The sequence below is a fragment of the Danio rerio genome, chromosome 19 (assembly GCF_052040795.2).
Source record: "Danio rerio strain M-AB ecotype USA chromosome 19, GRCz13ab, whole genome shotgun sequence".
Lineage (NCBI taxonomy): Eukaryota > Metazoa > Chordata > Actinopteri > Cypriniformes > Danionidae > Danio > Danio rerio.
Window position 1 is genome coordinate 25,785,596 of NC_141039.2, and position 110,025 is coordinate 25,895,620.

The following is a 110,025-nucleotide window of genomic DNA, read 5'->3' on the forward strand; positions in this document are numbered from 1 at the left end:
TTTCATCATGACTACTTAATGAATAATGCCTGAATAGTGTCACATGCTCATTCAAAACTTTTAATCAAGCATTGTCAGCTGTAGTCACCAAGCAGTGTTTAAAATAGTTTGTTTGCATTTATGTTTTTAAAATGTTTTGTGTATGAAATATTTGACCTCTCAGATAATTGTCACTTTTACCTCAGGGCAGGCCCGTGCAGAGACTTTCTTCTTTTCGTCTCCATCTTTCAAGCTGGATGGCTTGATAACTTCCTCAACCTCTTTCGTGAGTAGAAGGTGGGAGAGCTGTGTGAGAGCTCAAATGTATCAAAATAAAATACTATATGTTTGTATTTTGAAAATACTACAAAATGGTAAGTAAGGGAGCATGAAATGTCTTCACAAACCCTCTATCAATAGGCCTATTGGATCAATCCCTTCACCATTAAACTGGCTTAATGAAGTAAACCATGTTTGACAGCAACAGCGTTTCTCTGAGCAAGTTTAAGTCAGCTTCTCTGTCATTCACTTCTACTAAACATAAAACATGTAACTTTTGTTTTCCTTGATTTTAGTCTAGATTTTACACACATTTTATACAGAAAGTATTGTCTTGAAGATGATCCCTTCAACGCTGTAAAAATCATTCAAAGCACATAATGAGTTGGAATATGATACTATATCCAACCAATCATTTAAAAATGTAAATATTTGCAGAGATATATAAAAATAAAGTGTTGCACATTGATACATTAAATACAGGGTATTTCCTACCCTGTTAAATCATTGTTGATAACTTTTGTGAGAATATTTAACATGATCAGTGAGTTCACATGGATGAATATCATTAATTATTACCAAAAAAATAAAGTATAATTAAAAGTAAATTGACATAATTAGTTATTTGGAAAGTGTTTATCAAACTGGTTGCCCTCCACATTAATCGGTACCCAAGAAGTAGCTCTCAGTTTCATAAAGGTTGGTGACCCCTGGTCTTGTGTCTGTCCTCTAGTGGCCTCTGACTGATACTGTCTGAATTTTTATTCAATCTTATAGATGTGGAAATGTCAGACCAGTAGATCTTGACTTTTTAGGAACTTTTTTTTTTTTTGGTGCCCGAGAGGAAAATGACCCCTAAGAACAAGAAAAAATACAGTCTGTACAGTATAAACATTATTACATCTATATCCTCTTAAAGAGATATGTTCAAGCCTCTTATTGTGTGTGTGTGTGTGTGTGTGTGTGTGTGTGTGTGTGTGTGTGTGTGTGAGAGAGAGAGTGTCTGCACAGTCCTCTTCCCACTTTTACTACATTGTGCTTTAATTACTAAATTTGTTCACAATTTCCCAAAACTTTGCTCAGTTACAGTCACATCAGTTTATAAGTGTGTGTGAGAGTGTGTATGTGTTTAGTTGTTCTGATGTTTAGGTGTTCAACTGATGTGTTTAAGTGTTTCATTCACTGCTGTCTGCTTTTTCAGCATCGTGGCTGATTTGATGTATTTTTGATGAAAACAGGACTGGTGCGACAAAGTATATTTTATTCATGTTTTTATTTACAAATGTTTTCATTGTTGGGGCTGTGCCCTCTTATCAGGATCTTCTGTGTCTTTTCAGGGATCTTCAGGCCTTTTTCTTGAGGCTTGAGGCATGTTCTTCTGTTGTTGCTGTGACCTTTTTTAGCACTCTTTGTTGCTGCTGTGTCCTCTTTTAAGCTCTCCTGTTGAATCTGTAACTTTTTTAGCGTCAGGAATTGTGGTGCTCAGTAGTGCAAATAATCTTTCCCATCCATTTGCACTACATTCCTTATTTCTTATTTCTTGACCTGAAACATACAGACACACACCAAATCAAGGTTATTGATTCAGATTCATCACAATGAACAAAAAAAACATAAAATGTACAATAAAAAAACATTTTCAAATGAAAGGAGAATCTATTTTCCAAATCATTAGAAGCTGATCTACAGTACCTTAAACCATTGATGGAGAATGACTTCTTCCAGAGGAATCCGCTGGCTTGGGTTTTCCTGCAGGAAAACATGACACAGCAGGGTTGTAACAGGGTGTTAAAATTAAGCCACACACTGTTGGACACCAATTAAACTAACACAATGTATTTTTTTTTAATTTTGAGTGTTGAGAACTTTTTTAAATAAAATGATTTTTAATATATATATATATATATATATATATATATATATATATATATATATAATTTTTTTTTTTTTGATAGACAAAAATATTTTATTGCTAATACTACAAGGCATTGTGTAATAATGGATATTAATCCAAATAAATTCAAATGTATTTATCCAATAAATAAGTAAACATACTGTGCTATGTAGAATAAAAAATCTATTGAGCTAGGTACTGAGAAAATATAGCTATTATTTAAAGTAAACTGGATTTAAATTGTGTTTAATCTGCCTTTTTAAGCATGTGTTACAACTAACCCTCTGTCTGTAACAACTTGCCCCGCAGGTGGGGTAAATAGTAACATTTTTACTCCTGGCACTTTTGTCAACACTGCACAGAAACCATAGGTTCGGCCATCATAATTTCAGTGCTCATTTGTAGGAGAGGCTTGTGTTTTGTTGGTATAAAAACAAATGGTTTGTCTAAGCCCAATACTTTGTTTATTATTTGACCAAAACCAAAAAGTGTTACTTTGTGCCCCACTCTGCCCTACTGTCATCCATCTAATTACAATGTTATAACAATGCAAATACAATGTTGTTACATAATAATTATAATGTAATGACATAATAATGACATCCAAACGACAAGTTTGTAATTACATATGTACTGTGTATATTTATGTATAAATACACAAATACTGTACATGAAATACACAAATAAACATTAATGAATGCAATAGCAATGTACTGTTATAGTCAGAATTATTAGCCCCCTGATTATTTTTGCCCAATTTTTGTGTAACGAAGAGAGATTTTTCTCAACACATTTCTAAACATAATAGTTTTAATAACTTATCTATCTCTAAATAATATTTGACTAGATATTTTTCAAGACACTTCTATACAGTTTAAAGGGACATTTAAAGGCTTAACTAGGTTATTTAGGATAACTAGGCAGGTTAGGGTAATTAGGCAAGTTATTGTAAAACAACGGTTTGTTCTGTAGACTATCAGGAAAAAATATAGCTTAAAGGGGCTAATAATTTTGTCTTTAAAATGGTGTTTAAAAAATTAAGAACTGCTTTTATTCTAGCTGAAATAAAGACTTTCTCCAGAACACTAATCAGACATACTGTGAAAATTTCCCTGCTCCATTAAACATAATTTGGAAAAAGAAAAATAATAATAAAATAAAATTATATATATATTTTTAAAATGTATATATATATATATATATATATATATATATATATATATATATATATATATATATATAAATGGTAAAATTGGGGTAATAATTCTGACTTAAACTGAAAGTAAGTAATGACATAGTAAATTAGTTTGTAACAACATGTGTACTGTACTGTGTATATTTACCTGTACAACTATAAATAACCAAATACTGCAAGAAAGAAACATTTAGAAATATTATCTTGGATGTATCTACAAATGCTAATAATTCTAACATGCTAATGACATGCCAATCATGCTAGCAACATGCTAATCATGCTAATGACATGCAAATTTATACTGGACACATGCTAATGACATGCCAATCATCCTAGCAACATGCTATTTACACACTAATCATAGCTAGTGATACAACAGGTATATTGTTGAAAAGGTTTGGGGATTTATTAGTAGTTTAGGATTGATTGACAGCTATACCCTAGTCCCGCCCCTGAGACTGCCGCAACTTGTAGTTTCGCTCTAGTGCTACAGAGGACTCGTAAGAGGGCTCGTGAAAGGCATTTGAGTCGCCAGATGTATCACAGCCAAGCTTATGAGTAAACTACACACATGCATACTTAAATTAACCCAATAAATACCTTTGACTGGACTCCTGGATTATGTACATTCTTACCGATGCCATGTAAAGAAGATCCCAATCAAGTCTGGACTAGTGAATAGAGTTCAATCCCTATCAAACATAATGTTAGTTAATATTTGAAGTAGATCATAAAAATTGATCAAAGTTGTCCTAAGACAAGAATGGATGTTGTTTTGGTTTTATATCATCTTTGATAAAAGGTTTTGAACTACCCTCAAATCTTGACTACTTTTTACTAGCTGGTATATCATAATTTGGGTAATTGGATGCGTTTTAAATGTCCTAAATCAAGTAAAATCAAACAATTGTACGATGCTAAAGTCAAATTTAAGCATATAAATATATTTTCTCAACAACAAAATTGTGGCTAGTGAAAATGGCAAGTGGCTAGTAACGTTAGAAAACTATTTGCCACAGTGGCCGGTGAAGTGATGGGGATTTACCACAAACCACAAGCATGGTTTGTAAACAAAGGAAATCAGGAACAGAACCAGCGAAAACACAAAGAAATAACTTGACTGGCGACATCGAGTGGGCAACTTATAAAATGGCAAAGCTTTCCCCCATTCAGTGCTGTGGACTAGAGATGTGCGGATGGCGGTTACAGCCGTGGAATTCGCGGATAAACCGCGGATCGGGCGGATGACGTGACGAAAAATAAAATTTTAATTAAATTCGGGCGAGTGGTGGGCAGTTGTACTTTTTTTGTACACATAGCTGGTGCACCAACGAAAAAGCCTAGGACTGACTTCACAGAATGGGAGGAGGAATCGGATACACTAATTCTGGATGAAGTACAGAAGTATTCCTCTACAAACTTCCATATAGACGGATCAGCAGAGGAAAATCTACTTTCCTTTTAGGAGAAACAAGGCCAGTCATTCCCACGACTACAGCTCCTTGCCAAGAGAATTCTATGCATTCCAGCAACAAGTGCTGTGAGCGAGCGCTCCTTCAGTGCAGCAGGGCGCATTGAGGCCAGGCGCTCTCGTCTGAATGTTGAAATGATGTGTCAAAATGCGTTTTGTATTAGGCTACAATAATAATAAAAAAATTGTACAGTACAGTGCGTTTAATTTAGGCTATTTATTTATTTTTGTCCCTGTACGCCAATTGGAGACGGAGTTCACTGCTGATATTCTGAGAGCTTTATAGGGGTGCTTCTCGTTTCTTATTTGTGTATCCTCGTTTCCTTTCCTTGCTTTCTTTCCTCGTCTTTCCACCCCTATAGGATGCGAGGGAAGGACGCAAGAAAAAGACTCAAGGAGCGAGGAATTGAATCAAGTGAAACGACACGTCCTCGTATTGTTTAGCGTCACTTCAAAGCGTCAATTAATGCTGGATTTGACTTGCACGTTTGGATTAACTGCATGTCATTAAAGTCATTCTTTATTTTCTAATAATCAATAAAGAAACATTCGTTTAATAATAAAAAGGAATAAGCCATTCAAATAAAGAGCTCAGTCAGCAGATGGCAGGCGGGTGCGGTTTTAAAATTTGGTCAAAAATGTTAGTGCGGATGGATGGTGGACGGATGATGAGTTTTGTGATGCTGTTGCGGATGAAATAATAGCCCATCCGCGCATCTCTACTGTGGACTGTCTCTGGCGAGGAGGTCATCCCTATATGTAAAAAAAAATAGAGCAACAAAACAATGATCTGGCCAGAATTCACTCCGTTAGCATTATAACAAGTTGAAAAATCTCGTTTTCGTCTGGTTGTTATTTGCGAACCGTTTCTCATAACGTTAACTTAGCCTATACGTTAGCTGGGGCAATATTACAGATGTTTTTTATGCTCATTCCAAATCAATTTGACAGATCATCTTATATGTTTACACAAGTTAGAAAGCATTAAGTCATATGGTTAAGTTCATTTTGTTGAAATCGCCAATTAAATAACCAAAAGAACTTTTCATTTACCTTCATAAATTAGCTGCTGTCAATGACCTAGGCATGTACAGAGCGACATAGTAAAGAAGGAAGTGGTAAAGTTTTATGTCACACATCTAAAGTTACATTTTAACATAAATTCTTGGGAAAACGACAAATAAAACATGTGAAACGTTCAATACAACGTTCTTACTTTCAGATTACCGTTTGTTACCTTGTTATTTAATCCAAATTATGAGTATGCGCACATCACGAACCGACTCCAAGCCCTCCAATCAAGTTTCAACATTGAACCAATGTTATGATTTCGACCAGATGCGTCGGGTAGCCTATATGTTAAAGAGTCAACTTCATTTCGACATTAAATCAATCCCATATAGCAAAATGCACTCGGGCCAGTTCCGGCTAGATTGTTGCCTACCGGAGACTCACTCCTCGGCCCGACTCCGGCTGCCGGACTCGGACCGGATGCCTGTAGACTCACTGCCTGATTCCGGGCCAGATGCGGCGGCCGTAAGCGAGCCGACGCTGCCGCATCCGTGCCGGAATCGGCCCGAGAGTAATGTGCGCTGCGGCCCGGAGCTGGCGCGACTCCGTATTTATACACCTTATAAAACCTTTTGGTATTACATTGGTACTTGATATATGGTATTACAACCATTTGAATTTATATAACAGCAAACGCAGGCTATAATGTAAACACAAAGTGTAAGCACTGCGTTTAACCTTTGAATAAAGTGCAAACTGCATACATACTCTATAACGAAAATAATCAGACAAATGACAAAATAAATAAATGTTAAACCTTTATTGATTGCAAGAAAAAAAATAGCACTAAAATTAAATACTTTTGTAGTGCACAAGAATATCAATATAAAAACAACAATAAAATAACACAAAGACACACACAAAGATTTAAACAAAAAATCAAAAAATTACACACAAACACAGACGTTTTTAAAACAACCCTGTTATCCCAATAGACTTGAATTAAAAATTTGTACAAGACACATCTTGAAACAGCAAAATTTTATATAAACCTGAATATAGAAACCAATTTAAGATATTGACCTTATTCTAAAATGCGGAAGTGTGCCTGTTTTCGCGATTGTCTTAGAACTTCCGATTCAGTCGCCTATGGGAGAAATGACTAGGAATAATAAACGGCAGAAAATGGCCAAACTACTTGCTCAACAAACAAATGTTTGCATGACTACACAGACCAAGTAGCATAATATAATAAGAAAATATTAAATTGCAACATCAAGCAGCGTAACGAGCAGTTGTTAACGTCAAAAAATGAATGGACGTGAATGTGACCGGAAGTCGCGAGACAAAAAGATTCAAATGGCAGCGCCCACTCGTCAGCTGAGAATAAGGTGAATAGCAAGAAACATCTTAAAAATACCAATGACAATCCGTAAAATATACAAGTCAAACTTGTTAAAAGAACTGCAGAATTCTGAAGAAACATCTTGAAACATTTTTCATTAAAACATTAAAATAATAACAAATATATATACATATATATATATATATATATATATATATATATATATATATATATATTCATATATATATATATATATATATATATATATATATATAATTGCAGAAGTATAAAGTCAAACTTATTTTTAAATACACTTGAACAGAATAAATTGCACATACAGCAAGACATGAGTGAGATGATTATACATTTCATATATATACACGTCTTGTGCAATTTTATATTTATAATTTTATTTGTATTACGTTTATTGAAAATTTATCAAGATGTTTCTTCAGAATTTGGCGCACAAACACACATACACACACACATACATATATATATATATATATATATATATATATATATATATATATATATATATATATATATATATATATATATATATATATAAATGCAAATAAAAGAAACAAATTGCTCAAATATCAGGGAACATCCTAATACACTTAAAATGTTGTTAAAAAAATAAAACAAAATAGTGATGTAGACATTTGACACATTAGCTTTCTCTTTTTTCTTCCTCCATCCCTGTCAGGGGCAAGTTGTAGCTACCTTATAATGCATTTTTCCACTTCTTTATCAGTGGCGTGGTATGGACACTTGTCCTCACTGCATCTGTGATTAAAAGATAAACAGATAATTAGTAGTGAACAAGTACTAAAGTAAAAAAAAAAAGGAAAAATGCTTGATCTCATAAAAGTAAAACCTAAATGGGACTGTATATAGATTTTGTTCCTCTGGTTAAAATTCAAAGAAATACAGAGGTGGAACAGCCCCTAATTATATTGAAATGTATATTCAAAACCAACGTACTGACTATGACAGTCCTAAGGGGGAGTGCATGAAAGGCCACTTTTTAATTTGGCCCGCTCCAGTTAATTTGTTTAGCCAAGGAGTTAGCCAAAAGCTTTTCCAGGATATGCCAAACTGCTTAGTGGAAAACACCAATGATTCCAAAGTAGGCTACCTACAAAGCAAAAAAAAAAAAAAAAAAACAATCAAAAAAACAAATAAACTTAAAACACTTTGAAATTAGCAAGAGCTTGAACTTACCAGTTTCTTCATTTGTTCGGGCTGCTCCTTTAGTTGATTTAAGCTTTTCCAAATCAAATTGGCCAAAGGAAGGTCAAATGTGTTTAAATCTGGAATTTCATCACGTCTGTTTTGGTTTTGTGAGAATCAGGCCCAGCTGCTGTTTTATGACGTTGCATGATTTTAAAACTTCAGTCAGTCGTGCTAAAAAAGAAAAATAACAAATTAGTATAAATCAACCCGTAGCTTATTCTCATACAACTTGTGTAAATACAACAGTGGGTTAGACACTATTGATATTCTTTAGTTTATCTTTACTTTCTAGCTGCATTAAGCCTTTACAAATTTAGTGATGTCTTCAATTTTTACAAAGACATGACGAGATGCAATAAGTTTTGTCTTGATCTCAAACTGCACTAGAACAAAGACTGTAAATGTTCATTGGTGTACTGGAATGTACAGTGTCTGTGCATCTTGATGGTGGTCTTAAGATTTCTGCCATAGTCATTGATGGTGATGGTACTTGTGGTGCTGCATTGATTTCTGAAATCTTCATACCTGCCTTTTATCCAGCCTCTTTGTTCCAAGTAAATTTTTTTCATCATGGTATAGTTGTGTCTATACTGTCCCTTGATCAGATACATTTACAAAACAAAACATCACTTTAGTATAATGCCAGGGCAAAACTCACAGGTTGTAATAGATCAATGACATAATGTTGACAGTATGTGTTTAAAATAATTGCAAACAAACCTGTTCTGTCTTTAGGTGTATGACAGGCGATCATCGTCCTCATCTGTCTGCCAGTCAGAAATCACAGTTGCGTGTGAATGTTTGAGTCGAGCTTCCTCATATGCATCTATAATGAAACATCACATTGTTGTTAACCTCCCGTAAAGAAAAGTTCAAATCCTGAAATACTATCAAAGTTAATTAATGCCTATAATACCTATAGTGTAAATAATCAGTACACTGAAGGTTGCACAAGATTTATTTGGAGATTCATGCAGAGTGACAGCCTTATGAATGAGACATAGATTTGTAAGATGGCCAAGCACATGCATTATTCTGTACCCATGAAGATTAACCTACCATTGTGAAAAATGTTTAATGATGATGATGATAGCCAATAACAATAAACCATTTCAGCTGTTTGTGAAGCAATTAGTAATGTAAAGTCTGAAAAGCTCAATCTATGTTGAAAATGTATCAGCAGTTTACAGCTTAAAATGGACTTTTAGCACCAAACTATAACATGCCTTTTCACATGTTCATACGAGTGTGCCATTGACATCTTTGGTCGTGATGTGCTGCAAAATGACCTCACTAACCTTTGCTAAACAAGAAGAATAAGACTTAACTAACAAATATTGTTACCCATTCATTTAAATCAGAATTTATCACTGTCAATAACATAAAAAACAAAAAAAAAAAAACATCAAAATCTGCTTTAAGACGTTCAGTTTTACATTAACTAAACATTACAGCTTGAACAAAAGATATAATTGATTCACATAGGCTAACACATATGAATTAAAGTGCATACTAATATATTTCTCTTGGATAATTTAAAGAGAATAGTAAACAGTCGAGTTTCGATCATTTTTCGTGACTAACTGCATAAACAAGATAAACAATAATATTTTATTAATCCAAAACTATTAGTTTTTATTTACACATAATCACAGAATTAATACTGTTGGATAAGTATACGTCTGTAAAATGATTTTTTTTAACATCCACGGAACTTTATAATGTTTTAACATGGCACATTTTGCCATGTTAGTTAATGGATTCGTCTACAGAAACTTTCTTTAAGGCAAAGTTAGCATACACACAAATTCGATTCATGTTTCTTTAAAATAATTCAAATAGTTTTCACTTACTACACACGTTACAATCTAACATTGTGTAAAAGGAACAGGGACTTTCAGATGTGTTTGTAACGTTAACGTTAGCATACATTAGCTCCAGTCGTGTTTCTTAAAGCAAGTTACATTTCGTATCAAACTGTTTTAAATTACTAAACGCTGTTACAACCAAACACTGTGGAAATGTTTTAAGCTCTAAATTCGCTAATTATACAGTACACAAGCAGTAAAAAGCTTACCTTTCTGACCGGAATCCATTTGAAATCTTTGAAAAACCAAACTTCTTTTTCTTCTTGTGATCTTCGTGCCATGGTGGTTGACAACCAGCTTTTTGGAACATTACCGCCACCGTCTGGATTGGAGTTTGGATCAGGAGTTTAGTCACGCATGTGTTTATTATGAAACCAACTTCTGCTTTAAAAAACAGTCTGCACAGGAGCGTGCTATCTCGAAAATAAGCGCATTTTACATCGTTTTTCTCTAGATGACATGTATTATCTATTTATAAATAATATTGTTTTGTTTGCGTCTTAACATTGCGACCATCCACTCTAACTATTCTTATTATTTTTTTCTTTTGCTATCGTACCATGAATATTTTCTCAAATTATCATTAAACGTGGAGCTAACAGATTACTAGATAAAATAAGAACTTAATCGGTTGCCATCAGCCGAGTCCTTGCCAGAAGCGGCCCGGACTCTACAGACAGACTCGGGCCGGATATGGTTGACCGGAATCGGGCCAGTGCTTTACAGCCGCATCACAACCGCATGTGCGCGAGCGAGCTGCGGGCCGCACGCAGCCCGGATAACACTCGCCGATGCCGAGTCGAAGCCGGAGGCGCCGGAGGGCAGCCGAGCTCGGGCCGATTACTGCCTGCTATCTGGGATGTTTTATTCTTGATGTAATAACCTTCCTGTGTACTGAACAAATAAAGAACATTGATTCAATGTCAAAATTTGATTGACGACTGATACTGACACTTATTACCAATAATTGACATTGATTCAATGTCGGCTTGCTATCTGGGTAACAATGCTATTGACATGCTAATTTAACTAGAAACATGCTAATGACATGTTAATTCATACTGAAATCATGCTAATAACATACCAATCATAATAGAATCATGCTAATAACATGCTAATACATGCTAGAATCATGCTAATTAAATGCTAATCCATACTAGAATCATCCTAATAGCATGCTAATCCATATTAGAACCATATTAATAACATGCTAATTCACACTGGAATTATGCTAACAACAAGCTAATCCTCGCTAGAATCATGCCAATAACATGCTAATCCATTCCAGATTCATGATAACATGCTAATTCATGCTAGAATCATGCTAAAACATGCTAATTTACACTAGAATCATCATGCTAACATGCTAATCCATGCAAGAATCAAGCTAATAACATGCTAATCCATACTAGAATCATGATAATAGCATGCTAATCCATGCTAGAATCATGTTTAAAACATGCTAATTTAAACTGAAATCATTCTAACAACATGATAATCCTCACTAAAATCATGCTAATAACATGCTAATCCATCCTAGATTCATGATAACATGCTAATTCATGCTAGAATCATGCTAAAACATGCTAATTTACACTAGAATCATGCTAACCTGCTAATCCATGCACGAATCATGCTAATAACATGCTAATCTATACTAGAATCATGATAATAGCATGCTAATCCATGCTAGAATCTTGTTAAAAACATGCTAATTTGAACTAGAATCATGCTAATAGCATGCTAATCTATGCTTGAATCATGCTAATAACATACTAATTCGTTCTAGAACCATGCTAACAACCAGTGTTGTGCAAGTCACTTCCAAACTGTAATTCATTATGGATTACTTGTTACTGTTATTTAAAGTCATTGCTTACCTTGAAAAAATACTGTCCCAGAACTGTAATATGTTACATGACTCTTATATTACTTTTTAGTTACTTCCAGTAGAAAGCGATATGATGTAGCAGAATGACTGTGACCAATGCAAGCTACTAACAGTATAATTGGCAACGTGAAGGCTCAAAACAATGCAAGAAAGGATGACAGTCAGAATCAACAATGATCTAAGTCTGTTAAAAGTATGAGTGAGGTAAAGTGATTATCTGGCAATATCTTTGAATAGCTTGACTATATTCATATTAGACACAACAGGCCAATATATGCCATGACACAATGCAGTTTTTTTTATATCCAGATACATCAGAATAATGTAGCTACTAGCTAACAATGTTTATATATTAAACTATACTTCACTACTCCTGTCTCATCTGCCTCGGAGCTAACTTAAACTGTCTGCATCACTGCTCTCTTCACTGCAAATGTCCAATCTGCATCATTCTAATGGTCACTAAAACCCAACTCACTTTCATCTGCTTGAAGAGGCAGTTCTGTCCTTTCCTTCTTTCACTTATTATAACGTGGTGATGCTCGCTAATACACTATTTCCTGTATTCATATCTATTCAAAAGTAGTATTGCCATTAAAACTAGATTTTATCCATAATGCAAATGTCATTAACACATGACTAATCAACATTACATTACTAGCCTTCATGTTGTTATTGTTGCAACTTTAAAGTTTACAACTGACCTTGCTATCTAGCTAACCAATTGCAATATTGCTTGTCCCACTATTGTACAGTGTAGCCATTTGGAAACACATACATTTGATCGATGTACAAAAAAACTAATTAGATTTTTTTTTAAAAATGAGTTTTGAATATGTCATCATAACTTATTAGATGTGATGTTTCAGATTTTTTTGTGGATGAGTTGATCCTTTGTCTTTATTAACGTTTACATTTGCATTCAGCAACTACTCACAAGAAATCACGCCACAGAAAAATACTGCAAGTCATATGACTTAACCAAAGCACATCATTGGCCACACTAAGGTCTTCTCTTTCCAACTAAAACAATTCAATGTTGGTCTTAAAGAAACAATGACAAGGGAATGAACACAAATATCATGTTGCCATATGGCAACACCATACGGTAGAGGGTTAAGTGTGTAAAAAGCCTAGTAGCTGTCTGATGATTGTATGCTTGAGATATTGAGATATCGTTCAGAATTGTACACACACACAGCTGGTTTCTGCCAAGTGTGCCGCAAGCCTGCGTTTGAGTGAAGGTCTCGGCTATTAGATCGCCCCCTGGGGTCTGGCTGCAGTACAAGTTATAAAGCCCGCCTCCTCCGTGTAAATGAATGAGACTTGAGCCCAAATAAAAAAATGTATTACATTTGCAATAAAATGTCCCGAAAGATGGTTCTGCTCGATTAAGGCACTGGTTATTGTGCTGAAATAGGTGCAGATCTTCATTTTTGTAAAAAGATTGTTTTTAGCAGTAATTTAATGCTGGGCGTGTCATCGTGATTGACAGCTGTGATTAACAGTTTCTCAGAGCAGACCGTCTTAGCTTCGACTGGAGACTGAAGTGGTATTATTCGGCTTTTGTGTTATTTTACCATGACAAAATGAGTTCAGCAGTAAACTACAGTTTCTGACATGCAGGATCTGATGGAACACTGTTTATTCGCTAAGGTCAGGGCTTTTTTCAGGCTGTATTAGTTTGCTGATACACGCCTAACCACCCAGATAGCAAAATACACTCGGGCCAGTTCCGGCTAGACTCTCGCCTGCCGGAGACTTACCCCTCAGACTGACTACCTCTGCTGGACCTACTCCGGATGCCTATGGACTCACTGCCCGATTCCAGCCCGAGTCAATCGACCCAGATGTGGCGGCCATTACAACATTAAAATGAATGTAAATTCCTCGTTGCCAAATATAATGAAGGCATCGAATAAACCAAATGAAGACGGAGGCAACAAAATTAAATAAACAATTCAAGCGAAAATCAATAAACAATATACTAGCGATGTTGCAGCAGATGGACATTGTATTAATAATGCAAAGTTTTTTGCACAAATTGACAAATTGCAGGGTTGGGATGTGTAAATATCCTGTTGATATTTAGTAATCTTGCTGTATCTTCTAAACGCACGATTGTTCCCGCCTGGTAAATCGTTATGGTGTGTATGGTTATGGTAGGCTATATTTTGGGTTCTGTTGATGGCTATAATTAGAAATAAAAATCTTTCTAAAAATGTACTTGTTGTTTACGTATGTGTTATTGTTCATATTTTACAAGTGTTATTTCTACCCCTATGAAGATGACAAATATCAACAACAAATACAATATACTAGGGATGTAACGGTATCAGAATTTCACGGTACGGTAATACCTCGGTATTAATGTCACGGTACAGTATTTATTGAATCATTTACAGGAAAAAACAAAACTTATGAAAATACTTTAAAAAAGTGCCAAAAGTGTCAATGACATACAAATTAGCCATCTATCTGTAAGCTTTGAAACAGGAACTTCAATTTTAATAACAAAAAAATATTAAACCATGTAAAAAAATTAAGTTTCAATTTAGTATTGTTGAAAACTCATCACATTCAACATTTAATCCCTCACTCACTTAGATAGAGATGGGTTTAAAGGAAAATTATCATATAAATATAATCTGGTAAAAGCTGGTATCTCTGGGTATTAACAATGTCCCCTGCAACAGAAAAAAACCCTCTCATTTGGGACTGAGGTTTCTGGGACAAGAGAGATATGACTTGGCCCAGGTTGACAGCAGTGGGTAACGTTGTGCATTGTCTTTCCCCCACTTGAGAGGACAAACCATGAGTGAGATAGAGATCTCATGTCTGCAAATCTGAACAGTGTGCTGTGTTTCTGCAGTCCCCATGACTGATTATTAGTCGTATTCCCCAACTTGCAGGCACGTGCACACACAGGGCTCAACCTGTGCAGTGCACATGCCCTTTTTAGTCTTGGATAGAAAGTTCCCTTCCAAAATGATCAAAAGTGCCCCCGCGACGCGACATACCCTCCGTCCCCGCTTTACAGTACGCGCGCGACAACACAGCTGATCAGAATGCGCGCGACAACACAGCTGATCAGAACGCGCGTGACAACACAGCTGATAAGAACTCGCGCGACAACACCGCTATTCAGTACGCGCGCGACAACACAGCTAATAAGAACTCGCGCGACAACACCGCTATTCAGTACGCGCGCGGCGACACAGCTGATAAGAACTCGCGCGACAACACCGCTATTCAGTACGCGCGCGGCGACAACACCCGCTTTAGGGTTTTCCAGCTCTTTTTCATCCCCGCTTCTAGCAGCACACTCCATTTCCACATTACTGGATCTGTAGCGACAACAGACTGCAAGGGATGATGGCCAAGCCTGGGCTGATGTGAATTGTAGTTTTTGCTACCTCCCGTTCGCTTCATTCGCCTGAGCAAATTTTCTCAGAAGACCTATAGTTTTACCGAGTCATGCGACTACGGTAATATCGAAAAAAATTAATATTGCGGTATGACGGTATTTACAATACCGTTACATCCCCACAATATACCAATAAGAGAATATATTATTTGTGCTTATATTCAGGCTTGAGTGTATAAAAGATCGTTTAGTTCTGCAGTCCAGGATGTATTGCTTTAATTAAAGTATAACAGCTTAAATCACAGCGTGATTTATATGGATAAACCCTATATTATTCTGTGTTTTTAAGTGTAAGTGCTTCTATTTACATCAGCGAGCCTTTGTTATATTGCAGACACTGGCAGTCAAGTGAGAAGTTCGGGGGGCGTGGTTGATTTGACATAAAGCATTTGGTTGGAAGCTTGATTCCACTCATTTTCGCGGCTCCTCCTCTGGCTCCATCAGACAGTCCTTCTGCGCATGTCCAGGCTCCAATTTCAGCAGTCTTTTGCGACAGTTTGTGCCCATCAAGCAGGCGTTTTGCCCTCAAGGCGTTCAATGGGAAAAGGGGCTGTCGCGTCGTCCATATTTTTTACAGTCATTGGTTTCTGCTAATGAAACTGCAAACTATCTTCAGTAAACTTTATTTTAGTTGAAAGCTGTTGGTCCCGCGACAGTCTTACATCTGTTTATTGTGTCTTGGGTTTTAAAACTCGAAAAGGTCAACTCTGGGTCATTCTCAGCGCTGGAAAAATCTAGCTTTTTCTTTCACACTGCTTATAATTTACTAGGTAATCCAGGGTTAAGAACAGTGTGGAAAAATCCTCATTTAAAAAAAATTTAAGTAATAAAACTGAGTGTTGAGGGAAAACCGATCAAAGGTTAAAGGTCATTTAGGCCTTATGCGGTTTCAACACTTGTTCTGGAATGAACCAATTTTCTTTGCTTTTCCAGCAGAATGGCTAGTGTCTGTCCTCTAGTGGCCTCTGACTGATACTGTCTGAATTTACGTTTTTATTCAATCTTATAGATGTAAAAATGACAGACCAGTAGATCTTGACTTTATAGGAACTGCACAGTCCTCTTCCCACTTTTACTACATTGTGCTGTAATTACTAAATTTGTTCACAATTTCCCAAAACCTTGCTCAGCTACAGTCACATCAGTTTATAAGTGTGTAAAAGTGTGTATGTGTTTAGCTGTCCTGGTGTTTGTGTTCAACTGATGTGTTTAAGTGTTTCATTCACTGCTGTCTGCTTTTTCAGCATTTTGGCTGATTTGATGTATTTTTTATGAAAACAGGACTTGTGCGACACAGTATATTTTATTCATGTATTTATTTAGAAATGTTTTCATTGTTGGGGCTGTGCCCTTTTCTCCGGATCTTCTGTGTCTTTTCCAGGATCTTTTCTTGGGGCTTGATCTTTTTTTCTGGATCCTCTGTTGTTGCTGTGACCTTTTTTTAGGATTCTTTGTTGCTGCTGTGTCCTTTTTAAAGCTCTCCTGTTGAATATGTAACCTTTTTAGCGTCAGGAACTGTGGTGCTCAGTAGTGCAAATAATCTTTCCCATCCATTTGCACTACATTCCTTATTCCTTATTTCTTGACCTGAAACATACAGACACACACCAAATCAAGGTTATTGATTCAGATTCATCACAATAAACAAAAACCATAAAATGTACAATAAAAAAACATTTTCAAATGAAAGGAGAATCTATTTTTCAAATCATTAGAAGCTGATCTACAGTTCAGTACCTTAAACCATTGATGGAGAATGATTTCTTCCAGAGGAATCCGCTGGCTTGGGTTTTCCTGCAGGAGAGCTTGAATCAAGTCACAGCATTCTGTGCAGAACGATGGTGGGAAGAAGTGAGAGAAACACATTATCAACTTCAACTTTACATCTGCTGTCATTTTATTCATCTATAAGATCTGACTCTACTCTCCTTTAGAATCAGAACATTGTCACCATTATCCAATATCCAACTCTTAGTTTTAATCCATCATTTTGTGTGATTTAAACTACAACTGCTCGTCTATGATGTGATGAATGACGTCTTACCTTCTGACAATCCAGGCTCAGTCCAGTTTCCATCATCGATCCTCTGCGTGTCCGTGACTTCAGGAAATCGTTGACACAGCAGCAGGAATAACAGAACTCCTAAAGACCATACAGTGGATGGTTCTGCATGGTATTCGTCGTCCAGGTAGTACTCTGGTGGGAAGTACTCCTTTGTGCCTGAAGGAACAAGATTTGGTCTCAGCATGAAACACTAAAGCATGTTTTCTCTGTAACATGAAAATACATGATTGGTCAAATTGACAGTCCAGACTACAGGTGTTAAGATTAATACATACCGCAGAAACTGTCATAGCCAGATTCCTGGAGAAGAGCCCCACAGCCAAAGTCAATTAGCTTGACCTCCAGTGTGTCCGTGTTGACCAGCAGGTTCTCCAGCTTTATGTCTCGATGAAATACCCCACGTCTGCAGCACATGAGACCGGCCGTTGTTGCCTGCTCCATGATCTTTTGAGCCTGGCGTTCAGTGATGGAGCCGAGAGACATTATGAAGGTTAACAGATCTACACAGGGTGAAGGTCGTTCCAGGATCATGATGTAACAATCCTGCTGGTCCTGCCAGTCCAGCAGCTCAATGATCTCTGGAACCTTGCCGCCTCTATGAGCCAGTATCAATAGGCCGATCTCTAAAGGAAGGGGCTCAGGATGACCAGCCTAGAAGAAAGATTAGTTAAGCGGTGTTGCTTCCCCAAATATACTGTTGTCAGTGCCTTTACACGTTTAAGTCTACTTACGATGTTGATGTATTTCATGTTCGATGGCTTTCTGGCAATTTTTATTGCCACCTGTTCAACAAAACAACCCTTCTGTTATAATCACATCAAGTGCACTAAAAAGTGAACATAATATATGTTAAAGGGATTGTTCACCTCAAGGCCATCCTCCAAGCGCTTGCCTTCATAGACGCTGCCAAATCCTCCCTCTCCAATCTCCTTGCCGAGTTCATACTGGTCCAGAATGTCACCTGTTAAAAGATGAATAATTGCAGCTGATGTGAAATGTCAAGCACTGACAGACACGTGTGTAATGTTTGAGGTGGAATAGACATATGCCTATATTCAATAATTCAATACATTGTGAAAATGAACCTGCACAATACTGATATGGTGGACACTTCAAAATACAGTAAACAGTGATTGAAACTTTTAGAGTGCTTTTCAAAATATATATTTATATTTACAGAACTTAATGTAATGTACTCTACTTCATACTGAAGAGGATCATGAGAGAAGGCCACACATTCTCAAATGACCACTAGATTTACCTTCAGAACTCTTCTTGTGGATCTGAACAGAAGTCTGGTCCTCCTGACTAGAGCTGCTGCTGGACTTCTGGACTTTACCGGAGAGCAGCTTTTCAGGACTGTCAGTCCTTCTCCTCTTTCTCTCACTTTCCTCAGCAACATCAGTGGACTGAAGGCTGGTGATGGATATTGGAGGTGTATGAGGATGGAAATCGTTCACATGAGAGCTGTGACAACTTCGTTTTCTCTTTTGGCCACAGAGAAAAGTCATCCACTGGTTGTCATCTGTATTTAGAGATGTAAGACATGCATTAATGATAATGATAATGGCTTATAAAATTGATTTGTATTTTGATGTAAAGTGTAAAGACACACTTCATCTTAGAGATCAGAAACAGTCATGAATTGGATTTTTTTATAGTGAATGCTCATAATTTGCCCTCAACAAATCGGAATCATACACATTTAATGCCCATTATTGAGTCTATTGAATATTGATATTTATACCATTTTTATATTTCAGTTATAATATTAATAATCTGCAATTATTTAAATGATTTATGTACAATACAGATTGTTGTTAAAGTTTTCTCTTTTAGTAGATAAATTTTAAGAAACTTTAGTTACCAAACAATTGGTTCTACTTAGATTTGTGTTACAAACCTAAAACAAGTTAAAAAGTTATTTTTTTTATTGTATGTGTTCAGTTTTTAGTTACTTTACTCTCAAAATCATTCCTCATAAATCTGCAGACTTTTTAAACAAAATTCTCAGCAGAAATAGCAAAACATGTCCACAGAATCTGTCTGGGCCTATATGTACATGTACAGAGATCTAGTGAACACAAAACATGATCAGATTGACAAACAGTGACTGGATTTACCCTCAGCGTAAAGGGAGAGCGGCTTTTCAAAACTCTCCCACCTCCTCTTCTTTCTCACTTGTATCTCAATCTCCTCACCAACACCAAGAGGTGAATGGTTTTCAGCCACATTGGTGCTGGATGTTGGAGGTGTACGAGTATGGAAATCATACACTTGAGTATCTTGAGAACAACGCTTTCTTTTCAATGCCATAATAACAGAATTCACTGGGAACACTACTATTACCAACTGCAATGAGAAGATGCAATGAGGAGATTCTGAACTGTCTTCTACTTTTAATCCTGCGTTCTTCTGTTTCTATGACAGCGCATTCCAGAACACTTGTTTACATTCAAAATCTTAACACCATATTGGACAAGCTATCTAAACTAGATATATAATAGACAGACAGGCAGATACAAGCTATAATCTTTAATCTTTCACTTCTCAATAATAAGGAAAAGTATTTTCACCACAAATATCTACAAAAATACAAGAAATAAACTTGTAAATACAACACCAACTGATTCTGAAACATTATTGTCCAGAAACTAAATAAAACAATGTTATTTTAAGATTAGAAAATCTCAAATAATTTTGATTTAACTGAAGAAAATTCTTTTAAATGTTGTAATTGCTAACAGAACAAACTCAAAATAACATTATTAGGCCAACATTTAGTCATGTGACGTATGTGTGGAGTAAAACATAAAACTAAGACTAATATTATTATCCAGTAACAAAATGAAACAAAGTAATTTTAAGCTTAATTATATACAGTAGATTTTAGATGAAAATAAGTTAGGTTTATATTTATATATGAGCAATTCCAGTGTTATGGATGTGACATTTGCAGTAAAAACTCAAAACATAAATTCACATAGAAAATATTTGTTTAACACTGTATTAAACTGTTTATATTTTCCAGAACAACTGACCACAGAGCTATGGGATCAGAAAAATATTGTTCCCCTTCGGGGGGAACTTCAGCACTATAAGTGGATTTGATTGTAAAATCCACGCATAGGGAGGTTCGGTTCAGAAGCTACTCGTCTGAAAGAGTATTGAACGGGCCAATTAAGAATGAATTGGCAGCGCAAGCCTGCGCAGGTGAGCGGCATAAGCAATCAACTGAGTATATAAGCTCACCTGGCGCCAGCAGACGCTATCCTTTTCGCTTCAGAGACTTTCTGATCGAGTCGATGAGGGTTCCTCCTGCTGTGACCAGCGATTCTGAGCGAACGAGAGCATTCTCCCGGTCCAGAGTGTGTACACGCAGTGGCAGACGGTCGAGCTGGGTTTCTCCCTTGCCTGGCGTTCTTTGGGTCCGGTCCTCCAGAGCGGTGCGTATAAAGTTGCAAACTTCACAGAAAGAGCAACACAGTCGTGCAGCACGTCCTTATCAGGACGGCGCTCCGACTGTGCGTTTCTGGATGCGGTGGTTTCCTGTCCTCGGATGATGGGCGCGGGCACTGCGTTACATGTCTGGGGGTCCAGCATGTTAATGCGCTGCTCGCGGACAGTTCATGTCGTCATTGCGATGCCATGACTGTTGCGCAAGATCGCGGTTAGCCTTTGCAAAAGGGCGAACCACCCCAGTTGTCCCCTGCTCTGCAGCGGGCACTCGGGCAGATCTGAGGGTTTCAGCGAGAGATAATCCGTCGCCCACGGGCCCGCGGACCTCCCGCTCCTCTAAGCGCTCCATCCAAGCTTCGGGCGGGGGAAGCGATCCGTCTAACAGATGGTAGCCCTTACGCCCGATGACACCGGAGACCAGATGTCCATTGCGGCATCGGAGGGTGGGCTTTCATTGTCCGATGATGATCCAGACCCGCTCGCCCCCTTCGGGCTGGTGAGCGCTGTCACTACGGATCCTGAAACGGACATGTTAGCCATGCTTTCCCGGGCTGCTTCGGCCGTGGGTTGGAGATGGTTTATCCCCCAGCTCCGCGGCCGGACCGACTAGAGGGGCGTTCCCTTCTTCCCGGAGGTGCACAGTAGGCTCACGCGGTCTTGTAAAGCACTTTTTTCTGCTCGTGCTGCGTGTTCCTCCACCCTAACCACTCTTGACGGTGAAACAGCCAGGGGGTATGTGGCGATTCCTCAGGTTGAGTGCGCGATGGCGGTAAATCCGCGCGGCGCCTCTTCTTGGCGGGTTCCGCCTCGTCTCCCATCCAAAGCCTGTAAGTTATCTACCTCCCTCGGAGCTAGAGCTTACATAGCTGCGGGCCAGGCTGCTTCCGCCTTGCATGCGATAGCCACCTACCAGCGCTACCAAGCGCAGACGCTGGCCGAGCTGCACGAGGGTGGGTCCAACCCAGGCTTACGAGCTTCGCACCGCCGCCGACTTAGCTCTTCGGACTACTGAGTCCGCTGCGTGTACGTTGGGGAGGACGATGTCCACATTAGTGGTCCAGGAGCGCCACCCCTGGCTGATATGCGCAAAGTCGACAAAGTCCGCTTTCTTGACTTCCCCATATCCCCAGCCAGGTTCGGCGACACTGTCTGTGAATTCACCCAGGAATTCAAGGCGGTGAGAGAGCAGTTGGTGGGTGATGTCTTATCGGCGGTCCGTAGCCCGCTCCGCCCGCCGTGCCATTCATACCTGCTCCTCGCCGAAGGCGCCCGCCTACGAGAGCTGCTCCGCCCCCGCACACGCCTCCGGCGAAGCGAGCGCGTCGGGCACCTCGGAAGCAGGCAGCCCCCCTGCCCAGAACGCCGCTAAGTCTGGCAACGGACCGCGAAGCGCCCCTGGGACAGGCCATCTGGAGAAGAGGGAACTTGCTCTTTCCCCGCTGGAGGGCGGGGCCCCATTTCCAACGGCACTTTTTACTGCCATGAAAACATTATGAAAGGGCACTTTTCACTTCCCCAGATGTGACAGCCCGAAATCTGCCAGTCTGGGACGCTATGCTTTCTAGCTTGCAGATTCGGTGCGTTTCGCCAGTGGCTCACGAGCGCTGGGAGGACGGTCTCCTTTCTCCCACCCCTCGAGCCTCCTCTCCGGAGCTCGGGTTTGGAGTGAGAGCAAATATCTCACCTCCAGCTTTTCCGTGGGACCCGCGAGCTTCCCGGATCAGCACACCCACTCCGCGCTGCCCCACTGCTGGTACGTCAGCGATTGTAGCGATGAGTCCATTAGCGGGAGCTCTGCCTGCCTGGTTAGCGCGGGCCAGCTCTTCGCGGTGGCTCATACGCACAATCAGACTCGGCTATGCGATTCAGTTCGCGAAACGGCCCCCCAAGTCACGGGTGTGTATTCACCAGGGTCAGCCCCCTGTCCGCCCCTGTCTTGCGAGAGGAGATTGCTGTCCTCCTGGCGAAGGATGCAATCGAGCCGCTCCCTCCAGCCGAGATGGAGAGCGGGTTTTACAGCCCACACTTCATCGTGCCCAAAAAGAGTGGTGGGTCACGGCCAATCCTAGATCTGCGCGTTTTGAACCGCTGCCTGCACAAGCTGCCGTTCAGAATGCTCACGCAGAAGCGCATCCTCCGGTGCGTTCGTCCTCTGGGTTGGTCTGCAGCATTAGACCTGATGGACGCGTATTTCCATGTCTCCACTCTTCCTCGCCACCGACAGTTCTGCGGTTTGCGTTTGAAGGTCGAGCTTGGCAATACAAAGCCCTCCCCTTCGGGCTCTCTCTGTCTCGCGGGTCCTCACCAAGCCCGCGGAGGGTGCCTCAGCGCCCCTTCGGCTCGCGGGCATCTGCATACTCGATTTCTTTACGACTGGCTGATTTTTGCCCTCTCTCGGAGCAGTTGATTATGCACAGAGACAAAGTGCTCTGGCACTTCCACCTGTGGGGGTTTCAGGTCAACCGAGAAAAGAGCAAACTCGCCCCCGTGCAGAGGATCTCTTCTCTCGGGCTGGAGTTGGACTCGGTCACCATGGCAGCGCGCCTCTCCGGAGAGCGCGCTCAGCTGATGCTGTACTGTCTGAGAGAGCTCGACAGTAAAACAGTGGTCCCACTGAAACTATTTCAGAGGCTCCTGGGGCATATGGCATCCGCAGCCGCTTCATGCCGCTCGGATTATTCTATATGAGACCACTTCAGCACTGGCTGATCACGATCGAGTCCCCAGACGCGCATGGCACGCGCGCGCACACCGAGTCTCTGTTACTGCGCTGTGTCGCCGCGCCCTCAGCCCTTGGAGCGACCCCTCGTTCCTACAGGCCTGGGTGTCTCTAGAACAGGCGTCCAGTCTTGTTGTCGTTTCAGCAGACGCTTCCAACACGGGCTGGGGGGCTGTGCGTTGCGGGTATGCGGCTGCGGACCTGTGGAAAGGTACCCAGTTGCATTGGCATATCGCCTGGAGCTGTTGGCAGTGTTCCTCGCTCTCCACCGTTTTTTCCGGTGCTGGAGCGGCAACACGTGCTGGTCAGGACGGACAGTACGGCGGCGGTGGCGTATATCAGCCGTATAGGGGGTATGCGCTCTCGCCGCATGTCTCAGCTCGCCCGCCGTCTGCTCCTCTGGAGTCATCCGCGGCTGAAATCGCTGCACGCCATTCATATTCAGGCAAGCTCAACCGTGCAGCCGATGCGCTCTCACGGCAGCCTTGCGTCCTGGAGAATGGAGACTCCACCCCGAGTCTGTTCAGCTGATATGGGCGCGATTCGGGGAAGCCCAGATCGATCTGTTGCTTCCCCCGAGATCGCTCATTGCCAGTTGTTCTTTCCCTGACCGAGTGCTCTCGGCACGGATGCACTGGCTTACAGCTGGCCTCGGGGCACGCGCAAATACGCGTTTCCCCCAGTGAGCCTGCTCGCGCAGTTACTGTGCAAGGTCAGGGAGGACGAGGAACAGGTTGCTGGTTGCGCCCCTCTGGCTCAACCGGACCTGGATGTCAGAGCTCTCCCTCGCGATAGCCCTCCCCTGGCAGTCCCTTCGAGAGAGCACCTACTCTCTCAGGGACAGGGCACCACCTGGCACCCTCGCCGATCTTTGAAGAGATTTTTAGACGCGAGGAAGACTTAGGTAACCTCCGATTGCGGTGGCTAATACCGTCACTCGGGCTAGAGCCCCCTCCCCGAGCGCGCCTATGCCCTGACGTGGAGTCTATTCACTGAAAGGTGTGTCTCTCGCTGAGAAGACCCCCGTAATTTGCCAGATCAGCGTTGTGCTTTCTTTACGCCGAGAGAAGTTGGAGAGCAGGCTGTCGCCCTCCACACTCAAGGTTACGTGGCTGCCATCTCCGCTCTCATAACGCGGTGGCTGGCGGCACCGTGGGAACGCATAACCTCATCATCCGGTTCCTCAGGGGCGTTAAGCGAATTAATCCACCCCGCCCCCTCTCATGCCCTCTTAGGATCTCGCTACACAAGCCGCGTCAGATCCCTTCGATCCTCGACTCAGTATCTTTCTGTCCCTGAAGACAGCTCTGCTGGTCGCGTTGATATCGATTAGAGGGTCGGGGACCCGGAGGCATTTTTCGGTCAGTGACTCGTGCCTGTAATTGGGCTGGCTTCTCTCACGTCCTGAGACCCCGCCCGCGATATGTGCCCAAGGTTCCTACCACTCCGTTTTAATACGAGGTAGTGAGCCTGCAAGCGCTGCCCTCGGAGGAGGCAGACCCAGCCCTTCTTTATTGTCCAGTTCGCGTTTTGCGTGTTATCCGGACCGCACTCAGAGTTAGATCATCTGAGCAGCTTTTCGTCTGTTATAGCGGTCGGCAGCAGGGAAGTGCCGTACCGAAATAAGTTCCCACTAGATTGTGGATGCCTTTCTTTCACTATCAGAGCCGAGATGAGCTGCGTCCCCCGAGAGCGCGTGCGCACTCCACTCGGAGCTTCGCATCCTCTCGAGCGCGCGCACGCGGCGCCCCTCTAACAGACATCTGTAGAGCTGCGGGCTGGGTGACACCCAACACATTTGCAAGGTTTTACAATCTGCGAGTGGAGCCGGTTTCCTCAAGGGTATTAGGTAACCCTTGGTGATTGAGGAAACAATTCGGTAGGGTGTTGAAACACGCTTGCTGCGCCATTTTCCCTAACACGGAGATACGTGCGCCTTTTTATCTGTCAGTAAAGTTCCCCGTCAGGTGAGCCCTGCAGATTCCTCCGTGGCCCCCAGCACTGACTCAGCGGAGGAGTCACTTGCTGGCCCACTACGTTGTAGGTCTGCCCGCTGGTCAGCCCGCGTTTTGGGTAAAGGTGCCTGTTATGCGTGATCCCCACTAGGCGATCCCATATGCTTATTCCGCCACGGTTAAGTCCCCCCCCTGGGCGGACCCGTGTCTTCCCTCCCCGCTAACCACTCTTTTGCTATGCGTACTCCCCCTTTTTAGGGCTAGTCCATATGTAAATTCTGCCATCTATCCCCCCTTGGGTAACGGATGGCCTCCGCAGCGTCCTCCCTATCGGGATTGCACGCTTCCCAATGTACTGTCGTATTTTCCTAGAATTATCTAGATGCTCACGACTTCCCAAAAAATATATATAAATCCGTAAAACTTCTGTTGAAGTAGGATAAATTAGGGCCAGGGACACGTTGGAGGACCGCGCCCCCCATGATGTGGGTGCGTCACGCTTGCTTGACTATCTCCTCATCGGGGGTGTTGGTAAGGTGCAGTCATTATGGCGCTTTCAATGGGCTCCCAATGCGTGGATTTTACAATCAAATCCACTTATAGTGCTGAAGTTCCCCCCGAAGGGGAACGTTCGAGGTTACTAAAGTAACCCTTCGTTCCCCGAGGAGGGGAACGGAAGCACTATACTCCGTCGCCATAATGACTGTCCCTTAGCTGTTGAAAGTCTCTTCAGCTTAAAAAGGATAGCGTCTGCTGGCGCCAGGTGAGCTTATATACTCAGTTGATTGCTTATGCCGCTCACCTGCGCAGGCTTGCGCTGCCAATTCATTCTTAATTGGCCCGTTCAATACTCTTTCAGACGAGTAGCTTCTGAACCGAACCTCCCTATGCGTGGATTTTACAATCAAATCCACTTATAGTGCTTCCGTTCCCCTCCTCGGGGAACGAAGGGTTACTTTAGTAACCTCGAACGTTTTATAAACATGATTTGTACTTTAAATGAAAATACTTTGTAGAAATTCTGTGAATTAATCTGCACGACCCAAAAGAAGTAATAATCATCAAAATGATAAGAGTTGGCTCTCTATAAAACAAAAATGATTCATTTTATTTTATGTAATATTTTTGCCTTTATGAGGAAAAAGTGTTGTTATGGATGTGACCGATGTGAAATTGCCACTTGTGTGACTTTGGTAAATCAAATATAATTGTTTGAAAAAGCTGACAGAGACATTTTTGAGCATTTTTTTCTGTAAAATACTTGCTTAGACAAAAAAAAAAAAAAAAAAAACAGAAACGGGTTCCGTATTTTGGTGAAAACTTCGTGCTAAGGTTGACATTTGCCTGGAATTGCTAAGATATGTTATATGTTTAAGCATTAAGACTATATCATCTTTAAGTCATCTTTGTTGGAGAGAAGAATTCATATCAATCCTGTAACGTGTACATGTGAAATATATATAGCTATCACTATTTTCTATTATTGTTGGAAACACTCACATCTTATTACAGTAACTCGATGTTTTTCCTGCAAAGACAAGTAGGAGGGAGGTGACCACCTCTATCAAATTTTGTACAACCTCCACCTTTTAACAAAAATCAGGCAGGCGATCACTACTGACAGACCCTAAGTAATGCTCAAGTGCTGGTCATGTATTTAATTACATTTAATGTTAACAGTTTTAAATAAGATCATGGTTTGATAAGATTCCAACAATAATACAAAATGTGTTTATTTCAAGTAGCAAACATTTCATCATGACTACTAAATGAATAATGCCTGAATAGTGTCACCTGCTCATTCAAAACTTTTAATCAAGCATTGTCAGCTGTAGTCACCAAGCAGTGTTTAAAATAGTTTGTTTGCATTTATGTCTTTAAAATGTTTTGTGTATGAAATATTTGACCTCTCAGATGAGTGTCACTTTTACCTCAGGGCAGGCCCGTGCAGAGACTTTCGTCTTTTCGTCTCCGTCTTTCAAGCTGGATGGCTTGATAACCTCCTCAACCCCTGTTGTAAGTAGAAGGTGGGAGAGCTGTGTGAGAGCTCAAATTTATTAAAATAAAATACTATATATAATAAAATATTTTGAAAATACTACAAAATGCTAATTAAGGGAGCATGAAATGTCTTCACAAACCTTCTATCAATAGGCCTATTGGATCAATCCCTTCACCATTAAACTGGCTTAGTGTAGTAAACCATGTTTGACAGCAACAGCGTTTCTCTGAGCAAGTTTAAGTCAGCTTCTCTGTCGACTCATTCACGTCTACTAAACATAAAACATGTAACTTTTGTTTCTCTTTGATTTTAGTCTAGATTTTACACACATTTTATACAGAAAGTATTGTATTTAAGATGATCCCTTTAACGCTGTAAAAATCATTCACAGCACATAATGAGTTGGAATATGATACTATATCTCTTGATTGCTACCATCTCTAAAAGTCTTATATTTCAACATTTTTGCAGTTGAAATCTTCAATACTGAATGTAAAATCATGATTTCTGAAAACTACTAAAATCTCTAGTTTTAGTCATTTCTATGTTTCTTTGCAATTGTACTCTTCAACACACAATATAAAACATACTGTACTGTACATGAAGTATACAAGAAGACATTTACAACAGGGGAGCGCAGAGCACAAAGTAACATGGGGTTAAGTGTAACACAGAGTTTTAAGGTATTTGCTCAGACTTGATCATGGCATTCTTCCAAGGGTTTTTACCACAGTGTCAGCAGATGTCTTCCTGGCAATTATTGAAAAAGTTCGGTGAAATTTGGATGAGAAACACAAGAGAAAACATTTTTGCAGCATAAAGGTATTTTTTATTATAGTCAATATTTTTTAATTTAAAAAAATCTGTGAAAGTATGAACGTGAAATCTTGTATTGTTGTGATCACCGTCTTCTAGGCTAAAAGATAAAACCATTTTGAAAGATGTAAGAAACACACAGTGACTGCTAGCCAGTTTTGAGGAAAACATGACACAGCGGGGTTAGTTGTAACAGAGTGTTAAAATTAAGCCACACACTGTTGAACACCAATTAAACTAACACAATATTTTTTAATTTTGAGAACTTTTTTAATAAAATGATTTTTAATAGATTTTTTTTTTGACAAAAAATATTTTATTGCTAATTCTCCAAATAAAGGCATTGTATAATAATGGATAATAATCCAAATAAATTCAAATGTATTTATCCAATAAATAAGTAAACATACTGTGCTATGTAGAATAAAAATAAATTGAGCTACACTGTCAGAAAAAAATGTGCAAAATTTGTACCTTTAGGGGTACAATGGCTTGTCACTGGGGCAGTACCCTCAAGGGTACACCTGTTGTACCCTTTCACATGGGTACATATTTGTACCCTAGCAGTATGTACCTTAATGGGTCAAATATGTACCTCTGCTGACTAATTTGTACCTTACTTGGGCTATGGTGCAAAAATGTACCTTTAAAAAAGGTACAATTTCTCCTCCATAGGGATTCATTTTGTACCCCTTCACTTCAGAATTGTACTCCATACACATTAAACTTCATTTATCACATTTATTAAACATTAAATATCAACATTTTTACAGGATGAATGTTTAAACATTACATCATTTTAAAATAATAAAAAGCAATATTTTTCCATGAGTACAAACTGCACGATAATTGTACTGTTATACTTGTAACATTTTATCACAAACACTCATTGAAAGATTAAAAAAAATTACATTGTCACCTTTTTAGAGGATGAAAGTTTTAAACTATCACAATGTCCTACCAGATGCATAAACTTAAAAAAAATAGCTGCTTAAACATTAAAAATTTTATGAAACGGCAAAAAAGCTTAATATTATTTTTTAACACCAGTACATTCCCATTTCACTGAGCATTTTTACCAATGTAACAAAGTAATCTTTCTAAAACAGCACTAGACCTCATGAAGTATATTTTTGTTAGTGCACTGCATTCTACATTTTTCTAAAAGCATCAAGAATCTCAAAGCAATCTTTTTCCATACAGTAAAATGAAACATGTCACTTACTATATACATTTTACATCTCAAAAACACATTTGATCAAACAGTATTACACATTTGATTTAAAATTTCTAAACATTCTTAAACAGTTTATCAGCAGAGTATGTTTCAAGAGCCTGAAAGTCCATCTGTCTTGGTTTATAACACCCCATTCAAAGTCAACTCCTAGTGTATTTGCATGGAAATATGAATCATACAACAGCAGTATTATAAACTTGCTACACAGAAACTAGTGCAGTATTGACATTTAAAATGTATTTCATTAGGAAAGAGTCATTTCTTCTCCATTAGCAGTCTCACATGCTCACAAAAACAGTTCAATTTGAACACCTGAATGTGTCAATCTCATCAAGGATGTTGGGCGGAAAAAATTCTTAGCATTGTGTCATCTTGTGCTTCTCAGTTGATTTGGGCAATGTTATTAAAATGTCTATAGCTGCTAGTCTTAAAATACTGATGCAGACTTGAAACGCATGCACCAAAGTAAATGCAAAGATCCAAGCATTGCTGTTTGATGCAGACCCAGCAACACCAGTTCTTTCGGACAGCTGCACTGAGTTGTTTTTCTTGTAATTTTGGATCTCCATCTTCCCACCGTTGCTGATGGTCAAATTTAAATTGTTGTTCCATCTCGGTGAGTTGCTGATGTTCATCCTTTGCATTTTTTATGTAGCGTGGATAAGCCAAGTTGAAAACACAGTAAACGGCGAAGGATGTAATAATGCCTTTTAACTCCTATTCTCCAACACTTTGCAAAGGACTTTCAGCCATCTGTAGAGGTGGGTAGGGAGCATCATCATCATCCCACTGTGAAAAGAAAAAGAAAAAAGACATCAATAAACAATGTAAAATCTGTCAGAACTGCATAACATCTATCAGAGTATTACAAAGTGTTTAACCAACAGTACCCAAACCTCTCCCAGTGTAATTACTGTAAGCAATTAACTTTCTCTTTAAAGATATGGGGGAGCAGAATTAGAGCTGCACGAAAGTCAGAATCTATTGCAAAATAAAATCATCCATTTATTTATTTTCTTTTCGGCTTAGTCCCTTTATTAATCTGGGGTCGCCACAGCGGAATGAACCGCCAACCTATCTAGCACGCGTTTTACGCAGCGGATGCCCTTCTAGCTGCAACCCATCACTGGAAAACACCCATACACACTTATTCACACACATACATATGGCCAATTTAGCTTACCCAATTCACCTGTAGCACGTCTTTGGACTTGTTGGACTTGGACTTGTGGAGGAAACCGGAGCACCTGGAGGAAACCCACGTCAACATGGGGAGAACATGCAAACTCCACACAGAAATGCCAACTGACCCAGCCGAGTCACGAACCAGCAACCTTCTTGATGTGAGGCGATCGTGCTACCCACTGCACCACCTTAAAATAAAATAAAGACAAAAAAATTAACAAAGTACTCTTAAATAATTTTATAATATAAAAAGACCCGTTTTTAGAATAAAAAAAGATTCAGCAAATGCTGAATAAAAGATATTTAATGTATTTTTATGAATTACATTTTTTAAAGAAAAACATTAAGGAATGTTCTGTATATTAAGGGTTTGTATATAAGGCCTATGAGTTTGAACTTTCTAAATGCAGCTTGAAAAGGCACTTAATGATCACATCCAAGAAATAAAGGTTTGATCTGCAAAATTATTATTATGTAAGTTTTATGTTAATACCTGTTAGATCATCTGCAAACTTCTATTCTCCTCTGACTTGGTTGGAGATGGTTGATGAATGCATTCAGTCAGGTTCACCATGACTATAATAAACAAAAAGGAAATTAGTGATTCACTTTAAATAAAAACTATATCTAATATTCTTTGTTGCCATTTCCCTTTAGTTATCACTGTACAAATAGTTGTAAGCTTGAATGCACATATGTGTTCACCACAAAGCTTGAAAAGTAAAATATTTTTACAATAGTGATAACATTTATAATAGTCATTTGATCCTACACTTTGGCTTATACTGACATTAAACATTTAATTTAAACTGAGAACTGATTTAAAATGTGGGGTCTCACTGACAAGGGTGTTTTTAATAAAGGGTCACACACACCTTATTTCACTGGATACGAAGGACATTTGCATTACTCCCAAAAGATGATGCATCCTCACCAATTGCAGCAATTACCTATTGGATCAAATATAAGTCAAAAATAATGACAATCATAAAAATTCAAATTTAACTTTAACACTTCACTTTACAGTTCATAGAAAAAGGGAGATTAAATTTAAGACTGCACAATGTATTCCTAGGGAAAAAGTATGTACACACACACACACACACACACACATATATATATATATATATATATATATATATATATATATATATATATAAATAATTATTAACAAACAGATGAAAGACAAAATACTAAATACTTACGTTATTACACTACTGCTTCCTCGTCCACTTCATTTTCTGAAATAAAAAAAAAATCATGATCGGTGTGAACTTGAGGTTAACAGCTAACAAAAAAAAAAGCTTTAAATTAGCAACTCAAAGGTTTGATAAAGACCTGCACCTCGATCTGACACGACAGATGATTAGGACTCTCTTAAACATCCGTTTATAACGTTATTTGAATATGTAACGTTACAAAATACAACTGCTATAAATGAACGTGGGTCGAGATATGCATAAACTAAAGTTATAACGTTATTGTTTCAGACAAAAAGGGGACAGACATTCACTTCACTCCTGTCCTGAGTAAACATGAACGTTAGCATGAACGTTAACGTTAGCTTCCCAACACTGAGAAAATTCTGAATTTATAAATAACGTATGCAATAAAGGCTTAACAACATTATCCAAACAAAACGAAATGTGTTTGAACAGTTTCCCTGGACGTTTCACCGCTGTTTTTTCAGCGTCTCGAGCTCTGTCTCATGGCCAGGTTATGTGAAAAATCATATTTTCACTTCTGGTCAACCTTAAATTACAAAAGGGTCCCCTCACGCGGCAGGCAACTTAACTCGACGGTAATCATAACGAAGTTACATACACAAGGCAAAGTAACGTCAATTATAAATTGAATATGACCCAATGGATATTTACAATAAGTTATTAACATTAAACGTACCTGCAAATGTCTGTGCTTCGTCTTCACGAGCGTATTCCAGCTTCTTTGAGTCCTTCAGGTCCATCCTCCATCGGCGGCGAGAAGAGCGTCAGAACAGTGCAACAGCTGGAGATTAACCGTCGCACGTAATCAGCTCGCAATATGAATGCACGGCGCGGGCAAAATCCTATTGGACAACACGAATTCAAATCTGCTGGCTGCCTGCTAATGCTAAGCGAAAGTCAATGGACAATCCCCGCTTTGCAGACCCGCAAGTTTAAAAAAAAATCATCTAATGTGTCACAAAATGTAGTTTTAAGAGTATTTCAGGCGAGAATGTAGTTGTTTTAAACTCGAATCGGCAGTTTATTTAAAAAGACAGCGCTTCTTTGACAATGTGCTTCAGTGAAAGCGGACTCTTGTCAGCGGGAGCTTTATGATTCTCTCCCCCGCCGACAGCAGCATTTACTTCGGCCAGTCAATCTCGGATCTGCCGCTGGATTCAATCTCCCCCTTGTAGTTAAAAGATTATATTTAATACATTTCGTGTATATCTAACGGCCAGCTTTTTTTCTTTTAAATCTATTATTTGTTCTCAGCTGTATTATTTTGGCAGTATTATTCTGTTACGTTTTATAATTGTTTTATTAATTAATTTATTTATTAATGCTACAATGTTGTACTCTGTCTTTGTTTACCAAGCTGGTTACCTTTAATTCCTATTGTATACACCTGCTTTATACTTGTATGTCCATTCTAGTAGTTTATTAAATCTGATAATCAAAGAAAGGTTTGTGTATAATAAGCCATTTCACTTTACATTTAGGGGGATTTATGTTAACATTTTCTTAAATCAAAAATATTATAATATTTATAAGGCCATGTTTATATAATTAAATAATTAAATTTATAATGTACAGTTTTTTTTGTGCATTTCTTCCAAATAACCAACAACTCATAACATAAATAAAGGACCATTTCATACACGTTGACTTGCTCCTTTTTCACACAAGTGATTGTACCTTTCTTTGGGCCTTAAATGGCCCAAACATGGACCCTTTGACAGTTGGGAACATTTTTGTACCATTTTTACCCATTTTTATCTTAGGGTGCTACTTTGAACCATTGAGGGTACAACTTCACCATTTGTACCCCAAGTGTTCACAAATGTACCCCAACCGTACCCTTTTTTCTGACAGTGTAGGTACTGAGAAAATATAGATATTATGTAAAGTAAACTGGATTTAAATTGTGTGTAATCTGCCTTTTTAAGCATGTGTTACAACTAACCCTCTGTCTGTTACAACTTGCTCCGCAGGTGGGGTAAATAGTAACATTTTTACTTCTGGCACTTTTGGCAACACTGCACAGAAACCATAGGTTCGGCGATCATAATTTCAGAGCTCATTTGTAGGTAAGGCTTGTGTTTTGTTGGTAAAAAACAAATGGTTTGTCTAACTCCAATATCTTGTTTATTATTTGACCAAGTGTTACTTTGTGCCCCGCTCTGCCCTACTATCATCTATCTAATTACATTGTTATAACAATGCAAATACAATGTTGTTACATAATAGTTATAATGTAATGACATAATAATGACATCCAAACTAAAAGTTTGTAATTACATACACTGTCAGAAAAAATGTGCAAAATTTGTACAGTACCTTAAAGGGTACAATGGCTTGTCACTGGGGCAGTACCCTCAAGGGTACACCTGTTGTACTCTTTCACATGGGTACACATTTGTACCCTAGCAGTATGTACCTTAATGGGTCAAATATGTACCTCTGCTGACTAATTTGTACCTTACTTGGGCTATGGTACAATAATGTACCTTCAGGTACTAAGGTACAATTTCTCCTCCATAGAGATGAATTTTGTACCCTTAAATTTCAGATTTGAACTCCATACACATTAAATTTCATTTATCACATTTATTAAACATTAAATATGAATATTTTTACAGGATGAATGTTTAAACATTACATCATTTTAAAATAATTAAAATCGATCTTTTTCCATGAGTACAAACTGCACGATAATTGTAATTTTAGAACTTTAACATTTAATCACAAACACACATGGAAAGATTCAGAACAATTACATTGTCACCTTTTTAGAGGATGAAAGTTTTAAACTATCACAATCTTATACCAGATGCATTAACTTAAAAAATAGCTGCTTAAACATTTTTTGAAACAGCAAAAAAGCTTAATATTATTTTTTTTCAACACCAGTACATGACATTTCACTGAGCATTTTTACCAACGTTACAACGTAATTTTTCTAAAACAGCACTAGACCTCATGATGTACATTTTTGCTAGTGCACTGCATTCTACATTTTCTAAAAGCATCAAGAATCTCAAAGCAATCTTTTTCAGTACATTAAATTGAAACATGTCACTTAAAGTATACCCTTTATCATTTTAGATCTCAAAAACACTTTTGATCAAACAGTATTACACATTTGATTTAAAATTTCTAAACATTCTTTAGAAACAGTTTATCAGCAGAGTATGTTTCAAGGGCCTGAAAGTCCGTTTGTCTTGGTTTATAACACCCCATTCAAAGTCTAACTCTTACTGTATTTGCATGGAAATATGAATCATACAACAGCAGTATTAAAAACTTGCCACACAGAAAAGAGTGCATTATAGACATTTAAAATGTATTTCATTAGGAAAGAGGTATTTCTACCCTATTAGCAGTCTCACATGCACACGAAAACAGTTCAATTTGAAAACCTGAATGTGTCAATCTCATCAAGGGTGTTGGGCGGAGAAAATTCTTAGCATTGTTTCATCTTGTGCTTCCCAGTTGATTTGGGCAATGTTATTGAAATGTCTATAGCTGCTAGTCTTAAAATACTGATGCACAGACTCGAAACGCATGCACCAAAGTAAATGCAAAGATCCAAGCATTGCTGTTTGATGCAGACCCAGCAATACCAGTTCTCTCGGACAGCTGCACTGAGTTGTTTTTCTTGTCATTTTGGATCTCTATCTTCACATCGTTGCTGATGTTCAAATTCAAATTGTTGCTCCATCTCGGGGAGTTGCTGATGTTCATCCTTTGCATTCATTATGTAGTGTGGATAAGCCATTTTGAAAACACAGTAAACGGCGAAGGATGTAATAATGCCTTTTAACTCCTATTCTCCTACACTTTGCAGAGGACTTTCAACCATCTGTAGAGTTGGGTAAGGAGCATCATCATCATCCCACTGTGAAAAGAAAGAAAAAAGGACATCAATAAACAATGTAAAATTTGTCAGAACTGCATAACATCTATCAGAGTATTACAAAGTGTTTAACCAACAGTACCCAAACCTCTCCCAGTGTAATTACTGTAAGCAATCAACTTTCTTTTTAAAGATATGGGGGAGCAGAATTAGTGCTGCACGAAAGTCAGAATCTATTGCAAAATAAAATCATCCATTCATTTATTTTATTTTCGGCTTAGTCCCTTTATTAATCTGGGGATGCCACAGCGGAATGAACCGCCAACCTATCTAGCACGCGTTTTACGCAGCGGATGCCCTTCTAGCTGCAACCCATCACTGGAAAACACCCATACACACTTATTCACACATATACACTATGGCCAAATTAGCTTACCCAATTCACCTGTAGCACGTCTTTGGACTTGTGGAAGAAACCGGCGCACCCGGAGGAAATTTCTCTATATAAATTGAGGATATATAGAGAACATTGAGGAATGTTCTCTATATAAAGGGTTTGTATATAAGGCCCATGAGTTTGAACTTGCTAAATGCAGCTTGAGAAGGCACTTAATGATCACATCCGAGAAATAAGGTTCCCCTTCGGGGGGAACTCCAGCACTATAAGTGGATTTGATTGTTAAAATCCACGCATTGGGAGGTTCGGTTCAGAAGCTACTCGTCTGAAAGAGTATTGAACGGGCCAATTAAGAATGAATTGGCAGCGCAAGCCTGCGCAGGTGAGCGGCATAAGCAATCAACTGAGTATATAAGCTCACCTGGCGCCAGCAGACGCTATCCTTTTCGCTTCAGAGACTTTTCTGATCGAGCTTCATGAGGGTTCCTCCTGCTGTCTACAGCCACTTCGAGCGAACGAGTGTCTCCCGGTCCAGAGCGAGTCCACGCAGCGGCAGATGGTCGAGCTGGGTTTCTCCCTTGCCTGGCGTCCCTTTGGGATCCAGTCCTCCAGAGCGGTGCGTATTGTTGCAAAGCATCCTAAAAGAGCAACACAGTCGTGCAGCACGTCCTTTTCAGGACGGCGCTCCGACTGTGCGTTTCTGGTTGCGGGGGTTTCCTGGCTCCGGATGATGGGCACGATCACTGCATTACATGTTTGGGGGTCCAGCATGTTAATGTGGTGCTCGGGGGCAGTTCATGTCGTCACTACGATGCCATGACCGTCGCGCAGTTGAGATCGCGGCAAACTCTCGTGAGAGAGCGAGCCACCCCAGTCGCCTCCTGTTCTGCAGCGGGCGCTCGGGCAGATCTGAGGGTTCCAGCGAGAGATAATCCGCCGCCTACTAAGTCCGCTGCGTGTGCTCTGGGGAGGACGATGTCCACACTAGTGGTCCAGAAGCCCCACCTCTAACAAAACTTGGTTGATATGCGCGAAGTTGACAAAGTCCGCTTTCTTGACTCGCCCATATCCCAAGCTGGTCGGCGACACAGTCTGCGAATTCACTTAGGAATTCGAGGCAGTGAGAGAGCAGTCCGTTGGGTGATGTCTAATCGGTGGCCCCGTAAGCCCGCTCCGCCCGCCGTGCCATCCATACCTGCTCCTGGCCGAAGGTGCCTGCCTACGAGAGCTGCACCGCCCCCGCACTCGCCTCTGGCGAAGCGAGCGCGTCTAGCACCTCGGAAGCAGGCCACTCCCCCTGCCCAGAACGCCGCTAAGTCTGGCAAACGGACCGCGAAGCGTCCCTGGGACAGGTCATCTGGAGAGGAGGGAACTTGCTCTTTCCCCGCTGGAGGGCGGGGCGCCATTTCCAACGGCACTTTTTACTGCCATGAAATGAAAGGGCACTTTTCCACTTCTCAGGAGGTGACAGCCCGAAATCTGCCAGTTTGAGCTCAGCTCTCTAGCTCGTAGGTTCGTTGCACTCCGCCAATGGCTCACGGGCACTGCAGGCCCTGCCAGCCTGGGACGCGCCGCCTCTCAGCTCGCAAGGTCTGCATGCTGCGCCAGCGGCTCACGGGCGCTGGGGGGACGGTCTCCCTTCTCCCAGCCCCCAAGCCCCCCCTCCGGAGTCAGGGTGTGGAGCCAGAGCGAATCGCTCTCCTCCAGCTCTTCTGTGGGACCCTCGCGCTCCCCGGATCAGCACACCCGCTCCTCGCAGGAGTCAGGGTGCGGAGCCAGAGCGAAACGCTCTCCTCCAGCTCTTCTGTGGGACCCTCGCGCTCCCCGGATCAGCACACCCGCTCCTCGCTGCCCCTCCGCGGGTACATCAACGATTGCTGCGATGACGTCATTAGCGAGGGCTCTGCCTGCCTGGTTAGCGCGGGCCAGCCCCTCGCGGTGGCTCATACGCACGATCAGACTCGGGTACGAACTACAGTTCTCCAAACGGCCTCCCAGGTTTATGGGCGTGTATTTCACCAGGGTCAATCCCCTGTCCGCCCCTGTCTTGCGAGAAGAGATTGCTGCCCTCCTGGCGAAGGGTGCAATCGAGCCGGTACCTCCAGCCGAGATGGAGAGCGGGTTTTACAGCCCGTACTTCATCGTACCCAAAAAGAGCGGTGGGTCACGGCCAATCCTAGATCTGCGCGTTTTGAATCGCTGCCTTCACAAGCTGTCGTTCAGAATGCTTATGCAGAGGCGCATCCTCCGATGCGTTCGTCCTCAGGATTGGTTTGCAGCCATAGACCTGAAGGACGCGTATTTTCATGTCTCCATTCTTCCACACCACCGTCAGTTTCTGCGGTTTGCGTTCGAAGGTCGAGCATGGCAGTACAAGGTCCTCCCCTTCGGGCTCTCTCTGTCTCCGCGGGTCTTCACCAAACTCGCGGAGGGTGCCCTAGCACCTCTGCGGCTTGCGGGCATCCGCGTACTCAATTATCTCGACGACTGGCTGATTTTAGCCCACTCTCGGGAGCAATTGACTGCGCACAGAGACGAGGTGATCCGGCATCTCCGCCTATTGGGGTTGCAGGTCAACTGGGAAAAGAGCAAACTCGCCCCGTTGCAGAGGATCTCTTTTCTCGGGATGGAGCTGGACTCGGTCACCATGGTAGCGCGCCTCTCCAGAGAGCGCGCTCGCATGCTGCTGAACTGTCTGAGGGAGCTCGACAGCAAGTTAGTGGTCCCACTGAAATATTTTCAGAGGCTCCTGGGGCATATGGCTTCCGCTGCGGCCGTCATGCCGCTCGGATTGCTCCATATGAGACCACTTCAGCACTGGCTTCAAGATCGAGTTCCGAGACGCGCATGGCATGCGGGCACACACCGAGTCTCTGTTACTGCGCTGTGTCGCCGCATCCTCAGCCCCTGGAACGACCCCTCGTTCCTGCAGGCCGGTGTGCCTCTGGGACAGGCGTCCAGTCATGTTGTTGTTTCGACAGATGCTTCCAGCACAGGCTGGGGAGCCGTGTGTCGCGGGCATGCAGCTGCGGGCCTGTGGGTAGGTGCCCAGCTGCATTGGCACATCAATCGTCTAGAGCTGTTGGCAGTGTTCCGTGCTCTCCGCCGTTTTCTCCGGCGCTGGGGCAGCAACACGTGCTGGTCAGGACGGACAGTGCGGCGGCGGCAGCGTATATCAACCGCATGGGGGGTATGCGCTCTCGCCGCATGTCTCAGCTCGCCCGCCGTCTGCTCCTCTGGAGTCACCCGCGGCTGAAGTCGCTGCGCGCCATTCACATCCCAGGTATGCTCAACCGTGCAGCCGATGTGCTCTCACGGCAGCAGATTCACTCTGGAGAATGGAGACTCCACCCCGAGTCTGTTCAGCTGATATGGGCGCGATTCGGGGAGGCCCAGATCGATCTGTTGCTTCCCCCGAGAACGCTCATTGCCAGTTGTTTTATTCCCTGACCGAGGGCTCTCTCGGCACGCATGCACTGGCCCACAGCTGGCCTCGGGGCGTACGCAAGTATGCGTTTCCCCCAGTGAGCCTGATCGCGCAGTTAATGTGCAAGGTCAGGGAGGACGAGGAGCAGGTTTTGTTAGTTGCGCCCCTCTGGCCCAACCGAACCTGGATATCAGAGCTCTCCCTCCTCGCGACGCCCCTCCCTTGGCAGACCCCTTGAGAGAGGACCTACTTTCTCAGGGACAAGGCACCGTCTGGCACCCTCGTCCCGATCTCTGGAACCTCCACGTGTGGTCCATAGACGCGAGGAAGACTTAGGTAACCTGCCGCCCGCGGTGGTTGATACCATCACTCAGGCTAGAGCCCCCTCCACGATTCGCGCCTACGCCCTGAAGTGGAGTCTATTCACTGAGTGGTGTGTCTCTCGCAGAGAAGACCCCTGATCTTGCCAGATCAGTGTTGTGCTCTCTTTCCTTCAAGAGAAGCTGGACAGCAGGCTGTCGCCCTCCACTCTCAAGGTTTACGTTGCTGCCATCTCCGCTCACCATGACGTGGTGGCTGGCGGCACCGTGGGAAAGCATAACCTCATCATCCGGTTCCTCAGAGGCGCTAGGCGAATTAATCCAACTCGCCCCCCTCTCACGCCCTCTTGGGATCTCGCCCTCGTTCTCACGAGCCTGCGATTTGATCCCTTCGAGCCACTTGATACAGTATCTTTAAGATTTCTGTTCCTGAAGACAGCTCTGCTGGTCGCGTTGGCCTCCATTAAGAGGGTCAGGGACCTGGAGGCATTTTCGGTCAGTGACTCGTGCCTGGAATTTGGGCCGGGATTTTCTCACGTTATTCTGAGACCCCGCCCGGGTTATGTCCCCAAAGTTCCTACCACTCCTTTTAGAGATCAGGTAGTAACCCTGCAAGCGCTGCCCCCGGAGGAGGCAGACCCAGCCCTGTCCTTACTTTGTCCAGTTCGCGCTCTGCGCATTTATGTGGACCGTACTCAGAACTTTAGATCTTCTGAGCAGCTCTTTGTCTGTTATGGCGGACGGCAGCAGGGAAGTGCCGTGTCTAAACAACGTTTATCCCACTGGATTGTGGAGGCCATTTCATGTGCTTATTTGAGCAGAGGCCAGCCGCGCGCCCCCCAGGAGTGCATGCGCACTCCACTCGGAGCGTTGCATCCTCTTGGGCGTGTGCACGTGGCGCTTCTTTAACAGACATTTGTAGAGCTGCGGGCTGGGCGACACCCAACACATTTGCAAGATTTTATAATCTGCAAGTGGAGCCGGTTTCCTCAAGGGTGTTAGGTACCTTTGGTGATTGAGGAAACAACTCGGTAGGTGTTGTACACGCTTGCGGTGCCTTTTTCCCTAACACAAAGAGAGATGTGCACCCTCCTGTCTGTCAGTAAAGTTCCCCATTTGGTGAGCCCTGCAGATTCCTCCGAGGCCCCCAGCACTGACTCAGCGGAGGAGTCACTTGCTGGCCCATTAGGTAGTAGGTCTGCCCGCTGGTCAGCCCGCGTTTTGGGTATAGGTGCCTGCTATGGCCGATCCCCGCTGGTGATCCCCATATGCTTTTTCCGCCACGGTTAAGTTCCCCCCCTGGGCGGACCCGTGCTTTCCCTATCTGCTAACCACCTTATGCGCACTCCCCCTTCTCAGGGTTAGTCCATATGTAATTCCAATTGTTTCCCCCTATTGGGTGCGGATGGTCTCCGCAGCGTCCTCCCTACTGGGATGGCACGCTTCCCAACGTACTGTCATGTATTCCTAGAATTATCTAGACGCTAGCGACTCCCAAATAAGATACCTATTCCGTAAAACTTCTTTTGAAGTAGGATAAGTTAGGGCCAAGGGCAAGTTGGAGGACCACGCCTCTCGTGATCTGGGTGCGTCACGCTTGCCTGACCTCTCTCTCATGGTGGGTGTTGGTAAGGTGCAGTCATTATGGCGCTTTCAATGGGCTCCCAATGCGTGGATTTTAACAATCAAATCCACTTATAGTGCTGGAGTTCCCCCCGAAGGGGAACGTTCGAGGTTACTAAAGTAACCCTTCGTTCCCCGAGGAGGGGAACGGAAGCACTATACTCCGTCGCCATAATGACTGTCCCTTAGCTGTTAAAAGTCTCTTCAGCTTAAAAAGGATAGCGTCTGCTGGCGCCAGGTGAGCTTATATACTCAGTTGATTGCTTATGCCGCTCACCTGCGCAGGCTTGCGCTGCCAATTCATTCTCAATTGGCCCGTTCAATACTCTTTCAGACGAGTAGCTTCTGAACCGAACCTCCCAATGTGTGGATTTTAACAATCAAATCCACTTATAGTGCTTCCGTTCCCCTCCTCGGGGAACGAAGGGTTACTTTAGTAACCTCGAACGTTTTGATCTAGCAAAATTATTATTATAAGTTTTATGTTAATACCTGTTAGATCATCTGCAAACTTCTATTCTCTTGCTTTTTTGTAGACTTTGGCCAGTGGAGATGCTTTTTTTCTTAATCAAGCTCAGGCACATTTAGCTCAAGCTGTCCTTGAAGCTCTGACTTGGTTGGAGATGGTTGATGAATGCATTCAGTCAGGTTCACCATGACTATAATAAATAAAAAGGAAATTAGTGATTCACTTGAACTAAAAACATTATCTAATATTCTTTGTTGCCATTTCCCTTTAGTTATCACTGTACAAATAGTTAGTTGTAAGCTTGAATGCATATGTGTTTACCACAAAGCTTGAAAATTAAAATATTTTTACAATAGTGATAACATTTATAATAGTCATTTGATCCTACAGTTTGGCTTATACTGACATTAAACTTTTAATTTAAACTGAGAACTGATTTAAAATGTGTGATCTCACTGACAAGGGTGTTTTTAATAAAGGGTCACACACCTTATTTCACTGGATACGCAGGACATTTGCATTACTCCCAAAAGATGATGCATCCTCACCAATTGCAGCAATTACCTATTGGATCAAATATAAGTCCATAATAATGACAATCATAAAAATTTTATTTCAAGTTCAACACTTCACCTTACAGTTTCATGGAGATGGAGATTATATTTAAGACTGCACAATGAATTCCTAGGAAAAAAGTATATACATAACAAACAGTGATGAAAGTTAAAATACTGAACGTAATGAATGATTGTACTTACGTTATTACTCTTTATTGCTTCCTTGTTGACTTCATTTTCTGAAAGAAAAAATCATTATCGGTGTGAACTGGAGGTTCTAATCATGCTAATTACATGCTAATTCTTGCTAGAACTGTGCTAATAACATGCTAAGTCTGAAGGGCTATGTTTGTTACCGCACAGCGAATGAGAAACAAAAAACCCTCCGCAATTCTCTGTAACTTAAATGCACTCATTAGGTAGCGTCAGAAAGCCGCGTGTGATATTCCTGTCACAAAATGCGATGGTAAGTTTGGTTGTGGTGCTTAAAGGTTTACACTCGGAAGAGCAGCATTTACAGCAGATTTTTCAGTCCATAATATTGTAGTGATGATAATGTATGGTAAACTTTATTAACTTAGAAATCATTTGACTAAGGTCTGTCTTAAAACTCTGAAAGAGTACTGCGGATGATACAAACGAACTTTGCCTCTGAATAAACAAACAAAAACCACTAGTCGCTCACTTACCAAATCTGTAAAGACAGGATAATCAACACAAACTGGATCAGCGTCTTTATTAAAAGGAGACGAGCAGCAATTCCGGATTTCACCATTTCCAGATGAGAAAAGCTTTCGGGGAAAAAATTTTTCATTAGACACGTATTTCTGTCGCGCATCGCGTGCACTGATCCACACGTGAGTCCAGCTGCGCTTTCATAGAGGGGAAATAAAAACAAACCCTTACTGCAGCAAATTATAAAAGTAACACTGACGACCCGTAACTCCAAACAATTCATGTTCTCCCACTTGGCAACACAACGTGGCGTCTCTCTGCCGTCTGAACACTGTAACTGGGAAACGGTCTTGGAGGCTATCATGCATATTAATGGAGTTGCACTGCATACAGTACATAATAGAGCGCGCTGATTGGTTTGAACCAAATCTTACTCATGAAAGAATGCAGGGTTTTTAGCAGTGTGGGACACACATACGACTGTCAACAGCTCAAAAAATGTGTTTTAGTGTTTTGTGACCCTTTAATAACATGCTAATTCATGCTGGAATTATGCTTATTCGTGCTAGAATCATGCTAATAACATGCTAAGTCATGGTAGAATCATGCTAATTCATGCTAAAATCATGCTAATGTAGCAGATGTTTTGCATTAAGCCTTGGTGTACGCCCATTACTAACTGCAGGTTGTTAAGAGGTGTATAAAAGCCTGTCGGAGAATAGTGGAAGTTGCGTCATCGTCCAGCTGACTCCCTGTGGTGGGTGTGTCACTGCCGTGCGTTTGGCTGGTGTCTGTTCGGTTGCTGTTGCACCATAGAGTGACTACTGTGGGGCATTGTGAGCTTTGAGAAGTCGCGTTTCCTAGAGCTGAACTCTCCCTCGTGATTCTGTTGACACTTATGCGCGTTCCAGTGACTGCTGTCTTCCCAATCGTTAGTTATTAGTACGGACGCCTGGCTTTGCCGGAGGGATGACTGGCATCTCGTGTAGCGATTGCACTGTGGATTGAGCGTCTTCACCTGCCCTTGACACCTGCTGGATGCTGCTGTTTTGTTTCTGTTAATTCAGTTTTGATTCTGTTTTGTTTCTGTTAATTCAGTTTTGATTCTGTTTTGTTTCTGTTGTTTATGTTAATTCTTTTGTTTCTTTTGTTTCTGTTAATTCTTTTGTTTCTGTTAATTCTCTTTTGTTTCTGTTCTTTTTTTGTTTTGCTTTTTGTTTTGTCACTGGGCCCGAGAATCTAAAATAATTTCTAGATCTATTTTTAATTTCCAGCAAACGAATAAATGAACATAATAATGAAGTGTGGTCAAAAACCTGAGTTATATCCTAATACACATGCTGTGCCCCATATGGTCTAAAACCTGACAGGTGGGCAAATCTAAGCTTGTTTTTAATAAAACAAATATAAATATGTAGATAATAATAATACAGCTAATAATGATAACATTATACAAAAGCAAATTGTTATTAATGAACTAAAAAAGCCTCCCGAGATGAAGAAGGCATATGGTTTTTATATTTATGTAGGCTAGAAAATTATCTAAATCTAAAATCTAAAATGTTTTGTAATATTTTACAATTTATTTTGTTCTGGTCTATTGAAAAATCTATTACAGTTTCTCAAAATAGCACCGCACCAGCAATTCCCCTCAGAACGTCTTTTTAGAGTAGAACGCCTATGGACATAGTACATACAGTATGAGCTCAAATGCATTTGCTATTTAAACAGCGTGATGCAAAACCTCAAAACGACTCTTGCACCAAGCTGAAACTAGCAAACAACAATTGCGTCGCGCCTTACGCCACATTGCGCCAGGTGTATAAAAGGGCCCTCTGTGTGTGTGTATGTTTGTGTGTGTGTATGCGCATTTGTACACTGCGTGTGTGCAGTTAAAAAATAAATTATTAACTTAAATGATTAGATTTCCTAACACTGTAGAGCAGGGGTCCCCAAACTATGGCCCGCGTGCCGAATGCGGCCTGCCCCCACGTTTGGTCCGGCCCTTGAATAATGCCAGACATATTTTGAATTTTTTATTTTAATATATGCTTTACTTATATCATGTTTGTATTTGATTAAAAAAATGGCTTTCAAACTAAAAATAATCCCTTAGTTATTAATGTAGCCTAATGATTTAATAAGTTCACCTACCAATAGAATGGTACGTTCAAAAATGTTTCGTTGAGATCGATCAGGTGATGAGCGAGCAGGAAAACTCAAAGCGACAGCAAAATGGCCAAACGGTTGGGAAAGAGAAAGGTTGATTCAGAGTGCAGGGTATTTAATCAAAAGTGGACAAGTGATTATTTTTTTGTTCAGTGCAAAGAAGTGGCTGTTTGTCTCATCTGTCAAGAAACCGTGTCTGTGTTCAAAGAATACAATCTGCGCCGACACTATGAAACCCGCCACGGAGAGAAGTATGCAAGCTTGCAAGGCCAAATGAGAGCAGACAAAAGTGTTGAAGCTAAAAGGTGTACTATTAGCTCAGCAGAGTACATTTGTGCGCCAAACTCAGTTGAATCAGTCAACCATTCGAGCTTGCTTTCAGGTAGCTAAACTTATTGCAACCAGCAGTAGGCCGTTTAGTGATGGAGAGTTTGTCAGAAAATGTATGAATGCTGTTGCGGAGGAGGTGTGTCCCGATAAAAAAGACGTCTTAAATGCGGTGAGTCTGTCAGCAAGTACAATAACCAGACGAATTGAAGAAATGGGGAATAATGTATATGCCCAGCTGCAGGAGAAAGTGAAAGAATTTATTTATTTTGCTTAAGTTCTTGATGAGAGCAATGACGTGCAGGACACGGCACAGCTGCTAATTTTTCTTCGCGGAGTTAACTCAAACTTTGAACTGTCCGAGGAGCTGGCAGCCCTACAAAGTCTAAAAGGCACAACGACAGGGGAGGATATTTTTGGTAAAATATGCCAAACGATGGAAGAGCTGGGTCTAGACTGGTCTAAGCTAGTCAGCATCACTACTGATGGGGCACCTAGTATGGTTGGCACGTCAAGGGGACTTATAGGACGCATGATCAGAGAAATGGAAGAAAGAGGTCTCACCCACCCATTACAAGTGCACTGCCTGATTCACCAGCAAGCACTCTGCTGCAAAGTTTTAAAGTGGGAATCGGTCATGAAGGTGGTGGTGTCATGTATAAACTTTATCAGAGCAAACGGACTTAAACACCGGTAGTTCCAAACCTTTCTTGCGGAGCTAGAATCTGCTCACGGAGATGTGCTTTACCATACTGAAGTCCGATGGTTAAGCCGTGGCAGAGTTTTGAGGCGTTTTTACGAGCTGCTACCCGAAATTAACACCTTCTTTCTGACAAAGGGAAAAACTGTCCCAGAACTGATTGACGCAGAATGGAAATGGGATCTCGCCTTTTTAACAAATGTGACAGAAATGTTGAACAGCCTCAACTTGCAGCTCCAAGGCAAAGGGAAACTAATATGTGACATGTATTCCCACATAAAAGCATTTGAGGTGAAACTAGCACTGCTTGTGGGACAAGTGCAAAAACAAGACTTCACTCATCTCCCAGTAACCCAAAGTTTTTCAGCGGATATACCAGTGGCTCCATTCCCAGTTGAAAAGTGCGTGGAAGCGCTGGAAATGCTGAAGGCGGAGTTTGACGTGCGATTCCGTGAGCTACACGTCTACGCTAAAGAAATCCGCCTATTTCAGAACCCATTCGCTGCTGACATTAACGAAGCCCTGCCTTCGTATCAGTTTGAGTTGGCTGAGTTACAGAACTGTGATGTTCTGAAAGACGCATTTAAGCCCAACACTCTCACTGAATTCTATGCAGCCCTCCCCAACGAGACATACCCAAACATGAAAAGGCATGCAATAAAGATGACCACACTTTTTGGCATCACGTATATTTGTGAGCAAAAAACCTTTTTTTTATGCATGAAACTGATGAAACCACTGATGAGATCAAGACTCACTGATGAACATTTGCATCAGTCTTTGAGACTGGCTGTGACAGGAATGAAACCTGACATTGGACTTCTCACCAGTCAGAAGCAAGCCCACAGTTCACACTAATATGCAATTAAATGTTTGAATTTGATTAGCACTGAATATAAAAAGTCATTATAATGGTAATAAAGTTCATTAATATATCGCTTGAAAATAAATTATAAGTTGTCTGTGTGGTGCATAACAAAATAACTATTCTAGCATTAGAAGGTATACATACAGTTAAAATCATAATAATACTAGTAGTCAATCCGAACCATGTAATTTTCATTTATACTGTAAGGTGACCCGGCCCCCCATTAAAAAAGGAAAAATTATGTGGCCCTCTCATAAAAAAGTTTGGGGACCCCTGCTGTAGAGTATTTCTTTTAGTAATTACACCTGCTATGCCATCTCCAAATCTAACCTCTCTCTTTCTTTCCTTCTATACTCCTCAAGTAGTTCTGGGTTGCTGTACAATTTTTTCCAACCTAGCTTTAGCTAAAGATTTTATTTTTTTCATTGCTGACTGTTTAAAATGAAACATTAAAGCAAAATATAAACAGTTAGTACATTTTAAAATTAACATTAAATTCAAAAGAGTTATTTTAATCTAGTATGCAATTTTACTTAAATTCTCATTCCCGAAACACGTGTTCTCTCTACCCCAACTGTCCCTAAATAGTTGCGGTATATGAGAAAAAAGTTGTGGAGAATGAGGTGCCTCAATATGTTTTGCAAATAATAGGGAAGCTATGATGATTTAAAAAAAAATTCTCAGTGGATAAAATTAAGGTCTTTAAAAAAGTTTGTTTTCATAAAAATTTGCAAATCTAACAATTATGTAAGTGTAGAAAACTACCTGTTTCGGTAATGATAATCAAAAAGTCGTGTAACCATTTTGGCAGGAGAAAATTTTACATTAAACTAGAGAAATCATCTTAAAACAACTAGCCCATGTGCTCCTTTATACAAAATTAAACGTTATTTAAACTCTTTATGTGTGTTTAAACAGCACTTTAAAATGGTTGCGGAGGATGAGAACATCTGTCACGAACACCTAATTTTTCATTTTTTTCTGATTGTCATTATACATGAATATTCTGTAAACTGTTTGTTTTGTCATCCAAGATAATCTATTAAAACAATTAATTTGTTTTTATTCTAACATTTTTATGCTAATTTGTTTAAATTACAACATAACACATATTCAAACATGCATGGACACGTTTCAGTAATGAGAATTTCAGTAGAAAATGCAGTAAAATGATTAAAAATAAATAAATTATGTTAAAATTACACATTGTGCTTCGTAGAGAACAGCGTTGTCTTTATTATAATGTTTTTTGTTAACAAATTACAAAATTTTATACTTCAAATCTTAAGTGCCATGTTGTTTTACTGGTTTCGTGCGAATAACCCAAGTAGGGCGCGTGCCTGTGGCAATCCCAGATTAATAAATGGACAAAGCCGAAAAGAAAATACTACATTTTTTAATAACTGTCTCTTTTTCAACAATGTAAAGTGTAACATTTCATCTCAATGTCAAAAATGCCTCTAAATCATCATATTTACACACTTTTTCAGTTTCAGGTTTCTGCTCAATTTTCTGTGGTGCTGCATTATTTAGTCAACTCTGATTTTGTGGTTCATTCTGGTCTTTCCCATTGTCAACAGAGCAGTCCGGTGAAATGACAAAGATAGCTGATCCTGATTGGCTCTTATGCGTGCATTGGAAATGCTGATTGGCTCAGAGAAAGAACCTTATAGAGTCAAGCTAGAGTTCGACTTTATAGATAAACAATTTTTAATTTTTAAATAATAAGCCTTTAAAATGTGGACAACTTATTAAAAAATGCCATAATGTAAATAAGTTGTCATTTAATAAGAATATGTGAATAACTCAGTTTTGACAAAAATGTCATAAACAACCTTATAATTTTAAGGTAGTGACATGAAAAATAGCTCTCTGTTTTTGCTGCTATTACACATGAGTTGGAAGTTTTTGACCAGTGTGTAGACTGGAGTATTATTCAATATTTTTGTCTCATACTGATTAACTATGTCAAAGTTTGTAATTAACTATAAAGAGCACCAGCAGATCCGCTACTGGCATTTGAAGCAGTCAATGAAGTATTGAAGGTATCGCCACTAAAAGACCTTTTTATGTTGTTTGTCTTATTTTCCTGTCTTATTTTGACTTGCTCCTAAATCCACCCTTACCATCTGTCTCTTGTTTCTTTATATTTGATGTATAATTTCCATCCATACTCCAATCATTGATTCGACGTCTTCAGTATTCTTAAATTTTCTAGTCTCATCTCAAGCCTTGGCAAATAACTGAGAAAACAGCAATGTAGACTTCTTACAAAGTATTTTACAGTATTTTAAAACTACACAAATACAAGACACTAAAGTGTTTTGATACAAAATATTAAGCCATTTTTATTAACCCCATCAAATAAAAATGACGAGATACTATTTTGTATTTGAAATACATGCAGGCCCGGCCCTAACCAATTTGGTGCCCTAGGCAAGATTTCATGTGGCACCCCGTCACATCGCATTAAATTCCACTGCTAGTGTATTGTCATAAGAAACTAAATAGCTTTTTGATCGACTACTACAAGCTGGGAAAACGTCAGATTAATATGCCAATGCAATTAACGTTATTGCTGAATATATCTAATATTTACACATTTGCTTGAGGAAGTAATGATGGTGGTAGTTATATTACTATTACTATGTTCCATAACATCTATGCACTTCCATAACATTAGCTGACTTTAAAACTAACAGATAGCACTATAGATATTTATTGATTAGCAATGTTATGCCATATCTGTCAACGTTGGGATATAAAAAATATGGGACAAAAAATAGCTTTAAATGATAGAATACATGTCAAACATTAGAAAATATTGACAATAAAATAAAAGGTTTAACCTATTAAAAAAATGACTTATACAGAAATTAAATAAAGCTATAAAATCTATTTAACTTTTAATTGTATTTGCATATTGATTAAAGTTACTATAGTTATTTAGTGAAGAGCAGCAAATGAATCTCTTTGTGTTTTGCTTGATAACAGAGATGTTAATGTAAGAGTGCACAGATTTATATAAATGAATGAATTAATGAAGCATTCGACTACTTTAGTAACTGTTTGTGCTAATTTAAGAGAAAAACAGAGCAGAGCAGTGGTCATAATGTCGAGCGAAAAAAAAAGAAGAAGAAAAAAACAGCTCTGAAACATAACCAGCTTTGTCTTTTTGTAGAAAACACACTTTAGATCATTTTAGGGTAAGAGGTTTTTGAGTTATTGCTGTATATCTCTGAATGTGTCAGGAATATCAAGAACAAAACCAACTTAACCGCGCTTATTTCTGGCGCCCCCCTGGATGTACAGCGCCCTTAGCATTTGCCTATACTGCCTATGCTACGGGCCGGCCCTGAATACATGTATCATAAATACTACCCATCCCTGTTATGATTATTAGTAAAGTTGAATGTTTAAGAGTCTAGATTACATGATGACCTTAGTATCATCCCACTTTAGAGTAAAACTAGAATAATATGCGTGTCATTGCTTTTCCTGTAATGATTTCGTCAGGATCTACTCAGCCAGGTCAGAGGTCATAGAAAGCTTTTGAGAGGAGAATTGGAAACGACGAATTGGTTTCCTGAGTTATTTGCCATTTTTTATCTTTTGAAGTGAATTTCTTTGTATATAAGCTGCCAGGTTGAATGTAGATTGTACCAGTTTTAAAGCAGTTTTGATAAGACTGCAGAGATTACACTCAGCCTTGGGTAAGGGGCTAAGAACAGATTGTACTTTAACCCTCTACTGCACGCAATATAATAAATCTATAAAAAAAAAAAATTGATGTTAAAATGGCTTAAATATATTTTAGGTAATTTAAAGGTTTAAAAGGTAATTAATGATATGTTGCTATATGGCAGCAACGTCCAACAGTGGGTCTAATTTAAAAATGTTGAATTTAAAACTTTCCTTATAATTAATAATTTTGTTGTTTGAAATGATTTAATTGGTGTTGCAGTATTATAAGCTTTAACAGAAAACTTATAACTTACAACTGATATTCCAACTGCTTTAATTTATTCCATTCTTTTTTGATTATTTTTATTAAAAAGCTAATATTGTACCGTCATGTATATAACATACAGTGAATATAAATATTTTCTCCAGTAAATATTATAACAAATAAATAACAAGTCTAGAATATCCAGACACATCAGAATAAAGTAGCTACTAGCTAACAATGTTTATAAATTACACTATACTTTACTACGCCTGTCTTATCTACCTCAGAGCTAACTTACTCGAACTGTCTCCATCACTGCTCTTACCAAATGTCCAGTCTGCATCATTCTCATGGTCACTAAAACTCATAAAAATTCTCATGGTCACTAAAAAATCTCATCCTCACTTTCATCTGCAGGAAGAGCCAGTTCTGTCCTTTTCTTTTTTCACTTATCATTGAAAATGGTGGTGCTCGCTGATACACTGTTTCCTGTATTCATATCTATTCAAAAGTAGTATTGCCAGTAAAACTAGATTTTATCCATAATGCAAATGTCATAAACATACACCTAATCAACAATATATTACTAGCATTCATGTTGTTATTTGCAACTTAAAACTTCACAACTGACCTTGCCAGCTAGCTCACCCATTGCAATATTGCACATTTCACTATTGTACAGTTTGCATACATTTAAATATAGAGCTGTGAATATGTCATAATAAATTAATGGAGGTTTTGTTTCAGATTTTTTTTGTGGATCTGACATTTAGTAAACGCCAGACAATAAACACCATTCTGTCAGAAATCACGCAACAGAAAAACACTGCAGGTCATGTGACTTAACCAAAGCACATCATTGGCTACACTAAGGTCTTCTCTTTCCAACAAAAGCAATAGAATGTTGGTCTTGAAGAAACAGTAGCAGAGAAATGTACATAAATATCATGTTGCCATATGGCAACACCATGCGGTAGACTAGAGGGTTAAGTGTGTGAAAAGCCTAGTAGCTGTCTGATGTTTGTATGCTTGAGATATTGAGATATCATTCAGAATTGTACACACACACACACGTGGAAATTTTCTTAGTTTTTTTAAGTTAATCAGGTTAAAACACCTATATGTATGAGGCAGTTAATGACGTTACGTAAGAGTGTGATTGTTAATGGTTTGAGCTTGTATGCAGAATGACCGGCAAACTATTTGTGAGTGTTTAAGCTGGTTTCTGCTGATGAAACTGCAAACTTTCTTCTGTCAACTTCTGTCAACTTTATTTTAGTTGAATCCCGTTGGTACCGCGACACAGTCTTACATCTTACATTTATTGTGTCTTGGGTTTTAAAACTTGAAAAGGTCAACTCTGGGTCATTCTTAGCCCTGGGTAAATCTACCTTTTTCTTTCACACTGCTTATAATTTACTAGGTAATCCAGGGTTAAGAACAGTGTGGAAAAAATCCTAATTTTTTTTAAAAATTCAAGTAATAAAACTGAGTGTTGAGGGAAAACCGATCAAAGGTTAAAGGTCATTTAGGCCTTATGCGGTTTCAACACTTGTTCTGGAATGAACCAATTTTCTTTGCTTTTCCAGCAGAATGGCTAGTGTCTGTCCTCTAGTGGCCTCTGACTGATACTGTCTGAACTTACGTTTTTATTCAATCTTATAGATGAGGAAATGTCAGACCAGTAGATCTTGACTTTACAGGAACTTTTTTTTTTGGTCCCCGAGAGGAAAATGACCCCAAAGTTATTGTAGAAGAATAAAAAATACAGTCTGTACAGTATAAACATCATTACTTATATATCCTCTTAAAGAGATATGTTCAAGCCTCTGTGTGTGTATGTGTGAGTGAGAGAGTAGCCTCTTTCACACATACAGACCTTTCCGGAAAATTGCCGGCAATTTTCCGGAAAGGTTGTATGTGTGAACAGGTCCTTTTTGAAAATACCGGTAAATTCGTTCTGGCTATTTTCCGGAAAGAGAAGTTGTAACATTACCGGCAATTTGCCGGAAGGCTGCGCTGTGTGAATGCAGAAGAAGGATTACCGTAATAAGCGCGTGCACGTCTAGAACGTGCTGACGTGATACGTCTGCTTTAGCCAATCACAACAGTCAGACGCATTCACGTCCGCGCGGTTTGTGAGGATAAAAGCCTTTGAATATTTTTCCAGACACATTTAGCTGCTAGAAGTTAGTCAGATCACGTTTATATGTTCTTCTTAATGCCAACTGTGTAAATAATCATCGATGAGATGCTTATGATAAGCCGTTGTTTGTTTACCTTCAAGCTTTGCGTGTGCCTATGAGCGCCTGCACAATTATGAACATCTCGACATGCGAAAGTGATCCTGCGAAAGTTGTTCACAATATTGATCATCCACAGAGTTTGTAATTTAGTCAAATGTTTACTAATACAAGCGCAGCCGTTTAAAGCTCATTTGTGGTGAATGATGTCAGAATTTACCGGTATTTTGGAATGGATGTGTGAATGCTCTTTTCCGGAAAATTTCCGTAACGTCCTCGCCTGTGTGAACAGCGCTTTTTTCAATATACCGGTAAAGTCGTTCCGGAAATTTTCCAGAAATTTACCGGTATCACTGTGTGAAAGGGGCTAGTGTCTGCACAGTCCTCTACCCACTTTTTTCTACATTGTGCTTTAATTACTAAATTTGTTAACAATTTCCCAAAACTTTGCTCAGTTACAGTCACATCAGTTTATAAGTGTGTGTGAGAGTGTGTATGTGTTTAGTTGTCCTGGTGTTTAATTGTTTAAGTGATGTGTTTAAGTGTGTCATTCACTGCTGTCTGCTTTTTCAGCATCTTGGCTGATTTGATGTATTTTTGATGAAAACAGGACTGGTGCGACAAAGTCTTTTTTATTCATGTTTTTATTTACAAATGTTTTCTTTGTTGGGGCTGTGCCCTCTTCTCAGGATCTTCTGTGCCTTTTCCAGGATCTTTTCTTGGGGCTTGATCTTTTTTTCTGGATCCTCTGTTGTTGCTGTGACCTTTTTTTAGGATTCTTTGTTGCTGCTGTGTCCTTTTTAAAGCTCTCCTGTTGAATCTGTAACTTTTTTAGCGTCAGGAACTGTGGTGCTCAGTAGTGCAAATAATCTTTCCCATCCATTTGCACTACATTCCTTATATCTTATTCCTTGACCTGAAACATACAGACACACACCAAATCAAGGTTATTGATTCAGATTCATCAAAATAAACAAAAAAAAAAAACATTAAATGTACAATAAAAAAACCTTTTGCAAATGAAAAGAGAATCTATTTTCCAAATCATTAGAAGCTGATCTACAGTTCAGTACCTTAAACCATTGATGGAGAATGATTTCTTCCAGAGGAATCCGCTGGCTTGGGTTTTCCTGCAGGAGAGCTTGAATCAAATCACAGCATTCTGTGCAGAACGATGGTGGGAAGAAGTGAGAGAAACACATTATCAACTTCAACTTTACATCTGCTGTCATTTTATTCATCTATAAGATCTGACTCTACTCTCCTTTAGAATCAGAACATTGTCACCATTATCCAATATCCAACTCTTAGTTTCAATCCACCATTTTGTATGATTTAAACTACAACTGCTCGTCTATGATGTGATGAATGACGTCTTACCTTCTGACAATCCAGGCTCAGTCCAGTTTCCATCATCGATCCTCTGCGTGTCCGTGACTTCAGGAAATCGTTGACACAGCAGCAGGAATAACAGAACTCCTAAAGACCATACAGTGGATGGTTCTGCATGGTATTCGTCGTCCAGGTAGTACTCTGGTGGGAAGTACTCCTTTGTGCCTGAAGGAACAAGATTTAGTCTCAGCATGAAACACTAAAGCATGTTTTCTCTGTAACATGAAAATACATGATTGGTCAAATTGACAGTCCAGACTACAGGTGTTAAGTTTAATACATACCACAGAAACTGTCATAGCCAGATTCCTGGAGAAGAGCTCCACAGCCAAAGTCAATTAGCTTGACCTCAAGCGTGTCAGTGTTGACCAGCAGGTTCTCCAGCTTTATGTCTCGGTGAAATACCCCACGTCTGCAGCACATGAGACCGGCCGTTGTTGCCTGCTCCATGATCTTTTGAGCCTGGCGTTCAGTGATGGAGCTGAGAGACATTATGAAGTCGAACAGATCTACACATGGTGAAGGTCGTTCCAGGATCATGATGTAACGATCCTGCTGGTCCTGCCAGTCCAGCAGCTCAATGATCTCTGGAACCTTGCCGCCTCTATGAGCCAGTATCAACAGGCCGATCTCTAAAGGAAGGGGCTCAGGATGACCAGCCTAGAAGAAAGATTAGTTAGGCGGTGTTGCTTCCCCAAATATACTGTTGTCAGTGCCTTTACACCTTTAAGTCTACTTACGATGTTGATATATTTCATGTTCGATGGCTTTCTGGCAATTTTTACTGCCACCTGTTCAACAAAACAACACTTCTGTTATAATCACATCAAGTGCACTAAAAAGTGAACATAATATATGTTAAAGGGATTGTTCACCTCAAGGCCATCCTCCAAGCGCTTCCCTTCATAGACGCTGCCAAATCCTCCCTCTCCAATCTCCTTGCCGAGTTCATACCGGTCCAGAATGTCACCTGTTAAAAGATGAATAATTGCAGCTGATGTGAAATGTCAAGCACTGACAGACACGTGTGTAATGTTTGAGGTGGAATAGACATATGCCTATATTCAATAATTCAATACATCGTGAAAATGAACCTGCACAATACTGATATGGTGGACACTTCAAAATACAGCAAACAGTGATTGAAACTTTTAGAGTGCTTTTTAAAAAATATATTTATATTTATAGAACTTAATGTAATGTACTCTACTTCATACTGAAGACGATCATGAGAGAAGGCCACACGTTCTCAAATGACCACTAGATTTACCTTCAGAACTCTTCTTGTGGATCTGAACAGGAGTCTGGTCCGCCTGATTAGAGCTGCTGCTGGACTTCTGGACTTTACAGGAGAGCAGCTTTTCAGGACTGTCAGTCCTTCTCCTCTTTCTCTCACTTTCCTCAGCAACATCAGTGGACTGAAGGCTGGTGATGGATATTGGAGATGTATGAGGATGGAAATCGTTCACATGAGAGCTGTGAAAACTTCGTTTTCTCTTTTGGCCACAGAGAAAATTCATCCACTGGTTGTCATCTGTATTTAGAGATGTAAGACATGCATTAATGATAATGATAATGGCTTATAAAATTGATTTGTATTTTGATGTAAAGTGTAAAGACACACTTCATCTTAGAGATCAGAAACAGTCATGAATTGGGTTTCTTATAGTGAAAGCTCATAATTTGCCTTCAACAAATCTGAATCATACACATTTTATGCCCGTTATTGAGTCCATTGAATATTGATATTTATACCATTTTTATATTTCAGTGATATTATTAATAATCTGCAATTATTTAAATGATTTATGTACAATACAGATTCTTGTTAAAGTTTTCTCTTTTAGTCGATAAATTATGAGAAACTTTGATTACCAAACAATTGGTTCTACTTAGATTTGTGTTAAAAACCTAAAACAAGTTAAAAAGTTATTTTTTATTGTATGTGTTCAGTTTTTAGTTATTTTACTCTCAAAATCATTCCTCATAAATCTGCAGACTTTTTAAACAAAATTCTCAGCAGAAATAGCAAAACATGTGCACAGAATCTGTCTGGGCCTATATGTACATGTACAGAGATCTAGTGAACACAAAGCATGGTCAGATTGACAAACAGTGACTGGATTTACCCTCAGCGTAAAGGGAGAGCGGCTTTTTAAAACTCTCCCACCTCCTCTTCTTTCTCACTTGTATCTCAATCTCCTCACCAACACCAACGGGTGAATGGTTCTCAGCCACATTGGCGCTGGATGTCGGAGGTGTATGAGAATGGAAATCATAATTGAGTGTCTGGAGAACAACGCTTTCTTTTCAATGCCATAATAACAGAATTCACTGGGAAAACTACTATTACCAACTGCAATGAGAAGACGCAATGAGGAGATTCTGAACTCTCTTCTACTTTTAATGCTGCGTTCTTCTGTTTCTATGACAGCGCATTCCAGAACACTTGTTTACATTCAAAATCATAACACCATATTGGACAAGCTATCTAAACTAGATATATAATAGACAGACAGGCAGATACAAGCTATAATTTTTAATCTTTCACTTCTCAATAATAAGGAACAGTATTTTCACCACAAATGTCTACATAAATACAAGAAATAAACTTGTAAATACAACACCAAACTGATTCTAAAACATTATTGTCCAGAAACTAAATAAAAAACTGTCATTTTAAGATTAGAAAATCTCAAATAATTTTGATTTAACTGAATAAAATTCTATTAAATGTTGTAATTGCTAACAGAACAAACTCAAAATAACATTATTAGGCCTACATTTAGTCATGTGATGTATGTGTGGAGTAAAACATAAAACTAAGACTAAAATTATTATCCAGTAACAAAATTAAACAAAGTAATTTTAAGCTTAATTATATACAGTAGATTTGAGCTGAAAATAAGTTAGGTTTATATTTATATATGAGCAATTTCAGTGTTATGGATGTGACATTTGCAGTAAAAACTTAAAACATAAATTCACATAGAAAATATTTGTTTAACACTGTATTAAACTGTTTATATTTTCCAGAACAACTGACCACAGAGTTATGGGATCAGAAAAATATTGTTCTATAAACATGTTTTGTACTTTAAATGTAAATACTTTGTAGAAATTCTGTGAATTAAACTGCACAACCCAAAAGAAGTAATGATCATCAAAATGATAAGAGTTGACTCTCTATAAAACAAAAATGATTGATTTTATGTTATGTAATATTTTTGCCTTTATGAGGAAAAAGTGTCGTTATGGATGTGACCGATGTGAAATTGGCACTTGTGTGACTTTGATAAATCAAATGTAATTGTTTGAAAAAGCTGACAGAGACATTTTTGAGCATTTTTAAAGTTCTGTAAAATACTTGCTTAGACAAAAAAAAAAAAAAAAAACAGAAACGGGTTCCGTATTTTGGTGAAAACTTCGTGCTAAGGTTGACATTTGCATGGAATTGCTAAGATATGTCATATGTTTAAGCATTAAGACTATATTTAGAGTCATCTTTGTTGGAGAGAAAAATTCATATAAATCCTGTAACGTGTATATATGAAATATGTATAGCTATCACTATTTTCCATTGTTGTTGGAAACACTCACATCTTATTACAGTAACTCGATGTTTTTCCTGCAAAGACAAGTAGAAGGGAGGTGACCACCTCTATCAAATTTTGTACAACCTCCACCTTTTAACAAAAATCAGGCAGGCGATCACTACTGACAGACCCTAAGTTATGCTCAAGTGCTGGTCATGTATTTAATTACATTTAATGTTAACAGTTTTAAATAAGATCATGTTTTGATAAGATTCCAACAATAATACAAAATGTGTTTATTTCAAGTAGCAAACATTTCATCATGACTACTAAATGAATAATGCCTGAATAGTGTCATGTGCTCATTCAAAACTTTTAATCAAGCATTGTCAGCTGTAGTCACCAAGCAGTGTTTAAAATAGTTTGTTTGCATTTATGTCTTTAAAATGTTTTGTGTATGAAATATTTGACCTCTCAGATGAGTGTCACTTTTACCTCAGGCCAGGCCCGTGCAGAGACTTTCGTCTTTTCCTCTCTGTCTTTTCAGCTGGATGGCTTGATAACCTCCTCAACCCCTGTTGTAAGTAGAAGGTGGGAGAGCTGTGTGAGAGCTCAAATGTATTAAAATAAAATACTATATATAATAAAATATTTTGAAAATACTACAAAATGCTAATTAAGGGAGCATGAAATGTCTTCACAAACCTTCTATCAATAGGCCTATTGGATCAATCCCTTCACCATTAAACTGGCTTAGTGTAGTAAACCATGTTTGACAGCATCAGCGTTTCTCTGAGCAAGTTTAAGTCAGCTTCTCTGTCGACTCATTCACGTCTACTAAACATAAAACATGTAACTTTTGTTTCTCTTTTATTTTAGTCTAGATTTTACACACATTTTATACAGAAAGTATTGTCTTGAAGATGATCCCTTTAACGCTGTAAAAATCATTCACAGCACATAATGAGTTGGAATATGATACTATATCTCTTGATTGCTACCATCTCTAAAAGTCTTATATTTCAACATTTTTGCAGTTGAAATCTTCAATACTGAATGTAAAATCACGATTTCTGAAAACTACTAAAATCTCTAGTTTTAGTCATTTCTATATTTCTTTGCAATTGTACTCTTCAACACACAATATAAAACATACTGTACTGTACATGAAGTATACAAGAAGACATTTACAATAGGGGAGCGCAGGGCACAAAGTAACGTGGGGTTAAGTGTAACACAGAGTTTTAAGGTACTTGCTCAGGCTTGATCATGGCATTCTTCCGAGGTTTTCACCACAGTGTCAGCAGATGTCTTCCTGGCTATTATTGAATAAGTTCGGTGAAGTTTGGATGAGAAACACAAGAGAAAGCATTTTTGCAGCATAAAGGTATTTTTTATCATAATCAATATTCTTTTATTTAAAAAAATTTGTAAAAGTATGAAAGTGAAATCTTGTTGTGATCACCGTCTTCTAGGCTAAAAGATAAAACCATTTTGAAAGATGTAAGAAACACACAGTGACTGCTAGCCAGTTTTGAGGAAAACATGACACAGTGTGGTTAGTTGTGACAGGGTGTTAAAGTTAAGCCACACACTGTTGAACACCAATTAAACTAACACAATATTTTTTTTAATTTTGACAACTTTTTAATAAAATGTTTTTTAATAGATTTTTTTTTTTTGATAGACAAAAATATTTTATTGCTAATTCTCCAAATAAAGGCATTGTATAATAATGGAAAATAATCCAAATAAATTCAAATGTATTTATCCAATAAATAAGTAAACATACTGTGCTATGTAGAATAAAAATAAATTGAGCTAGGTACTGAGAAAATATAGATATTATTTAAAGTAAACTGGATTTAAATTTTGTGTAATCTGCCTTTTTAAGTATGTGTTACAACTAACCCTCTGTCTGTTACAGCTTGCCCCGCAGGTGGGGTAAATAGTAACATTTTACTCCTGGCACTTTTGGCAACACTGCACAGAAACCATAGGTTCGGCGATCATAATTTCAGAGCTCATTTGTAGGAGAGGCTTGTGTTTTGTTGGTAAAAAAACAAATGGTTTGTCTAACCCCAATACTTTGTTTATTATTTGACCAAGTGTTACTTTGTGCTCCGCTCTGCCCTACTATTATCCATCTAATTACATTGTTATAACAAGGCAAATACAATGTTACATAATAATTATAATGTAATGACATAATAATGACATCCAAACTAAAAGTTTGTAATTACATATGTACTGTGTATATTTATGTATAAATACACAAATACTGGAAAAAAAAAAACCTCCGCCTTTCTCTGTAACTTAAATGCACTCAGTAGGTAGCGTCAGAAAGCCACGTGTGATATTCCTGTCACAAAATGCGATGGTAAGTTTGGTTGTGGTGCTTAAAGGTTTACACTCGGAAGAGCAGCATTTACAGCAGATTTTTCAGTCTCATAATATTGTAGTGATGTTAATGTACGGTAAACTTTATTAACTTAAAAATCATTTGACTAAGGTCTGTCTTAAAACTCTGAAAGAGTACTGCGGACGATACAAACTAACTTTTCCATCTGAATAACAAACAAAGACCACTAGTCGCTCACTTACCAAATCTGTAAAGACAGGATAATCAACACAAACTGGATCAGCGTCTTTATTAAAAGGAGACGAGCAGCAATTCCAGATTTCACCATTTCCAGTTGAGAAAAGCTCTCGGGGAAAAAAATTTCATTAGACACGTATTTCTGTCGCACGTGGCGTGCACTGATCCACACGTGAGTCCAGCTGCGCTTTCATAGAGAGGAAATGAAAACAAAACCCTTACCGCGGCAAATTATAAAAGCAACATTGACGACCCGTAACTCCAAACAATTCATGTTCTCACACTTGGCAACACAATGTGGCGTCTCTCTGCCGTCTGAACACTGTGATTGGTAAACAGTCTTGGAGGCTATCATGCATATTAATGAAGTTGCACTGCATACATAATAGAGCGCGCTGATTGGTTGGAACCAAATCTTACTCATGAAAGAATGCAGTGTTTTTAGCAGTGTGGGACACACATACGACTGTCAACAGCTCAAAAAATGTGTTTTAGTGTTTTGTGACCCTTTAATAACATGCTAATTCATGCTAGAATTATGCTTATTTGTGCTAGAATCATGTTAATAACATGCTAAGTCATGCTAGAATCATGCTAATAACATGCTAATTCATGCTAGAATCATGCTAATAAAATGCAAACCCATGCTAAAATCATGTTAATAACATCCATCCTAGATTTATGGTAATATGGTAATACATGCTAAAATTATGCTAAATACATGCTAATTTGTACTAGAATCATGCTAAGTGATGCTAGAATTATGCTAAAAACATGCTAATTCATGGTTGAATCACAATAATAACATGTTAAATCATGCTAAAAGTATGCTTTGAACATGCTAAATCATTCTAGTATCATGCTTATAACATGCTAAGTCATGCTAGAATCATGCTAATAGCATGCTAATTTATGCTAGAATCATGCTAATAACATGCTAATTCATGCTAAAATCACGCTAATAACCTAATTCATGCCGGAATCATGTTGACAACATGCTAATTTGTACTAAATTCATGCTAATAACAAGCTAATCCATGCTAGAACAGTGGAAACAACGTTATAATCCTAGCTAGAATCATGTTATTAACATGCTAATCCACCCTAGATTCAGGATAATATCATGCTAATTCATGCTAGAATCATGCTAAAACATGCTAATTTATACTAGAATCATGGTAACAACATGCTCATCCATGCTAGAATCATGCTAATAGCATGCTAATCCATGCTTGAAGTATGCTAATAACATGCTAATTTGTACTAAAATCATGCAAATAGCATGTTAATCCATGCTTGAAGTATGCTAATTCATGCTAGACTTATGCTAATAACATGCTAATTTGTACTAAAATCATGAAAATAACAAGCTAATCCATGCAATAATCATACTAAACCATGCTAATTCACACTGGAATCATGCTAACAGCATGATAATCCTTTGCTAGAATCATGTTAATAACATGGTAATCCATCCTAGATTCATGATAATAACATGCTAGAATCATGCTAGAATTATGCTAAAACATGTTTGAATCATGCTAATAACATGCTAATCCATCCTAAAAGCATGCTAATAGCATGCTAATCCTAGCTTGAATCATGCTAATAACATGCTAATTTGTACTAGAATCATGCAAATAGCATGTTAATCCATGTTTGACGTATGCTAATTCATGCTAGAATTATGCTAATAACATGCTAATTTGTACTAGAATCATGAAAATAACTAGCTAATCCATGCAATAATTATGCTAAAACCATGATAATTCACACTGGAATCATGCTAACAACATGATGATCCTCGCTACAATCATGTTAATAACATGGTAATCCATCCTAGATTCATGAAAATAACATGCTAATTCATGCTATAATCATGCTAATATATGCTAATTCATTGTAGAATCATGCTAACCCATGCTCGAATCATGCTAATTACATGCTAATCCATGCTAGAATCATGGTAATAACATGCTAATTTGTACTAGAATCATGCTAATAACATGCTAATCCATGCTTAAATCATGCTAATAACACACTAATTCGTACTAGAACCATGCTAACAACCAGTATTATGCAAGTTACTTACAAACTATCACATTACACATTACTTGTTACTGTTATTTTAAAGTAATCCTTTACCTTGCAATATTATTGTCTCTGAATTGTATTATTTTACATGACTCTTATATTTCTTTTTAGTTACTTTCACCAAAATAACAAAAAAAAAATGTTAAACTTTTAATTGTAAATTGACTAAATGTACTGCAGAGCATTTTACATCCATTAGAAAGCAATATGACATAGCATTATGACTGTGACCAATGCAGGCTACTAACAATATAGTATATAATTGGTAACGCGAAGGCTCAAGACAATGCAAGAAAGGATGACAGTCAGAATCACAAATTATCTGAGGGTGCTTTCACTGTGAATCGATTCAGTTGTTCCAAAACAGACATTACAATTGTTACATTGTTGCTCTTTGCTCCTGGTGTGGTTCACTTTCAAACTGCAAAGTTTCTAAACAGACCAAAAGAGTTTGTTTCAATCGAGCGGAGACCACCTCATTCAAGCAATCTCAAAGCAATTGATTTGGTGTAGATCCAAGCGCGATTGCTGGATTCACATATGCCAATTGAACAGCGCTAACTGGGCAAACGAGACAGGTTCCAAAACAAAAGTCTAGGTGTGAAAGCCCCCTCAGTCTGTTTAAAGTATAGGTGAGGTACAGTGATTATCTGGCAATATCTCTGAATAGCTTGGGTATATTGATATTAGACACAACAAGCCTATATATGCCATGACAAGATGCCGTTTGTTTTCTTTTCTTATTGTTGCCATTATTTTATTGACTTTAAATTCAAGTTGTTCACAACATGATGAAGTGAGCATGATGAACATAGCTTTCTCAATGTAAAGTGCAATTAGAGGACCAACCCTTCAACCTGTCATTTTAGACTTAGTCATTTTTACAGATCAAACAGAGATCTATATGCCTCTAAAACTATTATATCTGTGTAGATAATGAACGTTGCATAAAGAATAAGATGATACACAGGCTGGCTCGACTGCTCTCCGTTTTACTTCGCTCTTTTAGATAACAACTACAACAACCAGGCATTTCCAGTACACATCACAATGCACTCTGGGTGCTGTAGTGAAATAACAATGCCATGAAATATACAACATTTCCATCCCCTTTAATTTTAAGGTCAACGTATTAACTTTGAACTAGCACCATGCAGAATGAATGTATATAATTTAGTTTACCTTTTAACATACTGTGAACTGGAGCTGCACGTTTGGCTAAAATGAGAATCACAATTTTCTCACGATTCTGTAGATGTAAAATAAAGGTTAATATGAGTCTGCAATTATTATTGTTTTTTATCAAACGTGGTAAAACAACAATATTATGTGTAGGTCTACTGGTTTCTATAAATAATTCTATTCTACTTATAATAATTCTGATGTTGAATTATGTTTGAGCTATAGGCCTATGCTTGCAATCTGTCATTGACAACATTATTAGACCATTTATTCACTGGTAAAATCAACATTATACAGACTAGAGTAGTTATACTGACACTGTAAACCACTGATCATCAACTGGCGGCCGAATCCGGCCCGCTGAGTCGTTCAGACCGGCCCGCTACTGGATTCTAAAATTGTGAGAATCAAAAAGAAAATAGTGATCCACACTTAAAGCAACTAAAAATTACAACAACTGAGTCTTTTGTCAGAATAACCACCATGTATCACTATACTTAAGCTACACTCCGAAATGAGGACAGACTCGGACGGATTATGCGGCGTTAAGCATTTATTGTTTTAAACAGGTATTTGAAAAAAAAACAAACAAACGCATAGACGTAACTTTTCCTCATGCCCTTACTTAACATTTTTTTTATTATTATTTCTAAGTCTCAACAACAAACTTGAAATTAGCAGACTCCTCGAGACTAAAAAAAAGAGAAAAAACAATCTGGCATAACTTAAAATAGCATGGTAATAACCTGGTACCAGATGAAAACAGGTCACAAATAATGTTCGCACATCAAATGAAACGTTAAGTGGGCTAGAATTCAAACCACAATTCTGAAACGGTCTACTCACAGTGCTTAATCAATGGCTAAAGTTACATTTCCCCTCTGACACCAACTTTTTCACATCAGGTTGAGCTGCTGTCAGACTTATGTGCAAACAGTCCTCCAAAGACTGGGTTGACAGTCGGTTCCTCTCGTGTGTTTTTATCGAGTTCATCTTGGAGAATGCAGCCTCACAGGTGTAGGTTCAACCGAACATGGTGAGCACATACATAGCCAGCGTTTTTAATGTGTCATAGGTCTCGGGACAAGATACCCAAAATGCGCTCAGGCTTTCATCACCACGGAGAGCCGCCTTCATGTCACCTGCGGCCTGAATTTCAGCCAACTGGCTCTGAATGGCCGCCTCGTCTAATGGCAGCATTTTCACCACGTTCATGGAGAATTCTCCGTTTGGGCTGATGGTGAATGGGTCACGAGCAAATTCAATGGCATCCCTGGAAATGAAAAAGTCATCGAATCTAGCAGAAAAGTTGTCTTTTAATTGTGTGATGAATGTCTTCATCTGGTCTGTTACGTTGCCTTCTCCCACCGTCTTCAGTGTGTTAAAGTGCAGCAGCCTCTCTGACAACAAATCTGCTTGGAAGAGTTCGAGTTTGTTCCCAAAGGCATCAAGTTTTTCCACCAAATCCACCACTGATTTTCCTTTTCCTTGCAGCTGGAGATTAAGTGTATTTAAATGGGAGAAGATGTCTGTTAAAAACACAACGTTGCACACGTATAATTTGTCTTGCATGACGCGGAGATGGTCAGCTGCAGCTTTGGATTGACTTTGTTTTAAGAAATCCACTACTTGCGCACAGAGTTCAACAAATCGCTCCAGTGCTTTGCCCTTACTAAGCCAGCGCACGTCATTGTGGAGTAACAGGTCATCATGAGAAGCCTGGGATTCAAGCACAAATTTGCAGAATAGGCGGTGCTGCGTGCTTGAAGTTCCTCTGATGTGGTTGATAATTTTCATCGTTTTCTCCATCACTTCTTTGAGCTCCCCACTTAACTTTGCACACAGTACGCTCTGATGGATGATACAGTGGAGTGCGTTAGTTTTAGGAGCGACAGTCTTTAATCTGCTCACCAGACCCTTGTTTTTTCCAGTCATAGCAGGTGCACCATCTGTCTCTGTCAGGATTATTTTATCCAGGGGCAATCCATGGCTTTTAAAAAAATCCTCCAGTTTTCCAAAGATGATGTCAGCAGTGGTGTTGTCGTCCAGCGGAAGCAATGCCAGCAGCTCTTCTCGGAAATCTTTGCCATCAAAGTATCAGACAAAAACGCACAACTGTGAGATGTCCGTGTTGTCAGTGGACTCATCAGCTAGCTAGCGAAAAGTATTTGGCTTTCTTAACCCCGTCAATGAAAGCTTTCTGCACTTGCTCTGCCAAAACGTGCACACGACGTGCATTATTTGAGGCAGATAGAGGTACTTGTTTGACAGATGTAATAATTCTGTCCATTGATTTGTCGGGGGCAAGTCCAGAACGGTGATCATGCACTCCTTTAAAACCTCACTTTCCGTGAAAGGCCGGTTACGTCTGCAAAGCACCCAAGCAGCCTGCAGGGATGCACATGTCACTCTCTCTTGATCAGTTAAAGTCCGGGTAATAATGCCACTTGCACGGGAGTAGACACATTTCAATGTGGCGATTTTTCTCTGACGAGCCTCTGACAGCTCAGGATATGAAACCTTGAAATTAAAATGTTTTGTGTTGTGGTGACAGCGCAGATTGTACTCTTTTGCAACAGCAACAGTTTCGCTGCAAATTAGGCATACTGGTGACGCATTTCGGAAGGTTGGCATGATAAATGCGTACTTATCAGTCCAGTCATCATTGACAGACCTGTTTTCTGCATCAATTTTGCGTTTCATGGTCTTTGAGAGTGCCATTTTACCTTTGTTAAGGGACCTTTTCCTGTCACTTCCTCCGTGTTTGTTTTTCAATTGCTCTATAAATAAAGTTGACTTAGTTGAGGCAAAATATCTTTCACTCCTAGTGGTTGACTGTGGTATAGGTGATGGGAGCCTGAATCAAATGCCTTCAGTTTTGTAATGAAATAAAAAAAGTATAAACATTAAAAATAATGTTAAGCTAAAATTACATTTTTATTAGATTTTTTATTAGATTTTATTTTTAGAAAATAAAAACATTTATTTTCATGCACAACTGTGTGTTCGCCATGAAAGAAAAAAATTATCAAATGCTTGTCGCAATCATAACTCTAAAATGCGATATGATTAAATGATGTGCACGCTTTCAGTTTCATTTTCACTGCTAAGTGCTGTTCATATTTTGCGCACGGCTCCAAAACGATTACTCTGTGCCACAAACTGATTATTATTTGCAACTTTATTACCTGTTATCCACAGCCTATGCAGGTTCTGTTCACTAAAGTAGATGCGCGCGTCTATCATTAAGTGGGTGATTCTCACGAAAACGTAGTTTAAAATTTTTCAAACATGAATTTTGAAAAAATGTTTAAATTAAATTTGGTTTTGCAGATAATTACAACAAAGTCTGGAGCATTTGTCAACATTAATTTAAAAATATATACACATCATTTAGTACCTTTTTGAGCATAATTTCCAAAACATCTCATTACCGCAACAGTCTGCTAAATTGATTATTACAAAAAAGCTAATTCATTTTGACATTTTTTAAAAAGGGATTATTAACAGTGATGTGAAATTATTTTAGATTCTAAGATAACATTTATTTTTAAATGAACAGGGTTTTTTTTATTGTTTTTTCTCATTACCGAAACACCGTACACAACTGACAACACTTTTTTTAATGTATTTTGATAAAACCTGATGTGTTTTCAAAATAATGTGGCTAACCTGAAAGGACATAATTTGTAGATTATGCACATGCATTAAAAAGCAAACAATTAAAAAATATTAATTAAAATATCATTTAAGGAACGTTGGTTGCGGTAATGAAAAATAGGTTGTAGAATTTAGGTTAATCATTTCAACATTGATTTTAAGTATATTATTAGATTTTGTTAAACATTTAATGTAGAAAAAACAACACTGAATTTCAAATTTGCTTTATTATTAGTGCTTTAAAACATAACTTTAATTTATTTAACGCATATACCAACCACAACCCTAAACCCAACCGTATACTTCATACTTGATGTGCTTAAAGTCGTAACCGAGTTGCTAAATGAATATAATAATATATCAAATTAATTGGGTGTGGATAAATTTGGAGAAAACTTTGGTGAAAATGATCTCTTGTAAGTATTTCCACCATCTTGCCAACAACATCTCGTTGTGACATCTCACATGGTTCAATGGGATCTCCATTACTGCAAATTGCGTCTCTCTAACTTACTACAAGTTACGCACCTTCATGTTACGCCTGTCTTGCAATCCACAGACAGGCATACTTGGTATTTCTAGGTAAAGTAAAGACTGTCATTTAAAAATAAATTCAAAAAGAAGATTAGCACCCTCTGGTCATGCAATGACATGGTGCAAACACTAGGTTCTAGTATTACTATCTCTACAATGCTGCTTGGGAATTCCTCTCTAGAGAAGCTAACATACTTCTTTCTGACAAGGTTTCGATATTTGTTGTTTGACAAAGCGACTTGAAGAGTAAAGTTTTGTATTTTTATTACCGTAAAAACTACATATGGTTATAAAGTGACTACACAAAAGGCTTAACATTTTGTATGGATGGAATATAAGGATGGAAAAATCCGCTTTGCGTCGTAATGCATGATCTAATAGGGAAACCTTTTATCCACAGACGTCAATTAGCCTGTAAATAATTAATTTCGTTTAAGCGCAAAGATTTGTTTCAAAACTATTTCTAAATTCAGTTCTAAGTTCCAGCAAACGAATAAATGAACAATAATAATAAAGTGTGGTCAAAAACCTGAGTAATATCCTAATACACATGCTGTGCCCCATATGGTCTAAAACCTGACAGGTGGGCAAATCTAAGCTTGTTTTTAATAAAACAAATATAAATATGTAGATAATAATAATACTGCTAATAATGATAACATTATACAAAAGCAAATTGTTATGAATGAACTAAAAAAGCCTCCCGAGATCAAGAAGGCATATGGTTTTTATATTTATGTAGGCTAGAAAATTATCTAAATCTAAAATCTAAAATGTTTTGTAATATTTTACAATTTACTTCGTTCTGGTCTATTGAAAAATCTATTATAGTTTCTCAAAATAGCACCGCACCAGCAATGCTCCTCAGAACGCCTTTTTAGAGCAGAACCCCTATGGACGTACATATGAGCTCAAATGATTTAAACAGCGTTGTGCAAAACCTCAAAACGACTCTTGCACCAAGCTGAAACAAGCAAACAACAATTGCGTCGCGCCTTACGCCACATTGCGCCAGGTGTATAATAGGGCCCTCTGTGTGTGTGTATGTCTGTGTGTGTGTATGCGCATTTGTACACTGCATGTGTGCAGATCAAAAATAAATTATTAACTTAAATGATTAGATTTCCTAACACTGTAGAGTATTTCTTTTAGTAATTACACCTGCTATCCCATCTCCAAATCTAACCTCTCTCTTTCTTTCCTTCTATACTCCTCAAGTAGTTCTGGGTTGCTGTACAATTTTTTCCAACCTAGCTTAAGCTAAAGATTTTATTTTTTTCATTGCTGACTGTTTAAAATAAAACAAATCAAAGCAAAATAAAAACAGTTAGTACATTTTAAAATTAACATTAAATTTAAAAGAGTTATTTGAATCTAGTATGCAATTTTACTTAAATTCTCATTCCCGAAACACCTGTTCTCTCTACCGCAACTGTCTCTAAATGGTTGCGGTATATGAGAAAAGAGTTGCGGAGAATGAGGTGCCTCAATATGTGTCACCGACTCGGTCCCAGTCATTCCCCTCGCTGGCCAGCAGAGGCCACCATCTCCGGACTTCTAAGCATTACATCATCCATCTACACTGATCCAGCACACCTGATCTGAATCACGCTAATGACCCACGCACCCTTTATAAGCAGCTCTCTCACACCCAGTCTTTGCGAAGTCTTGTTTAGCCCCGGCCAGCATTTCTGAGCGTTCTATCCTGCCTGATCTCCTGTGTACAACTTCAGCCCGTTTCCTGACTCTGCTCTGCCTTCTGCCTGCCCACGACTTAAAGCCTGTTACACGGACTCTGATACTTGCTGCCTGCCCTCGACCCAAGCCTGTTACACGGACTCTGAATCACGCCGCCTGCCTCTGACCCATGCCTGGTAAATCACTCTGTGTCTGTCAGCTGCCAGCCCTAAGACCTTCATTGCTGTTACTGTTGTATGTTCGCACATTCGTGCGTGTTGTATGTTGAGTAAAGTGTGACTTAATAAATACTGCATAATGGATCCCTCCGTGTCAGTCTCCCCGTTACAATATGTTGCAAATAATAGGGAAGCTATGATGATTTTAAAAAAATTCTCAGTGGATAAAATTAAGTCTTTAAAAAAGTTTGTTTTCATTAAAATTTGCAAATCTAACAATTATTTAAATGTAGAAAAAATACCTGTTTCGGTAATGATGATCAAAAAGTCGTGTAACCATTTTGGCAGGAGAAAATTTTACAGTAAACTGGAGAAATATAAAAGATTTTCTTTTCTGGCAGTCATCTTAAAACAACTGGCCCATGTGTGCTCCTTTATACAAAATTAAACGTTATTTAAACTCTTTATGTGTGTTTAAACAGCACTTTAAAATGGTTGCGGAGGATGAGAACATCTGTCACGAACACCTAATTTTTCATTTTTTTCTGATTGTCATTATACATGAATATTCTGTAAACTGTTTGTTTTGTCATGCAAGATAATCTATTAAAACAATTCATTTGTTTTTATTTTAAAATGTTTATGCTAATTTGTTTAAATTACAACATAATACACATTCAAACATGCATGGACATGTTTCGGTAATAAGAATTTTAGTAGAAAATGCAGTAAAATGATTATAAATAAATTATGTTGAAATTATACATTGTGCTTCGTAGAGAACAGCGATGTCTTTATTATGTTTTTTTTCTTAACAAATTACTGAATTTTGTACTTAAAATCTTAAGTGCCATGTTGTTTTAACTGTTTTCGTGCGAATAACCCAAGTAGGGCGCGTGCCTGTGGCAATCCCAGATTAATAAATGGACAAAGCCGAAAAGAAAATACTACATTTTTTAATAACTGTCTCTTTTTCAACAATGTAAAGTGTAACATTTCATCTCAATGTCAAAAACGCCTCTAAATCATCATATTTACACACTTTTTCAGTTCCAGGTTTCTGCTCAATTTTATGTGGTGCTGCATTATTTAGTGGACTCTGATTTTGTGGTTTATTCTGGTCTTTCACATTGTTAACAGAGCAGTCCGGCGAAATGACAAAGATAGCTGATCCTGATTGGCTCTTATGCGTGCATTGGAAATGCTGATTGGCTGAAGGCAAGGCAAGGCAAGTTTGATTATATTGCACATTTCATACACAGTGGCAATTCAAAGTGCTTTACATAAACAAGAATAAAAGAAACAAGTGAAATAAAAATAAAACAAATAATAAAAATGAGTAAAAAAAACATAAAAACAGGTAAAATGTGATATAAAAGAACAAAGAACAAGAGAAAGAACCTTAGAGTCAAGCTAGAGTCCGACTTTATAGATAAACCTTTTTTGCTTTCTAAATACAAAGCCTTAAAATGTTGAGAAGTTATAAATAAAATGCCATGATGTAAATAAGTTGTCATTTAATAAGAATATGTGAATAACTCAGTTTTGACAAAAATGTCATATACAACCTTATAATTTTAAGGTAATGACATGAAAAATAGCTCTCTGCTTTAGCTGCTATTACACATGAGTTGGAAGTTTTTGACCAGTGTGTAGACTGGAGTATTATTCAATATTTTTGTCTCATACTGATTAACTATGTCAAAGTTTGTAATTATCTATAAAGAGCACCAGCAGATCCGCTACTGGCATTTGAAACAGTCAATGAAGTATTGAAGGTATCGCCACTAAAAGACCTTTTTATGTTGTTTGTCTTATTTTCCTGTCTTATTTTGACTTGCTCCTGAATCCACCCTTACCATCTGTCTCTTGTTTCTTTATATTTGATGTATAATTTCCATCCATACTCCAAGGATTGATCGACGTCTTCAGTATTCTTCAATTTTCTAGTCTCATCTCAAGCCTTGGCAAATAACTGAGAAAACAGCAATGTAGACTTCTTACAAAGAATTTTATCTAACCAGCCAGGTCAGAGGAGAGCTTTTGAGTGGAGAATTGGAAACGACTGTTTCCTGAGTTATTTGCCTTTTTTATCTTTTGAAGTGAATTTCTTTGTACATAAGCTGCCAGTTTGGATGTATTTTGTACCATTTTAATGCAGTTTTAATGAGACTACTGAGATTACACTCAGCCTTGGGTAAGGAGCTAAAAACAGATTGTACTTTATCCCTCTACTGCGCGCAATGTGATAGATCTATAAACAAAATTGACGTTAAAATTGCTTAAATAGATTATTTTAAAGGTAATTCCAACAGTGGGTCCAACTTACAAATGTCAAATTTAAAAATTTCCTTATTATTAATAATTTTGTTGTTTGAAATAATTTAATCGGTGTTGCAGTATCATAAGCTTTAATACTGCAGAGATTACACTCAGCCTTGGGTAAGGAGCTAAGAACAGATTGTACTTTAACCCTCTACTGCGCGCAATATGATAAATCTATTAAAAAAATTGATGTTAAAATGGCTTAAATATATATTTTTAAAGGTAATTAATGATATGTTGCTATATGGCAACAACGTCCAACAGTGGGTCTAGCTTAAAAATGTTGAATTGAAAAATTTCCTTATAATTAATAATTTTGTTGTTTGAAATAATTTAATCGGTGTTGCAGTATTATAAGCTTTAACTTTATTAACTTATAAATGACACCTTATACATACATTCCAGCAGCTGGTATTCCATTAGCTTACATTTATAATTTTTTTTTTATTAATATTACTAAAAAGCTAATATTTATTGTCATTTATATAACATACAGTAAAGATAAATATTTTCTCCAGTAAATATTATAACAAATAAATAACAAGTCTAGTATATCCAGATACATCAGAATAAAGTAGCTACTAGCTAACAATAGGGATGTAACGGTATCAGAATTTAACGGTACGGTAATACCTCGGTATGAATGTCACGGTACGGTATTTATTGAATCATTTACAGGAAAAAACAAAACTTATGAAAATACTCCAAAAAAGTGCCAAAAGTGTCAATGACATACAAATTAGCCATCTATCTGTAAGCTTTGAAACAGGAACTTCAATTTTAATAACAAAAAAATATTAAACCATGTAAAAAAATTAAGTTTCAATTTAGTAGTGTTGAAAACTCATCACATTCAACATTCAACATCACTCACTCACTTAGATAGAGATGGGTTTAAAGGAAAATTATCATATAAATATAATCTGGTAAAAGCTGGTATCTCTGGGTATTTACAATGTCCCCTGCAACAGAAAAAAAACCTCTCATTTGGGACTGAGGTTTCTGGGACAAGAGATATATGACGCGACAACACAGCTGATAAGAACGCGCGCAACAACACAGCTGATAAGAACTCGCGAGACAACACTGCTATTCAGTCCGCGCGCGACAACACCGCTATTCAGCACGCGCGCGGCGACAACACCCGCTTTAGAGTTTTACAGCTCTTTTTCATCCCCGCTTCTAGCAGCACACTCCATTTCCGCATTACTGGATCTGTAGCGACAACAGACCGCAAGGGATGATGGTCAAGCATGGGCTGATGTGAATTGTAGTTTTTGCTACCTCCTGTTCGCTTCATTCACCTGAGCAAATTTGCTCAGAAGACCTATAGTTTTACCGAGTCATGCGACTTCGGTAATATCGAAAAAAATTAATATTGCGGTATGACGGTATTTACAATACCGTTACATCCCTAGCTAACAATGTTTATAAATTACACTATACTTTACTACGCCTGTCTTATCTGCCTCAGAGCTAACTTACTCGAACTGTCTCCATCACTGCTCTTACCAAATGACCAGTCTGCATCATTCTCATGGTCACTAAAACCCATCTCATCCTCACTTTCATCTACAGGAAGAGCCAGTTCTGTCCTTTTCATCGTTCACTTATCATTGAACATGGTGGTGCTCGCTAATACACTGTTCCCTGTATTCATATCTATTCAAAAGTAGTATTGCCAGTAGAACTAGATTTTATCCATAATGCAAATGTCATTAACATACACCTAATCAACAATATATTACTAGCATTCATGTTGTTATTGTTGCAACTTAAAAGTTCACAGCTGACCTTGCTAGCTAGCTCACCCATTGCAATATTGCACATTCCACTATTCCACAGTGTTGCCACTTGGAAACACATACATTTAAACGCTTTACAGAAAACTTAAGTGATTAAAAAAGATTGAGTAGTGAATATGTCATCGTAACTTACTGGAGGTAATGTTACAGATTTCTTTGTTGATCTGACATGAGTTGATGCTTTGTCTTTATTGACGTTTACGTTTGCATTCAGCAACTACTCACAATGAACGCCAGTCTGCCAGAAATCACGTCACAGAAAAACACTGCATGTCATGTAACTTAACCAAAACACATCATTGGCCACACTAAGGTCTTTTCTTTCCAACCAAAACAATTCAATGTTGGTCTCAAAGAAACAGTGACAGAGGAATGAACACAAATATCATGTTGCCATATGGCAAAACCATGAGGTAGAGGGTTAAGTGTGCGAAAAGCCTAGTAGCTGTCTGATGTTTGTATGCTTCGGATATTGAGATATAGTTCAGAATTGTACACTCACACACACACACACACACGGAAAGTTTCTTAGTTTATTTCTTAAGTTAATCAGGTTATAACGTCTATATGTATGACACAGTTAATGATGTTACGTAAGAGTGTGATTGTTGATGTTTTGAGATTGTACGCAGCATGACCGACAAACTCTGTCCACTTTATTTTAGTTGAATCCTGTTGGTCCCGCGACACAGTCTTACATCTGTTTATTGTGTCTTGGATTTTAAAACTCGAAAAGGTCAACTCTGGGTCATTCTCAGCGCTGGGTAAATCTAGCTTTTTCTTTAACACTGCTTATAATTTACTAAAACTGAGTGTTGAGGGAAAACTGATCAAAGGTTAAAGGTCATTTAGGCCTTATGCAGTTTCAACACTTGTTCTGGAATGAACCAATTTTCTTTGCTTTTCCAGCAGAATGGCTAGTGTCTGTCCTCTAGTGGCCTCTGACTGATACTGTCTGAATTTACATTTTTATTCAATCTTATAGATGTGGAAATGTCAGACCAGTAGATCTTCACTTTATAGGAACTTTTTTTTGGTCCCTGAGAGGAAAATGACCCCAAAGTTATTGTAGAAGAATAAAAAATGCAGACTGTACAGTATAAACATCATTACTTATATATCCTCTTAAAGAGAAATGTTCAAGCCTCTGTGTGTGTATGTGTGTGTGAGAGAGTGTCTGCACAGTCCTCTACCCACTTTTTTCTACATTGTGCTTTAATTACTAAATTTGTTCACAATTTCCCAAAACTTTGCTCATTTACAGTCACATCAGTTTATAAGTGTGTGTGAGAGTGTGTATGTGTTTAACTGTCCTGATGTTTAGGTGTTCAAGTGATGTGTTTAAGTGTTTCATTCACTGCTGTCTGCTTTTTCAGTATCGTGGCTGATTTGATGTATTTTTGATGACAACAGGACTGGTGCGACAAATTATATTTTATTCATGTTTTTATTTACAAATGTTTTCATTGTTGGGGCTGTGCCCTCTTCTTAGGATCTTTTCTTGAGGCCTGATCTTTTTTTCTGGATCCTCTGTTGTTGCTGTGACCTTTTTTTAGGATTCTTTGTTGCAGCTGTGTCCTTTTTTTAGGCTCTCCTGTTGAATCTGTAACTTTTAGCGTCAGGAACTGTGGTGCTCAGTAGTGCAAATAATCTTTCCCATCCATTTGCACTACATTCCTTATTTCTTATTCCTTGACCTGAAACATACAGACACACACCAAATCAAGGTTATTGATTCAGATTCATCACAATAAACAATTAAAATGTACAATAAAAAAACATTTTCAAATGAAAGGAGAATCTATTTTCCAAATCATTAGAAGCTGATCTACAGTTCCGTACCTTAAACCATTGATGGAGAATGATTTCTTCCAGAGGAATCCGCTGGCTTGGGTTTTCCTGCAGGAGAGCTTGAATCAAGTCACAGCATTCTGTGCAGAACGATGGTGGGAAGAAGTGAGAGAAACACATTATCAACTTCAACTTTACATCTGCTGTCATTTTATTCATCTATAAGATCTGACTCTACTCACCTTTAGAATCAGAACATTGTCACCATTATCCAATATCCAACTCTTAGTTTTAATCCATGATTTTGTGTGATTTAAACTACAACTGCTCGTCTATGATGTGATGAATGACGTCTTACCTTCTGACAATCCAGGCTCAGTCCAGTTTCCATCATCGATCCTCTGCGTGTCCGTGACTTCAGGAAATCGTTGACACAGCAGCAGGAATAACAGAACTCCTAAAGACCATACAGTGGATGGTTCTGCATGGTATTCGTCGTCCAGGTAGTACTCTGGTGGGAAGTACTCCTTTGTGCCTGAAGGAACAAGATTTGGTCTCAGCATGAAACACTAAAGCATGTTTTCTCTGTAACATGAAAATACATGATTGGTCAAATTGACAGTCCAGACTACAGGTGTTAAGTTTAATACATACCACAGAAACTGTCATAGCCAGATTCCTGGAGAAGAGCTCCACAGCCAAAGTCAATTAGCTTGACCTCAAGCGTGTCAGTGTTGACCAGCAGGTTCTCCAGCTTTATGTCTCGGTGAAATACCCCACGTCTGCAGCACATGAGACCGGCCGTTGTTGCCTGCTCCATGATCTTTTGAGCCTGGCGTTCAGTGATGGAGCCGAGAGACATTATGAAGTCAAACAGATCTACACATGGTGAAGGTCGTTCCAGGATCATGATGTAACGATCCTGCTGGTCCTGCCAGTCCAGCAGCTCAATGATCTCTGGAACCTTGCCGCCTCTATGAGCCAGTATCAACAGGCCAATCTCTAAAGGAAGGGGCTCAGGATGACCAGCCTAGAAGAAAGATTAGTTAGGCGATGTTGCTTCCCCAAATATACTGTTGTCAGTGCCTTTACATGTTTAAGTCTACTTACGATGTGGATGTATTTCATGTTCGATGGCTTTCTGGCAATTTTTACTGCCACCTGCTCAACAAAACAACACTTCTGTTATAATCACATCAAGTGCACTAAAAAGTGAACATAATATATGTTAAAGGGATTGTTCACCTCAAGGCCATCCTCCAAGCGCTTCCCTTCATAGACGCTGCCAAATCCTCCCTCTCCAATCTCCTTGCCGAGTTCATACTGGTCCAGAATGTCACCTGTTAAAAGATGAATATTTGCAGCTGATGTGAAATGTCAAGCACTGACAGACACGTGTGTAATGTTTGAGGTGGAATAGACATATGACTATATTCAATAATTCAATAAATCGTGAAAATGAACCTGCACAATACTGATATGGTGGACACTTCAAAATACAGCAAACAGTGATTGAAACTTTTAGAGTGCTTTTAAAAAATATATTTATATATTTACAGAACTTAATGTAATGTACTCTACTTCATACTGAAGAGGATCATGAGAGAAGGCCACACATTCTCAAAAAGCCTTCACTTGAAATCACTTGATTTACCTTCAGAACTCTTCTTGTGGATCTGATCAGGAGTCTGGTCCTCCTCACTAGAGCTGCTGCTGAACTTCTGGACTTTACAGGAGAGCAGCTTTTCAGGACTGTCAGTCCTTCTCCTCTTTCTCTCACTTTCCTCAGCAACATCAGTGGACTGAAGGCTGGTGATGGATATCGGAGGTGTATGAGGATGGAAATCGTTCACATGAGAGCTGTGACAACTTCGTTTTCTCTTTTGGCCACAGAGAAAAGTCATCCACTGGTTGTCATCTGTATTTAGAGATGTAAGACATGCATTAATGATAATGATAATGGCTTATAAAATTGATTTGTATTTTAATGTAAAGTGTAAAGACACACTTCATCTTAGTGATCAGAAACATGAATTGGGTTTCTTATAGTGAATGCTCATAATTTGCCCTCAACAAATCTGAATCATACACATGTTATGCCCATTATTGAGTCCATTGAATATTGATATTTATACCATTTTTATATTTCAGAGATATTATTAATAATCTGCAATTATTTAAATGATTTATGTAAAATTCAGATTGTTGTAAAGATTTCTTTTTTAGTGGATAAATTATGAGAATCTTTGATTACCAAACAATTGGTTCTACTTAGATTTGTGTTAGAAACCTAAAACAAGTCAAAAAGTTATTTTTTTATTGTATGTGTTTGGATTTTAGTTACTTTACTCTCAAAATCATTCCTCATAAATCTGCAGACTTTTTAAACAAAATTCTCAGCAGAAATAGCAAAACATGTCCACAGAATCTGTCTGGGCCTATATGTACATGTACAGAGATCTAGTGAACACAAAGCATGGTCAGATTGACAAACAGTGACTGGCTTTACCCTCAGCGTAAAGGGAGAGCGGCTTTTCAAAACTCTCCCACCTCCTCTTCTTTCTCACTTGTATCTCAATCTCCTCACCCACACCAACAGGTGAATGGTTCTCAGCCACATTGGCGCTGGATGTTGGAGGGGTACGAGTATGAAAATCATACACTTGAGTGTCTTGAGAACAACGCTTTCTTTTCAATGCCATAATAACAGAATTCACTGGGAACACTACTATTACCAACTGCAATGAGAAGACGCAATGAGGAGATTCTGAACTGTCTTCTACTTTTAATCCTGCGTTCTTCTGTTTCTATGACAGCGCATTCCAGAACACTTGTTTACATTCAAAATCCCAACACCATATTGGACAAGCTATCTAAACTAGATATATAATAGACAGACAGGCAGATACAAGCTATAATCTTTAATCTTTCACTTCTCAATAATAAGGAACAGTATTTTCACCACAAATATCTACATAAATACAAGAAATAAACTTGTAAATACAACACCAACTGATTCTGAAACATTATTGTCCAGAAACTAAATAAAACACTGTCATTTTAAGATTAGATAATCTCAAGTAATTTTGATTTAACTGAAGAAAATTATTATAATTGCTAACAGAACAAACTCAAAATAACATTATTAGGCCTACATTTAGTCATGTGACGTATGTATGAAGTAAAACATAAAACTAAGACTAACATTATTATCCAGTAACAAACTGAAACAAAGTAATTTTAAGCTTATTTATATAGATTTTAGCTGAAAATAAGTTTAAATATGAGCAATTTCAGTGTTATGGATGTGACATTTGCAGTAAAAACTCAAAACATGAATTCACATAGAAAATATTTGTTTAACACTTCATTAAACTTTTTATATTTTCCAGAACAACTGACCACAGAGTTATGGGATCAGAAAAATATAGTTCTGTAAACATTTTGAACTTTAAATGAAAATACTTAGAAAATACTGTAGAAATTCTGTGAATTAAACTGCACAACCTAAAATAAGTAATGATCATCAAAATGATAAGAGTTGGCTCTCTATAGAACAAAAATTATTGATTTTATTTTTATGTAATATTTTTGCCTTTATGTGAAATTGCCACTTGTGTGACTTTGGTAAATCAAATGTAATTGTTTGAAAAAGCTGACAGAGACATTTTTGAGCATTTTTAAAGTTCTGTTAAATACTTGCTTAGACGAAAAAAAAAAAAAAAAAACGGGTTCTGTATTTTGGTGAAAACTTTTTTTTTATGGCAAGGTTGACTTCTGCATGGAATTGCTAAGATATTTTATATGTATAAGCATTAAGATTATATTTAGTGTCATCTTTGTTGGAGAGAAGGATTCATATCAATCCTGTAACGTGTACATGTGAAATATATATAGCTAGCACTATTTTCTATTACTGTTGGAAACACTCACATCTTATTACAGTAACTCGATGTTTTTCCTGCAAAGACAAGTATGAGGGAGGTGACCACCTCTATCAAATTTTGTACAACCTCCACCTTTTGACAAAAATCAGGCAGGCGATCACTACTGACAGACCCTAAGTAATGCTCAAGTGCTGGTCATGTATTTAATTACATTTAATGTTAACAGTTTAAAATAAGATCATGTTTTGATAAGATTCCAACAATAATACAAAATGTGTTTATTTCAAGTAGCAAACATTTCATCATGACTACTAAATGAATAATGCCTGAATAGTGTCACGTGCTCATTCAAAACTTTTAATCAAGCATTGTCAGCTGTAGTCACCAAGCAGTGTTTAAAATAGTTTGTTTGCATTTATGTCTTTAAAAATGTTTTGTGTATGAAATATTTGACCTCTCAGATGAGTGTCACTTTTACCTCAGGCCAGGCCCGTGCAGAGACTTTCGTCTTTTCGTCTCCGTCTTTTCAGCTGGATGGCTTGATAACCTCCTCAAACCCTGTTGTAAGTAGAAGGTGGGAGAGCTGTGTGAGAGCTCAAATGTATTAAATTAAAATACTATTTATAATAAAATATTTTGAAAATACTAGAAAATGCTAATAAAAGGGAGCATGAAATGTCTTCACAAACCTTCTATCAATAGGCCTATTGGATCAATCCCTTCACCATTAAACTGGCTTAGTGTAGTAAACCATGTTTGACAGCAACAGCGTTTCTCTGAGCAAGTTTAAGTCAGCTTCTCTGTCGACTCATTCACTTCTACTAAACATAAAACATGTAACTTTTGTCTTCTTTGATTTTAGTCTAGATTTTACATACATTTTATACAGAAAGTATTGTCTTGAAGATGATCCCTTTAACGCTGTAAAAATTCACAGCACATAATGAGTTGGAATATGATACTATATCTCTTGATTGCTACCATCTCTAAAAGTCTTATATTTCAACATTTTTGCAGTTGAAATCTTCAATACTGAATGTAAAATCACGATTTCTGAAAACTATTAAAATCTCTAGTTTTAGTCATTTCTATATTTCTTTGCAATTGTACTCTTCAACACACAATATAAAACATATTGTACTGTACATGAAGTATACAAGAAGACATTCACAACGGGGGAGCGCAGAGCACAAAGTAACGTGGGGTTAAATGTAACAGAGTTTTAGGGTATTTGCTCAGGCTTGATCATGGCATTCTTCCGAGGTTTTCACCACAGTGTTGGCAGATGTCTTCCTGGCAATTATTAAATAAGTTTGGTGAAATATGGATGAGAAACACAAGAGAAACCATTTTTTATTATAGTCAATATTTTTTTTATTTAAAAAATCTATGAAAGTATGAATGTGAAATCTTATATTGTTGTGATCACCGTCTTCTAGGCTAAAAGATAAAACCATTTTGAAAGATGTAAGAAACACACAGTGACTGCTAGCCAGTTTTGAGGAAAACATGACACAGTGTGGTTAGTTGTAACAGGGTGTTAAAATTAAGCCACACACTGTTGAACACCAATTAAACTAACACAATGTTTTTTTTTAATTTTGACAATGTTTTTAATAAAATGATTTTTAATAATTTTTTTTTTTTTTGATAGACAAAAATATTTTATTGCTAATACTCCAAATAAAGGCATTGTATAATAATGGATAATAATCCAAATAAGTTCAAATGTATTTATCCAATAAATAAGTAAACATACTGTGCTATGTAGAATAAAAATAAATTGAGCTAGGTACTGAGAAAATATAGATATTATTTAAAGTAAACTGAATTTAAATTGTGTGTAATCTGCCTTTTAAAACATGTGTTACAGCTAACCCTCTGTCTGTTACAACTTGCCCCACAGGTGGGGTAAATAGTAACATTTTACTTTTGGCAACACTGCACAGAAACCATAGGTTCGGCGATCATAATTTCAGTGCTCATTTGTAGGAGAGGCTTGTGTTTTGTTGGTAAAAAACAAATGGTTTGTCTAACCCCAATACTGTGTTTATTATTTGACCAGGTGTTACTTTGTACTCTGCTCTGCCTTAAAGTCATCCATCTAATTACATTGTTATAACAAGGCGTGTATATGTATAATGTAATGACATAATAATGGCATAATAATGACATCCAAACTAAAAGTTTGCAATCACATATGTACTGTGTATATTTATGTATAAATACACAAATACTGTACATGAAATACACAAATATACATTAATGAATGCAATAGCAATGTACAGTTGAAGTTTTAAGATTTATTAGCCCCCCTGATTATTTTTCCCCAATTTCTGTGTGACGAAGAGGGGCGATTTTTTTCAACACATTTCTAATCATAATAGTTTTAAAGGGCACCTATGGTAAAAAAAAATCTACTTTTAAAGCTGTTTGGACAGATCTGTGTTTTGGTATAGTGTACACTGTTAGACCTTACCAGGCTTTTTTACAGTAGAACACTGGCAACACTGTTGCCAGATACTCACTGTAAAGATTTGGTTGCAGTAAGTAACTGGCAACAGTGTTGCCAGTTATTTACTGTAACCGAACCATTAAAGTGAGTAGCTGGCAACAGTGTTGCCAGTTAATTACTGCAATAGAGCAGTAGTGGTAACTAACTGGAAACTGTGTACAGTTAATTACTGTACTGTAGTGTTACAACTCACAGCATTATACTGCATACACATTAATAGTATGTCATAGTGTTACTAAAATTAATTAGTATTATTACCTGTTATTAAAAATAGAAGGCATAAAAATTCTGACAAATTTATTTTATTGTTTTGGCAGCAAACAAATATACAACAGAAAATATATAACAAATTAAGAAACCAGCAGATATAAATATCATCTTACATATTAATGAGAGCCACAGGTCTGCACAGTAAGGCTGTGGTCACACAGTGGTTTGAGTATGCGAAATTCTGTCATATGGCACTGCGAAAAGGAGTGGGATTAAACAAAATAATTAGAGATTGAAAAAGCAAGCGACTGGTCCATAATTTTTGTTCAGAGAGGTCATGATTTGATCTTTGATTGGTCTCAAGCAAGCACATGATGCAGGTCAGAGTTCGCCAAGCTTGAACTTTCCAATACTGCAAATTTTTTTACTGCTGTAAAATTTGTCAAATGAGGTTGCATTCCAGGTCTGCAGCATTCACATGCGTATGAATGGAAGTCTGTAGGGAGAAAAGTGCAGTGTGACCGGGACTTTAAGCTGTAACTCTAATTAAACACACCTGATAAAACTAATTAAGGCTCGTTAGAAATCTACAGGTAATGTTGAATCAGGGTGGGAACTAAACTCTGCTGCGCTGCAGTTCTCCAAGAACTTGGAGTTTGACCCCCATGGTATATAGCAGGGGTGCTCAATCCTGTTCCTAGAGATCTACCTTCCTGCAGATTTCAGTTGCTACCCATAACAAACACACCTGCCTGTAATTATCAAGTGGTGTTCAGGTCCTAATTAATTGGTTCAGGTGTGTTGCAGTGAAACGTGTAACTCTCTCCTCAATGCGAACCATGCATAAAAAACTGAACAGCAAAAAACACAAAATAATTATTTTATTTTTAAAATTATTTAAAAAAGGCATATGAAAAGAACACATAGATAGATAGAGATATAGATAGAAACATGTTTGTCAAACACAGGCACATACTGTCAATTCTCAATAAAAAGTTTAAAATAATTATAAAAAAACAAAAATAAAGTCGGCAACACAGAGTATCCAAAGGATCCAATCTTTTATTGTTATACTTATTATTTACTTAAACAATTCTCATGACAACAAACTTTTATATTGTTTCTAATATAAATTCATAGGTGGAAACACTGCTCTGAAATCTAAAACAGCAACAAACTCACAACCTGGGACCTGACAGTGGAGCTTTTGTGTGTGGATGGTTATGTGTATCATGTTTTTGTGATTCCCTGTGATGATTTCTGTGCACATGTTACCTTACTAAGGTGATGGAATTTAATGGTTTTTATGTGCATTAAAACTGCTTATTTGCCAGAAAGATACATGAAATGTTAGCATCTGTACATTATGACAATATGCAATATCCAATAAATAAATATACTTAAATAAAAGTAATGTAAGAAGTTATATGAGGAGAGGCTAACTAGCTAACAATGTAGCTTTCAACACATTTCAAGATAACTACAATATAACTTAAAACACAGCCTTATTTTAGAAACCCTCAAAATTAATTTGAACACATTTTACTTACTCATTATAGATTCTTATTTAAAGCTTAAAACATATCAGACTACATCTGAATTGATGGACAGAGAATAGAGCACGCAGCAGTAAACAAATCAAACACGTGGCTCCCTTAAAGGGCCAGCATTTTCTGAAAACTTTTTCTAAAACTTTTTTGTTAAGAATAAGACAGCCTATGGGAGTGTCTGGTGATGCCTAAATCATTGTTTTCTGCCTTTAAAATGCATGTCTCTATGATTAGCAACATAAAGCATCAGAGTAGATGGGACAGTACTGGTTGAACAGTAATTTGTCATTTATTGTCACAGTTACTACCTGTAATGTGTACGTAAAGTAAGTTATTGTAATTTATCATTTGCACTACACAATTTAATACAAAGTCTGCTCCTTTTACAGTAAAATACTGTTTCTTTCATTACAGCAAAACACTGGCTATTTTACAGTTATTTACTGCATAATCTACAGGGTAACAGTGCAGTTAAGCTTTAACCTTAATTAAACACACCTGATCAAACTAAATCTAAAGATAACATGTTGAAGCAGGGCTGGAACTAAATTCTACTAGGCTGCGTTCCTTCCAGGAGTTTGACACCCCTGGTACATAGCATATTTTCAAAGCAACTGCCTACATGTATCACAATTATGCACATATCGTTTAATAAAAAACAATAAAAATATACAAACTTTATCCAAAGCAAAAAATAAAAAATAAATAATAATAATAATAATAATAAATAATCTGATTCTCATGTCGTTCCAAATCTGTAGTAATAATAAAAAACACAAAAAATAACATGGTTTATACATTTATTTAGGAAAGCCTTTATACTATACTGTTAATGCCACATTAACTTACTTCATTTGAAGTTTTCCAGACAAATTCATTGAGTCTCTGCAAAAATGTATGTGCGTGCTGTTTAAGATGTATTAATTTTTTTTATAAACATTTTTACTAGTTATTTAGCAATGCTTGTTTATGGTTGAACAGTAATTTCCCATTTATTATCACAGTAAATATCTGTAATGGTACATAGAGTAAATTACTGTAATTTATTCTTTGCACTACAGAATTTCATACAAATCCTGCTCCTTTTACAGTAAAATACTGTTTCCTTTCATTACAGCTAAACACTGGCTATTTTATAGTTATTTACTGCATAATCTACGGTAAGGGTTAACAGTGTATAGACCGTCATACTGGGGTGATATGAACACACCCAGTCCTTTTTTTTCAATTTAACTACAAAAAAAGGGTTCGGCCAATTGGAGCTGTTTTCAAATCGATCGCACCATTACGTAGGTGTGCGATCCCCCCGCCCACCGAATTAATTGACAGCTGCTCGTATTAACATGTTCCGGTAGTCGCGTGTATATGTCAACAAGACCAGACAGACATACGCAAAGCAACCGGGAATAAAAGGTCTGTTCTGTTCGCTAGAATCAGCAATCATCATCAAATGTGATTAAGAGTAAGTTTTACATGTTTAAAGTATTTTAAAACAGAGTATGTGTGTAATTAATTACAGCGTTTTACTTCAGCTTTACTTCATCAGCACAGCCGCGTGTCAGAACAATTATAAAAGAAGATGCTTCAATCCCGGTTTGTGGAAGTTAAATCAGGTTTATTTTGTACATTAGCATAACAGATATCCACACAGTACTTGAGGTTAGCCTTAGCTAAGCTAAGCGCGCTCTGTCTGTCTGCCTGCCTGTGTGTGTGTCATCTGCGGTGTGTGTGTGTGTGTGTGTGTGTGCGTGTGTGCATGCGTGCGTGCTTGCGTGCGTGTGCGCGCGCGTTTACTTTGTAACGATATTGTGTGTGACTCATCAATGCAACTTCACAATACTGATTAGTAAAGGTTAGTTCTTACTGTAGTATCTCACAAGCGCAATGTGAGACCTTCTTCCTTTAAGTCTGTCTGTTGTCTGACGCAGCTAAGGGAGGAGGCATGTAGAAGAAGTAGGCGGGAAAAACTCGTCTTAAAGGCGCAGTACGACAAAACCACCCCCTGCTGGAAATCAGTATAAAACAGCATCTTGTAAAAGGTATAATGAAAAATCTGATGGGTATTTTGATCTGAAGCTTTATATACACGTTCTAGAGACGCAAAAGACTTATATTAAATCTGAAAAAAGGGGTAACCTAGGTGCCCTTTAATAACTTATCTATCTCTAATAACTAATTTATTTTATCTTTGCCATGATGACAGTAAATAATATTTGACTAGATATTTTTCAAGACACTTCTATACAGTTTAAAGGGACATTTAAAGGCTTAAATAGGCAGGTTTGGGTAATTAGGCAAGTTATTGTATAACAATGGTTTGTTCTGTAGACTATCTGGAAAAATATAGCTTAAAGGGGCTAATAATTTTGTCTTTAAAATGGTTTTTAAAAAATTAAGAACTGCTTTTATTCTAGCTGAAATAAAAAAATAAAAAGAAAAAATAATCAGACATACTGTGAACATTTCCCTGCTCCGTTAAACATCATTTGAAGAATATTTAAAAAATAAAAATAATAATAAAAAAGGGGGGCTAATAATTCTGACTTCAACTGTAAGTACAAAGTAATGACATAGTATGTTTGTAAGGACATGTGTACTGTACTGTGTATATTTACCTGTACAACTATAAATAACCAAATACTGTAAGAAAGAAACATTTATAAATATTATCTTGTTTGTAACTACAAATGCTAATAATTCTAACATGTTAGTGACATGCCAATCATGCTAGCAATATGCAATTCATATGCTAATCAAGCTAATGACATGCTAATTTATACTGGAAACATGCTAATGAGATGCCAATCATGCTAGCAACATATATATATTCCAGTCATGCTAGAATTATGCTAAAACATACAAATTCATTCTAGAATCATGTTAATGACATGCCAATTTATGCTACAATTATGCTAATCCATGCTAGAATCATGCTAAAGGGCTATGACCCCCCGTTTTAGCAGGGTGTTCACATCGCTACTTTGGAAAAAGCCAGAAAAGTAGGCGTGTCCAGTTCTGTTTAGGGGTTGGGGGGTGTCGGAGGAAGGAAAAAGGGATGGTCCATAAATCTTTGCATAAAATTGGGAGTGTCGGTTTGGGCATGCGCTGATTTTCACTCAAGCAAAAAAAACACAGACGCAGAAGAGAAAGACAGTGACTGTTTTTTTTTTTAAATGAACATCAGTCATGAAATTGTTTGCCAAATTATTAAATAGTGGACTTTAACTGCAGTTTGGCTCTTTCATTCAGGCCCCTCGTGACAAACGAAATATTTCATTCGAGGAATTGCTGGAAGCGTGTATTTTTCATGCAATGTTTGTTACCGCACAGCGAATGAGAGACAAAAAACCCTCCGCATTTCTCTGTAACTTAAATGCACTCAGTAGGTAGTGTCAGAAATCCGCGTGTGATATTCCTGTCACAAAATGCGACGGTAAGTTTGGTTGTGGTGCTTAAACGTTTAAACTCGGAAGAGCAGAATTTTCAGCAGATTTTTTAGTCCATATTGTAGTGATGATAATGTACGGTAAACTTTATTAACTTAGAAATCATTTGACTAAGGTCTGTCTTAAAACTCTGAAAGAGTACTGCGGACGATACAAACGAACTTTGCCTCTGAATAAACAAACAAAGACCACTAGTCGCTCACTTACCAAATCTGGAAAGACAGGATAATCAACACAAACTAAATCCGCGTCTTTATTAAAAGGAGATGAGCAGCAGTTCCGGATTTCACCATTTCCAGATGAGAAAAGCTCTTAAAAAATTATTTAATAATATGCTAATTCATGCTAGAATTATGCTAATTCGTAAAATCATGCTAATAACATGCTAATTCATGCTAGAATCATGCTAACAACATGCAAATCCATACTAGAATCATGCTAATTCAATGCTAGAATCATGTTAATAACATCCATCCTAGATTTATGGTAATATGCTAATTCATGCTAAAATTATGTTAAATACATGCTAATTTGTACTAGAATCATGCTAAGCTATGCTAGAATTATGCTAATAACATGCTAATTCATGCTAGAATCATGCTAAAAACATGCTAATTCATGGTTAAATCACAATAATAACATGTTAAATCATGCTAGAATCATGCTAATAACCTGCTAAGTCATGCTAGAATCATCCTAATAACGTGCTTGATCATGCTAGAAGTATGCTTTTAACATGCTAATTTATGCTAGAATCATGCTAATAACATGTTAAGTCATGCTAGAAACATGCTAATAGCATGCTAATTTATGATAGAATCATGCTAATTCATGCTAAAATCACGCTAATAACCTAATTCATGCCGGAATAATGTTGACAACATGCTAATTTGTACTAAATTCATGCTAATAACAAGCTAATCCATGCTAGAACAATGGTAACGTGATAATCCTAGCTAGAATCATGTTAATAACATGCTAATCCACCCTAGATTCAGGATAATATCATGCTAATTCATGCTAGAATTATGCTAAAACATGCTAATTTATACTAGAATCATGCTAACAACATGCTAATCCATGCTAGAATCATGTTAATAGCATGCTAATCTATGCTTGAATCATGCTAATAACATGCTAATTTGTACTAGAATCATGCAAATAACATGTTAATCCATGCTTGCAGTATGCTATTTCATGCTAGAATTATGCTAATAACATGCTAATTTGTACTATAATCATGAAAATAACAAGCTAATCCATGCAATAATCATACTAAAACAGGCTAATTCACACTGGAATCATGCTAACAACATGATAATCCTCGCTAGAATCATGTTAATAACATGGTAATCCATCCTAGATTCATGATAATAACATGCTAATTCATGCTAGAATTATGCTAAAACATGCTTGAATTATGCTAAAAACATGCTAATACATGCTCGAATCATGCTAATAACATGCTAATCCATGCTATAATCATGCTTATAGCATACTAATCCATGCTTGAATCATGCTAATAACATGCTAATTTGTACTAGAATCATGCAAATAGCATGTTAATCCATGCTTGACGTATGCTAATTCATGCTAGAATCATGCTAAAACATGCTAATTCATACTAGAATTATGCTAACCCATGCTTGAATCATGCTAATTATATGCTAATCCATGCTAGAGTCATGGTAATAACATGCTAATTTTTACTAGAATCATGCCAATAGCATGCTAATCTATGCTTAAATCATGCTAATAACATGGTAATTTGTACTAGAACCATGCTAACAACCAGTGTTATGCAAGTTACTTACAAACTATCACATTAAAGATTACTTGTTACTGTTATTTAAAGTAATCCTTTACCTTACAATATTATTGTCTCTGAATTGTAATATTTTACATGACTCTTATATTACTTTTTAGTTACTTTCACCAAAATAACTATAGATTTAAAATTTTTAATTGTAAATTGACTAAATGTACTGCAGAGCATTTTACATCCATTAGAAAGCAATATGATTTAGCATTATGACTGTGACCAATGCAGGCTACTAACAATATATAATTGGCAACGGGAAGGCTCAAGACAATGCAAGAAAGGATGACAGTCAGAATCACAAATGATCTGAGGGTGATTTCACATCTGTGAATCAATTCAGTTGTTCCAAAACAGACATTACAATTGCTACATTGTTGCACTGCTCTTGGTGTGGTTCGCTTTCAAACTGCAAAGTTTCTAAACAGACCAAAAGAGCTAAAACAAGTCACATGTGAGTAAACTCTCCTCACATTGGTCAGAGTTTCTAAAAAACAATGTGATATAAATGGGCTCGGATTGTCTCGCTTTCTCACTACAATCGATCTGCTCCAGAGTTCATTTCAATCGAGCCAAGATCACCTCATTCAAGCAATTTCAAAGTGATTGATTTGACGCAGATCCAAGCGCGATTGCTGGATTCACATATGCCAAACGAACAGCGCTAACTGGGCAAACGAGACAGGTTCCAAAACAAAAGTCTAGGTGTAAAAGCCCCCTCAGTCTGTTTAAAGTATGGGTGAGGTACAGTGATTATCTGGCAATATCTGTGAATAGCTTGGGTATATTGATATTAGACACAACAAGCCTATATATGCCATGACAAGATGCAGTTTGTTTTCTTTTCTTATTGTTGCCAGTATTTTATTGACTTTAAATTCAAGTTGTTCACAACATGATGAAGTGAGCATGATGAACATAGCTTTCTCAATGCAAAGTGCAATTAGAGGACCAACCCCTCAACCTGTCATTTTAGGCCATTGAAATAAACATATAGGTCCAAGAACTGCTTAAAAAGAAAACAGATCAAACAGAGATCTATATGCCTCTAAAACTATTATATCTGTGTAGATCAATGGTTCTCAAAGTGGGGGTCGGGACCCCCCTGGGGTTGCGAGACAATGAAGGGGGGGTCGCCTGGTGGTTTCCAAAAATCTATTTATTTTTATTAAGCCATAAGAATTACCATATTTTATCCATAAACTACTGAAGAGAAAAAATAGTCGTTTATACCATATATAGTTACTATAGTAGCTTATAGTTACTACTTCTATTGGATTGCAACCCCTGGGGTAATTACATTATATTAAAGACACAGCAATAGCGTCAGATGCAGCAGATTTCATAACACCTGGTTAAACTTTGTGGCCCATTTACAGCTCTCATACATTAAAAAAATTAAAAGAAGAATAGACTTGGGTCCAATGTTGTGTGTGCACCATTGCATGCAAGGTTTCTGTATTTATAACCACCTCAGAGGATATTGGGGGTCGCGAGTCACTGGCATTGTCATTTTGGGGGTCGCGGCCTGAAAAGTTTGGCAACCCCTGGTGTAGATAATGAACGTTGCGTAAAGAATAAGATGACACAAAGGCTGGCTCGACTGCTCTCCGTTTTACTTCGCTCTTTTAGATAAAAACTACAACAACCAGGCATTTCCAGTACACATCACAATGCATTCTGGGTGCTGTAGTGAAATAACAATGCCATGAAATATACAACATTTCCATCCCCTTTAATTTTAAGGTCAACGTATTAACTTTGAACTAGCACCATGCAGAATGAATGTATATAATTTAGTTTACCTTTTAACATACTGTGAACTGGAGCTGCACGTTTGGCTAAAATGAGAATCACAATTTTTAGCTTAAAATAAAGATCTCGATTTTCTCACGATTCTGTAGATGTAAAATAAAGGTTAATATGAGTCTGCAATTAATATTGTCTTTCATCAAACTTGGTAAACCAACAATATTATGTGTAGGTCTACTGGTTTCTATAAATAATTCTATTCTACTTATAATAATTCTGATGTTGAATTATTTTTGAGCTATAGGCCTATGCTTGCAGTCTGTCATTGACAACATTATTAGACCATTTATTTACTGGTAAAATCAACATTATATAGACTAGAGTTGTTATACTGACACTGTGAACATTTATTTTCATGCACAACTGTGTGTTCGCCATGAAAGAAAAAATTATCAAATGCTTGTCGCAAACATAACTCTAAAATGCGATATGATTAAATGATGTGCACGCTTTCGGTTTCATTTTCACTGCTAAGTGCTGTTCATATTTTGCGCGCGGCTCCAAAACGATTACTCTGTGCCACAAACTGATTATTATTAACAACTTTATTACCTGTTATCCACAGCCTATGCAGGTTCTGTTCACTAAAGTAGATGCACGTCTGTCATTAAGTGGGTCGTTTAAAATTTTTCAAACATGATTTTTTTTTTTTATTTAAATTCAATTTTGGTTTTGCAGATAATTGAAACAAAGTCTGGAGCATTTGTCATCATTAATTTAAAAATATATACACATCATTTAGTACCTTTTTGAGTATAATTTCCAAAACAAGTAATAAAAAATCCCAATACCGCAACAGTCTGCTAAATTAATTATTGATTATTGATTACAAAAAAGCTAATTCATTTTGACATTTTTTTAAAAGGGATTATTAACAGTGATGTGAAATTATTTTAGATTCTAAAATAACATTTATTTTTAAATTAACAGGGTTTTTTAATTTTTATTGTTTTTCTTATTACGGAAACACCGTACACAACTGACAACACTTTTTAATGTATTTTGATAAAACCTGATGCGTCTTCAAAATAATGTGGCTAAGCGGAAAGGACACAATTTGTAGATTATGCACATGCATTGAAAAGCAAACAATTAAAAAATATTAATAAAATATCACTTAAGGAACATAAGTCGCGGTAATGATAAATGGGTTGCAGAATTTAGGTTAATCATTTCAACATTGATTTTAAGTATAATATTAGATTTTGTTAAACATTTAATGTAGAAAAATCAACACTGAATTTCTAATTTGCTTTATTATTAGTGCTTTAAGACATAACTTTAATTTTAAAGAAAATGTCCATTTGCTTGGATAAGCTGAAATAAATCATCATCCTCACTAGATAGTGTGGTCTCTAGTACAGCTTTAACCCTCGGGTGTCCCTTATTTAGGAATCAAATTGGTGGGCTTAGCCAGTCAAAAAGGGATGAACAACTAAAATATCCACAGTTTTTAGCTTATTATATTTAGCTAAAATGATTTAGCAATCATATTTATATAATACATGGTTTCTGCTACATTCATTCCTCCATGGCGGGACGCCACGTCAAAATTCATCCCGCCACGACTACATTACAGCTTCTCATTCAAAACATTTTATTTTTTTAATAGCGGGTGATACTCGCACCAAAACGTACTAAAAGGTAAGTGAATTATAACAGCGCAAACTTTTTTGTAACCAAAGTGGTGCTGTGCATAATTTGTTTAACCCTTAAGGTTCTGTGCTGACTGTCTGACTGACAGGTGTATGATTTGTGAGGCCAGCAAACACGACGTATAGCCGTTTACTTCAGGACACATTAATATCGCTCTGTACGTCTATTAGATACATTCATAAATATTCCTAGCAAATCTAATAAATGCTTGAGACATAAACACACTAAATTGCACTTCAGCAGCGTTTATTTGAGAGCGCACAAGAAGATCTGCATGCTCCTGAAGCGGCTTATATTTGAGGGGGTGTGCAAGAAGTTTTGTGCACGAGCAGAGGAAATCAGCGTGCAAGCAAAGAGATCCCCATGCTGTTGGCTATTACATAAATGCGATCTCGACTTGTAATACTGCGCTTACGACATTTGTCATTGAAATAACGCCACAGGTTGTTGGTAGATCTGTGTAAAAGGCCTGCCGCCACAGCTGAAAAAGCACTGTAATATTTTTATTATTTTGAATTTTGTTTGGGGGGGATTGTGGTAAAAATGTATATTTATGCAGTAAATTAACATACATTTCCCCTATTGAAAACAATGGAATTTTATAAATTTTTATTTTTAATTAAGTTTAAATCAGTGCTGTATTTCCGAGTAGGGTCTGTCTGTGGACTGCAAGACAGGGGCATAACATGAAGAGGGCATAACTTGTAGTAAAGGCAGAATTTAAAGTCACGGAGACCCACATGTCACTCTATGTTGTCGGCATGATGGCGATGTACCCATCATGAATAACATCTACACCTACTCCACACCTAAACCCAAGCATCACAGTGATTAACGCATATACCAACCACAACCCTAAACCCAACCGTATACTTCATACTTGATGTGCTTAAAGTCGTAACCGAGTTGCTAAATGAATATAATAATATATCAAATTAATTGGGTGTGGATACATTTGGAGAAAACTTTGGTGAAAATGATCTCTTGTAAGTATTTCCACCATCTTGCCAACAACATCTCGTTGTGACATCTCACATGGTTCAATGGGATCTCCATTACTGCAAATTGCGTCTCTCTAACTTACTACAAGTTACGCACATTCATGTCACGCCTGTCTTGCAGTCCACAGACAGGTACACTTGGTATTTCTAGGTGAAGTAAAGACTGCAGTTGAAAGTTTTGTATTTTGATTACCGTAAAAACTACATATGGCTATAAAGTGACTACACAAAAGGCTTAACATTTTGTATGATGCAGTGTGTTTGTTTTTCACACTTAGCGTCTTTTTTCAGAATCATGGTGAATTAGTATTTTTGCAAACAAAATATTTTATAAATGTTCATATTTAACATATTTGGTTATTTTCGCTTTCTCACTCGGGGCTCTATTTTGACGATCCATGCGCAAAATGCAAAGCGCAGGGGGCAAACGCATTCAGGGTGTGTCAGAATCCACTTTTGCTAATATAAGGATGGAAAAATCCGCTTTGCATCGTAATGCATGATCTAATAGGGAAACCTTTTATGCACAGACGTCAATTAGCCTGTAAATAAAAAATTTAGTTTGTTAAGCGCAAGATTTGTTTCAAAACTATTTCTAAATTCAGTTCTAATTTCCAGCAAACTAATAAATGAACAATAATAATGAAGTGTGGTCAAAAACCTGAGTTATATCCTAATACACATGCTGTGCCCCATATGGTCTAAAACCTGACAGGTGGGCAAATCTAAGCTTGTCTTTAATAAAACAAATATAAATATGTAGATAATAATAATACTGCTAATAATGATAACATTATACAAAAGCAAATTGTTATTAATGAACTAAAAAAGCCTCCCGAGATCAAGAAGGCATATGGTTTTTATATTTATGTAGGCTAGAAAATTATCTAAATCTAAAATCTAAAATGTTTTGTAATATTTTACAATTTATTTTGTTCTGGTCTATTGAAAAATCTATTACAGTTTCTCAAAATAGCACCGCACTAGCAATTCCCCTCAGAACGCCTTTTTAGAGCAGAACGCCTATGGACGTACATGTGAGCTCAAATGCATTTGCTATTTAAACAGCGTGATGCAAAACCTCAAAACGACTCTTGCACCAAGCTGAAACTAGCAAACAACAATTGCGTTGCGCCTTACGCCACATTGCGCCAGGTGTATAATAGGGCCCTCTGTGTGTGTGTATGTTTGTGTGTGTGTATGCGCATTTGTACACTGCGTGAATAAATTAAATTAAATTAATTAAATTAAAAATAAATTATTAACTTAAATGATTAGATTTCCCAACACTGTAGAGTATTTCTTTTTGTAATTACACCTGCTATGCCATCTCCAAATCTCACCTCTCTCTTTCTTTCCTTTTATACTCCTCAAGTAGTTCTGGGTTGCTGTACAATTTTTTTTCCAACCTAGCTTTAGCTAAAGATTTTATTTTTTTCATTGCTGACTGTTTAAAATAAAACAAATCAAAGCAAAATAAAAACAGTTAGTACATTTTAAAATTAACATTAAATTCAAAAGAGTTATTTGAATCTAGTATGCAATTTTACTTAAATTCTCATTCCCGAAACACGTGTTCTCTCTACCCCAACTGTCCCTAAATGGTTGCGGTATATGAGAAAAGAGCTGCGGAGAATGAGGTGCCTCAATATGTTTTGCAAATAATAGGGAAGCTATGATGATTAAAAAAAAAAAAAAATTCTCAGTGGATAAAATTAAGTCTTTAAAAAAGTTTGTTTTCATTAAAATTTGCAAATCTAACAATTATGTAAGTGTAGAAAAATACCTGTTTCGGTAATGATAATCAAAAAGTCGTGTAACCATTTTGGCAGGAGAAAATTTTACATTAAACTGGAGAAATATAAAAGATTTTCTTTTCTGGCAGTCATCTTAAAACAACTGGCCTATGTGTGCTCCTTTATACAAAATTAAACGTTATTTAAACTCTTTATGTGTGTTTAAACAGCACTTTAAAATGGTTGCGGAGGATGAGAACATCTGTCACGAACACCTAATTTTTAATTTTTTTCTGATTGTCATTATACATGAATATTCTGTAAACTGTTTGTTTTGTCATGCAAGATAATCTATTAAAACAATTCATTTGTTTTTATTCTAACATTTTTATGCTAATTTGTTTAAATTACAACATAATACACATTCAAACATGCATGGACATGTTTCGGTAATAAGAATTTCTGTAGAAAATGCAGTAAAATGATTAGAAATACATAAATTATGTTGAAATTACACATTGTGCTTCGTAGAGAACAGTGCTGTCTTTATTGTAATGTTTTTTTGTTAACAAATTACAAAATTTTATACTTAAAATCTTAAGTGCCATGTTGTTTTACTGGTTTCGTGCGAATAACCCAAGTAGGGCGCGTGCCTGTGGCAATCCCAGATTAATAAATGGACAAAGCCGAAAGAAAATACTACATTTTTTAATAACTGTCTCTTTTTCAACAATGTAAAGTGTAACATTTCATCTCAATGTCAAAAATGCCTCTAAATCATCATATTTACACACTTTTTCAGTTTCAGGTTTCTGCTCAATTTTATGCGGTGCTGCATTATTTAGTCGACTCTGATTTTGTGGTTCATTCTGGTCTTTCCCATTGTCAACAGAGCAGTCTGGTGAAATGACAAAGATAGCTGATCCTGATTGGCTCTTATGCGTGCATTGGAAATGCTGATTGGCTCAGAGAAAGAACCTTATAGAGTCAAGCTAGAGTTCGACTTTATAGATAAACAATTTTTGCTTTTTAAATACTAAGCCTCAAAATGTTGAGAATTTATTAAAAAATTCCATAATGTAAATAAGTTGTCATTTAATAAGAATATGTGAATAACTCAGTTTTGACAAAAATGTCATAAACAACCTTATAATTTTAAGGTGATGACATGAAAAGTAGCTCTCTGTTTTTGCTGCCATTACACCTGAGTGTAATGTGTGTAGACTGGAGTATTATTCAATATTTTTGTCTCATACTGATTAACTTTGTCAATGTTTGTAATTAACTATAAAGAGCACCAGCAGATCCGCTACTGGCATTTGAAACAGTCAATGAAGTATTGAAGGTATCGCCACTAAAAGACCTTTATATCAGGGGTCTCAAACTCGCGGCCCACGGGCCATTTGCGGCCCTCAGTGCAATATTTTGTGGCCCGCGCCGACTGCTGTACACTGACAGAATCAGCGGAGCGGGGAGAGAGAGCGCTCCCCGCTCCGCTGATTCTATCCGTACACAGCGGTCACTGGCATTCCCCGCCCGCCGTGTAAACAAAGGGGCGGGGGTGCCGGTGACGTCACCACGCACCCCGCCCCTTTGTTAGACGCTGTGACGGGCGGGAAGTGTTAGGAGGGAACTCGCGCCGGCCAGAACCAATGTAAGCTGTTCCCGCCCCTGCCTGCCACTTAGCTACCTATCTGCAGCCTGCCACCTACCTAGCTACAGCCTGCATCTTATATATATTATAGGTAGATACAGACTGGTACAGACTGATGTGACTGGAGTGGGGTGGGAGTGTTTTATTTATACATATATACGCCTTTTTTTTAGGTGAGGGCAGGCACGTGCACACATAGGGCTCAACCTGTGCAGTGCACATGCCCTTTTTAGTCTTGGATAGAAAGTGCCCTTCCAAAATGATCAAAAGTGCCCCCGCGACGCGGCACACCTTCGGTCCCGCCCTTCAGTAGGCGCGCGACAACACCGCTCTTGAGTACGCGCGCGACAACACAGCTAAACAGTACGCGCGCGATAACACCGCTCTTCTGTACGCGCGCATCCACTCTGCAGATCTGCACCAATTTTTCTGATCTGCAATCAGATTTGTGAGAAGAAGCGCTGTCAAGTCTCTGGCAGCAAGGAGTAGGCAAAAGATGCCATGTTCAGAAGAACCGTTCATAATCTTCACTCAATGTTCTATTAATGTTCAGGACACTTCATGTTCAGAAGAAATAATTAAAACTGTTAATAATGACATTTGAGGACTTTTTTTTTTGTGAAATCCCTTATGCGGCCCAGCCTTACCCAGACTTTGCCTCCTACGGCCCCCAGGTAAATTGAGTTTGAGATCCCTGCTTTATATGTTGTTTGTCTTATTTTCCTGTCTTATTTTGACTTGCTCCTAAATCCACCCTTACCATCTGTCTCTTGTTTATTTATATTTGATGTATAATTTCCATCCATACTCCAAGCATTGATCGACGTCTTCAGTATTCTTCAATTTTCTAGTCTCATCTCAAGCCTTGGCAAATAACTGAGAAAACAGCAATGTAGACTTCTTTCAAAGTATTTTACAGTATTTTAAAACTACACAAATACAAGACACTAAAGTGTTTTATACAAAATATTAAGCCATTTTTTTTAAACACCATCAAATAAAAATGAAAAGATACTATTTTTTTTATGTTTTATTTATACATTGTGAAACATTACAAAAATTTACAAAGACATAATCATGTAACAATAAGCAAATATACTGACGAGTATTTTGAGCAAATAGTAATAATAAAAATAAATAAACAATAATAAATAAAAATAAGATAATAAAAATAAATAGATAAATTAAATAAAAAACAACAACACTAGTGCAATCTTATATACATAAAAAACAAGTCTACAATGTGTTGACCCGAAGTAGTTTCCCATAAAAGCTGGGCATTAGGGGGTGGGGACTCAATCAGAAGGAGCAGGGTCAAGCTGAAGAGTTTGGACATATTTGCGAAGGGGTTCCCATAAATTAATAAAAATAGTGCTAGTTCGGTGAAGAGAGTACCTAATTTTTTCTAATTTCATAAAATAAAGAACATTTCTTATCCAACAAGAGTGAGAAGGAGGGTGTGGGCTCTTCCAGTTCAGAAGAATTAATCGCCTAGCCAGAAGAGTTAAGAAAGCTACAAAGTCTACAAAATGAGAGGGTAAAGTGTGGTCGGGCGGAAGAACCCCAAATAAACCAATAATTGGACATGGTGGGATATCAACAGTGGTAATAGCTGATAGCGAGAGAAATATTTGTCTCCAAAAGGAAAGCAGGGAAGGACAGGACCAAAACATATGAAATAAAGTAGCTGTACCAGAATGACACCTGTCGCACTCAGGGTCTATAGATGGATTGATGCGAGCTAGCCTGCTTTTGGACCAATGAGCTCTATGCACTACCTTGTATTGTATAAGCCTGTGACGTGCACAGATTGAGGAGGAGTTAACCCTGTTCAAGACCGCTTTCCATGTCTCCTCTGTAATCTCAATTCCCATGTCTTGAGACCAGGTGGTCCATAAGTTATCAGAAGAAAATTGAAGATTAACAATTATATTAAATAATTTAGAAATTGAACCTTTAGCACAGGGATCTATGCCCAATATTGTGTCTAGATCTGAAGTTGGCCGTGCATTTGGAAAGTTAACAAATTTTTTGCGCACAAAATCTCGAGTTTGTAAGTATCTGAAAAAATTGGATTTAGGGACATTAAATTAAGAGGCCAACTGACCAAAAGAGGCAAAAACACCGTCAATGTAAAGATCACCAAAAGAAGCCAATCCAAAATCTCTCCATGAGGCATAAGCACTGTCCAAGATAGAAGGGTAAAACAGAAGATTGGAGTGTATTGGGGATAATAAAGAGATATTATGAAAACCAAAATGGCGCAAAAAATGGGTCCAAATTTTGAGACTGTTTTTTACAATTATATTATTTGAATATTTAATTGGGGTCATTGTATGGGAGGCATAAAAGAGCAGCCAAAGAGGACGACTTATTGCACGAGACAGACTCAATGTGCAGCCAAGAGGGGGGATTCGCTAATTTGCATAAATGTAGCCAATATAGAGTAGAGCGTATATTTGCTGCCCAGTAATATATTTGGAAATTTGGAAGAGCTAGACCACCCAATTGTTTTGTTCTTTGAAGTATACTTTTACGAATCTTTGGGGTTTTTCTGTTCCAGAGAAAACTAGAAATAGAGCAATCAAGTGAAACAAAAAAAGATTTTGGAATAAAAATAGGAATACATTGAAATAAGTAAAGAAATCTAGGAAGTACATTCATCTTAATACAGTTAACCCTACCGATCAAAGATAAAGGGAGGAGAGACCATCGATTAAAATTCTGTGTAAGATTATTCACTAATGGGACAAAGTTGAGGTCAAATAAGTCCGAAAAGCTTTTTGTGACATTTATGCCCAAATATTTGAAACTTTGTAAGGAGGATTTGAAAGGTAGAGAACCTAATGGGTAATCCAAGGCTGCTGTATTAATAGGCATCAATTCACTTTTACTCAAATTTAATTTATATCCTGAAATCAGGCCGAAGTCTGCTAGCAATTTCAACACCAAAGGAATAGAGGTACAAGGGTCAGACACGTATAACAAGAGATCATCGACGTATAAAGACAGTTTGTGCTCCAACTCCCCCCTTTTTATGCCAGCCATTGCACTGGCTCTTAAAGCAATTGCCAATGGCTCAATGGCTATTGCAAATAGTAAAGGGGAGAGTGGGCAGCCTTGTCTAGTACCGCAACCAAGAGAGAAATAGACGAGATACTATTTTGTATTTGAAATACATGTATCATAAATACTACCCATCCCTGTTATGATTATTAGTAAAGTTGAATGTTTAAGAGTCTAGATTACATGATGACCTTAGTATCATCCCACATCAAAGTAAAACTAGAATAATATGCGTGTCATTGCTTTTCCTGTAATGATTTCCTCAGGATCTACCCAGCCAGGTCAGAGGTCATAGAAAGCTTTTGAGAGGAGAATTGGAAACGACTGTTTCCTGAGTTATTTGCCATTTTTTATCTTTTGAAGTGAATTTCTTTGTATATAAGCTGCCAGGTTGAATGTAGATTGTACCAGTTTTAAAGCATAAGACTGCAGAGATTACACTCAGCCTTGGGTAAGGAGCTAAGAACAGATTGTACTTTAACCCTCTACTGCGCGCAATATGATAAATCTATTTAAAAAATTGATGTTAAAATGGCTTAAATATATATTTTTAAAGGTAATTAATGATATGTTGCTATATGGCAACAACGTCCAACAGTGGGTCTAGCTTAAAAATGTTGAATTGAAAACTTTTCTTATAATTAATCATTTTGTTGTTTGAAATAATTTAATCGGTGTTGCAGTATTATAAGCTTTAACTTTATTAACTTATAAATGACACCTTATACATACATTCTAGCAGCTGATATTCCAATAGCTTTCATTAATAATTTTTTTTATTAATATTATTACAAAGCTAATATGTTATTGTCATGTATATAACATACAGTAAAGATAAATATTTTCTCCAGTAAATATTATAACAAATAAATAACAAGTCTAGTATATCCAGATACATCAGAATAAAGTAGCTACTAGCTAACAATGTTTATAAATTACACTATACTTTACTATGCCTGTCTTATCTACCTCAGAGCTAACTTACTCGAACTGTCTCCATCAATGCTCTTACCAAAAGTCCAGTCTGCATCATTCTCATGGTCACTAAAACCCATCTCATCCTCACTTTCATCTGCTTGAAGTGCCAGTTCTGTCCTTTTCATCGTTCACTTATTGAAGTGAACAATAAGTGATAATACACTAATACACTGTTCCCTGTATTCATATCTATTCAAAAGTAGTATTGCCATTAAAACTAGATTTTATCCATAATGCAAATGTCATTAACACATGACTAATCAACAATATATTAATAGCATTCATGTTGTTATTGTTGCAACTTAAAAGTTCACAGCTGACCTTGCTAGCTAGCTCACCCATTGCAATATTGCACGTTCCACTATTCCACAGTGTTGCCACTTGGAAACACATACATTTAAACGATTTACAAAAAAAAACTTAATTGATAAAAAAAAAATTGAGTAGTGAATATGTCATCGTAACTTACTGGAGGTGATGTTACAGATTTCTTTGTTGATGATCTGACATGAGTTGATGCTTTGTCTTTATTGAAGTTTATGTTTGCATTTAGCAACTACTCACAATAAACGCCAGTCTGCCAGAAATCACGCCACAGAAAAACACTGCATGTCATGTAACTTAACCAAAACACATCATTGGCCACACTAAGGTCTTTTCTTTCCAACTAAAACAATTCAATGTTGGTCTTAAAGAAACAGTGACAGGGGAATGAACACAAATATCATGTTGCCATATGGCAACACCATGAGGTAGAGGGATAAGTGTGCGAAAAGCCTAGAAGCTGTCTGATGTTTGTATACTTGAGATATTAAGATATCGTTCAGAATTGTACACACACACACACACACACACACACACACACACACACACACACAGAAAGTTTCTTAATTTATTTCTTAAGTTAATCAGGTTATAACGCCTATATGTATGACACAGTTAATGATGTTACGTAAGAGTGTGATTGTTGATGTTTTGAGATTGTACGCAGCATGACCGACAAACTCTGTCCACTTTATTTTAGTTGAATCCCGTTGGTCCCGCGACAGTCTTACATCTGTTAATTGTGTCTTGGATTTTAAAACTCGAAAACTTGAAGGTCATTTAGGCCTTATGCGGTTTCAACACTTCTTTGCTTTTCCAGCAGAATGGCTAGTGTCTGTCCTCTAGTGGCCTCTGACTGATACTGTCTGAATTTACATTTTTATTCAATCTTATAGATGTGGAAATGACAGACCAGTAGATCTTGACTTTATAGGAACTTTTTTGGGGTCCCTGAGAGGAAAATGACTCCTAAGTTATTGTAGAAGAATAAAAAATACAGTCTGTACAGTATAAACATCATTACTTATATATCCTCTTAAAGAGATATGTTCAAGTCTGTGTGTGTGTGTGTGTGTGTGTGTGTGTGTGTGTGTGTGTGTGTGTGCGTGCGTGCGTGCGTGCGTGCGTGCGTGCGTGCGTGTGTGTGTGTGTAAGAGAGAGAGAGAGAGAGAGAGTGTCTGCACAATCCTCTTCTTACTTTTTTCTACATTGTGCTTTAATTACTAAATTTGTTCACAATTTCCCAAAACTTTGCTCAGTTACAGTCACATCAGTTTATAAGTGTGTGTGAGAGTGTGTATGTGTTTAACTGTCTTGATGTTTAGGTGTTCAAGTGATGTGTTTAAGTGTTTCATTCACTGCTGTCTGCTTTTTCAGCATCGTGGCTGATTTGATGTGTTTTTGATGAAAACAGGACTGGTGCGACAAAGTCTTTTTTATTCATGTTTTTATTTACAAATGTTTTCATTGTTAAAGCTGTGCCCTCTTCTCAGGATCTTTTCTTGAGGCTTGATCTTTTTTTCTGGATCTTCTGTTGTTGCTGTGACCTTTTTTTTTTAGGATTCTTTGTTGCAGCTGTGTCCTTTTTTTAGGCTCTCCTGTTGAATCTGTAACTTTTAGCGTCAGGAACTGTGGTGCTCAGTAGTGCAAATAATCTTTCCCATCCATTTGCACTACATTCCTTATTGCTTATTCCTTGACCTGAAACATACAGACACACACCAAATCAAGGTTATTGATTTAGATTCATCACAATAAACAATTAAAATGTACAATAAAAAAACAAATGAAAGGAGAATCTATTTTCCAAATCATTAGAAGCTGATCTACAGTTCCGTACCTTAAACCATTGATGGAGAATGATTTCTTCCAGAGGAATCCGCTGGCTTGGGTTTTCCTGCAGGAGAGCTTGAATCAAATCACAGCATTCTGTGCAGAACGATGGTGGGAAGAAGTGAGAGAAACACATTATCAACTTCAACTTTACATCTGCTGTCATTTTATTCATCTACAAGATCTGACTCTACTCTTCTTAAGAATCAGAACATTGTCACCATTATCCAATATCCAACTCTTAGTTTTAATCCATGGTTTTGTATGATTTAAACTACAACTGCTCGTCTATGATGTGATGAATGACGTCTTACCTTCTGACAATCCAGGCTCAGTCCAGTTTCCATCATCGATCCTCTGCGTGTCTGTGACTTCAGGAAATCTTTGACACAGCAGCAGGAATAACAGAACTCCTAAAGACCATACAGTGGATGGTTCTGCATGGTATTCGTCGTCCAGGTAGTACTCCGGTGGGAAGTACTCCTTTGTGCCTGAAGGAACAAGATTTGGTCTCAGCATGAAACACTAAAGCATGTTTTCTCTGTAACATGAAAATACATGATTGGTCAAATTGACAGTCCAGACTACAGGTGTTAAGTTTAATACATACCACAGAAACTGTCATAGCCAGATTCCTGGAGAAGAGCTCCACAGCCAAAGTCAATTAGCTTGACCTCAAGCGTGTCAGTGTTGACCAGCAGGTTCTCCAGCTTTATGTCTCGGTGAAATACCCCACGTCTGCAGCACATGAGACCGGCCGTTGTTGCCTGCTCCATGATCTTTTGAGCCTGGCGTTCAGTGATGGAGCCGAGAGACATTATGAAGTCGAACAGATCTACACATGGTGAAGGTCGTTCCAGGATCATGATGTAACAATCCTGCTGGTCCTGCCAGTCCAGCAGCTCAATGATCTCTGGAACCTTGCCGCCTCTATGAGCCAGTATCAACAGGCCGATCTCTAAAGGAAGGGGCTCAGGATGACCAGCCTAGAAGAAAGATTAGTTAGGCGGTGTTGCTTCCCCAAATATACTGTTGTCAGTGCCTTTACACGTTTAAGTCTACTTACGATGTTGATGTATTTCATGTTCGGTGGCTTTCTGGCAATTTTTACTGCCACCTGTTCAACAAAACAACCCTTCTATTATAATCACATCAAATGCACTAAAAAGTGAACATAATATATGTTAAAGGGATTGTTCACCTCAAGGCCATCCTCCAAGCGCTTCCCTTCATAGACGCTGCCAAATCCTCCCTCTCCAATCTCCTTGCCGAGTTCATACTGGTCCAGAATGTCACCTGATAAAAGATGAATAATTTGCAGCTGATGTGAAATGTCAAGCACTGACAGACACGTGTGTAATGTTTGAGGTGGAATAGACATATGCCTATATTCAATAATTCAATACATCGTGAAAATGAACCTACACAATACTGATATGGTGGACACTTCAAAAAACAGCAAACAGTGATTGAAACTTTTAGAGTGCTTTTAAAAAATATATTTATATTTATAGAACTTAATGTAATGTACTCTACTTCATACTGAAGAGGATCATGAGAGAAGGCCACACATTCTCAAATGACCACTAGATTTACCTTCAGAACTCTTCTTGTGGATCTGATCAGGAGTCTGGTCCTCCTGACTAGAGCTGCTGCTGGACTTCTGGACTTTACAGGAGAGCAGCTTTTCAGGACTGTCAGTCCTTCTCCTCTTTCTCTCATTTTCCTCAGCAACATCAGTGGACTGAAGGCTGGTGATTGATATCGGAGGTGTACAAGGATGGAAATCGTTCACATGATCGCTGTGACAACTTCGTTTTCTCTTTTGGCCACAGAGAAAAGTCATCCATTGGTTGTCATCTGTATTTAGAGATGTAAGACATGCATTAATGATAATGATTTGTATTTTGATGTGAAGTACAAAGACACACTTGATTTTAGAGATCAGAAACAGTCATGAATTGAGTTTCTTATAGTGAATGCTCATAATTTGCCCTCAACAAATCTGATTCATACACATTTTATGCCCATTATTGAGTCCATTGAATATTGATATTTATACCATTTTTATATTTCAGTGATATTATTAATAATCTGCAATTATTTAAATGATTTATGTAAAATACAGATTGTTGTAAAGTTTTCTCTTTTAGTGGATAAATTTTGAGAAACTTTGATTACCAAACAATTGGTTCTACTTAGATTTGTGTTAGAAACCTAAAACAAGTTAAAAAGTAATTTTTTTATTGTATGTGTTCAGTTTTTAGTTACTTTACTCTCAAAATCATTCCTCATAAATCTGCAGACTTTTTAACAAAATTCTCAGCAGAAATAGCAAAACATGTCCACAGAATCTGTCTGGGCCTATATGTACATGTACAGAGATCTAGTGAACACAAAACATGGTCAGATTGACAAACAGTGACTGGATTTACCCTCAGCGTAAAGGGAGAGCGGCTTTTTAAAACTCTCCCACCTCCTCTTCTTTCTCACTTGTATCTCAATCTCCTCACCAACACCAACGGGTGAATGGTTCTCAGCCACATTGGTGCTGGATGTTGGAGGTGTACGAGTATGGAAATCATACACCTGAGTTCCTTGAGAACAACGCTTTCTTTTCAATGCCATAATAACAGAATTCACTGGGAACACTACTATTACCAACTGCAATGAGAAGACGCAATGAAGAGATTCTGAACTGTCTTCTACTTTTAATGCTGCGTTCTTCTGTTTCTATGACAGCGCATTCCGGAACACTTGTTTACATTCAAAATCCCAACACCATATTGGACAAGCTATCTAAACTAGATATATAATAGACAGACAGTTAGATACAAACTATAATTTTTAATCTTTCACTTTTCAATAACAAGGAACAGTATTTTCACCACAAATATCTACATAAATACAAGAAATAAACTTGTAAATACAACACCAACTGATTCTAAAACAGTGTTGTCCAGGAATTAAATAAAACACTGTCATTTTAAGATTAGATAATCTCAAATAATTTTGCTTAAATTGAAGAAAATTATGATAAATGTTGTAATTGCTAACAGAACAAACTCAAAATAACATTATTAGGCCTACATTTAGTCATGTGACATATGTGTGAAGTAAAACATAAAACTAAGACTAACATTATTATCCAGTAACAAAATGAAACAAAGTAATTTTAAGCTTAATTATATTGACCTTATTCTAAAATGCGGAAGTGCGCCTGTTTTCGCGATTGTCTTAGAACTTCCGATTCAGTCGCCTATGGGAGAAATGACTAGGAATAATAAACGGCAGAAAATGGTCAAACTACTTCCTCAACAAACAAATGTTTGCAGGACTACACAGACCAAGTAGCATAATATAATATGAAAATATTAAATTGCAACATCAAGCAGCGTAACTAGCAGTTGTTAACGTCAAAAAATGAATGGAAGTGAATGTGACTGGAAGTCGCGAGACAAAAAGATTCAAATGGCAGCGCCCACTCGTCAGCTGAGAATAAGGTGAATACAGTAGATTTTAGCAGAAAATAAGTTAGATTTATATTTATATATGACCAATTTCAGTGTTATGGATGTGACATTTGCAGTAAAAACTCAAAACATAAATTCACATAGAAAATATTTGTTTAACACTGTATTAAACTGTTTATATTTTCCAGAACAACTGACCACAGAGTTATGGGATCAGAAAAATATTGTTCAATAAACATGTTTTGAACTTTAAATGAAAATACTTTGTAGAAATTCTGTGAATTAAACTGCACAACCCAAAAGAAGTAATGATCATCAAAATGATAAGAGTTGACTCTCTATAAAACAAAAATGATTGATTTTATTTTATGTAATATTTTTGCCTTTATGAGGAAAAAGTGTCATTATGGATGTGACCGATGTGAAATTGTCACTTGTGTGACTTTGGTAAATCAAATATAATTGTTTGATAAAGCTGACAGAGACATTTTTGAGCATTTTTAAAGTTCTGTAAAATACTTGCTTAGAAAAAAAAAAAAAAAAAACGGGTTCTTAATTTTTTTCATGGCAAGGTTGACATTTGTATGAATTGTTCTTTTATGTTATATGTATAAGCATTAAGACTATATTTAGAGTCATCTTTGTTGGAGAGAAGAATTCATATAAATCCTGTAACGTGTATATGTGAAATATATATAGCTAGCACTATTTTCTATTATTGTTGGAAACACTCACATCTTATTACAGTAACTCGATGTTTTTCCTGCAAAGACAAGTATGAGGGAGGTGACCACCTCTATCAAATTTTGTACAACCTCCACCTTTTGACAAAAAATCAGGCAGGCGATCACTACTGACAGACCCTAAGTAATGCTCAAGTGCTGGTCATGTATTTAATTACATTTAATGTTAACAGTTTAAAATAAGATCATGTTTTGATAAAATTCCAACAATAATACAAAATGTGTTTATTTCCAGTAGCAAACAATTCATCATGACTACTGAATGAATAATGCCTGAATAGTGTCACGTGCTCATTCAAAACTTTTAATCAAGCATTGTCAGCTGTAGTCACCAAGCAGTGTTTAAAATAGTTTGTTTGCATTTATGTCTTTAAAATGTTTTGCGTATGAAACATTTGACCTCTCAGATGAGTGTCACTTTTACCTCAGGGCAGGCCCGTGCAGAGACTTTTGTCTTTTCCTCTCCGTCTTTCAATGGATGGCTTGATAACCTCCTCAAACGTAGAAAGTGGGAGAGCTGTGTGAGAGCTCAAATGTATTAAAATAAAATACTATATATAATAAAATATTTTGAAAATACTACAAAATGCTAATTAAGGGAGCATGAAATGTCTTCACAAACCTTCTATCAATAGGCGTATTGGATCAATCCCTTCACCATTAAACTGGCTTAGTGTAGTAAACCATGTTTGACAGCAACAGCGTTTCTCTGAGCAAGTTTAAGTCAGCTTCTCTGTCGACTCATTCACGTCTACTAAACATAAAACATGTAACTTTTGTTTCTCTTTGATTTTAGTCTAGATTTTACACACATTTTATACAGAAAGTATTGTCTTGAAGATTATCCCTTTAATGCTGTAAAAATCATTCAAAGCACATAATGAGTTGGAATATGATACTATATCTCTTGATTGCTACCATATCTAAAAGTCTTATATTTCAACATTTTTGCAGTTGAAATCTTCAATATTTAATGTAAAATCACGATTTCTGAAAACTACTAAATCTCCATTTTTAGTCATTTCTATAATTCTTTGCAATTGTACTCTTAAACACACAATATAAAACATACTGTACTGTACATGAAGTATACAAGAAGACATTTACAATAGGGGAGCGCAGGGCACAAAGTAACGTGGGGTTAAATGTAACACAGAGTTTTAAGGTATTTGCTCAGGCTTGATCTTAGCATTTTTCCGAGGTTTTTATCACAGTGTAAGCAGATGTCTTCCTGACAAATATTGAATAAGTTTTGTGAAATTTGGATGAGAAACACAAGAGAAACCATTTTTGCAGCATAAAGGTATTTTTATTATATTCAATATTTTTTATATTATAAAATTTGTAAAAGTATGAAAGTGAAATCTTGTTGTGATCACCGTCTTCTAGGCTAAAAGATAAAACCATTTTGAAAGATGTAAGAAACACACAGTGACTGCTAGCCAGTTTAGAGGAAAACATGACACAGCGGGGTTAGTTGTAACAGGGTGTTAAAATTAAGCCACACACTGTTGAACACCAATTAAACTAACACAATATTTTTTTTTTAATTTTGACAACTTTTTTAATAAAATGATTTTTAATAGATTATTATTTTTTTGATAGACAAAAAATATTTTATTGCTAATACTCCAAATAAAGGCATTGTATAATAATGGATAATAATCCAAATAAATTCAAATGTATTTATCCAATAAATAAGTAAACATACTGTGCTATG

General features: G+C 37.7%; 5 protein-coding genes and 3 long non-coding RNA genes across 11 annotated transcripts; 2 read left to right on the forward strand and 6 right to left on the reverse strand.

Annotated features, from left to right (window-relative positions):
* Nucleotides 1-17,143: 17,143 nt before the first annotated feature.
* LOC137488443 (serine/threonine-protein kinase pim-2-like) lies at nt 17,144-20,077 on the reverse strand. 2 transcript variants are annotated; one of them, XM_087295689.1, is made up of 7 exons: nt 19,791-20,077; nt 18,929-19,192; nt 18,534-18,628; nt 18,399-18,449; nt 17,943-18,318; nt 17,647-17,823; nt 17,144-17,428 (listed from the first exon to the last, which is right to left on the reverse strand). In XM_087295689.1, exons 1-7 carry the CDS (start codon nt 19,981-19,983, stop codon nt 17,238-17,240), a joined length of 1,347 nt encoding a protein of 448 aa, XP_087151815.1. In that variant the 5' UTR covers nt 19,984-20,077; the 3' UTR covers nt 17,144-17,237. The 2 variants fall into 2 exon arrangements, with proteins under 2 accessions (XP_087151815.1, XP_087151816.1); XM_087295690.1 differs by lacking the exon at nt 17,144-17,428 and having other exon boundaries at nt 17,485-17,823.
* Nucleotides 20,078-22,767: 2,690 nt separating this feature from the next.
* LOC147839593 (uncharacterized) lies at nt 22,768-27,098 on the forward strand. Its single transcript, XM_087295746.2, has 2 exons — nt 22,768-26,402; nt 26,762-27,098. Exon 1 carries the CDS (start codon nt 22,900-22,902, stop codon nt 23,812-23,814), a length of 915 nt encoding a protein of 304 aa, XP_087151872.1. The 5' UTR covers nt 22,768-22,899; the 3' UTR covers nt 23,815-26,402; nt 26,762-27,098.
* Nucleotides 27,099-27,417: 319 nt separating this feature from the next.
* On the forward strand, nt 27,418-87,253 carry LOC147832564 (uncharacterized). Its single transcript, XR_015516787.1, has 3 exons — nt 27,418-27,645; nt 80,882-82,949; nt 85,939-87,253. It is a non-coding gene; the product is annotated as an uncharacterized LOC147832564 (long non-coding RNA).
* LOC147839594 (uncharacterized) lies at nt 29,346-31,616 on the reverse strand. The gene is made up of 3 exons (XR_015516775.1): nt 31,534-31,616; nt 31,039-31,228; nt 29,346-30,644 (listed from the first exon to the last, which is right to left on the reverse strand). It is a non-coding gene; the product is annotated as an uncharacterized LOC147839594 (long non-coding RNA).
* Nucleotides 55,047-57,596, reverse strand: LOC570301 (novel protein similar to vertebrate pim oncogene family). The gene is made up of 6 exons (XM_087295737.1): nt 57,350-57,596; nt 56,491-56,754; nt 56,096-56,190; nt 55,961-56,011; nt 55,505-55,880; nt 55,047-55,385 (listed from the first exon to the last, which is right to left on the reverse strand). The coding sequence occupies exons 2-6, from the start codon at nt 56,738-56,740 to the stop codon at nt 55,183-55,185; spliced, it is 975 nt and encodes a 324-aa protein (XP_087151863.1). The 5' UTR covers nt 56,741-56,754; nt 57,350-57,596; the 3' UTR covers nt 55,047-55,182.
* Nucleotides 76,228-80,306, reverse strand: LOC100006975 (novel protein similar to vertebrate pim oncogene family). Of its 2 annotated transcripts, XM_087295725.1 has the most exons (8): nt 79,112-80,306; nt 78,257-78,520; nt 77,848-77,942; nt 77,713-77,763; nt 77,257-77,632; nt 76,961-77,137; nt 76,654-76,742; nt 76,228-76,508 (listed from the first exon to the last, which is right to left on the reverse strand). In XM_087295725.1, exons 1-8 carry the CDS (start codon nt 79,302-79,304, stop codon nt 76,497-76,499), a joined length of 1,257 nt encoding a protein of 418 aa, XP_087151851.1. In that variant the 5' UTR covers nt 79,305-80,306; the 3' UTR covers nt 76,228-76,496. The 2 variants fall into 2 exon arrangements, with proteins under 2 accessions (XP_087151851.1, XP_087151852.1); XM_087295726.1 differs by lacking the exons at nt 76,228-76,508; nt 76,654-76,742 and having other exon boundaries at nt 76,799-77,137.
* A 1,525-nt stretch (nt 87,254-88,778) lies between the features above and the next one.
* On the reverse strand, nt 88,779-92,935 carry LOC147832565 (uncharacterized). The gene is made up of 3 exons (XR_015516793.1): nt 91,575-92,935; nt 89,879-91,092; nt 88,779-89,676 (listed from the first exon to the last, which is right to left on the reverse strand). It is a non-coding gene; the product is annotated as an uncharacterized LOC147832565 (long non-coding RNA).
* Nucleotides 92,936-102,848: 9,913 nt separating this feature from the next.
* On the reverse strand, nt 102,849-108,199 carry pimr88 (Pim proto-oncogene, serine/threonine kinase, related 88). Of its 2 annotated transcripts, XM_087295728.1 has the most exons (8): nt 106,525-108,199; nt 105,686-105,949; nt 105,291-105,385; nt 105,156-105,206; nt 104,700-105,075; nt 104,404-104,580; nt 104,097-104,185; nt 102,849-103,957 (listed from the first exon to the last, which is right to left on the reverse strand). In XM_087295728.1, exons 1-8 carry the CDS (start codon nt 106,715-106,717, stop codon nt 103,946-103,948), a joined length of 1,257 nt encoding a protein of 418 aa, XP_087151854.1. In that variant the 5' UTR covers nt 106,718-108,199; the 3' UTR covers nt 102,849-103,945. The 2 variants fall into 2 exon arrangements, with proteins under 2 accessions (XP_087151854.1, XP_087151855.1); XM_087295729.1 differs by lacking the exons at nt 102,849-103,957; nt 104,097-104,185 and having other exon boundaries at nt 104,363-104,580; nt 106,525-108,084.
* Nucleotides 108,200-110,025: the final 1,826 nt, after the last annotated feature.

Coding starts and splice junctions, on each gene's coding strand:
- LOC100006975 (XM_087295725.1), bottom strand. CDS start 79,304: ATGGCATTGAAAAGAAAGCGTTGTTCTCAAGACACTCAAGTGTATGAT. Junction 78,521..79,111: donor GCTCTCCCTTTACGCTGAGG/GTAAAGCCAGTC, acceptor CTCTAAATACAG/ATGACAACCAGTGGATGACT. Junction 77,943..78,256: donor CCACAAGAAGAGTTCTGAAG/GTAAATCAAGTG, acceptor ATCTTTTAACAG/GTGACATTCTGGACCAGTAT.
- LOC570301 (XM_087295737.1), bottom strand. CDS start 56,740: ATGAATTTTCTCTGTGGCCAAAAGAGAAAACGAAGTTTTCACAGCTCT. Junction 56,012..56,095: donor GCTTGGAGGATGGCCTTGAG/GTGAACAATCCC, acceptor TTTGTTGAACAG/GTGGCAGTAAAAATTGCCAG. Junction 55,881..55,960: donor ACATGAAATATATCAACATC/GTAAGTAGACTT, acceptor TCTTTCTTCTAG/GCTGGTCATCCTGAGCCCCT.
- LOC137488443 (XM_087295689.1), bottom strand. CDS start 19,983: ATGGCATTGAAAAGAAAGCGTTGTTCTCAAGATACTCAAGTGTATGAT. Junction 19,193..19,790: donor GCTCTCCCTTTACGCTGAGG/GTAAATCCAGTC, acceptor CTCTAAATACAG/ATGACAACCAGTGGATGACT. Junction 18,629..18,928: donor CCACAAGAAGAGTTCTGAAG/GTAAATCTAGTG, acceptor ATCTTTTAACAG/GTGACATTCTGGACCAGTAT.
- LOC147839593 (XM_087295746.2), top strand. CDS start 22,900: ATGAGTCCATTAGCGGGAGCTCTGCCTGCCTGGTTAGCGCGGGCCAGC.
- pimr88 (XM_087295728.1), bottom strand. CDS start 106,717: ATGGCATTGAAAAGAAAGCGTTGTTCTCAAGGAACTCAGGTGTATGAT. Junction 105,386..105,685: donor CCACAAGAAGAGTTCTGAAG/GTAAATCTAGTG, acceptor ATCTTTTATCAG/GTGACATTCTGGACCAGTAT. Junction 104,186..104,403: donor TGAGCCTGGATTGTCAGAAG/GTAAGACGTCAT, acceptor CGTTCTGCACAG/AATGCTGTGATTTGATTCAA.